Source organism: Sorex fumeus, unplaced genomic scaffold, assembly GCF_029834395.1.
Source record: "Sorex fumeus unplaced genomic scaffold, SorFum_2.1 ptg000034l, whole genome shotgun sequence".
Classification (NCBI taxonomy): Eukaryota; Metazoa; Chordata; class Mammalia; order Eulipotyphla; family Soricidae; genus Sorex; species Sorex fumeus.
The window spans coordinates 25,637,807-25,780,657 of NW_026606091.1; the positions used below are offsets into that span (position 1 = coordinate 25,637,807).

General features: G+C 47.9%; 4 protein-coding genes and 2 pseudogenes across 8 annotated transcripts; 5 read left to right on the forward strand and 1 right to left on the reverse strand.

Annotated features, from left to right (window-relative positions):
- Positions 1–2,999: 2,999 nt before the first annotated feature.
- Positions 3,000–3,733, forward strand: LOC130026481 (60S ribosomal protein L26-like 1; annotated as a pseudogene).
- A 3,116-nt stretch (positions 3,734–6,849) lies between these two features.
- Positions 6,850–28,141, forward strand: GLIPR2 (GLI pathogenesis related 2). Of its 2 annotated transcripts, XM_056117172.1 has the most exons (5): positions 6,850–6,961; positions 16,128–16,236; positions 16,485–16,588; positions 18,056–18,133; positions 26,637–28,141. In XM_056117172.1, exons 1-5 carry the CDS (start codon positions 6,949–6,951, stop codon positions 26,795–26,797), a joined length of 465 nt encoding a protein of 154 aa, XP_055973147.1. In that variant the 5' UTR covers positions 6,850–6,948; the 3' UTR covers positions 26,798–28,141. The 2 variants fall into 2 exon arrangements, with proteins under 2 accessions (XP_055973147.1, XP_055973148.1); XM_056117173.1 differs by lacking the exons at positions 16,485–16,588; positions 18,056–18,133 and having other exon boundaries at positions 26,637–26,703.
- A 3,819-nt stretch (positions 28,142–31,960) lies between these two features.
- Positions 31,961–33,727, forward strand: CCIN (calicin). The gene has a single exon (XM_056117373.1). It carries the CDS (start codon positions 31,961–31,963, stop codon positions 33,725–33,727), a length of 1,767 nt encoding a protein of 588 aa, XP_055973348.1.
- A 10,658-nt stretch (positions 33,728–44,385) lies between these two features.
- CLTA (clathrin light chain A) lies at positions 44,386–61,778 on the forward strand. 4 transcript variants are annotated; one of them, XM_056117175.1, is made up of 7 exons: positions 44,389–44,741; positions 49,604–49,641; positions 51,685–51,802; positions 55,263–55,374; positions 59,188–59,241; positions 60,340–60,375; positions 61,332–61,778. In XM_056117175.1, the coding sequence occupies exons 1-7, from the start codon at positions 44,525–44,527 to the stop codon at positions 61,501–61,503; spliced, it is 747 nt and encodes a 248-aa protein (XP_055973150.1). In that variant the 5' UTR covers positions 44,389–44,524; the 3' UTR covers positions 61,504–61,778. The 4 variants fall into 4 exon arrangements, with proteins under 4 accessions (XP_055973152.1, XP_055973151.1, XP_055973154.1 ...); XM_056117177.1 differs by lacking the exon at positions 59,188–59,241 and having other exon boundaries at positions 44,386–44,741; XM_056117176.1 differs by lacking the exon at positions 60,340–60,375 and having other exon boundaries at positions 44,387–44,741.
- A 4,057-nt stretch (positions 61,779–65,835) lies between these two features.
- On the reverse strand, positions 65,836–100,617 carry GNE (glucosamine (UDP-N-acetyl)-2-epimerase/N-acetylmannosamine kinase). Its single transcript, XM_056117129.1, has 12 exons — positions 100,483–100,617; positions 95,495–95,700; positions 93,556–94,007; positions 87,676–87,828; positions 85,505–85,717; positions 80,875–80,962; positions 79,050–79,260; positions 73,810–73,939; positions 73,097–73,318; positions 70,340–70,522; positions 66,904–67,020; positions 65,836–66,399 (listed from the first exon to the last, which is right to left on the reverse strand). Exons 2-12 carry the CDS (start codon positions 95,656–95,658, stop codon positions 66,164–66,166), a joined length of 2,169 nt encoding a protein of 722 aa, XP_055973104.1. The 5' UTR covers positions 95,659–95,700; positions 100,483–100,617; the 3' UTR covers positions 65,836–66,163.
- LOC130026751 (uncharacterized) lies at positions 91,489–91,612 on the forward strand (annotated as a pseudogene).
- Positions 100,618–142,851: the final 42,234 nt, after the last annotated feature.

Sequence of the window (142,851 nt, forward strand, 5' to 3'; positions counted from 1 at the left end):
CCAACTATAAGACCAAGATGACTGCCCTCCGACGTCCTGATGGATCCATCACATCCTCCAGAACGGCAATGGAGAAGAATATCCATGACTTCTACTCAAATCTCTTCGATAGCCATGTCCACTTGCCGACATACCAAATTCCACAGGATGGATATGTCGTTCCCAACGTTCTCCCTTCCAAAATCCGACACGCCATTTCATCGGTAAAGAAACAAACAGCACCCGGCCCAGACAAGGTCAGACCTGAACACCTGAAGAACCTGCCGTCAGTACTCATCAATACACTGGCTCGGCTCTTCACTTGCTACCTGTCTGAATGCAAGGTTCCGTCCCAATGGAAAACCAGCAGGACCATACTACTGTTCAAGAAGGGAGACATCCATGACATTGGCAACTATCGCTCGATCTGCCTATTGTCTGTCATCTACAAGTTGTTCACTCGAGTCATCCTAAATAGGATTGGCAGAACACTAGATGAAGGACAACCATGCGAGCAAGCCGGGTTCCGCAAAGGATTCAGCACCATCGACCATATCCACACGATAACCAAGCTCATTGAGGTTTCTCGGGAGTTCAAGATGCCGCGCTGTTTAACGTTCATTGATTTAAAGAAGGCCTTTGATTCTGTTGAGACGGAAGCGGTCATTGAAGCCCTAGCCAATCAGGGCATTCAAGCCCAATACATCAAGATCCTCCGTGAGCTGTATTGCGGATTCACTACCAGGATCTCACCATTCTACAAAGAAGTGATCATTGATGTCAAGAGAGGGGTTCGGCAGGGTGATACCATTTCTTCAGTGCCACCCTCGAGAACATCATGCGATGACTGGAATGGGAAGGAATGGGAGTGAAGATAGATGGTCGGCAACTACACCACCTCCGCTTTGCTGATGATATTGTTTTAATAACACCAAACATCAGCCAAGCGGCACAAATGCTGGCCGACTTTGACCATGAGTGTGGAAAGGTAGGACTACAGCTGAATCTTACGAAGACAATGTTTATGAGAAACAGCCTCGTTCCTGATGCCCCATTAGCTCTCAATGGAACGACCATCTCCGAATGCAACAGCTATGTATACCTAGGTCAAGAAGTCAACATGACAAATGACCTGGCACCCGAGCTGCGCAGGAGGAAGAGAGCGGCTTGGAACGCCTTTAAGAACATCGAAGAAATAGCTAAGAGGACGAAGAACCTCCAGCTCCGGGCACATCTCTTTGATTCCACTGTTCTTCCTGCATTAACATATGCCTCAGAGACCTGGGCCCTACGCAAACAAGATGAGAACGCTATTCAGGTCTCCCAAAGAAGAATAGAAAGAGCTATGCTTAGAATATCACGTTTCACTCAAATGAGAGAGAGAATCCGGAGTTCTGACATTCGTCGACGATCAAGAATCAGGGACACTGTCTCATATGCCAAGGTGTCGAAAATCAGATGGGCTGGTCACGTAATGAGATTTAAAGACGACCGCTGGACTAGAGCTGTTACCAACTGGATTCCACGGGATGTCAAAAGACCGCGTGGCCACCCACCTTCCAGATAGTCAGACTTCTTCGTCAAGATCATGAACGATCGATTTGAGGCCCTCCATGTTCCCGGAGCGAACAGATGCCATTGGGCTACACTAGCACGCGACAGGGACAAATGGAGACGTTACTGGCGCCCGCTCGAGCAAATCGACGACTAACGGGAAGATAAGTGATTAAGTGAAACTTATCCTTGATCACTTGATCACTTGACATCCCGTTACTCATTGATTTACTTGAGCGGGCACCAGTAAAGTCTTCATTCGTCCCTGTCGCATGCTAGTGTAGCCTAATGGTGTCTAATTGTTCTAGGAATATGAACAGCCTCAAACCGATCGTTCACGGTCTTGACGAAGAAGTCTGACCATCTCATAGGTGGGCGGCCACACGATCTTTTGACATTCCGTGGAATCCAGTCGGTAATGGCTATAGTCCAGCGGTTGTCTCCAAATCTCATTACATGTCCAGCCCATCTGATTTTCAACACCTTGGCAAAGGAGACAGCGTCCTTGATTCTTGACCGCCAACAAGGTTGGAACTCTGGACTCTTTCTCTCATTTGAGTGAAACATGATACTCCAAGCATAGCTCTTTCGATTCATCTTTGGGAGACTCGAATAGTGAATAGCGTTCCCATCCTGTTTTCATAGGGCCCAGGTCTCTGAGTCGTATGTTAATGCAGGAAGAATGGTGGAATCAAAGAGATGTGCCCGGAGCCGGAGGTTCTTTGGAGGTTCTTCGTCCTCTTAGCTATTTCTTCGACGTTCTTAAAGGTGTTCGAAGCCGCTCTCTTCCTCCTGCGCAACTCAGGTGCCAGGTCATTCGTTATGTTGACTTCTAGACCTAGGTACACATAACTGTTGCATTCTTACTTGCATACTTACCCTATGTGGACTTAAAAAAGGAACCTAGTAAGAGAACAACAAATGGTCAAAATCATTGAAACTGGAGACTGGGGTATTCAAAGGCAAGGCAGGCGCCTTACTCGTCTACTTATCTTTCCAGCCCTACTTTTAATTTTGTTATAATTACACACAATTTGATTTAAATTTGATTCTAAGATGTATATGGAAAGTGCTGGAGTGCATGCTTTGCATGTAGGAGGCCTGATTTAATCTTTGACACTGCCTGATCCCCCAAACACCATGCCCAGGGCAACCTTGAGCACTGTTCGGTGTGGTCGCAAAACACACATACACACACACACACACACACACACACAGAATACAAATTAAAACTTAATTCAAAGAACCTAAAACGAACAAAATAACTTTGGGAAAAAAGTGAGTAGGAGGACTTATACTACTGTTTTCCATACATATAAAGCTGCAGTAATCTATTGTTAAATGTTTGTCTCTGAATGGAGAATGAACCATTCCACACGTATATGGCTAACTGGGAAAGAATATTTTTTTTAAGAAATGATAGTTCAGCTTTTCCCTTCTGCGGCCATCGCTGAAGTGTAACTGCCAAAATGAAGTTCAATACTTTTGTGACTTCTGACCGGAGCAAGAATCGTAAGAGGCATTTCAATGCACCTTCCCACATTCATAGGAAGATTATGTCTTCCCCTCTTTCCAAAGAGCTGAAACAGAGGTACAATGTGTGATCCATGCCCATCTGGAAGGACTTTGAGGTTCAGGTTGTGAGAGGACACTACAAGGGTCAGCAAATTGGCAAAGTAGTCCAGGTTTTTTTTACTTTTTAAATTTTTATTATTGAGACACCATGAGGTACAGTTGTAGACTTACAAATTTTGTGCTTGGGTTTCAATTATACAATGATCAAATACCCATCCCTCATCAGTGCCCATTTCCCACCACCACAGATCCCAGTGTCCCTCCCACCCCCCATCCCCCCCATCTCACCCTGCCTCTGTGGCAGGGCATTCCCCTTTGTTCTCTCTCTCCTTTTGGGTGTTGTGGTTTGCAAAAGAGGCATTGAGTGGCAATCATGTTTGGTCTATAGTCCAAAGTAGTCCCGGTTTACAGAAAGAAATATGTTATCTACATTGAACGAGTCCAGCGGGAGAAGGCAAATGGCACAACTGTCCAAGTGGGCATTTACCCTAGTAAGGTGGTTATCTCTAGACTGAAACTGGACAAAGATCGCAAAAGGATCCTTGAACACAAAACCAAGTCTTACCAAGGAGGAAAGGAGAAGGGCAAATATAAGGAAGAAATACTTGAGAAGATGCAGGAATAAAGTTGTATATATACAACTTGATTAAAAAAAAAGAAATGATAGTTGAGCAATTGTCTGTTTGTCCATAAGCCAAATAAGAAGAGAAAGCAAGGGGCTGGAGAAACAGCACAGCGGGTAGGGCGGTTGCCTTGCATGCTGCCAACCCGGGTTCGATTCCCAGCATCCCATATGGTCCCCTGAGCACCGCCAGGAGTAACTCCTGAGTGCAGAGCCAGGAGTAACCCCTGTACATCGCCGGGTATGACCCAAAAAGCAAAAAAAAAAAAAAAAAAAGAAGAGAAAGCAAGATACCACAAGCCTGATTTCATAGCATCCACCCACTATAAAAATGAATCTAAAAGCTAAAACTGGCAACCTTCTAGAAGAAATTTTTAAGAAATTGTTATTGTTCTTGGGTCACACCCAGCCATGCTCAGGGCTTTCTCCCAGCTTGTGCTCAGGGATCATTCCTGGCTAGGCTTCAGGATCCATATTGGGGCCTAGGGATCAGATACATGCAAGACACACATATCCCTACCCATTGTGCCCCTCAGAAAAAGAAAATTTTCATTGTCCCCATCACGCCCCCACCCCCGGCTCAGACCTGCTCTCCACCAGGCTCCCATGCGGCCGCCATCTTTCTTTCCAGAGAGGAGAAGGCGGAAGGGAGCAACACCCTTTCCCCTCTGGGCAGACATGATGGCCTGGATTAACGCATAGTCCGTTCACTTTTCTGCTCCAAGCTGCTGGGTTCTGCATTAAGTCCTTGTGCTTCTGGGGCTGTGGCCGTGCTCCAAACTTAACTCTGATTTTCAGGGAGAAACGTTGGGTGATTTACTTCCCATTGATCACTTTGTATATACAGAGATTACGTGGCCACGTGGTTTGGAGGAAAAGTCCTAGTTCCCACATACTCAAGCTATGCTTGTGGAGGCTTCTGGTCACCGGGGTTCTATCTGGGGGAGGCGGGATGCAGCACCTACCCCATCTGGGACTTCCCGGTGATCTTGGCTCTTTTTGGAACCTGGTGTCTTCTCTGGGAGCTGTGGAGTCAGCCCTCCATGTGGTCCTTCTTCTCTCTGTATGGCTGTGTGCTGTAAAGATGGCGCTGGGGGGTGGGCCGTGGGCGTGACTTCCGGGATCAGAGGTTATTTGGGAGCTGGGATGGTCCCTGGCGGTTTGGAGGAAAAGGTCTTGTGGTTGAAAAGAATTCTTCAATAGGACAAAAAACAAAAAGAAATGATAATTGGGGTTGGAGCCATAGCACAGCGGGTAGGGTGTTTGCCTTGCACGCGGCCAACCCGGCTTCGATTCCCAGCATCCTATATGGTCCCCTGAGCACCGCCAGGGGTGATATCTGAGTGCAGAGCCAGGAGTAACACCTGTGCATCGCCGGGTGTGACCCAAAAAGAAAAAAAAGAAATGATAACTGAGGTCAAACCCTTTCTGTGTCTGAACTTTGTTGGTGTTTCTCATGTCTGTGTGGTACCTGGGGATTGCTGGGCAATGATGCCCCTTGACACTGTCCTAACTCCATTCAGTGCCTGTCCCTTCCAGAGGCCTGATTTAGAGACACTGCAAAATTCCCAGCATCTCACCCACAGCCCGCAAAGAAGCCACTTCCTCCTCACGCTTTTGGGCTCTCGCAACATCTACACCTGTGATTTGAAGTTTGGGTTACCGTGGAAAGAGCAGTCCAGAGATTCTAGAGAGGACAGGGAATTCTTTACACTGGACTCTGCTGCTTATCTCAAAGGGGGTTGTCAGTGCAATAAGCCAGGGGCTAAAGAAGGGCTTAAATCCCCACCCAACATCAGAAGTCCTTTTTTTGACTCAGAGATGATCCCAGTCTGGCCTGCTCTGACACTGAAAGGTCTGGAACATAAAGATGTATTTGCCTCATGTTCTGGGAATGAGTCAAGTGGTCAGTGTCCAGCCCCTTGGAGCCCAGCTGGACATAGGAAGGCCTGGATATTCCAAATATTAAAACAGCTCTTGGACAGGAGAGATAGTACAGCTGGTGGGGGTTTGCCTTGCTCGTGGCCCTCAGAGGTTCAATCCCAGACACCCACTATGGTCCTCAGGGCCCCACAAGGAGCGATCTCTGAGCATAGAGCCAGGAATAAACCCTAGGACCACAACCGCCTGGGTTCATTCAATACAATTAAATAAATTAGCTCTTTAATCCGAACTCCAGAGCCCCTTCCCGACACTAGCCGGCCTCTGCCTCAGGCCAGTGCTTTTCTCACAAAGGGTGGGACCACAGAGAGACCAAGCATCAGTGTCTCCTGGGCCAGTGGGGTGCAGTGACCACTACCCCGAGATCAGGAAGGACCAAAATCCCTCCAGATGGGCAGGCTCCACCAGCCTGGAGGGGCAGACAGAACTTGAAGGACCTGCAGCGGGACCAGGAGCGCGCAGGGCTGATGGACCAGTGCGAGCAGAGCTCACTCAGCGGTAAATCCAAATCTGTCCACCACCAGGGCTCAGAGGAGCGACTAGCCGCTGGCGCCTTCAGGGGGTGGGGGTTGGGGGTACAGAGACCCAAGCAGGGCTTAGGGGACGCCCGAATGCAACCAGGGCGTCAGAGGACTCCTGCGGATCTAAGCCGCTGTCCTTCAGAGAGGACCCCTGAAATGTGGGGACCCATGGGCCTTTACCGTGCGCTCCACAGTCCCGGCAGCGCCTGGCCGCTGAAAAGCTGAGGGAGCCCGCATAGGAGGTGCGGACTTCCTAGTGGACCCCTTATTCCATGTGGAGGGGCTGGGGACTGGTGAGGCTGGGAGCTGAGCTCACTTGGAGAATCCTGGGAAGCCTCTAGAGTCCCATTTATTTAAGGATGTAGGGTGTCCCCACTGAGCTACTTCGGGCTCAGTGCTGGGCGGGGGCGGGGGGCACTCCCTGGAGAGCTAGAAGAACTGTGGGGTGACGGTTGGGGTAGGGGGTATCGCTAAGCACGCGTTCCAGTTGGTCGAGCCACCTTTCCCGGGGTCCTTTCTTGGAACGCGTTTTCCCCAGCCATGCCGGGTGCGGCGCAAAGCGCAGAACTCGGGACGCCACCTCCAGGCAGCCGGCGGGGTGGCCTGGCGGCCGGCCTGCAGAGGCCGCTGCCTTATAAGGCGGGGCGGGCTGCGGGGAGGGGCTGCAGCCCGGGACTCCGCGGTTCTCCTGCGGCGCGGGCCCGGCGGGCGTGGAGCGCGGCGCGGCGGCGGGACCAGGAGCGCGCGGGGCCGGCCATGGGCAAGTCAGGTGAGCGCGCCGGGCCGCGGGGCCGCGACTGGGCGGGCGCGCGGGTCTCCCGGACCCTCGCGTCCACCCTCCCTAGCGGGGCGCCTGGGGAGCGGGGTGCTCGCCACCGGGCGCGGGACGCGGCGCGGCGGGGTGCGGGATAGAGGCGCGCGGGAGGCGCGGCGCAGGCGCTCCCCGTGGCGGCCGCGGGACAGTGGCCGCAAGGCGAACCCGACGGACGGTCCCCAGCCTGCGAGCTCCAGATCGCGTACGCCGGGGCTTGCAGGCGGCGAAGGGGGTCCGCGCTCGGCCGGGCTAGGCGTGGCCCTGGCTTTGTTTCCGGAGGGCTCCGTGCTCCCGAGTTTCTGCAGCCACCCCGCTGTCCCGGCCTCCATCCCCGCCGAGGGACCGCTCTGAGCATCTTTGGCTCGATCCCTGCCGCTCTGAGCTCCTTCCTCCGTGCCCGACCCTGGGTGCCAGGTTTGGGTCTACTAGGGAACAGACGCCCCACTTCTGGCCTCTTTATCTCTCTGAGCAGTAGCCGCCTGCTAGTCTTCACCCACGCGGCCGTTGGGGGCGGAGTAGAGGGGGCTTTCCAGAATGCTGTGTGTGTGTGTATTGGGGTGAGGGGATCCCCATTCCCGGGCTCTCCCTGCGGCCCGGCCCGCTTCTCTGAGGCTGGAGGTTCTTATCCTTTTCAGCTTGGCTCGGCCCTCTGCCGCACCCCCCCAAGGCTGGAACCCTGTGCCCAGAACCGATCCCCAGCCTCTGAGGGACCAGCCGAAGGTCCCAGAGTCCTTTGTCTTCTCTGTGGCAGACTCTCAGCGCCCTCCCTTAACACACCCCCCAAACACACACTCTCTCTCTCTCTCTCTCTCTCTCTCTCTCTCTCTCTCTCTTTCCATAGGACACTCCCGCTTCCCAGATTCCTGGTTCTTGGTGGCCAGGACTGCCCCCTCCTTTCTCAAAAAAGCTGGGGCCACAGCTGTTACAGAGTTTAGAGTTCACTCCCAGGAAGTGGAAGGTGGGGGTGGGGTCTCACAGGAATAAGGTTGGAGCCTCCCTTGAATCTGCTTCTTTCCCTGTCATCGCTGTTCCCCCATAAGTACACTGAGGGCTACCAACAGGACCCCCCACACACACACACACCTTCTTTCCCAGTGTAGAAAGGTGGGCTGTTATGACCCAGATGACCGAGAGCTAGCAGGGAAGAACTGGGGGCACATTTTGAGGTTTCCTACTTGGGAAAACAATTTGTCTCTTTCCATGAGGAGAAAAACCCCAGATGCTCCAAGACTTTGCTTCCATCAGCTGTTTCCGGGATCTTCCCTAAGAAAGAGTTTTCCAGAACAGGTGTTCACTCAGCCCTGAGCTGCCTTTGTCTTCTGTCCCTTACTCCAGCCCACCCTCTCTCTCTCTGCTCTACACCCAACTGTGGAGGGCCTGGTCCATCCTTGGAGTGAGACTGGAGTGTCAATCAGAAAGCTGACACACACCTCCCCCCGCCCCCGTCCCCATCCCCATCCCCGCCAGAGCAATAGTGCAGTGGGTAGTAGGGCTTTAGCCTTGCATGTGGCTGACCCAGGTTTGATTCCCAACACAGCACAACATCCCTTATGGGCTCTTGAGCACCACCAGGTGTAATTACTGAGTACAGAGCCAGGAGTAACCCATGAAAGTAAGCCATGGGTGTGGCCACAAAACAAAACAAATCTGACCTGGGGCACACATAGGCACAAGTAGTTCCACCAGCAATCACTCCTGGAGAAGTGGTCAGGCTAACCCACAGACTCTTGGGAATTTGGACATTACCCTCCAGGACTTGAGGTGCTACTGATGTGACAGCCAGGGTCCAGAGCTGTGCCAAGCCAGGGTCATGGACTTGATCTCTGGCCTCTCAGGCTCCCCTGAGCTCCCATCTAGGAGTAATTGCACTGCCAGGTATGACCCCCTCAAGACAAAAGCAAACAAAAATAGATATAGTAGCCTCGAGTCAACTCAGTGACTGAGACAGGCAGAAGGGCCAGGGTGTCGTTCCAGTCCTCCTCCACATACACACCTGAAACCCCCAGATTGCTGGCCCAGGACCAGCACCCTTGCAGTCATATTTACTTCATTTGTTCCTCCTCTCCCTCCCCACCCTCGAACTGGCTATGAACCCCCATGACAGCGCCTGCTTCCCTGAAGTCTCCCAAGAGAAAGTCATTTTCCCGGATGACCAAGCTCCGCTGGGCTGTCAATATAGGGTGCTGAGCATCCCAGGACACCAGCCTGGGGTTCTTTGCAGCCACCAGGCAGGAAACCAACCTCCACCCCCAGCTCACAGTGTTCTGAGGTCCCTCCCTGCCTCTGCAGGGCCTCAGTTTCCTCAACCATGCCTAGGAACCAATCTCTTACATCTTTAACCTCAATTAGACCCCAGAGCTGCTGTAGGGTGGGGTGGGGTAGGATGGAACGGAGTACTGGCATTGCTGGGAAAGTGTCGCCACAGTGACTCCAATTAAATTCCACACAAGTGTGGTTGAGTGATGGGGACCCCCTCCTAGCCCTGGGCTCCCTGCCCTCTGTCAGAGTGCTGCAGCTAGGAGCGGGGCAGAACAAAGCCTGGCGCCATGGAAGCTTCTGGCCCTGCAGAGCGGTTCTCAGTTATCCTTCTCCTCCCCCACACTCCACCTCCCTATGCCACCAACCTTGGCGGCACCCCTAAAAGGCAGTTATGGTACACTACATATGTTTACAGAGTACCTGGTAACCACACCTTGACCAGTCTGTAGACATCCTGGAGCTCCTGCTGTGCCTCCCTCCCTCCTACCTGCTCAGTGTGGGTACCCACGACACACCCTGTAATTCACACTTAAAGCCCAATGTGCCTTGACCTTCATCCACCCCCTGGCACCAGAGGTCAGAGGCGATCAGCACCTGGGCCCAGTGGGCCTAGGAGTGTTCTACTGATTGGGCTGTGTGGGCCGTACCCAGCTCAGCACTTCATTTTTTTCTGTTGGTCTTCTTGGGGAGGTGGGGTGTGGGGAGGGCCAGGCTGTGGCGCAGTGGTAGAGTGCCTGCCTTGATATGTGAGGTACTCAGTTCAAACCCTGGTAACGCAGCACAGCACAACAAAGAACAGAAGAAAGGGGCAATGCAAGGGTTTCCCTGCTTTGACGGCACTTTGAAAACCTGCCGACAGCACCTTCCTCCTCTGACTACAGGAAACTGGGGGCACTGCAGGCACGACAGGCAGACCTGAGGGGCCCCAGGCAGGGCTGGCCGTGGCTGAGGGAACGCACACTCCCCCCACCCGCCTCAGGCTCCTTCAACCTAAGAAACTGTCTGCAAGGGACAGGCTGGGTCCAAGGAAAAGGGACTTTCCTAATCCTGTGAGCCATTGAGCAACTGCTCCCTGACAACCATTCTTGCCCCTGGCAAGAGGAAAATGTAAGTGAAATGGAAAGTGCTGGAGCTGAGATCAGGAGGGACTTTCTTAGATCTGGATTTGATGTGACTCTAGGACAACTCACTTGTCCTCCTAAAGATGCTGGCTGCCCCTTTCTCCCGCCACACAACCCTCCTCTGGGTCTTGCTGTGCTGCAGGAGTCCCTCATTCTTTCCCCTCTGCATATAGAGGAGCTGAGGGCTCATCAAAGCCCAACTGAGCTGCCCTGGGGCCAGGTAGACGACTCAAGGCTAGTGCGCATGTGCCAGAGGCTCTGGTTCGTCTTTGGAGCCTCAAGCTCCCCCAGTATCTCTAGGAGCAACCCTCATAGAGCATGATCTTGCCCTTGAGCACCAGCAGGTGTGGTCCCAAGACCAAAAAAACAAAATTCTTCTTCCCCCTTTTTGCCAACACTACACTGGGAGTGACCCCATCACTGGGTGTGGCCCAGAAATCAAACCTACACCCCAGGAATAAACCTACTCTGCCTTGATTTCGGAAAAGCCCAGAGGGGCTTCGCAACCCTTTCTCCCTGGGCCAGGCACAGCCTCCATCCACGTGTAGACGTTTAATCATTGGTCTAAAGCAGGTAAATCTGGGGGAAACAAGGCACAGAGCGATAAAGCAACTCATCCAAGGCTCATGGCGTGCTCAAGGCCAAACTGGGATTTGCCCCTTGAAATTCCTAGAAACTGAGCCAAAGGAGCTGCAAGAAACCCATCTGGCTTCTTTTTTGTTTTGGTTTTGATTTTCATTTTGTTTTGGTGGGAGGGGAGGGGGACAACACCTGGCACTGCTCAGGTATTACTCCTGGCTCTGTACTCAGGAATTACTCTTGGTGGTGCTCAGGGGACAATATGGGATGCTAAGAATCTAAGAGTCAGCCTATGCAAGGCGAGCACCCTACCCATTGTACTATCTCTCTGGCCCCAGGAAGTGACCCATCTGAAATGTATTCTTTTGGTCCTATTTTTTAAATACTTCCTGCTAAACTAGTAAAACTAGCTTTGCCCCAAGATAGGTTGAGGCCACTTTGCAGCCTTTTAGGAGGGTCCACATCCTGTAGTGCTGAAGGTCTACTTCCTGCTCTGCCCTGGGGGACCCTGTGGTGCCGGGACCAGCCCCAGCGATCCTGCACGCAGAGCATGTGTTCAAGCGCATGGCGCTCCCTCTCACCTACTTTGCAGTCTCTTACCAAGGGAGCAAGATAGTGCCCATAGTTCCTGTCCACTTTGACTATTTTAGGAGTCTTTGGTGAGGAGTCTGGAGAGGGTGGAGATATGATACAGGTTTGGGGGACATGGGGGAGGCCTTTGGAGAGGGGGGAAACCCAGGGGAGTCAGTTTCAGCCCCAAGCCAGGAGGAAGCAGCAGCTCAGACCTTCTCTCAGTCTTCAGGGATTTTTCGGTGTTTTTATACCGTTATTGGGCAGGGGCAGGGCAAGCACACCACAGAGACTTCAGAGCCATGAGGTGCCAGAGATTAAACCCAGGCTTCTCGCATGCAAACCTGGATACTAGCCCTTTGGGCTAGCTCCGTGGGCCCATCTGAGCTGTGATTGTATTTCGCATCAGAGGATCTGCAGGAGACCCCCCAACTCCCGTATCAGTCTCCCTCGAGACACCTGTATCCCCCTCCCACTGACCAACTAGCCCGGCTGCATCCCTCGGCCCAGGGAGCCCTGTTAGGCAGCTCCTCCACCTTCCCCTGCTCTCCTACTGCGACTTCCCTGCCACAGCCCCGACCTTTCCTCTGGGCCCCTCAGAGGCACGTCTGCGCACTTGGTGCCTCAGCACAGTCACTTGAGAAATCTGCTTTCTTCTGCTTCCTTCCTCCTTTTCTCTAAAGACCTGATACCAGTCACTTCTCTTGGACCCGTCTTTATCCTGGGCCTGGCGGCCCCTCTCTCCTGAGTTCTTTGGTCTTGATGAGGGTTCAAGGACAGCAACTCACCCAGCACCCAGTTTCCCTGGTACAGTTGTAGGGGCTTGGGCAGGTTATTTCCCACCCCCATTCCCACTTGCGTCTCCATTTCCCCATTTTAAGAAAATGGTCAGGACCAGAGAGCTAGCGCAAAGGGCTGGACTGCACTCTTGGATGCTTGAGGCCCCGAGTTGGATCCCCAGCAGTGCATGGCCCCCAAGCCCTGGTGACCTCCAGTACCTCGGATGACCCCCTGCCAGACACTAAGACCATCAGACCTGAAGTGCCCAGCCAGAATTGCAGGGAATAATTAGCACTTGGACCCCAAGCATTGCTGGGGAAGGCACTCCCCCGCCCCCAGCCAAAATAAAAGGGTGAGTAGTGAAAGCCCTCACAAGAGGTGGCAAAATGCAACCAGGCACAAGCCTGGACAATGGAGATGCTGCTTCCCCTCCTCCAAAGGAGGACCCCTACACCCCACGCAGCAGATGCCAGGATGGGCAAGTTCCTGTTGACCTTCTCCTTCTGTTTATCTGAGCTCAGGCATCTTTCTGCAGAAGTGGGGTGTGCCTGTCCTGGGTGTGGTAGCCAGAGATATCTTCCCTCCCAGGGCTGAGCCCTGCTGTCGAGACACCTGTCTTGGCCCAGTGGCCATGGTGGAAGGGGACACTGGGGGCCAGCAGGGGCACAGGATGGGGCCCTCATGCCTTGGAGCCAGCAGTGGGGAGTGGTGGGTTCCCCTCCTGATGCTTTCCCCATTCTTCCTGACAGAACCTTGGGCTGACAATGGCACTTTTGCTTTTGCTTTTCTTTCACTTTTGCTTTTGCTTCTGTTTCATTCCATCTCTTCCAGGAGTAGCGTGACCTGGTTTCTAGCAGACTTTTATGTTCCTATCAAGGAGACTGTAGGGCCTCTAGCCCCCAGGGTCTGGGGCAACTTGACCTCGGCACTCAGGGATTTCTTTCAGCTGCCCCTTTAATTTCAAACCCACTCCCCTTGTCTCACATCCTCCTCATGGTTCCCTGCCACCCTGGCCCTTCCGGTGACCTTTGTCACCTCACTTCATGCCTCCGATCTAGGAACACCTCAGAGGGAAACGGGACATTGGTGGTGGAAACTGTACACTGGTGAAAGGACGAGTGGCGGAACATTGTATGACTGAAACCCAATCATGAACAACCTTGTAACTGTGTACTTCACTGTGATTCCATTTAAAACATCTTGTTTACTAAGTTCATGTTTTAGATAGCATTATGAAATTTATTGTCACTGTCACTGTCCTCCCATTGTTCATCGATTTTCTCGAGCAGGCCCAATAACGTCTCCTTTGTGAGACTTTGTTGTTACTGTGTTTGGCATATCAAATACGCTAGGAGGAGCTTTCCAGGCTTTGCTGTGTGGGTGAGATACTCTCGGTAGCTTGCCGGGCTCTCCGAGAGGGGCCAAGGAATCGAACTCGTGTCAGCCATGTTGGCTAAGTGCAAGGCAAATACCCTACCTGCTGTGCTATTTAAAACATAATAAATTAATAATTTTTAGAATGCTTATTTTAAAACCCCACTGGGGCTGGAGAGCTGGTACAGCAGGGAGGGCATTTGCCTTGCATGTGACCAACTCGGGTTCTATCCTGGCAACCCATATGGTTTCCTGAGCACTGCCAGGAATAATTCTTAGTACTGAGCCAGGAGTAACCCCTGAGCAATGCTGGGTGTTGGCCCCCAGAAAGAACAAACCCATTGTTTCCCATGTCTCAAATGTCACATTAACATGCTAAACCTCCATTTAAAAACATGATTCTGGGGCCCGGAGAGACAGCGGATAGGGCATTTGTACACGGCGACCCTGGTTCTATCCCTGGTATCCCATATGGTCCCCAAGCACTTCCAGGAGTAATTCCTGAGTGCAGAACCAGAAATAACCTCCGAGTATTGTTGGATGTGGCCCAAAGAGCAAAATAAATTAATTAGTTAATTAAAAATTAAAAAATTAAAAAAATTTTAAAAACCCATGATTCTTATAAGATACACACACACACACACACACACGCACACACGCACACACACACACACACACACACACACACCAGAAAAAAAGCATAGAGCATGTAAAGAGCATGTGTGGCATATGTGATGCCCTGGGTTCAGTCCCTGGCACTGCAAAGAAAAGAGCACACAAGATAAAATATATATATACACGAGCTTAATTCCCAAGAGATTGTCCAAGTAGCAGAGCACATGCCCGCCATAAGGCCCAGAGTAAAATCCCTGGCACCACATGCCCCTGCCCCACAACACCCCAGGTGCGGCCCCCTATGCCACCCGGTATAGTCCCAGTGGCCTCTGAGCAGCTCCCCTCACCTGTCCTGGTCTGTGCCTGGTCCAGAGCTCTAAGAGCAAGACTGCGGTTTCCTTTCCTGGCAGTCCGAGGGCGGGGGGTGGGGGGCTGGATTTTCAGTCCAGGGTGCACACAGGATCCGGCAGGGACACTGGGAGATTCCACGTTGATTCAATCCAAAGAGAGGTGGCTGGTGACCAGGAGCAGGGGTAGGAGGAGTGCCCCCTCCATCCTCAGGTGTACCCCCTCTTGCACACTGCTCACAGCCAGGCCTCGGGGGCAGGCTTCTTCTACCCAGACTGAGGGAGCTCTGCTCAGGGCCCTGCAGACGGTTGCCCAGAGCTCACCCACTTCTCTGCAGGGCATCTCCAGGTTGCTGAAGGGAGCACTCGGTGCCTTCACGGTCTTAGCCCGGCTCGCTCCTCGCTAGATGACTTTGGTGTCTCAAATCAGGAGCCACCCACCATGTCCCCGATGATGGTAGCCCAGGCCCACCTGCACCACACACTGGCCATGCTGTTTTCGCTAGAGCCTGTTCACACGCCTTCCTCCCTGTGCTGATTCTCCGCCAGGTCCCAGCAGAGTGAGGAGCAGAGGGACTGGATGGAGAATCTAGCATGGGTATTGAACAGATGGGAGAAGGAAGGACATCCGGGGACCTGGCCTCCACTTCAGAGCCAGCTGACCTGGCCTGCCCTTGATCTCACCCACTCATTCCCTCCCTAACCCTTGACCCTTGACTCTGTCTCAGGTCATGGCCCCTCTGGGCAGGGCTCTACCTCTTTCCTCACTGTACCCAGCAGATCGTGCCCTGCTCCCCCCAAACCAACACTCATTTCTTTTTTATTTTTGAAGAGGGGGTCACACTCGGCTGTACTCAAGGATCACTCCTGGCAGGGTTCAGGGAAACCACATGGGGTGCCAGGGATCAAACGCGGGATCAGCCGTGTGCAACGCAAGTGCATTATTTCCTGTCTCTCCGGCCTGACCATCACGTTCTTTTCCTCTTCACGCTCTTCTTCCCCCCAGGGGAGTTGTTCTCACTTTTCTTTCTGGACCTGACTCCAGCCCTTTCCAGACCCCACCATGCACTGCAGGACCTGTTGGAGCTCTCTGGGCGCCTACCAGAACTCTTATTCGGCAGTCCAGCAGCTCGTTGTCCAGCCCCTGGACCCGTCTTCTCTGTGCCTCTAGCCCTTCCTCCTGAGCATCTAACTGGGTCTTGACACAGCTCAGACCCCTCAGCTCGCACCCCGTCCCATTCAGAGGCTCCGGTGGCTTTGGATGAGAGCCCAGGTGGCCCTGCATGGCCTGTGGGGTGTGAGTGTACAGTGGACCCAGGGTGGAAAGAGCAGGGGTGTGGGGCAGGCACACACAGGGCCCACATGGCTGTGCTATGGAAGTGGGTCCCGGCCTGTCCCACGGCCTGAGATTTGGGCAGCCTGACACCCTGGTCCCTGGTGCTGCTCTGAGAACTTCCCCGTTTTGCAACCCTGCAGCTTCCAAGCAGTTTAACAACGACATCCTGAAGGCCCACAATGAGTACCGGCAGAAACACGGGGTCCCCCCACTGAAGCTCTGCAAGAAGCTCAACCGGGAGGCGCAGCAGTGAGTGCCCAAGCACCCGGGGGGATGCGGCCACTCTCCCCTTCCCTCGGCTGGTCCCTGGTTTCGGGGAACCCCCGTTTGCTTTTGATAAAAATGGGAACTGGGGGACTTGGAAGAGAAGCAGAGATGCCCCAATTTTCTCGACCTGCCATGGGCAGGGAAGGCAGAGTGCTGCACTGGTTAGGGATTCCTCCATGGGGGTTCCCTGGGCTGTGCCCACCCTGAGGACATCCCGTGCACCCCTGCAGGTACTCAGAGGCCCTGGCCAGCACAAGGATACTGAAGCACAGTCCCGAATCCAGCCGCGGCCAGTGCGGAGAGAACCTGGCGTGGGCGTCCTATGATCAGCCAGGTGGGTCTTCCTGCACCCCGCACCCTCCACAGGGGGCCCCACAGCCAGACTCCAGCTCCCCATTCATGTCACCATCAGCCAGGGGGGAAACCCAGATCTGCATCTGCCCACAGGGCTGACCACAGCTGCCCAGAGCTCTACGGGCACTCAGGGCAGGACGTCAGGGGCACCACTGTGTCCCTCGTCCCCTTCTCAAGAGTAAGGAGTGGGGTGGATGGGAAAGTGTGAACCTTGGCAGTGACTCAGCCCAGCCCCCACCCCCACACCTCCACCCCTTACACCCACTGTAAAAGATTTCCACATTTTTAGACAAGGTTTTTCCTTTTTCTTTTTTCTTTTCTTTCTTTGTTTTTTACAGAGTTGGGGAATCATGTAATCTTTAGATAGAAGTTAGCAGGTTGGGAAAATGAGTGGGAAACTCACAGTCTGGAATGGTCGGTTACCCCACCCCTGCATAGGCTGAACATTCTAGCGCTTCCCGGACAGCCAGCCCTGACGTGACTTTTTAGGAAAAATGTGGTCTGGAGCTCCCTCACCCGCCAGCCCCAGCAGAAGAGGCTTCTCCCTCCCTGGCCCCACATTCCTGGGAGTTCCCCGGGAGGCCCTGGAGCCTGTGAGGGTTTTGCAGCAACTGGTAGCCAAGGAAACCACCAGGACACGCCCAGCCCACAGCAGCGGTGGCCCTGGGAGAGGGGACAGGACTGGACCAGCTCTTCCCAGCCCCGCCCTGAGTGGACCCCCTAAGGAGCACTGAGCAAGCCGCCCCCTCCCCCACTCCAGCTGCCCCCATCTCTGCAGTGAGAGGGACTGAGGTCATCTCCAGGGCCATGGGTCTCGTCTCCTACTGAACACAAGAATCTTTTGCAGAGATTTTTTTTTCTTTTTGTGTCACACCCAGCAACGCACAGGGGTTACTCCTGGCTCTGCACTCAGGAATTACTCCTGGCGGTGTTTGGGGGTCCATATGGGATGCTGGGAATCAACCCGGGTCTGCCGCATGCAAGGCAAATGCCCTACCCGCTGTGCTATCACTCCAGCCCCACAGAGTTTTTTTTAAGGGAGGACCACACCTAGCCAGTTCAGGAATTACTCCTGGCAGTGCTGGGACTCAAGCCAGGATAGGCAGCATGCAAGGCAAGCACCTTACCCACTCCTTGAACTATCCCTTCGGCCCTTCTTGTGAATATTTTCAGGAGCCAGATTTGGGTTGGGGAGAGGGCAGGCGTCTGGACTCTCTCCGTCCCATGTGAAGGCCCGGGGTAACCTTGAAGTCATCCCTCTGCACCCATGAGTAGGCGGCAAGGTGGGGGCCCTAGGTCTGACTTCTCCTAACCCCCATCATGGGGTTTGCTCGTGGGAAGCAGTCTGATTCGGGCTCCTCGGGGCTCTCTCAGCTGGTTGGGGGCTCTGGGAAGAAAATGGAAGCCTTTGCTGCTGAGTCCTTACAAGCATGGCTCTTCCCTCCAGGGAAGGAGGTTGCTGAACGGTGGTACAATGAGATCAAGAACTACAACTTCCAGCAGCCTGGCTTTACCTCTGGGACGGGTGAGTATTGGGCCCCACAGGGAAGAAACCAGTCTGCTGAAAATCAATCCATTCCCTCCGATTTGCCTCTTCTATATTTTGCAGGATTTTTGTTTTTTTGGGGGGGGGGGGTGTCACACTCAGCAGCACTCCGAAGGCTACACCCGGCTCTGGGTACGGGGATTACTCCTTGGCAATGCTTAGTGGACTGTGGGGAACTAGGGATCAACCCATTCCTCCTGCACGCAAAGAAAGCCTGCGATTCAGCCCTTTGAGCTATCCACACCCCCACCCACCCCCAGATCCCCCAGACCCATTTACTGGTTTGACCTGGCCCAGAGCCCACAGAGAAAAATTTTCTCAACACCTGTACATGCTCATGCTTGCACACACACGTGTGCGCATGTACACACACACGCATACACACACACACACCCCCTTCAAGAACAAAATTCTTCTCAACACCGATCCTCACACACGTTCACACACCCTCCGTCCAAGAGTTCCGCCAGATGATTCCTACCCCAGCAGTTTACGTCTCCAAATGGCTAGAGTGCATCAGAGGTGGCTAAGGATTTTATTGGGGGAGGGGGAGGGCCACACCCAGTGATGTTCAGGGGTAACTCCTGACTCTGAACTCAAGAATTACTCCTGGTGGTGCTCAGGGCAATAAAACTGGGTTGGCTGCAGGCAAGGCAAGTCCCATACCTGCTATACTCTCTCTTCAGCCTTGTGAGCTAGGGAGATATGTATATATATATATATATATATATATATATATATATATGTATTTTTTTCTCTTCCCTTTCCTTGTTCTTTCAGTGACTGGGGCTGGCGGTCTTGCACCTTATTTGTTGGTTTCTCAGTCCTGCCCCAGAGATGGCACTCCACATGGGGTAGGGAGTCCATGCTGGGCCATGAACCCACAGCTCCGGGCATGCTACCCCTCACCCACCCAACTCCAGGCTTCGGAGACACTTCTTTCCCATGGTGGTATCTCTACACTTCTGACTTCTGCTCACCTCACTCTGGTCTTGCTCACCTCCAACCCAGCCTGCTCTCCAGCCGTCAGATTACCCTAGATCCCTCTCTGATCTGGTGGCTATCCTGCTTACACAGGGCTCGCCTGGCGGAGACTGCTGAGTGCCCTATTCTGAACCACCTCCTCGGGCACATACCCTCCTTTCTGCCACACGCCACGAGCCACGCCCCACCCTCCTGGGCATTTGCCCTTGACTTTTATTAGCTAGTTTGTGGTTGGGGAAGCCTGGAATGTGGAAAGGCTGGAACGAGTTTCCGCTCTGGCATGATGCATTGGGTGAACTTGGGTTCGCCGCCGCCGCTACTCTGTGTCCCCTGAGGTCGAGGGATGAGCTTGTGCCTTTTTGTGCTCTTCTGAGAGCTGGCTTTTGAGATGCAAGCGGGAATCTGCCAGGGGACCTCCGGTCTCAGAGTGGCTCGTTGGAGCTTTGGTCTTCTTCCTGTCCCTACCCAGGCCTCACCCATGTGTCTTCCTTGAAACCCGCTCAGGTCTGCTTGGGACTCTGGACAGGTTGGAAAGCGCCCAGAAAGTGTGTGTGTGGGGGGTGGGTGGGAGGGGTTGTTTCTGTGCCCGCCCTTGGCCCTCAGCAGGAAGTGACTTGTCCTCTTTGCCAGGTTCCACTTCCTGTGGTTTTGCCCCATGCCCTTGGGCAGGGGTTTTTGCAACTGTGTGGGCAGCAGGGAGGAGTGTCCAGCAGGCCTTTCTCCTCTCAGCACTCTGTCCTGGGGTAAGGTGAAGGGCCCTAAGCAAGAGTGGCTCTATCTGTGGAAATGAAATCTTTGGGGTGAGGAGGAAGGAAAGGGGTGACGTTGACCTCCTCCTCCGGGCTGAGGATGGGTTCACAGAACATCTTCTTCTCAGAAACATCAGTATCCGGAAGACATGTGATACCTTAAGGTCTGGCCTTACTTTTCCGTGGAGGGTTCACAAGCAATGAGCTGCGTGGCCGACTGAGTCAAGTTGTTCCTCTATACATTCCACGTGCCAGTTATAAAGTGCTTTCCCAGCCACAAGCCCCCAAGCCTCCAACTGCAATGCTCTGTGGGGCCTAATTCTACCCATCCTGCAAAGGAAAAAAATGAGGCCAGTATGAGACTGGGGGTGAAGGCCCAAGAGAAGGGTCGGCGAGGAGAGACTTCTCTTAGGCCTTTACCCCCGTTTTCATACTTTTCCTATGGCCCCTGGTCCAAGGCTGGAATCTACCAAATATGGGAACGAGGGCTGTGGTTCAAGTTTCTATAATCACTGATTTGCCTGTGTCACCCATTGACCTCCCCAAAAACACCCCCCCCCCAAGAAGAAAACACCAAAACCTCCAGCATTGCAGTGGGTAGTGGGTAGTGGGCAGTGTCTGGGGACTGGATCCAGTCCCATGTGGATCACTCCAGGGCAAGAGCCTGGAAACCCCTCGGGTCCATCCCCCAAATCTCAACTGTCTGCAGAGCTGCACCAGTGATCAGGATGCCCAGACTATGCCCGTGCTGTAGGGGAGACAGCCTATGACATAGCTATAATCATCCCCACCCCTACACCCTTCATAAGCATCTTATGACAACAGGTCTATGCCGAGTACAGAGATGCAGCTACCTACAATTCCATTAGATTCTCTTTTTATGAGTCATTTTGAAAGTCACACTTTGACATGGTATGAAAGGTGCTAAGGGCTAAAGAGAGTCAGGTGCTCTTGCATGCGGCAGCTTTGGCATGATCCTCGTATAACCCCAGCACCACATATGGTTTCCTTGAGCAGAGAGCCAGGAGTAAACAGTAAGCATTTCCAGGTGTTACCCAAAAATAATGGAAAGGAGGAAGGAAGGAAGGAAGGGAGGGAGGGAGGAAGGGAGGGATGGAGAGAGGAGGTCGAAAGAGAGAGAGGAAAGAAAGAAAGAAAGAAAGAAAGAAAGAAAGAAAGAAAGAAAGAAACATACATACATACATACATACATACATACATACATACATAGGTGCTGGCCTAGTAAGATGAACGAAGTTCCCTCCATCCCACCCTTCAGTACTTCCTCCAGGCCAACCAGATGCCCTTTCCTCCATCTCACTCTGTAGTTGTTCTGAGCTTGCATAAGTACTTGTGTGTATGAGGGGCTGGAGCGATAGTACAGTGGGTAGAGCACTTGCCTTGCCTGCGACCAACCTGGGTTCAATCCCTGGTGCCTCCTGTAGTTCCCTGACCCTACTAGGAATAAGCCCTGAGCACTGCCAGTTGTGGCCCTAAAGCCAAAAAAAAAAAGGAGAAGAAAAAACATGTGTGTTTGTGTGCATGCATTTCTTATCCTGTTTTGCTTACTTCACACAGTTGTCAGAGATTGTTCCATAAAAGCTTTCTCTCTCTTGCAGAACTTTGCAAAGACAAGGTATCATTTTTTGGGGGCGGGGGCAGTTGGGAGGTGGGCATACCTAGCAGTGATCAGAGGTTACTCCTGACTGTGCTCAGGGATCTCTGCTGGAGGTCTTGGGGGACCATGTGGGATCCTGGGAATCTAACCCAGGTCAGCCAAATGCAAGGCAAGTACTCTTCCCACTATACTATCTCTCCAGCCCCAAACTGTTAATGTGTGTTCCAGAGGTATATTCTAAGAGGTTTGAGTTCATCCCAGGAAAGAGGATGTAATCCATTCAGGGGCCAAATAAGTCAAAGAAAAAGGAAGCTGTTAGCTGATGCAGCTTGGAAACCAATGTGTATCTGAGGGTTGCTAAGGAAGTTGTGCCCTTTAATTCATCTCTGAACACCCATACTTCATTATCTCTGCATAGACAGAACGCTGTCCAGCGGAAGAATAAGATTACTTAGGTTCAGCTGTTTGGGAAAGCTTCCCACAAGCATTCTTGCTGCGGCTGTGGGTGTTGTGTCTGTGATCATTTTCTTGGCAACCTGTGGCTAAGTAGCAGCTTTTCCTTGTCTGCGAGACAGAGTGGGTAGGTCGATGGCTAAAGCCTGCGGTCTGCTGAGAGAAAAAGTCGTTTGAAAAGGGACGTGAGCCTTTAAGAAAGGAGAAGCTATAGGAGTAGTGACGTGTAATGGGAGCTGGAGCTGGGGCCTCAAAGGGTCAGGGTGTGGCTCAGTGTGGTGAGTATGGGCGTTGCATGTGAGAGGCCCTTGGAAAGATGGATTGTAGCATTGTAGCATTTAATGTTCCAGCCTGGCGAGCGCATACACATACATACACACACACACACACACACACACACACACACACACACACGGTGATCAATGAACAGTGAATTCGCAAGAAGTGTTGCTTCTATATTCTGTGATAAAAAAAAAAAGAGGTACCAGAATGATAGTACAGTGGGTAGAGCATTTGCCTTGCACATGGCTGACCCAGGTTTGATCCCCAGCATCCCCTATGGTCCCCTAAACCCGCCAGGAGTGATTCCTGAGTGGGGTTCCAGTAATAACCCCTGAGCTTTGCTAGATACCACACACACACACACACACACACAGACAGCAAAATAAATTTTTAAAAGTCACTTCTAAAAACAACAAAAAAAAGTGGGCTGCAGCAATAGTACGGCAGGTAGAAGCTTGCCTTGCACGTGGCGGCTGAGCCAGGTTTGATCCAAGGCACCTCATACAGTCCCTGAGCCTACCAACCAGGAATAAGGCCTGAGCATCACAGGGGTATGTTCCAAACACACACACACACACACACACACACACACACACACACACACACACATACACATGCACGCGCGCTTGTTGACCAACTGTTCAAGTTTAATAATTAAGCGATGTTTTCTAATTGTTTTCTTTTCATTGAGTCTCACATAAACTCCGTGTTCCTAATCAGTTATTTTCAAGAAGAATCAAGGAGCCTCACATCTTTTATGTTTCTCCCGCACACCCAGCGGTTCAGTAGTAAAAGTGCCTGCTCCACTGGCATGAGGCTGAGCGTTCAAACCTTCACCCCACATAGGCCGGAGTGATCCCGGAACCATCTCCAGCCCACACCGGTGTGTGTGAGCATGCAGCCAAGGAGTGCGAGCCCTGGCATGTTCAAGTCAACGTGTGTGTGTGTGCATATGTGTGTGTGTGTGCATGCACCCTTTCCACCCCCACCTTCACTGCAGCAACAGCAACAAAGTGGGGAGGCAAAGGGGGGTAGTGTTATTAAAAAAGGGAGGGACCACTTGCCTTGAATTCGACCAACCCAGGTTTGATCCCTGGCATCCTGTGTGGTCCCTCAAGCACCACCAGGAGTAACTCCTGAGGGCAGAGCCAAGAGTAACCCCAGAGTATCCTGGGTTATGGCTCCAAAACAAAACAAAAAAACTCTTCATGACTCTAGAGAAAGAAACTGTAGGGGCACGAAAGATAGGCCAAGGGGCTAAGGATATGCTTCCATGAGGGAAACCTGGATTCTAGCCCCCAACACTACATGGTTCTACAAGCACCGCCAGGAATAGCTTCTGCCAGGTGTGACTCTCCTTCCACCAAAAACAAAGGTAAAAAAATTTAAAAAATGACTAAAATTCAAAAATGATAATAGAATTTGGGCAGAAGCTGTGGCTCAGTTATTATTAGCCTAGTATGCAGGAGACCCCGGTTCCATATCTGGCTTTATGTGGCCCCATACAGCTGGGTATGTCCTCCAAATAATAATATCTAGAACTATGGAGAGTGCTCAGGGGTCACAGTGCTCTGTGTACGAAAGGTACCAAGTTTGAGCCCTAGCACCTCATGGCCCCCAGCACTGTAGGGGTGGCCTTGGTGGCCTCCAGCACTACTAGGCTCAAGAATTGAACTGTACTGTGGGCTGGAGCAATAGTACAGTAGATAGGGCATTTGCCTTACATGTAGCTAACCTAGGTTTGATCCCACCCTGAGCATTGACATGAGTAATTAATGAGTGAAGAGCCAGGAGTAACCCCTGAGCATCACCAGTTATGACCCCCCCCAAAGCCAAAAAAAACAATAAATATTGAATTGTACAGTCAGGATGACCAAATGTCACTATGAGTTACCCAGAATCCCAGCCATTGCTGGGGAGTCCCCTCCCACACACACAGCCAAAAGATCTCCATCCTAATGAGTATAAGACAGTTATCCTCTTTCTGTGTTTTTGTTTACTTTGGTGCTGGGAGCCACATCCACCAGTGCTCAGAGTTATGCTCATCTCTGTGCTCGGGGATCCTCCCCGCAGAACTCAGGGGACCACACGATGCTGGTGATCAAGCCCTACCCTTCGACCTGTCTTCAGAGGCCTCTTCTTTCTTCTCAACCACCCCCTGCCCCAATCACTGTGATCATGATTATCCCCCCCTTCCTCTTTCATTGTTTCTTCCTTTCTACACCAGATATTTCTTGAGCATCTCCCAAGCTCATTGCTCAATCCTGGGGATACAGTTGTCAACCAAATATATGTCACACTTGCGCTCTCAGGGAAATCTTTGAAGACCACCCAGTAGCACAGGAGCAAAGGCCACCATGCTGGCCTGTCAGAGGGTGTCTGAGTGTGCTCAGAGCACAGATTCAGCTCCTGTCTAGGCCAAGAGAATGTATGGTCATTGAACAAGAAGTGTGATCCCAAATCAACTTCCACTGAGTACCCTGTCAAGATTCTATTGGCTTTCTTCAACTGAATCAGACAGTATTATCCCATCTAAGAGAGAGAAAAGATGTCCGTGGGCCAGGGAGACAGTACAGTGGGGAACATGCTTGCTTTGCATGGGTCCAATCCCAGTTTGATCCCTGGTACTGCAGAAGGTCCCTGAGCATCATTGTAGGAGCACCATAAAGGATCACGTCTGAGAATAGTAGAGCCAGGAGATGCCCCTCACCACTTTTGGTTGCCGTCCAAAAACCCCAAATCAAAACTATGAACACTGAAGAAAAAACAGGACAATAAGACTGATATGACTATTAAGAAGAAGGTGCTTGGGAAATCTAAGAGTGATTAAGAGGGGCCAGAGAGATAGTACAGCAGATAGGGTGCTTTCCTTGCACAAGGCCAACCTGAGTTTGATCCCTGGCATGGTCACCCGAGCCCAATAGTGAAGAGTGAAGAGATGGGAGTAATCCTGGGGCACCGCCAGGTGCGACTAGTCCCCAAACCAAAAAATTAAAAAATATGTATTTTTTAAAATAGTGACCAGGGGCCTGGAGTGATAGCACAGCAGGTAGGGCATTTGCCTTGCACGCGGCCGACCTGGGTTCCCAGGATCCCATATGATCCCCTGAGCACCATTTCCTCTAACACGGGCTCCCAGATGGATTTCTCCAGCCCAAATGTCTCCCCTAGACAATGCTATTTCCACCGGGATGACTCACAGTCATCTCAGTTAAATCACACATCACAGCTAAATTCACTCTCGGTTTCACTGCCCCCATCTCTGAGTGAAACTCCCATGTCTATGAACACAATTCCAGGGATCTGGTCTGCATCTCTCTCTCATTTCTCTCTCTGGGTGAGTAGTGCCTCACACAGTCCTGAAGAATTGAGCTCCAAAATTGAACTCAAGTCCAGTCATCCCCAAAGCATCCCCATGGGTCCAGCCACAAACTTTTCTCAGGGAAACACTGGAACAGCCTGCTTCGATTCCCATGCTGAGATACAGCCACATCTCTTGAATATCTCTTCTCAGCTTCAAAAAAAAAAAAACCCTCCCATTGCTTTCAACTGTTCCAGAATGAAAGTGAATGCTGTGGCCTGGTGGCTTTCTTGCCACCAGGTCTCCAATGGTCTCCAAGGTGTTGCAGGAGAAGAAATAAGCACCCAGGATTGAGCTGTGAGAACTTTTATAAATGGTCTTTTTACCATTTATAAGTGAGGTAGATGAGAAGGAAGAGGCAGGGGGAGGAACATCAAGAGAGGGAGGCACCAAGGAAAGCAGCAGAGGCGAGCGCCCTGGAAAAGGGAGGCAGAGTCTGTCCACAGGTCTTAAAATGTCAGGTGAGGTGAAGACAAATAGTGCCCTTTGAGGAGGAACTGTGGGGCTAGTACAATGGTAATCCTGAAAAGTGCGGGGGGGGGGGGGTGAGGCTGGAGCAACAGCACAGTGGGTAGCGCATTTGCCTTGCACGCGGCCAACCTGGGTTCGATTCTCAGCATCCCATATGTTCCCCCGAGCACCACCAGAAGTAATTCCTGAGTGCAGACCAAGGAGTAACCCCTGTGCATCACCGGGTGTGACCCAAAAAGAAAAAGAAAGTGCAGTTAGCCTGGGGGTGGTTGGATTGATTGGGGAGGTATCAGGTGGGTGGCATCCTAATTTTTGGAGTCACTTGGCTTTTGCACGGTCTCAGGGGGACCCTGAGACCTGTGGGCAGGGAAAGAGTGAGATGATGGCAGGTTGAAAGTGCTCGGGCACTTGGTGTATCTCGTGGATCTTCCGCCCGCTGGTATTTCGAGGGTTAAACTCGTGGAGTTTGGCTAGAAGGGTTCACAGAGTTTGACTGCCCTGAAACTACCTTCTCCTGGCTCTGCTAACTGTCTGTCCCCTGTCCCTTTTACTGTCCCCTTCCAGGACACTTCACAGCCATGGTATGGAAAAATACCAAGAAGATGGGCGTGGGGAAGGCCTCTGCCAGTGATGGCTCATCCTTTGTCGTGGCCAGATATTTCCCAGCTGGGAACGTGGTCAACGAGGGTTACTTCGAGGAGAACGTCCTGCCACCCAAGAAGTAATTGGCTGCATGGGATGGGAAAGTGCTAGACTTGAGATGTGGATTTGAAGTGCCTAGAACCACCTAACTCAGCTGCCTCTGCCCCTGTATGTGTGTGAGAGTGTGGGTGTCTGCATCTCTTGCACACACACTTGAATATGCAATTCCACGGGACCTCATTCTTACCCCAGGAGGGAGTCTGGGAAGCATGTACCCCCGCTGCCCCCCTCAAACCCCCAGTGATTCCCAGAGTCAGGTTATTTGGACTCCGGGGGAAAAAAATCTTTTAACTTCTTTGGGGTTTTGTCTTTTTGTTTTAAAGTCAACTTCTTTCATACCTTTTTAGAAAATTCCTCTTCGTGAACATTTTTTTGTCTCCCAAATGTCTGTGACCTAAGACTTGAAATTCTTTTTGTGATCTTCCAGCAGTGCCATCATTGACCATTGGTCGATGTTTCAGAAGAATCAAAGCCGCATTTCTTTGATTCTTAATGTCCAGCCTTAAACACACAGAGACCAAACAGCATCCCTGGGATGGAGGGGGCCAGCGGGGAAGGAATCTGCTTCACAGAATGAAGCTTTACAGTGAACAGTGTCAGGAATCTTAGAGCCGTTTTTCCACTGTAAGACAAGACGCCATCTGCAAGCCTCCTGCAATTCTCTCCGGGGCTTGCCAAAGAACAAGGGAGGGGAAAAGCTTGACTTCCTTGCATTTTTCTCCCTTTAAATAGCCAATGACCACACTACCCCCTACAGGTCTTCCCACCCTTTCTCTGGCAATAGGCTCCGGCTGGTTTCTGGGGTGCTGGAGCCAGCCCCGTCCACCCCCTCTCTAGGTGGCCCACGGCCGGTTCCGGGAGAGCCCCCCCTTACACTGCCTGGGCTCTTGGCCAAGCCGCCTTGGAAAGATAAAGTCAGTGAGCTCGGGGGTGAGGGTGAGCTGACGCAGGCCCCAGGAAGCCCTCCATCCTCTGCCCTTCCCCCTGGCCAGCTGGGCGGCAGCTCCCCCGGATCCCAGATCCCGGCAGCTGTGGCTGAGCTATGCTTCTCCTCCCTCCAGGAATGTGTGACAGGCCCAAGTGTTCCAGAGAAATGTTCCCTGCTGGGGCTTCAAATCATTCACTGGGTTCAGTTACACCAGGATGTTGGGAATAACCATCTCACTGGGTCAATGGGAGGGACACATGTGCCCACATGCTGAGCTGAGCATCCCTGAGATCATGCTGTTTCCAGGCAGGGGACTGTGGGCTAGCCGGCCCTCCTCAATAGGGGCTTCCTGAAGTTCTCTGTGGCACTTCGGGACTTAGTCTCAGTCTGTGCCCTTTATTTCATTCGGGGATATGGACTCAAACAATAAAATTGTTGCCTTGGTTTTACATCTTCTTCCCATGTGATTAATAATTCTAACATCATTCATAACCCTCGGTTTCCTTCTGCCCCTAACTCTAGTTCTCCAAACGGTCCCCGTCTGACTGCTCTATGGCAGCCATATTTTGAACCCTGTGACTCCCCTTCACATCATAGAGTAGACCTGTGCTCTGAGGGCAGCCAACCCATAGACCTTCTGTGAACCAAAAATATGAGCTAAGGAATGAGGGCAGAAGATGACAGTGGGACTCAAAAGAGAAGGATGCCATGAATTTGACTTATGGTGATGGTAAACCAAAGCTATCCGCAATTTCAGTTAAGAGTAGAAAATCCCGGGGCTGGAGCTGTACGGCAGGTAGGTGTTTGCCTTACATGTGACTGACCAGAATTCAATTCCCTGGCTCCCTATATGGTCCCAAGCCCCACCAGGAATGACCCCTGAGCACAGAAGCCAGGAGTAACCCCTGAGTACAGCTGGATGTGCCGGGGGGGGGGGGGACCACCAAACAAAAAACAAAATCCCTGCGCACTGCCAGTTGTACCCCCAAAAACAAACAAAAACCCAACCAAACAAAAAAGAGAAGAAATCCAGGGCTTAGAGGAATAGTGTAGGGTTAAGGCACTTTCCTTGCATCAAATTGGTTCAAATTCCCAGCACTGCATATGGTCTCCTAAGCACAGAGTCAGAAATAGCCCCTGACCATCTCCAGGGGTGACCCAAAAGCCAAAAAGAAAAACTATGTAGAAGTGAGAAAGTCAAGAGGTAAGGTACGAAAGAGATGGGAAGACTGGAAGCCTTCCTATACTTTCTATGCCAGATTAAAGCTGTATATCTTTAAGACATTCATTATTTTGTTCAGAATTTCCCAACAAACTGAAAGCAGAAAATGCTAAGCTGAATAGGAAGTGAGGGACTGGGTAGAGTAAGACCACCTGGTTAAGGAACTCCAGCTGGGGCCTTTTACTGGCCAAATTGGGCAGCTACCAGGAATAGCAAAGACTCAATGACCAGTGAGTTTCCTGGTGGCTCTGAGAGAATTTCCTGGTAGCCACAACCCCCATTGTACGCGTGTGCGCACACACACACACACACACACACACACACACACACACACACACACACACAGAGCCGCATAGGTGCTCATAGCCAGCCTCCCCTGGCTGCAGATTTCCTCAGTCCACGAGAGCTTTCCAGGCTGCAAAATATCCAGAGCACAAAGAGGGCAGAAGAGATGGGTGTTGAGCCCACTTCTCTCTAGATTTTTCTGAAGAACAAGAACTTGCTCAAATTCAAAAAGAGCCACAGACAAGTTGAAGGAGGGGTGGTCCAGAATGCTATCCATGTGTTTACTCCATGCCACAGGGAGCCTGGTCTGTGGTTCCTCTCAGGCCTCCATGACACCATCAGGCCCAAGGTTCTCTGTGGGATGCAGGCAGCGCAGATGAGAGACCTTTGGGTCCGGAACAAGCAGAAGTAGCAGCCCCTGAAAGACTGGCAGATGTAGGAGCAGCAGGGCCCACCACCCCCTCCTCCACAGTCCCCTCAGAAGGGTAGGGCCCACCGCCCTCTCCTCCACAGTCCCCTCAGAAGAGACATGCTCCAGGAGGTGAGGTTTGTCTGACTCTCCCAGGAGGCCCTGGCTGATTGCCCCCCTCACTCCCCTCAGGGGAGCAGGGCTGGAAAAGCTCTTAGATGGTTCTCAGGAGAGGCAGGGGGACACTCACCTAAGCCACATGGCGCTTTCTGCAGAAAGCTAGGCACTCTGTGGCCAGGGGTCAGGGGATAAGTGCTCAAGCTTGCTTTCAGACTGTGCCAAGAAACCGTTGAGCACCACCATGAACATACTCTGCATTACCACGCAGGCAGTTGTTTCAGTCTGTTTTTGAGCCACACCCAGCCGTGTTCAGGGGCTATGCTTTCAGCAGTGCCAGGAACCTTGGGGTCCCCCATACAAAGAAAGTATGTGCTCAGCTACCTCTGCAGCACCAGGGCCTTGAAATGACTTTTGAATTACCAAAAATAAGAAATGAAAGGATGGTGGGAGAGGGAGGAAGAGAACCAGAACTCTAAGCCACAGAGAAAAGGAATGAGAGAGTAGAAAGGCAAAGGCTCAGCTGAGGGGGCAGAGGGAACCCTATTTCCAGGCAGGGGCCTGCTAAGAAGGCCTTGAAGTCAGGAATAGGGTGGGGTCCTGCACAGGGGTGAGCCGCTCCCTCCTCCCAGGTTCTCTTATCTTGCCCACCCCATGGTCTGAATGTGGAGGCCCTTCCCCTTCCTCCCCTTAAACCCAGGGGGTTGGGGGTGGAGTGGTGCAAGGGAATGGGGGGAGGGGTGGAGTCGGAGCTTCAGTTTGCAGCTGCAAACTGAGAATTGAAAGCCATGGCCCAGATGTTACACTGCCCACCAACCCACGTGGGGCTTCAACACCTCCTTCCCTAAATAACGGTGAGAGAGGGTGTGTGTGTGTGTGTGTGTGTGTGTGTGTGTGAGTGTTGGGGAGGAGGGTGAATGGCAGGAAGCTTTCCCATGTGAGTTCTGGGGGCGCACAGCATGGGTGGCGCTGCAGCCCTTGTCATCAGCTGGCGCGTGGAGCCAGGCGGAAGCGGGGAGCCCCAGGGGCCTCCTCCCCGTGGGCCAGGGCAGGCCTGAGTGGAGCCCAGGAAGCCGGCGCGCACGAACCGGGAGCCCAACGCGATGACTCTCCAGCGCCCCCGCGTGGCCCCCTGGCTCAGGGCGCCAGGACGCCGGCCCGACGGCGTTCTGACAGCCCAGTTCCAAGGGAGCCGCGGTCGTCCTAAGAAAGCAAAGGCTCTCCGCATTGATAGGACGGTTACTCAGGCGCTCTCGGGTCATTTCCACTCAAGGGTTGCAAGAGTCTGGACAACGCTGTCGAGCCCACCGTGGACGGAGTGAGCGGACCTGGCCCCAGCATCCCACATTCTATTACTAGAGACTTGGAAATAGGCATCAGAGGACCTCTCTGCCCCTTGGCGTGAGCTGTCTTCCTCCTCTCTCTAGCTTTTTTCTTTTTTCAGTGTTCTTTATTATTATAGTTTAGGTTGTTAGAATCGTGTAAAAGCGTCTAGTACTGATGTACAAAAGTGACATCACCCCACCACCCACCAATTGCTTCTAAAGAAGAATGGTGTGTATGGGACAGGATGAGGATCCGGTGGTCTTGGCAGATGCCGGTTCTGAGAATCAGGGATTGGGGAAAGCCGAGTGGTTAGTGGTGACCTGGAGAGGTGGGAGGAGCTCCAGATCACAGATGAGAACTTGGGTGTGTCCCTTCTCAGCCCTGGGCCTCGCTGTCCCTCCTATACAGTGGGATGAACTCTTCTTTTCTTTCCCTAGTCTCCCCTTATTTCATCCTATACTCCTTCCCACTCTAATTCCCCCCACCGCCCCCATCAAATGGGCTCTGACATTCTAGAAGTCACCTTGATCCCCTAAAGCTTGAAAGCCCCCTGTCTCCCCATCCCCCACCCCCCACCATGGGCAACTTACACCCTCTCTCAGGTTCCCTCTGAGCTGGGACTCTGGTGCCCAGATCCTGCGATAATAGGGAGATCTTGGCAACTTGAAGCCATCTGCTGAGAGAACAAGGCCGGGCGCCTCTGAGAAGGCCCCGGCGGGTGGGGAAGGCTGCATTGTGATGACCTCATCTACTCTGTGAAGTCACTCCCCCCCTGCCCTCACTCTCCCCCTCCCCCACCAACTGCTCTGTAAAACAACCATCGATCTGAATCCCACAGTCCTGAGATAGTCCATTCACTAGTACCTGCTGCTGATCTGCCTCAGACAGCAAGAAGCGCCATGAAATTGGAATTCACTGAGAAAAACTACAACAGCTTCGTGCTGCAGAACCTGAACAAGCAGAGAAAACGCAAAGAGTACTGGGACATGGCCCTGACTGTGGACCACCATGTCTTCTTTGCACACCGCAACGTGCTGGCTGCTGTCTCTCCACTGGTGAAGAGCCTCATCTCTAACAATGACATGAAGACCACCGACGAACTCTTCATCACCATCGACCCCAACTACCTGAGTCCGGCCACAGTGGACCATCTCCTGGAGTACTTCTACAGCGGTAAGGTGGTGATCTCAGAGCAGAATGTCGAGGAGCTCCTGCGAGGGGCCCAGTATTTCAACACGCCACGCCTGCGGATCCACTGCAACGACTTTCTGATCAAGTCGATCCGTCGTGCCAACTGCTTGCGCTACCTCTTCTTGGCCGAGTTGTTTGAGCTCAAAGAGGTATCGGATCTGGCCTACTCTGGCATTCGGGACAACTTCCACTACTGGGCCAGTCCAGAGGGCTCCGTGCACTTCATGCGCTGCCCCCCCATCATCTTTGGCCGCCTGCTCCGAGATGAAAATTTGCATGTGCTCAACGAGGACCAGGCGCTCAACGCGCTCATCAACTGGGTGTACTTTCGGAAGGACGAGCGGGAGAAGTACTTCAAGAAATTCTTCAACTACATCAACCTGAACGCCGTCTCCAACAAGACGCTGATGTTCGCCAGCAGTAAGCTGATGGGGATGGAGAACAGCTCAGCCCATGCCACCCTGATTGAGAGTGTCCTGATGGATCGCAAACAGGAACGGCCGTGCAGCCTGCTGAACTACCAACGGAAAGGGGCCCTGCTTGATTCCGTGGTCATCCTCGGAGGACAGAAGGCCCATGGCAAGTTCAATGATGGAGTGTTCGCCTATATCATCCAGGAGAACCTGTGGCTGAAGCTTTCGGAGATGCCCTACCGAGCGGCGGCCCTCAGCGCCACCTCCGCGGGCCGCTACATCTATATCTCTGGTGGCACCACGGAGCAGATTTCAGGACTAAAGACTGCTTGGCGATATGACATGGATGACAACTCCTGGACCAAACTGCCTGACTTGCCGATTGGGCTTGTCTTCCACACCATGGTGACCTGCGGAGGGACCGTGTACTCAGTGGGCGGCAGCATCGCGCCAAGGCGGTATGTCTCCAGCATCTATCGCTATGATGAGCGCAAAGAGTCCTGGTGCCTAGCAGGGAAGATGAGCATCCCGATGGATGGCACAGCCGTGATCACCAAAGGTGACCGGAACCTGTACATTGTCACTGGGCGGTGCTTGGTGAAAGGCTACATCTCCCGGGTCGGAGTGGTGGACTGTTTCGACACCAACACTGGGGATGTGGTCCAGTGTATCACCTTCCCCATTGAGTTCAACCACCGGCCCCTGCTCTCTTTCTGTCAGGAGAACATCCTCTGTGTCCACAGCCACCGCCAGAGTGTGGAGATCAACCTGCAGAAGATAAAGGCCAACAAGACCACCACCTCGGTGCCTCTGTTGCCCAACAACTGCCCACTGGATGTGTCCCATGCTATATGCTCCATTGGAGACAGCAAGGTCTTTGTATGTGGGGGTGTCACCACAGCCTGCGATGTCCAGACCAAGGACTACACCATCAATTCCAATGCTTACTTGCTTGACCAAAAGACAAACGAGTGGAAGACCCTGGCCCCCCCACCCGAGGCACTGGACTGTCCGGCCTGCTGTCTAGCCAAGCTGCCATGCAAGGTTCTTCAAAGGATTTAAACAACTTTTTAAGGGGGAGAATTAGTAAATGCATTATTATTCACAATTTAAGAGAGAGAAAGAGAGGAAGATGGCCTTTTGGTTCCTTCTTATTGTTCCAGTATGTTTGACCCTGAAGGTAGAGTTCTTGCGCTAGGACTGTTAATGGGGGTAGAAATTTAGAGTCCCTCTGTCCCCAGAAAACAGAGTGCAAATGCTGAAGTGGTGGGTGGGCTAGAGGCATCTTCACCAACCCTGGCCTCAGTGTCTGGAAAGCCCCTTCCAGACCCCTGGCACCTCCTTGCAGGCAGCTGTTAGACTGACAGCAGAGTTTTTACTTACAGCTGTAAAGACTTTGGTAGGAGCAGTATTACAGCGAGCAGGGAGCTTGCCTTGCACAAGGCCGCCCCAGGTTCAATCCCTGACACCCCTTAGGGTTCCCTGAGCACCCACCAGGAGTGATCCCTGAGCACAGAGCCAAAAGTAAGTCATAAGCACCATCGGGTATGGCCCCCAAACCAAAAGTATTTAGAAAAAGAATTGTGAAGGCTCATAGGCTCATGCTCCTTCCTTCCAATGTGCCCTAGAGTATCCCTGGAGTGCAGGGTAGCAGTGGGGGCATTCCCAGGAGAAAGGTCTTCTGACTGAGAGGGGGCAAAGGTGGTTTCAGCAAGACTCAGAGATTGGGGATGTGGGATGCTTTCTCCTTGGCCTCTGTTCTTGTTCCTGCAGGGTTGTGGTATGTTTGTGTCTATTTGTAGGGAAGTGGGGGAACTTTTGTGTTCACGGAGAACTTTTTCCAGGAATATGAGGTCTGAGGGATTGGAAATAAAAGAGGTTAGTAAAGGGAAAGAAAGAACCTTTTGTATCTTTTGGAGAGAAGCTGGGAGGCAAGGTGAAAGGATAGATGTGAGATAGGAGGAGTAATTGGGCATGCTTGCTAGGGCCAGATGGCTCAAATACTACTTCCATCACTGCTAAGTAATCCTGAGCAAGTGACTTCAATTTCTTACCTTGGTTTACCTGACTGGTAAAAGGGGAATAATCAGAGTGCCTACCATGTAGGGCAGCACTGTAGCACTGTCCTCCCGTTGTTCATCGATTTGCTCGAGCAGGCACCAGTAACGTCTCACAACAAATTGTGAGACTTGTTACTGTTTTTGGCAATTGAATATGTCACAGGAAGCTTGCCAGGCTTTTGCCATGCAGGCGAGATACTCTTGGTAGCTTGCCACGCTCTCCAAGAGGGGCAGAGGAATTGAACCCCGTCAACCATGTCGGCCGTGTGCAAGGCAAACGCTTTGCCTACTGTGCTATCACTCCAGCTCTACCATATAGGGTAGAAGTGAAATTTAAATGAGTTCATGTGTACAAAATGCCAAGGATAGTCCCTGGCATACACTAAGATACACTGGAACAAGTCTGCTTTTTAAATAATAGGATCCAATATTAAATTTGGTTCCATAAAACGTTCTTTGTGACTCCCTACATCAAGGCCTAGGTGAGATTTCCTCAGTTATAATTACCTGTTTCCTGTCATTCATTTGTGTGCTCATATATAATCCTCAACAATTTAGGACCTGTCAGTTACTTTAAAAGCATATACAATCATTATTTACACATGAATTTACTTTTCTCGCATCAGTACACACACACACACACACACACACACACACACACTACACACACACTATCTGTTCACTGAGACCTCTCTGTGCCAAGGTCCCTATTCCAGGTGCTGGAGTGGTAGGAAGTGCAACGAGAATATAGTGCAAATAACATGTGTAATTAGAATTTTCCTAGTAGCCATGTTAAAAATAAAAAAGCAAAAGTTGCATTGAAGCAATAGTATAGGTGGTACCGCACTTGTTTTGCATATGTTCCACCCAGCTTCCACCCTGAGCACCACCAGGTAAGGTTCAAAAAATGAAAATAAAATAAAATAAAATGTAGGTGTTTGGCATGTTGAGATTACAATTTGACATGTTAGCCAGCATGGTCCTTCCTTTCATTGCTCCCTCCTTCCCTTCTCCCTAAACCCTTCTTACATTAAAATTAGATCTTCCTGAGGAGGCCAGGACTCAATAGGCTGAGTGCATGCTTTACATGCAGGAGACCTGGTTAGATCTCCCAATATTGCATATGGTCCCGCTAGTATTGTTAGGAGTGATTCCTGAGCATCAAATCAAGAGTAGCCCTGAGTACCACTGGGTGTATCCTGCACGAATAAAATTAGAATGAGGCTGAAAGCATGTGTTTAGCACCTTGGGGAGGCTGGCACAGCTGAACAGAGAAATCAACTGCTTGGTTTCTGCCGCTCGGGAAAACTTAACCAACTCAGCAAAGATTATGGTATTGAAAGAAAAATTTAGTCAACTACATTCAGATGTGTCTTCAAACTGGATTCTATGGATTCTCTCTTAAAGAATTACCACATTGTGTGTGTATGTGTGGGGAGGTAGAGAGTTGTGCAGGGACTATTCCTGCCCTGCTAAGGAGTGACCCTGGTGGTTCTTGGGGAACCATGATATGGTTTTAGGGATTAAATCAGGGTTATGGCAGAAGCAGCTGCATACAAGGCGAGCACCTTACCTCTAGTGTTATCTATCTTTCCATTCCTATACATAAATAATTTTAAGGGAATCGGTTTTTACATCATCAGTTTAAGCAGCTGGAGTGATAGCATAGGGGTTAAGGTACTTGTTTTGCATATGGAGCACCTTGGTTCAATCCTCAATACTCCATATGGTCTTCTGAGCTCTGTCAGGAGTGGCCCATGCGTATTATAGGGTGTAGCCCTAAGTCCTGACTTATTCCTAAAATTGATCCACCTGGGTATACAAGTAGATCAGTGGTTTTCAACCTCGTGAACCTTGTAAATTTATGAACTTACGGTTGAAAATCACTTATTTAGAGATATATTCCAGTCTTCTTTTCCTACCTTTCCTTTCAAAATTCCAACCTAGGTTCAATCCCTGGCACTGGATATGGTCTCCCAAGCCCTACCAAGAATGATCCCTGAGATCACTAAGAAAATAATGGCTTGAGGGAATCGGTCGGGATGGGAAATGTGTGCTGAAAGTAGATAAGGGACCAGACATGATAACCTCTCAGTGTCTGTATTGCAAACCATAATGCCCAAAGTAGAGAGAGAGTATGGGGAATGTTGTCTGCCATGGAGGTAGGGGGAGGGTGGGAAAGGGGGGTATACTGGGGTATTGGTAGTGGGGAATGCACACTGGTGGAGGGATGGGTTTTTGATCATTGTGTGGTTATTGTAACCCAAACATGAAAGCTTGTAATTATCCCATGGTGATTCAATAAAATTTAAAAAAAGAAAAAGAAAAAAAAAGAAAACTGGAAAAAAAAGAGTGACCCCTGAGAACAGAGCCAGGAGTAAAAAAACTGTTTGGGCTGGGTGTGGCCCCCAAACCAACAACAACAACGAAGCATTATGTTTGATTTATCCATGCTATATGTGTGTTGATTTTTTTCCATTTCACTTCTATATATTCTATCAAGATACCATTTTATTTATGTAGTCTCTTGTTGGTGGCCATGTAGGCTGTTTTCAGCATGGGAACCTGCAAGCAATGCTTTCTTGGGATTGTATCTCATGCATTTTGCTTCAATGTATCTAGGATGTATACATTGGGTGGAATTGCCTTTTGCATGGATAATGCTAAACTACTTTGACAATCAGCTGTGCCATTTGACATTGCCACAAGCAGTCTACTAGAAAAGTTTACATGGTTTATCTTTTTCCATACTTTTACTTTCAAACTATTTCTATAATATATGTTAAATATATGTATGACATCACTCCTGGTGGGGTTCAGGAGACTATATGGGGTGCCAGACATTGAACCCAAGGCAAGGCAAGTGCCTACCTCTTCTCCTATCTTTCTGGCCCTTAGTCTAATTCTTGGTTTTTTTTTCTTTTAGTTTTTGGCCAGACTTATTCCTGTCTCAGGACTTATTCCTATCTCTGTGCTCAGGGATCACTCCTTGAGGGCCAGGAGACCTTAGGTAGTGCTAGGGACTAAACCAGGTCAACTGTGTGCAAGGCAAGTGGCTCTACTCACTGTAATATTGCTCCAGCCCCTAGTCTAATTTCTTAATTTCACCTGTGACCAGTGGACCCTCCCTGGTACCCACAGCTTCATGTTTTTCTACACCACTGAGCATGACCCACTCAGTTTTGTCTGAATGACTTGTCTTCCTCATCCATCAACTTGGCCTGCTTGATGGCTTTGTCTTGTCATCTTTAAGGCCTGATCTGGAACTTCCTACCCCTGCCCCCAGCCTTCACACTCACTGACTTTTATGTAACTCAGTCACTGCCCTTCTGCTCTGGTCCTTCCAGTGAATTATAAATTCCTGTCATCCCCCACCCCTGCCACTTTCCAATTCTCACACGTCTATTTTGTTATTCTTTATATTTTACACTTTTCATACTGAAACTTTATTTCTAATTACCAAAAAGGTGTTTTGTTGAAATCTTCTTATACTAACCATTTTAAAGTTTTCTCAACTTGGTTTTTTTTTTTTGGTTTGGGCTGTAGAAAGTACAGCCAGGTTTGGGTAGGGTGCTTGCATTCTATGCAGCAAGGTTTGATCCCCAGCACCCCATATGGTCCCTCAAGCAGTGCCAAGGGTAATTCCTGAGTGCAGAGCCAGTAACCCCTGAGTATCAATGAGTATGCCCCCCACCAAAAGAAAAGGAAAAAAGGAAAAGAAGTCTGGAAGTTTCTCAAATGATTAAACATGGAGTTAGCATATACTCAGTAATGTATATATTCTCACATGTGTACATGTATTTCCAGCAGTTTCATTCCTCAGCATATATACGCAAGAGAAATGAAAACACATGTGCATAGAAAACGTGTACACAATTGTTCAATGCAGAATTACACAGAATAGCCAAAAATAGAAACAATCCAAATGTACACCATCTGGTGAATGGTTAAATAAATGTGGGCCACCCATAAAAGGGAACATTAGCTATCCTAAAGAGAAATGAAGTACTGGCATATGCCACAGAATGAATCTTGAAAATAGTATGCTAATGGAAAGTAGCCAGTCACAAAAGACTGCATATTCATTTCATTCTCATAAAATTTCCATAATAGGGAAATCTATAGAGGTAAGGAAGAAAATTATTGGTTGCTGAAAACTGGGGTTGAAAGAACAGGTATAAAGTTTCTTTGGGGAGTAATATAAGTGGCCTAAAATTGACAGGGGTAATGGATAGCAACTCTGAATATACTGAAAGTCATTAATTGTATGGTGAGTCAATTGTGTGTCAAAGTTTTTTGGTTTGTTTTGGGTCACATCTGGTGGTCCTCGGGGGTTGATCCTGGCACAGAACTAGGGGACCTCTCCTGGTGGTGCTGGGAGGCAGGGCAGGGAATACCATGTGGTGCAAGGATTTAACTTGGGGGTCTTGCATATGCTCCAGCCTGTTGAGCTACCTCCCAAGTGCATTACATCAATACAGCTTCAGTGGAGCTGGGGAGATCATTCAAAGGACTAGAGCACAGGCCTTGCATGCCATAAGGTCCCAATCCCCGTCACCACCACACCTGTCCCAAATCAGGCCCACTAAGATCCCTGAGCACTGCTGGAGAGGCAAACCAAAGCAAACGAACAAATTGCCATGTCTCTCATTCCTTCCTTCGTTACGGATGATGTCGTGCTGATGAAGGTCACATGAATGCCATGCTGTGTTGCTCACACATTTTTCACTTGCTTTGAGGGGTAGTCATGTCAGGTTATGGCATTTGCTTGTGGAGCTGTGGTGCTCACTGAGGTGGTGGTGCTCTGGCTGTGGTGCTGGAACATCTGCACACCAGGGCTCACAGTCTTTTTTGGGGGGCAGGGGCGAGCCACACCCAGCTTTGTTTGGGTTACTCCTGGGTCTCGACCAAGGAATTACTCCTCCTGGCAGTGCTTGGGGAACCCTATGGGGTGCCAGAGATTGAACTTGAGTTAGTGGTGTTAAGGCAAATGCCTTATCTGCTGTACTATGGCTCCATCCCTATAGGGCTTTCAGTTTTAGTGAGAGTTCATGAATTATGGTCCAAGGATATGGCAGGGGTGCACCACACATACACATACATATGCATGCACACTAATGCACACATTTGAAAAGAAATAAAGTCTTAGGAACACAAAATTCTAAAAGGAGGGCCAGAAAGACAGTAGAGCAGGTACAATGCTAGCCCTGAGTACTGCTGGATGTGACACAAAAACGCCCCCTCAAAAAAAATTCTGAAAGAGAACTTCAGAGCAATTCTTAAAATGATACCTGTATTCATAGAGAAAAAAATCTGAAGTTTTTAATGTTAATTAAAAGCTTTGTCATGCATTTTTCATTTAGTTTGTTTGGGGGCACTCCTGGCTCAATGCTTGTGTGTAGCTCCTAGCTCTGTCAAGAAACTGAATGTGGTACCTAGTCAAATCCAGGGCTCTTGCATGCAAGCACTTGCTCCTGCCCTTCAAAATGTCTCAGGGGTTGAAAAGATAGTATAGTGGTTATGGAGCTTGCCTTGTATGCAGCTGACCCAGGTTTGATTCCCAGTTCCCCATATGGTTCCCTGAGCCGCACGAGTAGTGATCCCTGAGCAAAGAACCAGGTGTAAGTACAGAACCAGGTGAGGTCCCAAAACAGAAAAAGTTTCGTTGTTTCCATAAGTTTTTTTAAATTTGTGTGTGTGTGTGTGTGTGTGTGTGTGTGTGTGTGTGTGAATCCTTGGGGCATCAGGGCCATATAGGATGCCAGGGTGCAAGGCAAGCACCCTACCCACTGTACTATCGCTCCTGTCCTCCATTGGATATATTGGAGGAGAAACAACAATTTCCTTTGAAAGTATAAAGCCATAAAGCAATAAATAAAGCAGCCCCTGTAATTTAGTCTCATGGGAAAATCCTCATGGGAGGCATGTGGATTTTAGAAAATTCTTTTAATTGGGGCATGCCAGTACATTGGTATGAAGTACACTGCTTTACATGATTCCTTAAGAGAAAACATATTTTCAAGTACTAGAACACTAGCTGGCTATCAAAGACTGGCAAAGCTCCAGCATGCAGCACTGCTAAATTAATCCCGTGGAAAGAAACTGCAGAAAGCTGAGAACGCCTTGCTTCTCCTCACATGACGGTGGTCCCCAGGTTACAAAAAGGAGGAGCTGGAGTAAGAGTTTCAGGTTTGGGCAGGCTGGAGAGTCCAGGGATAAGGTGCTTGCCTTGCACACAACTGACATGAGTTCAATCCCCAGCAACCTATAAGATTCCCGAAGTCCCACCTGGATTGATCTCTGAGCATAGGGCCAGGAATAACAGCTCCACCAGATATGGATCAAACAGCATCCCTCTGCCAGAAAAAAAGCTGGGGGTAGAAAAGATGGTACAGGGATTAAGGTAGGTGCATGCCTTGCATGGTTCAGACCCTGGTTCAATCCCCCTCTACTGCATATGGTCTTCTGAGCACTGCCAGAGGGCACTTCTGAGTATAGAGCAGGAATATTCCCTAAATATTGATGAGTATGACCCAGTCCCCCACCTTCCCTTACCCAAAGAAGGGTTTGGTGAAGATCTCTGCATCCCGTTCTATCTCTATATGGGATCTTGAGACAACCTATAAGAGAGTTTTGTGGAATCCATAACCAGTGACATCTGCACCAGTTTCCCCTAAGGAATCCTGGGAAGCAATTGCTTGGATGGGGAAGGTATCTGTTTGCAGGGACCAGAAACAGAGTGCCCCTCGGCACGTCCCTTCACTTCCCAGGATCTTGGCATGGCTCTGGAAGAAGGTAGAGCTCTCTGTGCTCCCTAGCAGGAAGACCCAGAAATTAGCTGAAGGGCAAGTAAGAGGCTCTAAAAAGGAACACTGGGTGAGAAGTGATGACCGAAGCTCCACAAGGACTCCCTCTACTCAACAGAGGCCAGCATAGAAAGGGGGACCTGTCTGAAAGTTGAAGGTCAAAGGTCAGATGACCAGACTCTCTTGGTGGGTCCTGTGTGGGGTGACTGAGGATCACAGGGCAAGCATGTGCCTCCCCTGAGTCTTTGGCCCATGGCGTTTCAGTCTTTGGCTCTTACTTGCCAACAGGGAATGAAAGAATGAGGCAAGATGCTGGAGGCAGGGCCTGGGGCAGTAGGAGAGCAATGCAAGCAGATTTCTCTCTGGCAACACATGGTCCTAGCACCTCCAAACCCAGGGGGAAAAACTGATTTATTTTTTCCTTCTTTGGTATTTAGAAGTTTTAATAAGATTTCTAAATCTGTATCATTTTAATTTTTTGAGGTCCCACCTAATGGTATTTGGGGGTAACTCCCAGCTCTGTGCTTCAGAGTTGCTCTCAGAGGTGCTTGGGGGACCATATGGGTGCTGGGGACTGAACTCCTGGGTGGGGTTTTTTTTTCCAGCTCAGTTCTTATTTTATTTTTATTTTTTTTCAATTGGGTGGGGTTTTTGAGCTCACAAAACATGTCCAGATTCTGCCAGTTTTAAAAATAGATTAGTACTAGGTCCAGAGTGATAGTACAGTGGGGAGGGCACTTGCCTTACCTGTGGTTAACCCAGATTCAATCACTGGCACCACCATATGATCCCCCAAGCATCACCAGGCGTGATCTCTGAGCACAGAACTAGGAGTAAGCTCTGAGCACTGCCACAGTGGCCTAAAAACATTAACAACAGCAGCAACAACAATAATAATAGTGTAGATACTTACGTATATTTTAAAAAATAAAAGCTCCATTGCTGGCTACATCTTTGATATCCAGCTGGTTTCCAGTTTTGAATGTTCACTTTTATTTTTCACTGGAGATATCCATCAATTGCCCTTGCATCAATTTCCTCCAAATGACCAGGGACTTTTCTGGTTTCTTTTTATTTTTAGTTCCAGAGATCAACTCAGTATTTCACATGTGTCAGGCAAATGCTTTTATCTCTGAGCTATCTCTATAGTCCTGGACTCCATTATCATTTCTATTAAACAGCAGTGGCAGTGCAGAAAAGTACGAGAGAGGATGGAAACACCCAGAACTGACATTCTTGCAATTCTTCCAGTTACTAGATTCTGATAGTAAAGGAACTCAGAAGAACTAGTTTCCAGCCAGTTATACCTGCATGCTCAACAAAAAGACCCTTGACCCTGACTTCACCTTCTTCCTTCTTCAAGGCCAAAAGACTTATGGATAATGATACTTACGTGGTATGAGCAAGTTATTTAACCTCAGGATACCCAAGCAACCCCAGCCCTGTCCAGACTAGCCAAACATCTTTGTGAATATTTCCTGCCTTAATTAACACCCAATCAAAAGCCAGACCTCCAAACATCAGGTTCAACTCTTTAGGAATGCTATCACCCAGGTTTCTGATGTGCTAATAAATTCTTCTGCTCTCTCTCTATACTTTCTCACCCTTGAATTCTTTCTCGCAAAGAACCTTACCTCTCTTACCTGATTTGAAGGAGTAAACTCTAGTCCTGGCTACAGTTCCATGATTCGCAGAGTCCTGGATGCCAGAGGATCAGGGAAATCTGAGTTTTGACAGTTACCTGCAGGAGCAGTGGAGTTAGGTATCCCCTCTAAATCTTGTGACCTTTTCAAGTATGGCCCTCCCATAGCCTCTGGGAACGCTATGGGCTGGAGGAACTCAGCTGGAAATAACATGCTGATGGTTTGGGGGCGGGGGAGGGGAAGGAGGGAAAGACACTGAACTTTCAAGACAAAGTTCCTACACTCCTTAGCTGGGGAAGTTATGGTGAGCACCATCACGGTGCTGCCCAGATGCTTTTTTATTGGCCACTGACTCCCAGGGGAATTGACCCCTTCCCATATTAGAGTCAATCTGCCCATGAACTAAGAAGACGTCTACCAGAATTTTCCAGTTCCAGAAACATCTGTCCAGTTCTCAGCAGGAGTAGCAGCTAGAAGGGGCTTTGTAAAAAGAGATCCACGCACCCTTTCTTAACTTAGTTTTTGGGTTTGTGGCCACACCCGACTGTGCCCAGGATTTACTCCTGGTTCTGCGCTCAGTGATTACTTCTGGTGGTTCTTGGAGGACCATGTGTCGGTGCCAGGGATTGAGTCAGGTTAACCACAGATAAGGCAAGTGCCCTCCCGACTGTACTCCTGGCAATGAGCTCAGGGATTACTCTTGGCTGGCTCAACGGATCATAAGCAGTGGCTGGGATCAAACCCACATGGGCTTGTGCAATATGCAATATAATATACCATATACAATACACAAAATACAATATACAATACAATACACTATATACAATATACAATATATACAATGTAGCTATTGAAGATTGCAAAGGTTCCCGGTATCCCACAGTCCCGGGAGAGGGGTAATGCAAACTCCTCACTCCCATTTTATAAATTAAAAAACTGAGGGTCCAAAAGCCTAAGCGGCTGTCTCTCCGGGAATCAACCAATCAGCAGAAGCGACGATGTGGTCCGTCCGGCCCCCAAAGCCAGGCCACTTCCGCCTCCCCGGAGGCCGACTGGGCCCGCGGCGCTCTCAGCTGGCGAGGTGCGAGTCACGAGTTTTCCTCGGGGGCCCGCCCCTCGTCTAGCCGATTGGGTAGATCCTGAGCCGGTTCTCTCTTCTGATTGGTCGCTGCCTTTTCCGCTTTCCACCGCGGCCTAGACCAACCGGATACAAGGGCAGGGTTTCCGCTTCCGCCTTCTCCCTCCTCCCGCTTGTCCTCCGAGCGCCGTCGCTAGCAGAGCGGCCGCTGCCGGGCGCGGTGTCGGGGGTGGGGTCGGTCGGTTGGTGTCGGTGCCGTTGAACTGCTCGTCATGGCTGAGGTGGATCCGTTCGGCGCCCCGGCCGGTGCCCCCGGCGGCCCCGCGCTGGGGAACGGGGTGGCCGGCGCGGGGGAAGAGGACCCGGCCGCGGCCTTCCTGGCGCAGCAGGAGAGCGAGATCGCGGGCATCGAGAACGACGAGGCCTTCGCCATCCTGGACGGCGGCGCCCCGGGGGCGCAGCCGCACGGCGAGCCGCCGGGGGGACCTGGTGAGCGTGCGGCCAGGTCGGCGCCCCGAGTGGGTGTGCGGGCTCCGGGCGAGCGCGCGCCCCCCTCGGTGGAACGAACGGGCTGCGAGCCGCCGGAGGGAAGCCCCTCGAGGCCCGCTTGCAGTTCGGGAACTTTCCCCTCGTAGGCCTGGGAGGGGCGGGTTGGGATGGGGGGGGCATGCCCCAAGCCGGGCCCTGGCACGCTACCGCAGTAGTGCGGAGCGACCGCCCCTGCAGGGGGCCCCAGGCCCTGGGAACGGAGGCGGGTTGAGGGGGGTGGGGACACACGGGGAGAACCCGAAGCCACCCGTCGTGAGATGCCCCCGGACCCAGTCCCGCGGCGCCGCTGGCACGGTGGGCGCCGGGGAGGACGCAGGAGCGAGTAGGAGGGGGGTGGGCTCGGTGCACGCGCCGCGCTCCTCTTCCTCCGCTACCTAGTCCCGGGTAGGGAGGGTTCAAGACTTAGCCGGGACCGGCGGTCCAGGGGCGGGCGGAGAGGCGATCGGCGACGGCCGTGTACCGCTTTGACCTCTGCTCGTCGGGCCTGGTGTGGGATACGGGGGAAAGGCATCCCTCCCTTCCCCCCGCAGGGGTAGTCAGGAGGTGCTGCTGTAGAAAGGAGACGTTGGGTTTTCGTTTACTCTGGGGAGGGGTGCGAGCGAGCGAGCGGGCGGGGGATGCAGCAGAGGTGAGGGCAGTGCCGGTCCACACCAAGGCCGCGGATGCTGCGGGCAGCCGGGATGGGAGGCGAACTGAGCCCTCGGTTAGGTGCACTGCAGATGAGCACCGGAGTGGCCGTGTTCGGGGGATAGTCACACGTTCCCGTGCCAGCGCACCGGAGCCCCTTTGCAAGGTGTAGCGCGGTGGGGGTGGGGGAATGTTGAGAAGCCTGCTGGTTTGCAGCCTCTGGGTTTTTTAACCTTCCTGTATGGCTTTCTAGGCACACCTGCCCTCCCCTCCCTCTTCGCCCCCCATTAAAAATATAAGAACACGTATGTAGTGGCCTGAAAGGCATTATAGAAAGAAGGCTTAACTGGGCCGTGACCTCGACTTGGTTTTAAGTGATCAGAGGTTGATTGGTTTGTGGGGTTAGCTTTTGTTGATTGGATGTTTGCCTGGAAATCATAAAATTTACCTTTCATTATCTTTCTCTGTTGCAACAGAAAAACCGAGACCTATAGAGCAATGTCTTAAGAAAAAGGAGCAAGTTAGTAACTGAGTCCTAAGGGCTCAGGGGTATAGTGGGAGGAGGCTATCATTTCTCTCTGTATTTTTAATTTGTATTTTTGTAGAACACACCTGGCAGTTGCTCGGTGAACCATGCAGGGCTGGGGACTGTGCTCAGCCGTCTGAGTCGTCTCTCTTGCCTCCAAGAGAGGTTCATTTCTGAGCTGGCAGGATCAGGGGTTCATAATTAGGAGACTGCCCTGGTTAGGACAATGTCAGTTTTGCTCACTCTGTTTCCCCAGTGCTCAGCAGGGAATCTGGCACTTAGTAGAGGAAGAAGCAGAGGAAGGAGTGAGACAGAGAGACCCAGGGGGCCTGTGTGGCACCAGTAGTTCTGGTGATCAGTTGTTGGGCAGGGTGAGAGCATGAGACAAGAGTTGGGCAGTCCCTTTGCACATAGGTCTTTCAGCAAAGGGAAGGAAGGGGGGAGGGATTGCTGACTTAGTTCCTGGGAAGGACTTTCTTAGGGAACTAAGCATTTAATGACTGAGAGCCAGATCCGCTCCAGTGGGGCTGAGGTTGGTAATGTTACAGCAGTCAGAACAAGTACTGCTGTGGTAAGCACTTCACTTCCTTGGGGATTAGGGAGAACTCCAAGTTTCCCTCCCCCCTCCCCAAACTAAACAGCAGGGGACTTCTTTCTGCCAGCAGGGGAATCTGTAGTTGTAGTCAGACACATTCCCTCTCTCTCCCCCACCCCTACCCCTCCCCACACTCCTCCTTTCCTCCCTTTAATTAATTAAAAAAATCAAATATTTTAAAATTTGCATTTGTGATATAGGGATGGAAGCCAGAGCCTCACACCTGCTCTGCAGTTGAGCTGCATCCCTGGCCCTCTTTTTTTTTTTTTTTTTAATTCAGGAAACACTCTAGAGGGTAAAATTTGTTCTGCCCTAGACTTCTTGAATATAAGTTTAGCTTTGTTCTCATACAACTTACACTGCCACAACCACCATTGCCTGACCTTTTTTTCTCTGTAAAAGATGTGAATACAGGTGCCAGAAGATCTGGTGGGATTTACAGTATCATACCACCCTGAACATACCCCATTTCCTCTGATAAATTGTTTTTGTTCTGCATTGTTACAACATACAGTGCCTGGCTGCTGTTATTCCTTGAGGGTAGGGAGAGAAAGGCATTACAGGACCTAAATTTTGGGGGGGGGGCAGTGATGGAGTTGGTGGTCATACCTGGCTGTACTAAATTATTGGGAGGAGCGGGCAAGGTTCGAACCTGGGACACCCACATGCAAACATGTGCTTCACCCTTTTGGGCTCTCTTCATGATTCCAAGATCCTAAGGCTGATAAATCTGTAGTAGGTATAGTGAGAATTCAGGTGGGTTTGTGTGTATTTGGCTTTTTGGGTCACATCAGCGATGCTCAGGGGTTACTCCTGGCGGTGCTGGACCATATAGGATGCCAGGGTTTGAACCTGGGTTGGCCACATTCAAGACATTACCTGCTTACTCTTCACGCCAGCCCCCAGAGGAGTCAGATCTCATGAGGTTTTACAGAGATACAGTTGTGGGAGACTCTTTAACAGATTGAGGAAATGGGTATATATTTCCTTATTTTCCTAAACATGAGGGTCTCAAATTTTTGTTTTGCCAACCCCTTTTTTCAGAATCATTAGCATCTTTGCACAAACACCTCACTACCTTTTTTAAGTGAACAGATGAAAAACACTCCCTAATTACACTTAAAGTTACTGCCTCAACTCCTCCCCCCCATTCACTCCATTGTCTAATGATCCTCCCAGTCACTGAAAAATTGCCCTTTCTGAAGCTGATCAACACTCACCCACACTTAGGGCAGACTCCCTTGGAGGGTGGAGCAGGGGTTAGCCTGGAAAGAGACCTAAGCATAGAAGCAGAGGATAAACCATTGGGGTGAAGTGGACTAGAGATTGTTGAGGAAGAAAAGTGGTCCGTGGTGACGTGAGAAAAGCCCTCAGTCATGGGAGGTGAAGCGTCCAGGAGTCTAGAGCGCTCTTGGGGCTGTTTCCAGCGAGTCCTTTCCTTTAGGACAGCTGCAGGATAATCATTTCCTTGGTAGCAGCCTAGTAAAGAAAGGTTCAGTGGACCTGTGGAGGTACTGTTTCACTGAACATTTTCATGGGCCCTTCCTTGCCCTGTCCTCTTAGATCCAGTAACTCTGGAAGCTCATTGGTCCAGTTGCCTCAAATGAGAAATGACTGTCATAGAAGCCAAGTGGTGATTCTAAGGTAGCATGCTAATTAACGGTCCACCTAGCCTAATTTCAGGTGGTTGAGGAGTCAAAGTTGGGTTTTGAACTAAGACTTTTAATGTCTGAAACTTATTCTGGCTCTTTCTTTTGCAATGCCCTAGAAAGTTTGTTTCTGGAGCATCGATGGGCTTAGTTTATTTTTCTCATAAATCAGTAGATGTCTGGCATATTTCTGTAGTGAAAGATGGCCCTTTGACTTGGGCTGGTTGAATGTGCCAATACAGTAGTGTAGTATCCAGTGAGAGCTCAAAGTGCTTGGCCACTTCTGGATGAAGTGAGTTTTCAGATACTTTTGCTGTGTGGATGGAACAGCCTGTGATACTTTTGCTGTGTGGATGGAACAGTGATCAAAGTCTGTCTTGTGGGGAATGGCACTGGGCCGGAAGAGATTAACTGGGTAGCAGCATTTTCAGCTGTAATATATTAACCAGAGCATAGGCCTGCTTAGAGTAGCCATTGTAGGCCCAAGGATCTCACTCTTTCCTTCTTCGTTCCTCCACAAAAATATGTCCAGGTGGATTAAAGAGAGGCTCCCCCCCGCACCCCCGAGGGAAAGGTGGGGGGAGGGGGGTGGGTGGTCCTCTCCTGGTAATCATCAAACTCTCTAGGCCTGTGGTTTAATGTTGTACCAGAGTGGGAAGCTCCAGGGCTACACAAAGCCTTTCTAGGGAAGTGAGGAACATGTAGTATTTGGTGTGCATGGGGGGGTGGGGCGCAGGATGAACTTGGGAGGGGGGCATGTATTTGGGGAGGTGGGGTCATTGAACCAGGGTTGACTGTGTGTAAGCTTGTGCCTTAACCTTGTACTCTCTGGCGCTAGAGAGTTGTGTTTTAAGCCCAAGAAGAGAGTATTTTAGACTAGGGTAGGTTTTCATATAAAAGCAGATACAGAAATCATGAAGGAAAAATCGATAGTATCTGTGTACAAGGTAAGTTGTAAGTGTTCAATATCATAAACCAATGAAAAGACAATATATGTGACATGGGAGGATGAATAATTAATACGGGGAATATTTGGAGGTAAAAGATAGGATGAAAACTTAAAACTTAAAAACTTTATAATCAATAAAGTTCTGAGAAATGGGACCCTCACTCGCTCTACTGGTAATATATGAATATACACTATGATTAACAAATGGTCAGTGTTTAGGAATATTGACCCAGCGATTCTACATCAGGAAATTTATTTATTTAGGGGGCTGGAGGGCCATAGCCAGTGGTGCTCAGGGCTTACTCCTGGCTCTGCTCGGGAATTACTTGTGCTGCTGGGGAACCGTTTATGCAGGAATTGAACTGGGATTAGCTGTGCAAAGCAAGCACTTTACCTTCTGTGGTCAGCATTTGGCCAGCCCTAATTGACAGATTGAATCAATCTTATGTCTTGCAGATGCTGTTGATGGAGTGATGAATGGCGAATACTACCAGGTAAAGAGTACTCTGATTATGTTGAAGCTTAGTGATCCAGTTGAATATGAATTTCCTGTGTTTTTAATGAACTGACCTAGGGGTTCCTGGATATATTACTAGCTGGTGTGTTACCAGCAAAAGCGGAAGGACTTGGCAAGAAGTGACATTAACAGAATATTTCTTGGCACTTTTGTTATTGGCCTCACCCTAATGTTCTGTTTTTACTCTCAAGTAATGGTCTGTGCCTCATGGAGGTGGTTGCTACTTTAAAACCTTTGTGTCATGCACTGTATTGTATGCTGGACTTCTTTAATTCTCACCACTCAAAGGATGCTATTCCTGTTTTATGGATCAGTAAACTGAGGCACACAGGTTTAATTTGTCTTTTCAAAAAATCAGCAAACTTTTCATCAAAAAAAAAAATGAATTGGATGGGTGGCTGGGTATTCACCTAAGGGTAAACCACCCAATGTACAGGATGTTTAGCTTGCAGACTGCGGCATCTGGGTTTGATCCCTGGCTTGGTCCCCTGAGCCCCACCAGGAGTGACCCCTGAGCACTACTGGGTGTGGCCCAAAATCAGACAAGAAAACAAAAAAAAATTAAAAAAAGAATCTTTGGGGGGAAATGTAGCAGGCAGTATGTGGTGGGTCAGGGTGTGTGGGAGGGAACGAGCAAGCGGCTAGCGTCTCAGGCCCACGGCCTCTTCCCCTCTACATTATCGCTCTCTGCTGTAGCTCAGCCTGCATTGGCACAACCCGAGACCTTCGTAACTCCGGCATAGGCTGTGTCCTTCACTCTAAGACATTGACTCAATTTTTCTCTAGGAGCTAGTGCTCTGCCTGCTGCTGGTAGCAGTTTCAGGCTTAGCCTTTTTTTCACTGTGACAAAATGACCATAGCCCTTCAAGGCTTCCCATGTGCATGCCATATTATCTAGAACAAGGTAGAGGTTACTTCCCGTTTCTTAGTCACTCACAAGACCTGCAGTCCATCCCTTCCAACTGGAAGTTGTCCCGATCGCCTAGGGGAATTAAGTTGTGCTTGTTTTGTTTATGCCTGAATTTAAGACTAAGTCTTGGCTGGTTTAAACCAAAGGTGAGCAAACATTTTCTGTAAGGCCAGATACTAGACGTATTAATCACTGTGGGTCATAAGGTCTCTGTCATAGCTCTCTCTTGCTGTAACATGAATTATAAAAACAGATGACTGCCAGGAGTCTCGTTTCCTCTCCCAGATTTTGAGCTTGGCTTTTAGAATGAGACAACTGAGTTCAGATCTTGATGTTTTCCCTTACTAGCAGTGCATCTGAACATAAGCATTTGTTTGTGCCTCAGTTTAATTTCCAAACTCTGAAATGGGAATAAAAACTTGCAATGTATTTGGGAGGTGACTTTCCATGTGCCTGACACATGAAAAGTGCCAATACATAAATCTCTTTGCATTTTTGCTTATAGTCTAATTAGGTTAAGCTAGTATTGTTCCCTAGTTCAAAAGGTAAAATAATTCTCAAAGATTAAATTCTGTTTGCTGTCAGTTTTCTTAGTAGCTCCCAATTCTTAGCCATCATAAAGTTTCCCTCTCTCCCTGCCCCAGCTTATGACTTTGGTGTGTTTCTAATAACTGTACATTTTCTTTCGGGTGCTCTTCTTTCCTAGAATTGACTGTAATCTGATGAGGTAGTATTTAGTAACCCTTTTCCTGCATTTGGAAGTTAGTTTCTAGGCCTTGCTCTGCTATGTTACTTGATAGATGGCACATAATCTTTGTCAGGTGCGACAAGTAAAACATAGCAGTGTTCTAGAAAGGTTGTTACTAGCCCAGCTCAATTGTCCCTGTCCTGTACTCACAACACGTTTACTAGTACTCTGCCGCTTCTGTAGATTGGAAGGATTAAGCCAGTAATGTTAGAAGTTCCCTGTCCGCATGTAAGATTGTGTTGCTCTTAAGGTGACATGTTACAATAGCCATGCTGTACATAACCAGGGACTTCTACCTACGGTGAAGTGCATTTTAGGAGAGTTTTTTTTACTGATAGAGCACAATTGTGTTTTGTGTTAAGGAGAGTAATGGTCCAACAGACAGTTACGCAGCTATTTCACAAGTGGATCGATTGCAATCAGAGCCTGAAAGTATCCGTAAATGGAGAGAAGAGCAGACGGAACGCTTGGAGGCCCTTGGTAAGGAAATCCCTTTCTGCCCCTGGGTGTCTGTTTTCATTGGAAGCGGCGACCTTGACTGCACTTTTACTTCCTTTTCACTTGAATTAGCCATCATGTTCTTTCTTCTAGTGTTGGGGAAGATACTTTCTCAGTCTGAAGGTCAGCCCATGTAGAAATGCCTAATCACAGACCATTGTGTGAGAAATAGTGCAGCCCAGAGAGGTCAAGTGCTTTCTCCTTTCTCTGCCAGACTGAAATAGTGCTGTGGAGGGAGCCCTGGGCTTAACTGGGAATGTCTGGCTCAGGACCCAGCCTTACTAGGACCCACCTATGGCCACTAGTTTACCAAACCTTTACAGGGTGTTTCTTAATCTGTGGAGTCAGATCCATAGTTCCTGACCCTGAGGGTAGTCTGAGCTGAGAAGCGAATGTTCTGTAAACTATGTACAGCTGAGATGCCACAGTCCTTTCATCATTTAAAGGCAACATTTACTAACTTTAAATTAAAGTAATTTAAGGAAAATGTAAGATATGTGGGAAGCAGGTATAATTTTTCTTACCTTCATATCCCTGTAGGGTCTTAATGTTTTTTTGTTTGTTGGTTTTTTTTTTTTTTCTTTTTGGGTCACACCCGGCAATGCACAGGGGTTACTCCTGGCTCTGCACTCAGGAATTACTCCTGGTGGTGCTCGGGGGACCACATGGGATGCTGGGAATCGAACCTGGGTCAGTTGCGTGCAAGGCAAATGCCCTACCCGCTGTACTATCGCTACAGCCCCCAAGGTCTTAATGTTTTTATGGGTAAGGAAGGTGAGGGGCAGAGGTCACTCAGTTTTGAATTAAAATAGCTAAGAAATGATAGAATTTCGGGGCCAGTCAACCCTTTAACTACATTTCATTAAACCCGTCTCACAGTGGAGACGATGCCCGAGATTACTGCCCAGCGTCTCGACCTTTGATGAAGAGATGCCAACAGGGTGTCTCAGTGGTGGTCACGGCAGAGACTTGGTGTCTGTCTGTTGTGGGTTGGAGAGGTGTGACACAGTGGGGAACACCATCCGTGGGATATGCTTTCCTCTTTATTAACAGCCCAAAGGCACAACTGTTGAGTAAAGTCAATGTGTAAACCCCTAGATCCCGTAAATTAACATTGGGTGATCTTCATATAACTGAGCCAGGTATGTGTATAAGAGTATGTTTTGTGTACACACAAGGTTAACAATCCACTTTAAGGTGTAGGCATTCCTATCTTCATTCCCGTGCGTTATACGTCTAGAAATAAAGGCAGTCTCTGTCTTAAGAAACATTGAATTAATAAGAACATAGTTCTTACTTCCCTGATAGGGTCACTGACTGTAGGAGATAGGAAGAAATTAATCCAGCCAGTTGATGCCAAATCTCTGTCCAGCCTAACGTAGGGGACTTTTCAGAGCAAAGGATGTGGCTTTCTTTGAACCTTTACAGTGCTGTCCACTAATGATTTTTGTTGTTGTTAGAATTTTTCCTTAAAAATTTCTTTAAAGGTTTTTTTTTAATAGGGGATACATCTGGTGATTCTTGGGGCCACTAAGACTTCATCTGGCAGTTTGGGGGTAGAGGGCAGTTCTGTAGTGCTAAGGGACTCAACTCTGCTCAGCCACTTGAGTTATACTCCAGCCCTATTAAGAAATTTTATTAATTTCTCTTAGGAATTTGGTGTTGTCACTTTTTATTTCTCAGTCATTTCTTTGATGGAAATAATCCTATTCTCTGTGCTGTGTGGTAGTTACTAACTGTATAAGTACTAACTTGAAGACTTAATGATGACTAAGAACTGGGTTGTAAATTTTACTTAATTTTAATACAGCCCCTTGTGGTTAGTAGCTGTTGTACTGGATGGTACAGCTTTAGACAAATGAAAATAGGTCTTGGTGGTGCTTGGTTTCTCATTCTCTGTGTATCTCTTAGGGGAGGCTGAGCTGGTCCTTGTGCTCCTAGAGTGTCTGTGCTCTGTAGAGAGAAGACACTGGTATCTCGAACAATTGCAGTTTTCTCCCCATCCCCAGAGTTAGCACTTCGGAGATGTTGCATGAGGTGCTGTTCTCTGAATTCAGGGTGCCTTCCTGAAGGCAGGTTAGGGTTTGGCCTTGCCTCCCAGTTGAATTAAATTGATCTGTGAAGTAGGTGTTTCTTCAGCTTCACCTTTTTTTTTTCCCCTTGCAAGAACTGTGTGAAAACTCAAGATGGTGAAAATTGAGGCTCAGTGTCAGTAATTCTCAACTTAGCTGCTGGCCACATTCTCAAATAATCTTCTCTTCTGTGAGCAGGGAGGCGGGTAGCCAGAGGAGGAGGGACAGCTGCCGTGTGCCCGGCTTCCGAGGGAGCGCTCTCCCTTCCCTCCGCCCTCCCCCTGGAGCTTTCACTGTCCTTTCACATTGAGTGTTCAGGCGCCTTGGTCCTTCCCACCAGTGTCACTGCACAAGGCTGTGAAAACAAGGAGCTGATTCAGGGAACTGTTTATGCAGTAACTACAGTCCATGCAGATGGGCGCGATTTTTATTTAAATTAGGTCACGATTTTTTGTATTTCTGCAGTCAAGTTCTGTATTTTGTTCATTATTTACATATACATTAGAGTGTCCTTGTTCTGTCCCAGCTCTCTACAGGCTATCTTGGAGTTGTTAGTAGGATTAGATGTCCTGATCTCTGCAGCAGAACCTCTCAAGCCTATAGTCCCCTGATTCCTGAATCATCTAAGGCAGTTTTCACTTCTTCATAGAAGGGCCTCTACCATATTTAGTTAAGACTACTGTGTGGTGTATTTAAAAAGGTATTGTCAGATCTGGGGTGTGGAAGAGCAATTTGCAAGAGGAGTTAAAAAAATTACCTAGTTTGAATATTCAGTCCTAATCATGTTGGCAGTGTCATTAGAGAATTATCTAGGCCAGAGAGATCGTTACTGGGGGCGGGGAGGGGGGGCGGGAAGGGGGAAGGCATTGACCTTATATGTGACCGACCCTTATTTGATCCCAGCACTGTGCAGTATACCTTGAGTACAACTGAGGTTACTTCTGAGCACAGATCCAGAGTAGCCCCTGAGCACTGCCAGCAGGTACCTCCTTCCCTCAAAGAAAAACCATCTCTTTGATTTTCCTGTTGGTACCCACGAAGGCTCGCCTCCCCCTACCCCCATTAATATTTTCACATATCCCTCTCCCCAGACACAAACATAAGCCCCTCAAAGCTGGTGATCCGTTTAGGATTTAGTGCACTGGGATTCAGTGTGGTGAGCCATCAAGAACGAAATCGCCGAACTGCAGTTGTTGGTTATACAAACGGAAAATCAGTCTGTTTTTTTCTTCGCTGTTCTCCTTGCAGCACACACACAGCCATGGACTTGCAAGCAGCACGCTTTAATAAGACCAAAATAAATCAGCGAAAGGAACACCAGTTTCTGTTTTGTCTCATTTGTTTTGTTTGTCTCTTCCCTCCCTCCCAAGATGCCAACTCTCGGAAACAAGAAGCAGAGTGGAAAGAAAAAGCAGTAAAAGAGCTAGAAGAGTGGTATGCAAGGCAGGATGAGCAGCTACAGAAAACAAAAGCTAACAACAGGTCAGTCCTGGGCAGTGCTCTCTTGGTTCCATGCGGGCATCAATCTCCATTTCCACCGGCCACTGGGAGGGGTGTACCAGCCTAGTTTGGTAAAAGAATGCTTGAAGCCTGAGGGTCCAGAAGCCTGTCATTCAGCTGTCTCGGTTGTAGTTAGATCGTTTCCTGTGTCTCACACAACCCAAGGCAGTACTCAGGCCTGCATCAGATCTGTAGAATGTAGCTTTGCTGGGGAGACGGCTTCAGGACTCTCCTAAGACCCCTGTTCTTAGGAATGATTATAGACCTGGTGCAGCCCCTAAATACAGCCCTCCCCTCTGCAAGCTGCTTTCCAAAAGGGCCCATTAGCGGGGAAGTGTGCTTTGTAATTAGGCAGCCACGCTGTTTCTCAAAGTGGCAGTGGTGTTAGAACGGAGGGTTCTTTGAGCGCCTGTCTGTGCTGAGAAACCTTGAGTTGACTTTTAAATGATGGTGTTGGGGGAGAAATGGTCTTGCGAAATTAGACACACACAACATGCACCTTGAGTTGACTTGTAAAAAATGATCTCCCTCTCACACACACTTCAGAATATACTCCCTGAAAGGGACGCACGTTTTCCTGTCACCAGCAGTCTGCAGCATGGGTCCTCAGTGCTCAGACGGGACAGTGCCCCTCTGAGGCAGGCGACTCTGAGAGATCTGGCGCTGCTCTGTCCCGGCTGCCCTCAGCCCATGTGGCAGGCAGGTGCTCCGCTCCCTCTGAGGGGGGCTCAGTGGCTGGGCTCAGCCATCCTCCCGATGGCTCTGGTAGAACTGAGGCGCCTGTCCTACGGCTGAAGTGGGTGGCATGGTGGGCAACTGCCCTGCATGTGGTTCTCTGCAGAGCAGCTGCGGCTGCCATTTCGGCTGCTCTCCTTCCACCTTCCTGTTGAGGTTCCAGGCCTATGAAGGTGTGTCTGCTGGGGCGCGGCCCGGCCGCTCCCCGGGCGAGCTGAGCTATTGTGGGTACAGGGTTCCCAGGTCTGTCCGTCTGGGCAGAATGGAGCGCCGGCAGCTCCAGGCTCCGTTATTCCCTGCTCAAGCAGATCTCTCAGAAAGGACACTGGATGCTTGGTGCAAGCACCGCGTCAGTCCTGGTGGTTTCCCTAGTGGGTGCCAGCTTGGGGGTTTCCTCAGAAGTGCCGTGAGTAGTTGGAAGGTGTGTCCTGGTGCTCACATGGGTGGATGGCTCAGAGAGGATCGTGTTGGCAACAGGCTTTCCAGTGCAGGCAGTTGTCCCAGCCAGTTGCTGCGCTGTCCCTTTCCTGAGGAATTATAGATGCCTGTCTATGACTAGTCCTTGTCCTTAGAATACTTATGCCTAGTTTTAGGATGCCGGGCATTGATTTAGGGCTCGTGTACTGTGGAACTGCATAGATTTTTGGGTTAGGTAGTATCAGAGAAACCACACACACTTCAAAGAGGGGGTGACAGTTCTCCAGCACTTAAGAGTGTTGGGTTACTTAACGAGCATCTCACTTGCTTTCTAGAAAATGTAACACAGGGTTGACCCCAAGAGCAGAAAGTTCAGTGGCACACTTAGAGGACACCCCCCCCAGGTTCTCAGACAGGAATGATTTTTACACTTGATTTCAGTTGAGTCTTTGAGGGGGATGAGGAGGGAGGTGCTAGAGAACTACTTTGAGGAGCTGCTTCTGGTGGTGTAGCCCCCGTCCGGTCTCTCCCATCCCCCGCCCCGCAAAGGCCCCCATACTGCTGACTGCTCCCCACTTCGTGTTTGGCACTGGACTTCATTGGTGGGTGGGCAGAGGCCAGTCCTGACTCACGAGTACCCAGCGGTACTTGGGGGACCATACATGATTAGAACTGGGGTTGGCAGCATGCAGGACAGATGCCAAGCTCCTGGGCTTTCCCCGACCCCTTCGCCTGTTCAGATGTGTAGTGGCTCACCTTTCCCCTTGACGGAAGATGAATGAGGACGCTTCTTGGAAGGGTGTGGCTTTGCCCCTTGGTCTAGCTAGACCCATTTTGGGGACTGCAGAGAACAGGTGGAAAGCAAAGCAAAGAGGAGCCTGGGGGAGGACAGCAAGGGCCTGTCTTCGTGAGTGTCCTTTACGCCCTTGGGTTTCCAGGTGCCCTCAGCCCTGGAGCCCAGAAGCTGCTCGCATGCCTAGCACTGGCTGTGTGGCGGGCAGCCTGGTCAGCTGGGCCTTGCCGGTGGCCTCTGGAGTCGGTGTTGGTCCTCACCCCACACGTCCCTCCTATGTCCCTAGTGGGGCCTTCAGGGCACTCAGGCACCAGCTGGACCTCTCTCCAGGGGTTTTATTCACCACAACAGACCCTTCTCAGACCACCATAACAGGCAGCTTCTGTGGTGGCCCATGAACACTTGCAGAGTCCAGGACGGCATAGGGCCTTGGCCAGCCCCGGGCTGCTGCTGCTGCTCGTCCCCTCCCCTTTGGGCCTGACTGTCCCTATCTTTAGGTTTCTCTGTCTGCTGGTGGAGAGCTGGCGGCTGCAGGGGCTGTGGTCTAGGTTGGGTGTGTATGCATGTCGCTGTGTCCCGAGCCTAGTCCCAGACAGGGCTGTGCCAGCACTGATGAGCTCTGCAGCCTGCGGGCTCACTGCACAGGAGTAGAGAAGCCTGACACTTGAGCTTCTGCTGTGTTAGTGATGCCTTGACCGGAGTCATTAAACCTTTATTTTCTTCCAGTGGCAGCAGGCACACGTTGAAATGGATTAGGCTTAGCCCTTTGTGTCAACTCAAAGGATTCTGGGTTTACAAGCAGGCCGCCTGGCCTTTCCCTCCCACTCATTCAGCCCACAAACAGCTCTCTGTTTTCCTGCTGACTCACTTGGAGTTACAATCAGGAGTTCTTTTTGCTTTCTTTTAATTTCTACAATACCAAGAGGGAAAAGGAGGATGGGTATGTGTGAATTTAAAAATAAACAGAAAATTACTGGGTTTCCCTTCAGATAAATAGGCAGCTTAGGTTAATGACCAGACACGATATTTCTTTGTAAATATGTCCCCAGCCAACCTGGCAGAAGGACACAACATGGTGAGACTCCTGGAGGGGGTATTTTCGGCCCTCCCCAGTGGGCCAGGCAGGGACTCCACCTGCCCCCTGCCTTGTAAACTCCTCCGGGTCCTCTTGTCCAGATGCTGCTGTGAGCATGTCAGAGCTGGTTCAGTCTGGCGAAGACTGACCCAGTCCTGCTGTGGGACCCCTGTGCAGGGCTTCCCGCCAGACCCCCTGAAGGATGGGGCTTTCAGAATGCCTCGATGTATTCCCAGGTTTTGAAAGTGACCCCTACTCAGCCTGTGTGGGGAAGCAGTGTGAGGCATTCCCAGGGAATTCCCAGCATGGGGACCTGGCAGCTGTCCTGCCCAGGGAGACACAGAACTGCCAGTAGAAGACCCTGGCGGCGGCGCAGGTTCTGAGTTCTGCCTTATCACACCTCTTGATGCCGAGCAAATTGCTTCATCTCAGCCTCAGGACACAGGCATCGTCCTGGGTCTTTGGGGCTGAGAGTTGCATCAGCATCGAGTCAGCAGAAGGGTGCAGTGCATCAGTGGGAGCTTAGGAAACATGAAACGGTGGCGGTTGCTGGGGTGGGACATGGGGTGAGGATGGCAGTGATCACACTGGAGAGCCCCGAGCTGCTGGCCCATAGGAAGTCCATCCCCTGAGCCCCCAACACAGAAGCCTGGCTGCGTCAGGGGCAGCTGCCCAGCACGCCGTACCTCTATTGTGGGTTCAGATGTTTCTGCTTCTCAATGTTCTCTCTTTTTTCCTGCCTGCTTGCCTGCCTTTGGGACCTCTTGCTGTCTAGGGTGGCAGATGAAGCTTTCTACAAACAACCCTTCGCTGACGTGATTGGTTATGTGTATGTTGCAAAACTAATTCCTTTCCTTCTTTTGATCCTACTTTAGATTTTATCCCCCCTCCCCCCTTTATGTCACAAGTTGCTTTGCTCTTTAAATGACTTCTAATGGGTGCTCTGGCACTACGCCTGCGAGTAGCTAGCTGGGGGGTGTGAGCCATTGGCTGTGTCACAAAGTCCTGACGCCCTGCAGCTCTGACCACCATTGTTCCATCCTGGGTTCCGGAGGGAAAGCAGCACAGGCGGGCCATTTAAGATGGTGGCTGGGAAGCCTGCGGGGAAGGGGTGCGCTCTGGCTGTTGTGGCTGCCACCCCCGCTGGAGGGGGGGAGGCAGGAGAGCCACTCCCTCGCTGCCTGCCTCACCCCCGGCCAGAAGAGTTCAGGGCAGAGAGGGTGGCCTCCAGTAGGTGTGATTGTGTGTCTCTCGCCTTCCATGTTGGAGATTGTCTAGCGGCTAGCTTCTGATCCCTTGGCCCCCAGCCTGACCCCAGAGAGCCCCCAGCTTTGACATCAAGACAGTCCAACAGTCTTGCACTGGTTGCTGGGACCTGCCCCCAAAGAAAACTGCTGCTTTTCCAAGAAGATGTTTTTCAAGCTTCCCGTTAGCAAAAGCAGGATTGCTGCAGACTGAAGACAGTTCTTGCTGTCTTTTAAACAGACAGATTTAGTCTTTGATCAAGGGAGATGGCAGGGGGGAAAGGGAAAGGAAGAGAAGAACTTGTGGGGGTTGGGATCTAGGTTGAGGCCTGGTGCCTTGCAGTGCCTGTGACCTTGATATCTAATCCCATTAGCAGGAGAGGGGTTTCCTGGCCCGCCAGTCGGATTTGCCGTGAGACTGGTGAAATGCTGGATTTACAGGTGGTGTTGGATTGGACTTGAGCACATTCTCTCTGGAGTAGAAATGGAGACTGGAAAGGTCGAGTCTGGGTTTGCTGGGCAGGATGCGGATGGCCCAGCAAAGCCAGCTGCACGTCCCCGAGCGTAGAGTAAGCGGCTAGGGCATGTCTAGCTGACCGGCCATCTGCATTGAGCTCATCCTCATTTTCTATATCTGACCTAAACTTTCTCTCCTTGTTTCTTTTCTTCTCTTCACCTTTAAGCACAAACATAAACCATCCTTGCTACAGCCTAGAACAGTTAAGTAAACCTTTCTCACTGCCCCTAACTGTGTGTGCCATGAAGTCGCAGTGTTGTAGTGGCTCTGGGCTTCAGCGGTGTTTGCCACGGCCATCCCTGTGACAGTGCACCCCTGTCCCCACAGACCAGTCATCTCCATCGCTTCTGCTTTGCCCGTGATGCTTGTTGGAGTAGATGAATAGTGTGTCTTCCCGCCTCCTCCTGCTGTCCTTCTGGGCTCTGGCTCCCACCACTGAGTTCCCACCTGGGGGTGGGCTGACCTGGATGGAGGAATGTTGGCGCAGTGGCCTGCCAGAAGCCACACACACTGATGGGCTCTCCAGCCATGGGCACCCACCCCTGCCAGCGTGGCCCCCTGTGGCCCTAGGCACCTGGCTGGCGGGAAATGGCCACCTTGAGGCTGCTCTGGAGAATGTCCTCACACCCACCTTTCCAGAATGGCTTTTGTCTCTAGTGCCTGTTCGCATGGGAGCTTTGTCTTGAATTCCTTCTGATCTGCTTTCTTTCTCTCCAGCCTTAGGAGTAAACCCAGAGGCTCTCGTGCAGTGACCTGTGGGCATTTTAGCAATCTCTAAATTTACTCGATACTTAGCACTGCCTAACACAGAGAACCGTTGGAGTTCTTGACCAGCCAGCTACTCTGCTCTCCTTAGTGAAGGCAGCGCGTGGCTGGCTGTGGCTGAGGACTGGCTTTTTTTAAATGCTCTGTGTCCGCAGAGAGAGTGAGCCCTGAACCAAACACCTGTATTCCAACATTTTACATAGCTCCCCAGGCACCGTGCCCGGGAGAGCTGGCCGTGTGTCTGTGCCCTGGACCAGAGGCTGTTTGTTACCCCCTTGGAAAACCAGATGCCATTAAGTCGGGCATGAAGAGGCAGTTGCTCTGTCACAGTTAGTCTCCAGGGAGCTCCGAGGGGTTCTGCGTTAAACCAACATGCTTTGTTGTTGCTTCCAGGGCAGCAGAAGAAGCCTTTGTAAACGACATTGATGAGTCGTCCCCAGGCACTGAGTGGGAACGGGTGGCCCGGCTGTGTGACTTTAACCCCAAGTCCAGCAAGCAGGCCAAAGACGTCTCCCGCATGCGCTCTGTCCTCATCTCCCTCAAGCAGGCCCCCCTGGTGCACTGAAGAGCCCTGGAAACACTACACCCGCAGTATCTTAATCCTACTCAGTGAGGCTCTTCACGGTAATTGGATTGATTATGTTGAGTTCTTTTGGACCAAACCTTCTGTCTTTAGAGTTGATCATTGTTTGTGATTGCATGTTTCCTTCAACTGTGTTCTCCCCGGCATTCAGAGAGGAGGGGAGGCAGCAGAGGGAGGGAGGGAAGCCTCCCAGCGGTGGCCTCAACCTGTGCTTTTTGTGCATTATTCTGAGAATAAATTTCTGTTTCAAGCAATAACATGAAGTTTCTTTATTGAGCACAAAGACGTGCTGCACTCTGGTCTAAGGTCGCAAGGAATGAGGAATTGCCTTTGCGTTCCCTGCAGGACCGAGGCTACGCAGCCAGCCGCTGGACACCTACCCCTGCCGTGAACTGAAATAGCCACAAATTTCTCGTGTCTGTAGTGGGGTTCGGTGGGCAGTTGAGAAGGGAGTTCCCATCGCTGCAGGGTGACACGTTGCTGCCCAGCAGAGCCCACAGTCCCCTCACCAGCCTTGACGCCTTCTCCCAGAGGGCACTTGTATGCGTCCCTCTTCAGCCAGCAGGCAGGCTTCTGTCGGGGGCACGTAGATTAGGTCAGACCTGCTCCTGACAGGACTCAATCGGCATAACATGAACATGTGGCGAGTTTCAATCATCAGCATCTTGTAGCATTCTCTGGGGTTCTGTGCCCTCCCTGCCATGTTCCTCGGGTTTCTAGACCTTCCAGGCCACCCCCAGGACCGGCTACTTGACGACAGGGCTGTTATTTCATATCTCCACGCTACACTAGTTGGTAGTTTGCCCAGCAGAGGCAGAACATTCCTGCCACTGAAAGTTCTGAGTTGCACTTGTCTGTCGACTGCCTCTAGGAGATGCTGCCACAAGTTACCTGCTGCAGGGCCTGGCACATATTTAGATCACAGTTCAAGCAAATAAAGAAGCTGTATTTCAGTTGTCTGCTTTATAGTTACTGAAGAAGGTTGATGTTAACTCTTAAAACACCACATCCAGGAGGAAGGGAGGTCTTGCCTGTCACTGCCAAGAGGTCAAGTCCCACGTTTTCTGTGGTTCCCATCTAGAGGGAAAGCCCCTTCCCCCATCTCCTTTCTAAGCTTCTTTGGTAATTTCTAAATCTGACCACAGAGTTGGCATTTTCTGCTCTGTCCTCCACTCAGTGTTCACCATTTGTTACCTGGCTGATGTCATCCAAGATGTCAAAACCCAGTTTACAAACTTGCTGAAAGGCCAGCTCCCTCAGTGGTTTTCCTGTAGTCCTTCCTCTCCTCCCTCATCCCTACTCAGTACCTCCCGTGGCATCATCTGCTCTTAGTCTTGCCCCCTGCACTAGATGGGCTTCCTGAGAAGTTTTTATTTTTATTTTTTTTCCTGAGAAGTTTTTAAATGTTGGCAGAAAAAAGTAAGTATTAGTAAAACCTGACATTCCCAAGATCAAGAGGTGACTGGATGCTCAGACAGGTTGACTTCCGAGGTTACTCATAGAAGGCAATGGTTTTGGTTTGTTGTGATATTACCCTGGGCCACCATTAAAACCACCATCTTGGAAACATCCACATATGTGGACGCTCAAACAAGCACCTACAGACAGTGCATGGAGTGACTGAGAAACTACATGCAGAGTCACTTACCCAGTGCCCACGATCTTGGCCACCTGTAAAGCTGCACCCATTGTCATCTGCAAGTGTGAAGCACAGCCTGTCACTCTGCCAAGAGGCGCATTCCCCAAATTCCTGACTCACAGCAATCATAGAGAAAACAAGCCTGTGAGACATCAACCAGTTACTACTGGTCGTTCTCATGCCAACTTTACTTAGCTTGATGAAGAGCTGGCAGTTAGTCCAGGAACGCGTTTCAGTTTTGAACACGGAGTTTCAAACCAGTTCTTGGGGCCTCTTGGTTTTGGTTTGTAGCACTAAGGACTGAACCCAGGGGCTCACATAAGACAGGTGCTCTACCGGCGATCCACAAGAGCCACATCCCCGACTATCATGGCCACCCTGCCTTTGTTAAAGTCAAATTTTAGACATCATGTAACTATTCTAATGCTCAAGGTTTTTTTTTTTTTTAAACAAGGGATGGGGGTGGCAGTGAGAAGCCAATGTTAGGCATGTTAAAGAAATTATGTGACCTTCAAAAGGCAGACAGTGCAACCACCAGTTATAATTCTAAGAACAGGAATTCTTCTAGCTAATGATTTAACAAAAAGTTCCAGGGTTGTGGCTAAGTGGCAAAGTGCTTGCCCAGCAGGCATATGGCATGAGTTGAATCCTTGGCATGACCCCACATGCTCCTGATGGCACTGCCATTTGTCATCCCTGCTGCCACAGAAAGAGTGATGTCTGTGTTGCGTGCGTGAATTCCATCTCCAGCAACAGAGGAAAAGGGGCGGATGCTGGTGTGCCACAAGCACGTGTGTGAGAGCGCCACAATGTCACGTGCAACTCCAGCCAGTGCTGCATCACGGCCAAATGTGTTACCCCACTGCCAGGGAGGGAGGGGAGTGTGTGTGCGGGGGGACATATTTTGAAAAGAAAAACAACGGGCTGGAATGTGATAGTACATGATAGTAGGGCACTTGCCTTGCACACAGCCGACCTGGGTTCGATCCCCCACATCCTATATGGTTCCCTGCGTCCTGCCAGGTGTGATCCTGAGCCTTGTTGGGTAATGGCCCCAAAACAACAACAAAAAAAGAAGATACAATAAAATATAAAAGTGTTAGGACTTCAGCAAGGAAATGTATTTATTTTAAACATTTGTCTCAGAATAGTAACATAAAAACATTTACATGAAGATAAATTAACATGATTACTTAACTATATGTAATAATTACATTGGAATATATTAGCCTTTTCATAAATTCAATACAAACTAAGATTGGTTTTGGACTTAGTATCATCCTTTCAAATACCTGCTTGCAGTGCAGCTGTCTGGTGGAGAGGGCTGTCAGAGCCTTCCTTCACCGAGGGGCTGCAGTCAGTGCCCTTCACTGCACACCTTGTTCCAGACGGCTGCTCAGGCAGATGAGCTTCCTTCCTGGGATCACCATGGAATGTTACAGTAACCAGGACCTGGGAATAACCCAGGGCTGGCCAGATTCTAGGAATCAGCCAACTTCTTTTTCACATGAACCCATTACAAAGGAAGTAGTTAAGATAGAATATTGATTCCTTCACTTCATTATATATGCTAACACTCATTGTTGTAGAAGTCTTTAGGTTCTCCTAAAATAGCCATCTGAAAAACATGCCTATGCTTTTTTCAAATCATCTAAAAGTCCCTATAAAATTCTTTTCCCAAATACTGTGCTGACCAAATTTCCACAGCATAGCGGAGTATTTGATAGAATTCACCACAGAGAGGATTGTTCCTCACCATGGAGAGAATTGTGGAACAGTCAAGTTGCTTGCAAATGAGATGCTTATAAAGCTTTCAGTAGTTTGAAGTAAATGAGAAAGTATGTATTTTCCAGGTTTTTGAAATGAGGGGTATGCCTAAGCAGGAGAAAAAAACCCAGAAAAACCTGGAATCAAACCCTGTCACCAAGACTCACTAGCCACAAAGCTCTAGGCACATCGTTTGACACACTAAATCTCCTTAGTTTAGGGTTCTATAAAATGGGAATTAAAACACCTCATTCACAGCTTGTGAGAATTAAGAATGATGTATATGAAGCACCTAGTTTAGAGCCGGGCACACAGGAGGCACTTAAAAACCGGTAGTTCTTCATTACAATTTTTTTCAGATTGCAACTGAGAGTAGGAATACTGGTACCTTGAGACCAGTGAACACAGAATCGTATCCGGCCAGAATTCAGTCTCGGGTCTGAACCCTAGGTCAAATACAAACACTGCCTCCGTGCACAAGCCAAGGGCACAGCCCAGCCAGTGGGAAATGCTACAGTCTGCTGTCGATGGCACAGTCTTCCACGATGTTGAATCTCCTTTCAGAGACTAAGCCGAGGGGCTGGCTTCTCAGTTGTCCTTCAAACAGGACTAAGGCCACTGTAGTTCAGATCCTGGTCTAAACTTGCTCACAAGTTCTGCTAGAGGAGTAAATAACATCCTTCAACAAGTGACATCTGGGATGACAAATGTCCAAGTCTTGATTGTGGTCATGGTTTCATCCAAAGCTTATCAAAATGATACTTCTTAAAAATGCTGCAATAAAACTTCTAAAAAATTGACTCAAGCCTTTCATGGTGAGATTTCCTTCTCTTCCCTGATTGAACAGCTGCTGCCATCTCCATCGAGGATGGAGGAGGAAGGATTATTCATTCGACCTCCCTATCTGAGTTCACTCACACAGGAAGCAAGGCCACAGGTCTCCGGGCACACTGAGTTGGCAGAATCCTAAGGCTTCCCTGCCTACTGTGTAGCTCATTTTGGCACAGAAAAGCGTGACTGGTACTTACATGATTGGAGCTGAAAATGATCCCAGAAAGAGCAGCATCTACAACAATGGGTCTGAGAAAGGGAACTTCAGGAGACAGAAAGCAAAAGCTTCTCCGCCAAAGTCACTTGCCAAATACCAAATTTGCTTTCTAAGAAACGGTTGTCTACAGGTCACCCTGAATTCATGAAGGAGCTCTCGAGTCTTGGTCCGCGAGCCCTCAGGGAGGCCTACTGGATCCTGCGGGTCGTGTAGTCCAGAACCATGCTGGCGGCACCGAGCAGTGCAGGATCAACCAGATCTGAAACCACCACATCCACATCCTGGGCCGAGGACAGGGCTCGCTGGCGAATGACGTCTTTGATGACATGGATGTAGTGACTAGCGAGGACTCCAGAGAGGATGACAAGGGAAGGATTCATAGTGTGGAGGATGTTCACAACCCCAAGACCCAAAGCTGTTCCAGCTATAGGGAAACAGAAAAATCAGTGTCAGCGAGGGCACCAAATCAGCCTGCCAAGAGGGCAAGAGAGCCAGCAGCCAGGAACAGTTAAGTCTACTCACATTACAAAGTGAAGAACAGGAAAGAATGTCCACCATTTGTTAATATTAGAAAGGGTTGTGTGATACTTTGCAGTATAAAAAGGGTTGAAAATTCTGTGTGCTACACTCTGTGATCTCAGTTAAACTGCAAAGAAATGATGGTTGGTGTTGATCAAATTCAAAGTGATCCTCTTTCCTGTTATTTTTCTGAATTTGTTATAAAATGCACAGGCAACTTAGCTGTCAAATATAAAACAAAACACCTGCTTGAAAAACAGTATTTCCAAATACCTTGCCTGCAGTTCCCTCCTTTGTACCTCTGAGCAGATATTCCAGAGCACAGCTCTGAGGACAGATGGAAGCTGTGGGAGCCCGGGGCCCGTCATCCTATCCCCTGTGGCTGAGCCGTTCAGAACCACAGACTCACCCGTTCTCAAGATGCTCTGGGCCTTTGCGTTGCCAAGTTTTGCAGCCTGAATGAGATGGGATGCGCCCACAGCCTCATCTTTTGGCACTGACATCCCTTCTACCAAGAGCAGGTCTTCTGCAAGCGTGGAGGGGAGGAGAAATGAGCATTAATGATGGTAGCTGCCCAGAGGGGAGGCCGGGGGTACCATTCTGTCTGTGGGTAGCAAGACCCTCATTGGGAAAATAATCTCTTTCCACATTTGCAAAACTTCGGCATTCACAAATACACACCCATACACTGTCTCTAGAGGCCTAGACTGCCTACAGACGTGATGAACCACCAGACCAGTCATTCTCAGTTCCCTCTCTCTGGCCCTGCCAACTCCCCAGAGCATCACCACTCAGTGCCAGCTGCCTCTTACCCATTTCCTCTTAGACGTCCCATGGGCACCTAGCCATTATCTTACACCGAAACTTAGTCTTCCCCGTACTTTCCTAGTCTCAACATGTGGTGGTTACTCTAGAACTGTCCCACTTAGAAGCCCTCCCTCAGTGCGCAGCTTATTGAAAAATCTAAAATTCAGATCTGTCTTGCTGCTAAGATTCTCAATGATTCATCCATTTATCTGACACAGGGTCTAGCTTATCTTTTGTCACTCTCAAGCCTGCCTTGTTCTTTCTGTGCCCATAAAGGGTAGTTAGTATGCAAGTCAAGCGCTTCCCCACTCACCCAAGCATGACATGCTAATTCTCTGTCCTCAGACACCCTCTCTCTTTCCTCTGGAGAGGGCTGGAAGGGGATGCCGCCATCCTTTATACATCTCCAGACCTTCACCACTGTTCTCACTGCACTGGACATATTCCAATATGATGACTTTCTTGTGCATTAGACTAGAAATCATTTGACTTTCATAACATATCCAGAAAAATAGCTTAAATGCAAACAGATCTCACAAGTTAAAAAAATCATGTTTAGGGGCTGGAGCAACAGTACAGCGGGTAAGGTGTTTGCCTTGCACACAGTCAACTGAGGTTTGATCCTTGGCATCTCATATGGTCCTCCAAGCATTGCCAAGAGTAATTCCTGAGCACAGAACCAGGAGTAACCCCTGAACATCACTGGGTGTGGCCCAAAACCTCAAAATGGAAACTGAAAAATTCACGTTTATCCACCTATTTCCCATTAAAATTTGTATTGGTGGTATAAGAACTATAAAGACGTGCAAAAACAATAAAACTAGACGACTACCAAACCATATACTAAAATTAATTCAGAACAGATTACACACTGAATTTATGATCTGACACCATAAAGTGCATAGACTAAAACCAGAGATGGTAAGCATCATGACAACAGTGTCTTTGTGGATTCATCTCTGAAGACAAGAGGAGAGAAAAGGAAGTATATGAATGGGAAACAGACTGAAAAGCCTTGGCAAAGCAAAAGAAACCTCATGAAAATGAAATTCAGCTTACTGAATAAAAAACTTACAAACCTTACATGAAAAGGGTTAATGTCCACAATATGTAAACTACAGAAAAACAAAATTCAATTTAAAAATGGGCAGAGGGGCTGGAGTGATAGTACAGCAGGTAGGGTGTTTGCCTTGCATGCAGCTGACCCAGGTTCGATTCCCATCATCCCATATGGTCCCCTGAGCACCACCAGGTGTAATTCCGGAGTGCAAAGCCAGACTCACCCCTGTGCATCGTCGGGTGTGACCCAAAGAGCAAAAATAAATAAAAATGGGCAGAGGATCTAAATAGGCATCTCACCAAAGATGACATACAGATGGCCAACAGACACATCAAAAGATGTTCTATGTGACATCAGGAAAATGCAGATGAAAAACCACAATGAGCTATCACCTCGTGCTTGTGTGAATGGTCTGTATCTAGAAGATCAAAGGCAGTTAAGTGTTGGCAAAGGTGTGAGGAAAAAGAATTCTCTAAATAGTGGGAATATAAAATGGTCCAGTTTCTGTAGAAAACACTGGAAGTTCCTTAGAATATTACAAACAGGAAAAGAGAGATAGTTACAGGGGGTAAGGCACCTGCTTAGCATTCTGTTTACATTGGTTCAGTCCTTCATGCCTCAATTGCACCCACCCAAGCACCTCTAGGAATCATTCCTGAACAGCTCAGTGTGTGGTCAAAATCCCCCTATATATATGTGTGTGTGTGTGTGTGTGTGTGTGTGTGTGTTATATACATGTGCATATATAAATGTGTTTCTCATACATATTATCGACATATTTATACTATAAATATATATAAATGATGTGTCATTTTGTGATCCAGCAATTTCATCCCTAGGACCTATCCAAATATAAAAGCACTGAAAGCACTAATTTTAAAAGCTACATAGCAAAAAAAAAAAAAGCTACATAGCCTGAGTACACAGAACAGCCCTGCGCCACCAGTGGGTATGCCTCTCTCCCCAAAATATATATGCATTCTTTTGTTCATAATGAAGCATCATTTAACATAGCTAAGATCTGGACTATCTATCAAATGCTGTCTATCAGATGGTAAGTAAAGATAAATCTGCAATGGAATACTACACAACCACAAAAAAAGGATGAGCCTTTGCATGTGCACAAAATGGATGGACCTTGAAGGGATATTGCTCAGTGAAGTAGTCAGAAGGAGAAAGAAAAATAGTGGCTGGTTTCACTCATAAGTGGAATACAAAGAAACAAAGCAAGAGAACAAAACAGAAATAAAACCCCTTAGGTTCTTCTTTAGTGGGGACAAGAGGAGCAAGACAGATCTAAATTTTAGATTTTCGAAAAGCTGTGCGCTGGCAGAGGGCTTCTAAGTGGGACATTCTAGAATGTGGAGGCGTGTATAGAGATGTTTGAGGCCACACCCAGAGGTGCTCAGGGTTTACTCCTGGCTCTGTGTTTGCCCAGGAGTCATTCCTGGCAGTCTCAGGGTACTGTAAAAGGTGCCAGGGATCGAACCCAGGTCAGCTGCGTGCAAAGGTTTATCTGCTGTACCATCACTCTGGCTCCACCCCTTACTCTAAACAACTTATGGGGGCAGCTAGGAGGGAAGGAGGAGGTGAGCTGGACCATTAATGGTGTGATTTATAGTTTGCCAAGATGAGAAATGGTACACCTGAAATACACAATGTTGTAAACCACCGTGACCTCAATTTAAAAAACAGGAAATGTGTATGAGCACCTGGCCTGTGCTAGGGCTGAGAATCAGAAATGAAAGAACTCCTCTGTGCTGTCCTGGAGCTGAGGACCCCCGCCCACCTCCAGCCCCAGAGGGGAAGAGTGTGGATGAGGGTCAAAACCCAGGACTCTTCCCATCTTCAGGGAGAGGGACGCCTGCTTGCCCACAGGCAAACAGGAAGGTTCTGGCCTTGGGGTTCGTCTTTGTGGCTTTGCTCGCTGATGACCTGACTACAAAGTCCCCTACAGCTGCATAATGAAGAAACCAACCGTCATGTAGTTTTTTGGCTTCTCTCTGCAAGGCCAGTCCCGATGCATATGCTTCTATACACCCGTGGCTCCCGCAGGAACAGTCGGGCCCATCCAGAGACACAACGAGGTGACCAAGCTCTGCGGCACAGAAGGAGCTTCCGTGGATCAGTTCATGCTGGTGGATGATCCCACCTCCGATGCCTGTAGAGAGACAACCATGGAGGAGTGACTGTCGGGAACTGAACTCTGGTCAGTGGAGCTTTGGCATGTGAGGGTCTGTACGATGCCCGCTTTCCTAGACAACAGGAACTTCCCAAGGACCAAAACTATTTGGAATCATTCTGCACAGAAATGTCTTTAGCAGCTGTTTTTACTACCTTGTTACATCTTGTGTTACATCTGCTTGGATTATTGATTGTAATCTGGTCTTTTTGTTTTGTTTTGTTTTGTTTTTGGGTCACACCCAGCAATGCACAGTAGTTACTCCTGGCTCAGCACTCAGGAATTACTCCTGGCAGTGCTCGGGGGACCATACGGGATGCTGAGAATCGAACCCGGGTTGGCTGTGTGCAAAGCAAACACCCTACCTGCTGTGTTATCGCTCCAGCCCTGTAAACTGGACTTTTAAGGGCAGGAAGTTCCATGCAGGCTCACACTCACCCTGTGCTGACGGCAAATCCCCACCAAACACAGGGCTCAGCAACCCCCAGGCCTTCTGCAATATCGAGACAGGAGCCTCGGCAGCCACACTCACTCAGAGCCCACAGGTATCTCTCAAAGTGACACAAAGGCCAGCACATGCAGGTGAATGATTCTGGGTGGCATTCCACAAACTTCTGGAAGATTCTGGTAGATTTCAGTGCTACTGCTCTCAAGGCACCTTTGATTAATCCTTCTCTTGAGGCTTTCCTCCTACTCTGTTCATTCATCCTCTCTTTATTCCTACTTCTCAGGGTCACTTCTGAAATAAAAAACCTGCCCCTTAGGGCTGGAGCGACAGCACAGTGGATAGGGCGTTTGCCTTGCACACAGCCGACCGGGTTCAATTCCCAGCATCCCATATGGTCCCCCAAGCACCGCCAGGGATAATTCCTGAGTGCAGAGCCAGGAGTAACCCCTGTGCATTGCCAGGTGTGACCCAAAAAGAAAAAAAAAAAAACCTGCCCCTATATCCTGAGCTCAGGCTCTGCTAGACAGAAATCCAAGATAATCTGTCTAAAGTGTACAGTACAAATACTACCTGCTCCCTCAAACAGAAGATGATATATTGCTTCTTCCAATGCCTCCTTGTCTTAACAATCTGTAATTCAATGATTATGACTATTAATAAACTGTGTTTTGTTACAGAGTTTAGAGGTTACTAAGGAATAAAAGCTCTTCTTTTAGAGTTGCCCTGCCCTCTATTCTTTTTTTTTTTTTTTTTTTTTTTTTGCTTTTTGGGTCATACCTAGCGATGCACAGGGGTTATGCACTGGTTACTCCTGGTTCATGCACTCAGGAATTACTCCTGGCCATGCTTGGGGGACCATATGGGATGCTGGAAATCGAACCCGGGTCGGGCCGCATGTAAGGAAAATGCCGTACCCTCCGTGCTGTCACTCCAGCCCCCTTCTATTACTTCTTATGGTACCTACTCCTCATATAACGTCTAACTACCAACTGCTCTGAGCTAGTAAATAATACCCAAGCTTGTAAAAACTGTCTGTCCAAAAAAAAAAAAAAAACAGTATGTGAGCTGAGAGAAGTCAGAGCACTCCCATTTTGAAGTTAGACCCATCCAAGATCAAATGCTGGCCTGTAAGTGGAGTCTGTTTCTCACTTTTAAAAAAATTAGAAAGTAAGAAAAAGAGCAAAACCCAAGTTATTAGGACATTTGCCAAAATATGGTAGAGCACGGAAATCTGAAGTCCTTCCCCATAACTGAAGCGTGGGGCCAGAAACAGCTGAGTGACAGAGTGCCTGCCTCGTGGGCTGAGTCTGCTCACTCCACCCACCCGCAGCACCACATATGCTGAGCACAAGCCTGGCAGCACTGCAGTGTGGGATTCCAAATGCTACAGAAAAGTGTGCTCTCTGGCACAACCCAACCAAGTGGCCTCAGGTCACAGCAACAAGAGATGGGAAAAAAAAAAAGCTATCCTATTTACTACAGCAACAGATAAACTGACAATACTGTCAGATTCTACTTTTTTTGAACTTTGGGAACTGAAAGTTCCTGACAACCCAGGAAATGCTTAATTTAGAAAAAAAAAGAAGAAGAAATAAAGAAAGAAAAAAACCCAGCCCAATCTAAGTAAGAACTTTCTGGCATCTGCGGGTACCACCACCATGCCCCAGCTTGGCAGGCAGACTGAAGGACAGCCCACATTCCCAGGACAGGAGAAGCACTGGAGGAACAGGTCAAACCACTCTCTCCAAAAAACAGACAATGGGGGCATCTGCCCGTGGGCTCCTGAGGACCAGCTCACTTCAGGGTCAGCAACCTCGGATCCTGCCCAGGGCTGAAGTGGCTAGACAGGACGCATTCGCCAAAAATGCTGCCTTATGCAACAGGTAACAGTCGGGGCAAAAGACCTACTAACCCAAAAAGACTGAGGAAAAGCTAGAGAATGAGCTACTTTGGCAAATAAGGACTTTGAAGAGTTCTGACAATTTCCTGTGGTTTGGGGGGTGGGAGGGAGAGTTAAGCTCTGGCAGGGCAAACTCTGGCTGAGTCAGGAAGGTATCCCCCAGCACACAGACTAGCTTCTCATGTCACCTCCTCACACCTCTTACCTGTGCCTGTGATCAGAGTCACAAAGTTTTCCAGGCCCTTTCCTTGGCCAAATTTCCTTTCTGCCAGGGCGGCACAGTTCCCATCATTGTCCACCCACACGGGGAGGTGCAAAGTGTCGGACAGTGGGGTCCTGAGGTCCACAGAATTCCATTCTTGAATCAGTTTGGTTGAATGCAACACAATGCCTTCCCGAGGATTTACACGGCCGCCAGTGGAAATGCCTGAGCTCCACCACAAACACAAGGAAAATGACTGATCAGCAATCTCATGAAACAGGCCAACTTTCTGGGCTTGAAGCAGAAATTAATTCACTCAAGTCTCCTATGGGTCATTGCTATTTTCTGTATTGCACAAGTATCTTTCTGTGGATTTTCTTCCATTAGGCATTATCGTGATTATAATAAAGGTTGAGCTGCTGTGTTCCCTGTGCCCCCCCCCCCCAAAAAAAAAGTCTCCTAAGATAAGCATTATACCAAGGACTGAAAGGAAATGCAAGGCAGTTTTGCATTAAATCTACAACTGCCCGCAAATTTCAAGTGTCATTGATGCTTTTCTCATATGGCTTATTCAGTGTCCCAGGGTTTTCCCTGCTTGGAGCCCAGGACAGGATCTAGCTACATCTTGGCGTACACTGACTTGAGTTTTTAGCATCTGAATTCAGTGGTTGTGCGTGAAAATGAACATTTCTTGGATATGGAACTCACAGTCTTACCTACGCCCAAAATCCTGCAGTTCAGTTTTACAGCTTCTGCTGCAGCTTCGACACACATTTGCAGGATGAGTTTGATCCTCTCTTCATAGGTTTTTGGATTGAACTGAGTGTACTTCTTGACTATTTCGCCCTACAGGAAAAACAGAACAACTGCAGCGACAAAGGAGCATCTGGTGAACCCTTTCACGGGTCCCACTGCTAGATCAGGCACAGCGAGGATGGCCTGTGAAAGGAGCTACCGGCTTTCTTGGGCAGCCCTGGTGGATAAGCCAAGTCATATCCTGGGAACTCTGAGGGGTCAACACAAACTAGGTGGGCCCCCAAGCTAAAGTGTTAGACGAATGGTGGCTAATCTGAATCCAGATCATTGAAAGTTCATATTTTTTACTTTCAGATTAGCACGATGCTCTTATTTAAATAATGAGGCAACTAAAAATGCCAAGGGGTGAAGCTTTACTTTATTTCCCATAACTGAAGCCAATAAAGGGATGGTTTAGGAGGATAGTCACCACTAATTATTCTTGGTTTTTAATTTTTTTCCTCTTCTCACTTGTTTATTAAGAAAATTTCACAATGTTGGTAATTTTTTTAAGCTGAAAACTGAGTTAACGTTTGATTCTAATCTTTAAGAAAGACAGCATTTCCGTCTAAGTCATTTAAGTAGTTACTGGGGGAGGGGAGGGAGGGGAGCTGAGGGTTAGGTTTTGCTTGGGGTCACTCCTGTGGTGTGTAGGGGACCTTGCTGAGGATAACCCAGGTCTCCAGAATTGAAAACACGTGCTCAGTCGCAGAGCTGTGGGTTTTCCTGACCCACCAGACACTTGATATTGTACAGCAGCATTTATCATTTTCTTTGTGTGTACCAGTTTTCTGTCATATTCTTAGAACTATGTTACTCTGCTGTGTGGCGGGAGGGCTGTACACACTTGGTTGTGGCACTTTGCTGGGGTCCCACATGTGGCTGTGGTATGCCTAAGATCCCAAAGGGCAGTGGTGCTGGCCTACACCTGGCATGTGGGGCATTGCCAGGGATAGATTATCACGGCCTCATGCCTGTCAGGCAGGTGCTCTGCCATGGAGCCACCCCGGGGCCCCACGATTTCCCTTTTGGTTGTCTGTTCCTTGTTTATTTCCTTCATAATGCCAGGGTGATGTTAAATAGTGTTGAAAAAGAATCCTTTCCTCTTGCTTCTTATTTTCATTTATTATTTTTCTTGGGAGAGGGCACAACGGTGCTCCTGGCTTACTCCTGGCTCTGCACTCAGGGATCCTCCTAGGGCCTCTGGGAATTATTTGTGGTACTGGGGATTGAGCCCAGGTCAGCTGTGTGCGAGGCAAGCACCCTACCTGCTGAACGTTTCTCTGGTCCCTCCTCTTGATTGTAACAGGAATATCTTTAGAACAACATTTCCCAAGATGGGTGACACCACCCCCTGGAGGTTCCTGGAGGGTTCCAGGTGCTACTGGGGGATGCTTTCTCTGTTTCCTCTGCTCTATTCTCAGTGGCTCCACCTCAATATCTCCTGAGATATCTGCTTGCTACTTCTTTATCAATCAAGAAGATTTCCCTCCTGGCCAGCAGGGTCCAGCAGCCTCCACATCTCTTCACAGAGCCCTACTCCTCACACCTCACAGAGCTCACACACTTCCTGTCACTGGGGGAAGACCAGCAGCAAAGGAAAAGAGCAAGACCCAGCCTAATCCCTCAGGGATTCCCAGGGAGGCTGACTACAAAGACTCACCCACAGCACGGTGGGACACCAATAGAGGAGATGTGTAGGACCCCACCAAGCTCAATAAGCAAAAAGAATAAGAGGCTCAACCAGTACTACCTAGCTCTGTAAACTCAGTGACACCCTGTTGAGGATGTTTAATGAGCATAAATGATGGCACAGGTAGTCAGCAAAGCCCAAGAAATGATAAGAGCTGAAATGAGAAAAACTACAATCAGAAGTGACACATGAGGACTACACTGATGATGTTTAAAAATAAATGCAGCAGAGGATCTGTCTGAGCAGCAGAAGAACAGCAGCTGAGGAAAAAATCTAGGAGTCCCTACATGAGATGCAGGAAACCTCTGGAAACAACAGGAAATGGGAACTAAGTTTGAAAGAGAAGGAATGAAATACAAGAGACCTATAGAATGAGTTCAAGAGGAACAGTGTAAAAATCATCAGAGTTCCCTGAGGAACAGGAAGGCAAATCTGATGAAGAACCTAGTACAGTAAATCGTAGCTAAGAGTTTGAGGAATACAGGCACCAAGCTCCAGTACAATCAGAATGACAAAAGCCAAAGATGGAGACAGAAGCTGAAAACAAGAAGATCAAAGAAGGAACTTACAAAGGAAAGGCAAATCTATCAAATCTTAAAAAGACCTTTAAAAGATTCACATCAGATTTACCAAATGAGACCTATGAGTCAGAAGAAAATGGTGGGATGCAGTAAAATGAAACTCAATGAACAACTCACCAAGAATACTCTATCCTTCTAAGATTCTCATTTATAGCTGAGGCACAATATAGAGCTTCATAAACTTCATGAACTTAGGGAATGCATGTGGCCAAACCATTCAACCCAAATCAACTTTGCAGAAAGTGTAAATGAAGTTTCTTTAAAAGACAAGACAAACTTCTCAGTACTTTGCCACTGAGTATGACATTCCCTCATGGTGCTTATGGTCGTCCTCTACTAGATTAATAAAGGTCTATTTACTCCTCGCTTGCTAAGGAACTTTATACTTGTTCAAGAATGAGTCAATCAATATAAATCAACCTTCATTTATACTGTTTATGTCTATTCAGAATTTTACTATCTATGAAGATTTTTATTACAAACTTTTACTTACAAATGCAGATTCTTAAGCACTATCTATATTCCCTAACATAAAAGCCTATACTCCCTTTTTAAGATCAAAACACACTTTTTTACTCCATAAAAATCAATTCAGGTTCTCCCTTACAATTTTCAATTTTTTTCCTGTTTTTTTTTTTTTGGGGGGGTGTCATACCTGGCAGTTCTCAGGGCTCTTTCCTGAGACTCAGGGGACCATATGTAGTGCTGGGGATTGATCCTGGGTCCAAGGTTATGAGCAAAGCAAGCCTCTACTGTCTCTCCAGCCTCTCTCGTAATATTTTCTTAATTCTCCTCTCCTCACTCTTATTAAATAGTGTACTTGTACAATTTACCTATTCCATGTTAATTTTAAAATCTATTACCATAGGGCTGGAGAGACAAATGGCTAAAGGCATCAGAACTGGAGGTTTTATCCACAGAACTGAGCTTACCTGCAAGCTGGTGGTTGGAAGGGGCCCTTGGGACACTGTGAAGAGAAGGGGGGGGTCGCTGGTGATGGGTGTGATGTTGAAATGATGGATGTATAAAAAGTATAACAGCACAGTAAATCACGGTGCCTCAAAAAAATAAGTAAAAATTTTAAAAATAAAAAAATAAAAGAAGGTGAATTTCTAGGGTGGGTGGGTGGGTGGGATGGTGCTGACTTTGTGTTTTATTTTTCTGAAAAGGGGGATAACAGGCCAAGTAAGTTTGGAAACTTCTGTTCTATAGTTTCATTAAACAAATGGTATTGGCCATTGACCAGGAATAGATTATCCTTATACTAAGAAAATTCTCTTCTATGAATACTTTTAAGAGTATTTATTAGGAACCCAAGCAATAGTACAGCAGGTTGGGCATTTGCCCTGTATGCAGCTGGCACCAATTCAATCCCTGGCACCCCATGCGGTTTCCCCCAAGCTGTGCCAGGAGTGAACCTTGAGTGTAGAACCGGCAGTAAGCCCTGAGAACTGCTGGGCGTGGCTCAAGAACTAAATACAACAAAACAGAAGGATTTAGAAATTTTATATTATTTATTGGCCTGGGAGTTATCTCAAAGGACAGGAGCCCAAGACTTTGTGCAGAGACCCCAGATGGTGCCCTGCACACCACTGGGAGTGGCTCTGGTGACCACCCAGGCCCAAGCACTGAACTGTCCAACCTGCATAGCTGGCAGGCATGGCCCAGAAGTTACCCCCAGCCCCCCTGAGCACTGTTGGGGAGAACCCCTGCCTCCTCCACCCAATTTAAAAGGCATTCCTTTAAAGAAGGCCTTTTGGTTTCTCTTGGGGAAATTATGGTTTGGTTTGGTTTATCTTTGACCTAAGCAACTTTGTGTTTAAAAATCCCTGGTATATCTTGTGGACTCATTCCTAAAACTTGATACAGTTAAAGTATTTCAAATAGAGATTTTTTTCGGGGGGGGGGGGGCAGGAGCTCATATTCTGCATGTAGGAACTCTGGCAGCTTCCACTCTATACATCTGAGCCAGGAGTCATCCAGCCCTGAGCACTGCTGGGTGGGACCCCAAAATAAAATGTTTTACCCCCTGGTACTTCACTCTTCTTTGTTAAGTCACTAGAGATCATTTTAACAAGAATGACTTGTTATTTTGACTTTGAAGGCACTCTCAACATGGTGATGGTCTGTCTGACACAGAGACTGAAGGTTTGCAGTACTCACCAAAAATCATGCTTTAGGCCAGTATTCCAAGGGCTCCCTGCAGGGCCCCAGAATATGCCAAAGAGGCCACTGGTGAAAAAAATCACATAGATGGGAGGCCAGAGGGGAAACCAGCTTAGAGAGGGCAAGAGCAGGAAAGGCTAGAAGCACTGGCCTTGCAGCTGACAGCTGCCACAGGTCACACACACCCTCAACACCGTCAGCTTCAGTGAGGGAGCTGCAGAGTCTGAGGGGCAGCGTCCTCTCTAAGGTGGAAGGGGTCGCCCACATTAATTACCTTGGATTCCTGACCCTTTGACTTCTATAAAATGCTAATCACTAATAAAATGATGAGATAAACTCTGCAGTGGGTCCTAAACTCAATTCTCTAGAGTCAGGGCTGTGGCTCAGTGGTAGAGCACTTGCCTCACATGTGTGAGGCTCTGGGTTTGATCCCAGGCACCAGGAAAACAAAACCAAACAATACTCTGGACAAAGGATTAGAACCTCTCATATGTTTCTAGTCTGGACCTTTCTTTTTTTTTCTTTTTGCTTGTTTGGGTCTGGTGATGCACAGGTGCTCAGGGGACCATATGGGATGCTGGCAATCAAACCCGGGTTGGTTGAGTGCAATGCAAAAACACTCTACCCCGCTGTGCTATGACTCCAGCTCCAGCTCCAGCCCCACCATTTTTTTTTTTTAAAGATTAGGTACTCATCAGGGAGACAAGGCCAGTTGTTTTACCTTCATGCTGACTATGGCAACTCGGAGGTTTGTCCCGCCAAGATCCACAGCCAAGGCACTTAGAGTTTCAAGAATATGGTCAATATCTTGGGAGATATTCTCCTTCACGGGAGGAAAGCAGAACTTCTTTTGCAGTGGTTCTTGAAGATCAATGGATTTGAGAAACTTCAAAATCCTTGGAACGGCATTTCCATCCCCATATATCTTTGAACTGCAACATCCAAAAACTCTATTAAACACTTTTTTCTCTCCAGTATGTTTAATGATAATTGAGTCTATGATGTAAATCCTGGAAGCTGGCATTCAGGTAAACAACCTGAGCTTCTTTTTAAAATAATATCAGAATCTCTCCAGGAATGTCTTTGCTAAATACCTGAATATTACCATTCCACAGCTGATTCAGAGACAATCTATTCACAGTCTGACATATCATATAGGCATTAATAAAATGTCTGTATTATCAAGGAACAGAAATCTTTGTTAAACCAATTTCAAAATCTCAAGTTTAAGAAAGTGATTTGTTGTTGTTTTCATTTTATGTTTGTTGGGGAAAGGACATCTTGAGGGGAAAAAAATCATTCAAACAGGGGGTGAAGCGACAGTCCAGTGGGGAGGGCGTTTGCCTTGCACACAGCCAACCTGGGTTAAATTCCCAGTATCCCATATGGTCCCCCGAGCACCGCCAGGAGTAATTCCTGAGTGCATAGCGAGGAGTAACCCCTGAGCATCACCGGGTGTGAACCAAAAAGAAAAAAAAATCATTCAAACAACAAAAAGTTTATAAAATCAAAATCAAAAGTAGGGCAATTTAAAAATGTTGAACTAGGCTTTCTAGGCTTCCCCCCCCCCATTTTTTGCTTTTATTCTTTTCTTTTAATTTGATTAAATATTTTTTTTTTCTTTTTGGGTCACACCTGGCGATGCACAGGGGTTACTCCTGGCTCTGCACTCAGGAATTACTCCTGGCAGTGCTTAGTGGACCATATGGGATGCTGGGAATCGAACCCAGGTTGGCCGCGTGCAAGGCAAACGCCCTACCCGCTGTGCTATCTGTCCAGCCCCGATTAAATAAATTTTTTTTTCCTCCAAAATTTCTTCAGAGAATTGTGGAGGTCAAAAGCTTGGCTAATTTTTTCAGGAGATTTCTGGCCTCACCCAAACCACATCAGTCTTTAAGAGCTGGGAAGCTGCCCACTTCTCCTTCCCACAGACCTAGGGCAGCGGCACTCACAGTGTCCAGCTTTAGTCTCGCCACTGGCCTTGCTCTTCACACCAACTTTCTCCACCATATATCCAAGCATCCAGGCCTGCCCTGAGCTACCTCAGCCATTGGCCAACAGCTAAGACACCAGAACCAGCCCATTGGAGTCTTTAAGAAAATCAGTTACAATACTCTGACAGTTATAGACACTGAATACAGGCTACAGATGTATTTCCAGGCAGACACACTATGTTCACTTACTGACACAAGTAAGTCATTCTGTACAGAAAGCCTCAGAGAATAACAGAGGGTGAGATAACCACAAGCCCTGCTGTCAGCATCTAAGGCCTTCTCGGGATACAGGTATGAGGATGACTTGTCCTGAACCACACAGCTCCAATATGGTGCCTGAGACAGAGTCCCTTTGTTTTGGATTTTTAGTTTTTGCTTTTTTGGTCACACCCAGCGATGCTCGGAGGTTACTCCCGGACTCTGCACTCAGGAATTACTCCTGGTGCTACTTAGGGGGACCGTACAGGAAACCAGGATCAAACCAGGCAAACACCCTCCCTGTTATACTATCATTCCAGCCCCAAATTCCCTTTTAAAACAGTCTATACTCACCAGGGGTACTGTTTGCCAAACTGAAGCTTCAGAGCATGCAGTATTTTGTCTTGTGTATCAGCATCCCGGACATGAAGGACATTTTCCCCTAGGAAAAAAACATTGACATATAACAATGATTTGTTGTTTTTGTTGTTGCTGTTTTGTTTGAGGGGTCACAACCCAGCAGTTCTCAGGGCTTGCTCATGGTTCTGCACTCAGGGATCACTCCTAGAGGTATTGAGGGGACCCATGTGGGGTGCCAGGATTTGACCCCAGAACAGCCACATGTACAGCAAACACTGTGCCCACTACACTGTTTTTCCAGCCCCATATAATGATTTTAAGTGGAACTATACAAAACATAAAGCATTTAGCAGTGGATCATGCTAATAATTAATCATGAAACCCAGATTCATGAGTTTCATGAAGACTTCAAGTAAGTCTTTTACTGGAGAAACTTCAACTGTTCTACTTTTTATACATTTTAAAGTACACTTAGCTAAAATAACAGAATGGGAAACAAACACCCAAGAATAGTTGAGATAAGTACCAGGAGGTCTGCTCCATGGCTTTGAAGCTGGCAGCACATGCTGGGGAAAAAGGCAGCCCAGATAGAGAAGGGAACACCAAGTAAAAGATGTTTGGAAGATTCGCTTGGGATGCAAGATGCATGCTGAAAGTAGACTACAGACTGAACGTGATGGCCACTCAATACCTCTGTTGCAAACTACAACACCCTAAAGGAAAGAGAGAGCAAAAGGGAATGCCCTGCCACTAAGGCGTGGGGTGGGGGGGGGAATGGGAGGGCTACTGGGATCATTGGTGGTGGAGAATGGGCACTGGTGGAGGGATGGGTACTCAATCATTGTATAACTGAAACCCAAACACAGAAGTTTATAAGTCTACAACTGTACCTCATGGTGTTTCACTAAGAAAAAATTTTAAAAATAAAATTAACTGGGACCTGTGGTGGTGGAGGATGGGCGCTGGTGGAGGGATGGGTACTTGATCATTGTATAACTGAAACCCAAGCACAAAAATTTGTAAGTCTATAACTGTACTTCATGGTGTTTCACTAATAAAAAATAAATAAAATTTTTTAAAAAGTACACTTAGCAAGATTTCCACATCAGATACCTGAGGGCACTAGAATCCTTTATTTCCTAAGAGAATAAATCAAGTTTCTGCTTTCTATTGAAATGAGTAAGACAGAGACTAGGGAGATAGGACAGCGGGTAGGTTTCTTGCTTTAAACAACTGACTCCGGTTGGATCCCGGGCACCCTGAGTACCACCAGGAATGATCCCTAAACAGAATCAGGAGTTAAGTGCTGAAAAACAGACTTTAAAAGGGGATGGGAGTAAGGTGCTTGCCCTGCATGTCGCTAACCCTGGCTTGACCTTCTACACCTCATATGGTACCATAATCCCTTCTGAGCATAGAGCCAGGAGTTAAGCCCTAAGCACAGGTAGAATTGTAGCCAAAACAAAACAAATTTTAAAACTGGTAAACTAGGTAAACTCTGGGCCCACCACAACTAACCAAGTCATCATGCACGTGCCCTGCCTTCCTCTGTTCTAACAAATCCACTCACCAAGCCAAACTGGTCAGTTTGTCAACGAGCAGGCCTGCTAAGGCAGTGAACTTCCTAGACACGTACAGGGCTAGGTGGCTGCTCTACTTGTCACAGCACTGCATGGTCCCCCAAGCACTGCCAGGGATGGCCAGCCCCCATACACCACACCAGAAGCAGCCCCAGAGCACAGCCAGGAGCTGAGCCCCCCAGAACCCACAAAAAAGGAAAATACAAGCAAGAGAAAGAATGACAGGCCAGGAGTGTGGGGCTTGAGAACACAGGCAGAAGGCTGTAGACTACAGACAGGGCAGATACTACTCCAGTGCAAGAAAGGGCGGGTGAGGACCTGTTTATTATCATGTGGTGGCAGCAGGTCCAGTGACTGCCTTTGACCAAAGAATGCTTGCCAAACCCAGTATTTAACCTAGTATTCAAGTATCTGTTGGCACCTTATTTGATCCCTTAATTTAAAGACCATGGGCGCATTTAAGTGCATCAACGGCCTTGATCCAGAGACTCATCATTGAATCCTGGAAGACAGCAGCTCAAAGGAGACCTCTCCAGACTCCATGCTGAGCCGGTTTCACCGGGCACCTCAGGTGGAGCAGGTGTCTTATCTCCACCCACTCCAAAGGAACCCCCGGTGACCACAAAGCTTCAGAAGAAAGACCCAGATACATGGGACCAGGGACTGAAGACTCCAGTCCACTGGGCAGTGGTGGGGAGAGGCTGTCCCTTCCCGTCTCCCCGCCCCCTCGGGATCCAAGCTGTCATACCCAGGAACTGCCTCCAGGAGCATCTAAGCGCATTAACGGCCTTGATCCAGAGACTCACAAATGAATCTCAAAATGAATTAGCTCCCTACAGAGATGTCTCTGGACCCCAATCATTTACAATTTTAGAATTCCAGGAGCACACAACCTCTCATGATATTCATAATAAGCAACAGAAAATAAATTATCTAGCATCTGCCTGTGGCAGGCAGGCTTTAATGGTGGTGAGAAAATTTGAAATAATGGTGGTGGGAAGGTGTAATGGTGGTGGGATTGTGCTGAAATACTGAATGTAATCAATTAATGTGAACAATCTTACGAAAATAAAATTTAAAAAGACTGGGCGAAAGAGGGACTATTATGCGCAAACCTTTTCTCTATCCTGGTAACAGAATGTTTAGCAGGAACCCAGTTATCCAAATAAAGACCACATTCTTCAACTTCCCTTGCAACTAAATGAAATTCTGAGAGATTGTGAGAATACTTGCAAATTCCATACTGTGTTCTTAAAGAGACTGGATCTTCCTGTCTTCCTTCCCAATGGCTAAAATGTGTCTTGACAGCAAAAGCTGGGGCAACCTCAGGAAGATAAATAGAAGCCAAGTCTCTGTGTGGGGCCACCACACCAGTAAGAAAGCAAGAGAATCTAACCTATTTAAGGCATTATTATTTTAGGTCTTTCTGCTATAGCATCCAAATTGATGTCCAAACTAGAAACCATCTCTCTGTAGCACTCAATTAAGTCCCTGCTTTCCTGCCACTTCTAATTTGCCAGCAATTAAGCACCTCAACCTTACCATGACCACTAAAGAGCTCTCACTTCCTCCCCCTCCCAAACCTGCCAATATCCCAACCATGATGGCACAGAAGAGCCTGATCCAAGAATCGAGCCCTTACCACCAATTCTCTCTTCCTTTCACAACTAAGCATCAGCAAGTACAGTAACAAACCCCACTGAAACTTTTCCCTCTTACACTACCACTCAGTCTAGCCACTATCACCTCCCACAGGAACTCAGATCACCTCGTAACTGGTCTCTCTGCTTCCACAGAGCAGCCCAAGGCGCATGGAAGTCAGAGTGTGCCATTCCCTCCTTCACTGGCTTCCCCCCACTGTGATTTTGAAAGACTTCCAGCTTAGCTCCCCTGGTTCACAGAGGTTCAGTCACCTGTTCTAATGTCGGATCATGCTTCTGCTTGCCCACTGCTCCGTGGCTACACTGGCCCTTGTTTCTCAAGCTTGTTCTCATATCATTTCATGATACTGGCTCTTCCCTCGGTGTCTCACTGCTTCTCACAGAGCTAATGCCTCATCATTTGGATGGCAGACCGTGTCCTCTCCTGCAAGGCCTTCCCAGTCTAGTCTCATTTCCTTGGGCTGCAGCCCACATGACACACAGACACCCTGAGCTGCTATTCCTTTTTGCCCGTTACTACCTGCCTGCCTGTTGGAAAAGAGTTACATCAGAGCACAGTCCTTGTTGGTCTGGTCCACTGCTGAATTCCAGTGCCTAGCACACAGGTCTGACCCATTTTTTTAATTAATAAATGAAACTTAATGGCCTGCCATCTCGTGGCCCCTATTTTCTCTATGAAGAATCAAAATAATGTTGGAAATTAAAAGGAAAAAGGTCTAAAGGTAACAAAAAAGTCAGAGTGGCAATTGGAAGAACAGAGAAAGAACAAAGCTCTAAACGATATCCTTGAATAGAGTCCAGTTTTTTTTCCATTAACTGTATCCGTTCTTCCATTAGCTACCGAAATATATTTGCTTGTATCATCTTAGAACTTGGACTAATGTCAGTAGCAGAATATGGCCCAGCAAATACATTAATAATAATCCCAATTATGCTTCACGTATTTATGGTACATCAGGCTTGGAGCAATCATATCTGTACACTTGTAACACTCAACTACACTTTTACTTACACAGAGTCATCAAAAATCACAATTAACTAAGAAAGTCTTGAATCTGCTATTATAAAGACACTAAAAATGGAAACAGAGCTCGTAAAATTTTGCTAAGCACTATTTGTGATTTATAGATTTCAGACTATTAAGTGCTCATGAACCTCACCCACTTTGGTATAAATCAGACTGCGATTTATAGGTCTCAGATTATAACTGCTCATGAACCTCACCCACTTCGGTATAAATCAGTTTGTGGTTTATAGCTCTCACACTATAATTGCTCATGAACCTCACCCATTTTGGTATATAAACGTACATGCCAGCAATGATTCGTACACTATCCAAAAACGCATGTGTGTATTAACCTTAATTGAAGTGGAAAGATATACCTGTCTCTCTTCCAATCTGACGAGTTCCTAGATTGATCACAGGTGTTCCAAAAGCTCCAGCCTCCCGTACCCCACAGCTGCTATTCCCAATCATACAACCAGCATGAGCAACCAGCTGTATAAACTGGTCAAATGGGACGTGTTTAACAGCTCGAAAATTGTCGTGACGCTCAATGCCCTTCTTCCGGATCACTCGGACCATTTCTTTGCTCCCTGTTGGTATAAAAATATAAATAAAAAGAACCAACTGTTAAATGGCTTGAGAGCTAACCATTTTTACTGGCAAGTTTATAGCTTCCCTTAAGGATACCTTCCCACAGAAACACACCAGTCACTAGAAAACAGCAAATTCCTGATCATTTCATGATTAATGAGTATCTAAAATGCCTGCTTCAGCTTCTCTAGGAATTTATTTAGTTACATTTATTTTGGTGCTGGCAGAAATTAAACCAAAGGCCTCACAGATGCAAGGCAAGTGCTCTCCCACAGAGCCGCATTCCCTGCCGTAGCTTGAATTTTAAATAGCAGCAGTTGGGACTTTTCAAACAGTCCCAACTGTTTGCTGGGCAAAGCATATACCTTTTAGTGCCCCAGCAAACGTTTTCACTTTAAACAATTAAGGGGCTCAATGCAAGCCAACTATCTCTCTTTAGGGGGGAGAGTCTCTGAATGGGAGGCCTTGGACCCTATATACTAAGTGATGAGAAAGTCTCTGCAAAGTCATGCCCACATTTATACGAACACCATGATGCTCAGCAGGTGGCACTGGCACTCATCAGATTCTGATCCTATGGCTGATATTGTACTTAATAGGGGGGAAGCAGTAGTTCATGCCTCTGTGCTTGCTTCTCCACTCATCTTCTCCTAGCAAATGCCGAGCAAAGGAGGCAGAGTTTCTAATCTGACTGGTTAGTTAGGAGGCAATCTAGTGACCCCACCATGCTTACCAGCCTCGGAGCAGCAGATCTGAGAGAAGCCAGGTATGTGTGCTGTTCTCTTTCCAACTCTCATTATGTGGTAAGGCAGTTACTGGCTGCAGAGACTAACCTCATGGAACAAGCCTGTTTCTACTTACTCTCCTGCCATCACCAATAGCCACTGCAGTACACGTACAGAAGGTGCTACCATCTGAAAATTAGGTGTGGTCTCAGCTAAAGGTTTCTCTCTGGATTAAGCCTAAACCACAGGCAGTTTTCTAGAGAACCCTACATTGGAGAACTGGATAAGAAAAAACATATATTGTCAAAAACGCCATGAAGATGAACTTTAATGTGGAAACCTTTCATTCCATAGGGGAAAAACTTCTCTACCTCGTAAATGTATGCAATCAGGAAAGTAAATTACAAACACAGTACCACTGATAATACTAAACAACAAAAATAATAACATTATAAATATCTCTAAAAAATAAAGACTAGGAAAGAATAATGATACGTGTACTTGGTGAGGGTAATACATATATAGATCCAGTGGTGCTCAAGGAACCATATGCAGTACTGGAGATCAAACTGAACTGCATGACCAGGTGTGGTCCATAAACAAAAAACAAAACAAGGTGGGGTCGGAGCGGTAGTATAGTGGGTAGGGTGTTTGCCTTGCACTCAGTTCAATCCCTGACATCCCATATGGTCCCCCGAGCACTGCCAGGAGTCATTCCTGAGTGCAGAGTCAGGAGGAACCCCTGAGTATTGCTGGGTGTGACCCAAAAAGCAAAAACAAAAACAAAAACAAAACAAGGAGCAAGAGACAAAGTACTGCATCTAGGGTGCATACTGTGCATATGGCTGACCTGGGTTCAATCCCCAGTACCTCATATGGTCCCTTAAGCCCCATCTGGATTGATCCCTGAAGGCAGAGCCAGGCGTAAGCCCTGAGCACTACCACTGAAGTTCCCAAAACAAAAAGCAAACAAACAAAAAACGTCTAGTTGTAGTCTTTATTCTACTAGACTGCTGACCAAAAAAAAAAAAAATTTATCATAAACTCTTCAATTTACCACCAAACTGTAGTGTAGTCCTTTCAATTGTAGTCCTTTGAAAACTGGAATGCATTTCAGAATGGTCTGGTCTCCAATAAAGTGAGCAAGACAGGAAGGGAAGTCAAAAGAAGACGTGACAGAAATATAAAACTGGAAAGGTAAGTGGCCAAATTTCATTTTCTAGTTCGATTACCTGCATCGACATTTGGATATAGAACTAAGGTCCGCTTGTCAAATGACTTCAGTGCATCCAATGTTAACTCAAACATTTTTAAGGAATGCTTGATGTCAGTGGTCACAGGATGTTGTAGTGCAACAATGTAATCTTTAGATTTCACATCATCACCTGTTTAAAAAAAATCAAATCAAATCACATTGCTTCCTAAGTTAAGAACCATGGAACGGTGAAAGAGGAAGACTCAATACCCCAAAGCATGAGTCCTAACCATGCGTTTTTATGGTCACAATCTAAGTAGGAGGGTCCAAATTAGAACCAATGGATAAACTGCAGCTACAAATCCAAGAACTCTGGGAGCAAATGTAACTGTTTCTCAAAGCCATAAACAAAATCTGTAACATTCATTCTCCCTTCCCTTCCCTCTGTTGATGCAGCTACAGCAATGACAGGTTGTGGGTGCGGTGCTGGCTGGGGCTTGCACACGTGCTCGGGGCTGCACCCTGCAGTTTGGTTGCCCAAGCTAGTCGTGGCTGCTCCCGTGGGTCCCTGTGGTTTTATACATGCTCACTGTGAGATGTTTCTTATCCCCCAGCCTTACTGCCTCTTTCAGATACCTGTTAAGTTGTAGCGGCACTTGTCCACACCTGGCCACAGTGATTCCTGAATCACTGGCAGCACAAGAGAGCAGCACTGCCTCTCATGGGCACAAGCAGTAGGGCTGGGATGGAACTTTCAGTCTGTTTGCAAGTTTTTTTTGGGGGCGAGGGGGTGTTTGTTTTTGTTTGGGGCCACACCCAGAAGTGGTTATTCCTGGCACTATACTCAGCAGTCACTGCTGGTAGGCTCCAGGGACCATATGAGGTGCTAGGGATGGAACCTGAGTCAACCGCATGCAAGGCAAGTGCCCTCCCCACTGTCCTATCATTTCAGCCCCCAGGCAGGTACTTTTCATTGCCAAATCACTCCCTGGGCTCCAAGTGGGTCTAGTATTTTAAGTCATGTGGAGGGAGGGCCAAGGATGGTTCAGTGGTTAAAGCTGCACACATGAGGCTCCAAGTCTGATCCCTGATGCTACCTTTATATGCCAGGTCATGGTCTTTTTGCCGCCTGAGATCCTCAGTGCTATAACCGAGTTATGTGCTGTCCAGCACATGGCCAGGTGTCTGGGAGTGCTACAGATGACATGTGCTGGCAGCCAGGCCAGGCATGGGACCCCGAAGAGGATATGAGTGTGCCACAATGACCCACAGCCATCATGTGCAGGAGTACTGACTGTGACCCCAGCAAGAACCACAACTAAGCTGGCAACCCCCAGTCACTCTAACTGCAACAAGGGAAAGAAGAGCAGGGGGGAATTTTTAATTAAAAGAATAAAGGGAAAAAGAGGGAGGGAGGGGGAGGGGGAGGGGGAGGGGGAGGGGGAGGGGGAGGGGAGGGGGAGGGGGAGGGGAGGGGGAGGGGGAGGGGAGGGAGGGAGAGAGAGAGAGAGAGAGAGAGAGAGAGAGAGAAAGAGAGATCGGGGAGAGGTGGTGTCCACAAAGTAAAGGAAGAGACATTATATACCCCATCAGCTGGGATGTGTTCCCATTAGCTTGTTTTTGGTGAAAGACGTATTTATTTTGTGATACTAAATTTAATGGTCAACTTTATGATGATATTTATCTTTACCATTACACTAATGGCAGTAGAAAATTTTTACTAAAAATCTTCAGAATTTTATTTAAAAGGTTGTATGTGCTAAAATTTGTTTGCAGGGGTCACACCTGGTGGTGTTCTGGGGCTACTCCTGGATCAGTGCTCAGTGGTTGCTCCCAGTGGTGCTTTGGGGACCATGTGGTGCCCAGGATCAAACCCAGGGCTTCACACATACAAGTCTTCTACCCACTGAGTCCAGCCCAGGTCCAAAAGGCCAACATTTTATTTTGTAAGATATTGCCTCTTATTCTGTTCAACACTGATGTAAAGGAATATAAATATTACCTTTTTTGGTAGCCAGCGTATAAAAGTTCTATCTAAAATCCTAAAAGAACCAGAAAAAGAATTCCAGAAAGAAGAGATTAACATACTCTCAGGTGAAGTACTAAAGATCGGGGTCATAACAAAGAAACTCTCTCTCTCTTTTTTTAACTGAACTAACGAAAGATTAGATGATTAAGGAATTTGTTGAGTCTCATACACAGAAGCACTAGACTCTGTGTAGGTACGTACACTGACCATCAACTAACTGAATGATTTTGAATAATATTTCAGCTTATGTAAATCAAATATACTACCTTAAATATTTAAAACTTACAGTTGTGTATCATAAAGATATATTTAATACTTATTTTAATTTAAATATGTGTATTTTCTTTTACTTGGGGCACATACTTCATGTGCTCTGGGGCTACTCCAGGTACCATCTCAGGGACCATCTCTAGTGCTACCAAGGGACCATCCAATGCTGTGGATCAAACGTGGGACATCTGCATGCGAAGCATGTGCTTCAGCTCCTTGAACTAATTCCCCACCCCTACTTACTTCTCTAGCTATCTGTGATCAGGGATTCCTGAGTCTATTTCTAGGGATGCTCAAATAGTCATTAGAAAGTGCTGCGACTACTCTTACTGGTGATCAGTCAAAGAAACGTAGAATTAAAAACGGGGTGGGGAGTGGCAATAATGAAGGCGTTTCCGCCACTGTAAAAGACATACAGATGTGCGGACATGCTGCTGTGGGTGCTGCTCCAAAGTGAGTTAGCGTATCCGGCTACCATGTGAATCAACTCATCTGTGACGGGCTAATGGAAAAACATTTATCAAAATCGTGTCATTTGCTGTATCATATGTGAGTCCTCACAGATATGAAGAAACACAGGTGCTCAAGGATCAATAACTCCATGTGGGGCTCAGGGGAACATATGTGTTGCAGGCATCAAACCCTGGACAAGGGTGCATCAAACCATGCACAAGGCAAGCACCCTACCCACTGTGCTATCACTCTGACCCATCTTAGCACATGTTCTCTCTCTCCCCTCTCCTTCCTCTCTCTTCCTCTCTCTCTCTCTCTCCCTCTCTCCATCTCTCTCCTCTTCCCCCACCCCCTCTCGGGGGAGGGGTTTAGGCCACACTCTGGTGCTCAGGGCTTACTCCTTGCTCTGCACTCAGGGATCACTCCAGGCAGGGCTGGGGTGGGGGTGGGTGACTGGGGCTGAACCCAGGCCAGGTGTGTGCCAGGCAAGCGCCTTACCCACGGTACTATCCCTCTGGTCCTAGTTCTTTTTCTAGGGCAGGATTTTTTCTTTTAGAGTAAGGAAGGATCTGAGGGAGTGTCTGTGGTCCCAGGAAGAGAATTTCTATACAATTTACTGTTAAGAGGAAGAGGAAGAAAAATTCTCACAGTTTACCCCATGAAAGCTTTTCATTCTTCCTTCATCTCTAGTTTAAGTGTGATTTAAACATTTGGAGTATACAGAAAATAACCATATGGTACAGAGTGCAGCAGGACTGTACTTGGTAACAGGATTCTAGATGGGAGTCATTTAAGAGCATCTGGATCGATAGCACAGCGGGTAGGGCGTTCGCCTTACAAGCGGCCAACATGGCCGACCCGAGTTCGATTCCTCCGCCCCTCTCGGAGAGCCCGGCAAGCTACCGAGAGTATTCGATATGCCAGACACAGTAACAACAAAGTCTCCAATGGAGCCGTTACTGGGCCCGCTCGAGCAAATCGACGATCAACGGGAGGGCCTTTACCTTTACCTTTACCTATGAGAAGAATGGCAAAAGAGCAAAACTGGGTATCTTTTTAAACCAGTGCAGGGAGAGGGGAGCAGGGAGAAACACAGTGATCCTTTTGTGACTCATAAGCATGATGATTCCGTATTCACATGTGTGTGTGATACATGTGACTGGGGCCTCAAGCCTTGCCTTTGTCAGACCTTATTACAATGTTGGCTCATTACTCTCTGATGTGAAAAAAGGAAAAAGAGGTCAGGGGGAACTGAGCTGGAAAAAAAAAACACATTCTGTGCAGGGGCTGGGGAAAAAGCTCAGGAAGTACAGCATATGTCTACATGTGTGATCCCCAGCGGCGCAGGGTATGGCCCTACTGAGAGAAACCTAGAGAAAAACCCACAGCTGCTTGTGAACGTACAGCTTTTGATGCTATTGCACTCTGCCTTTGTCTCCAGGCTTACAGCTTCAGCCCCTCCACACAAGCCTTTCCTTCCCATCAAAGTACTGTCATTTTGTTTTATGTTGTAAAGTCCGACATGTGCTGCTACATTTCTTTTATTGGCAGTAATTTAACATTTGCTATCATTTTTATTAGAACTTGTATTTATTAATACTCTAGTTACAAAATTTCACGTTCTGAGTAACCTACACAATCCTTTTTTTCCTAAGCAGAATGATAGCATCAGGAGTTGTAAGTCCAGAGGTGGGAGTGGGGTTGCTGGCACAGGAGAGACCAAAATGGAAAAAAAGAAAAAGGAAGAAAAAAGGAGTAGCAGGTTCAGAAGCAAACACAGGAGCCAGAGAGGTTATATTGCAGGGAGGGACCTTGCCTTACATGTCACTGACCCAGGTTTAATTCTTGACTCAATACATGGTGGCTGTCCTGTGCCTACCAGGAGTAATCCCTGAATGAGAACCCGGAGTAAACCCTGAGTATGAGTGGGTGTGGGCCCTCTCCCCACAAGATAAGCAAATGTAGACTTTACACAATTGTTGTCCCTCCTGACACCTTTTGTGACTAGTTTCACCACTAGTTTCATTGTTTTTTGGGGGGAAGTTAGAGGATAGGGGTTTCAACCCAAGGCCTCACACATGACAAGCAACTGACTGCTCTGTTCCTGAGCTATGTCTGCAGTGTCACCCTCCCCAAAAGACTGATCTTTAAAAAAAGTCTAGTTTTTGCTTCTTACCCTAAAGAAACTGTATAAAATGTCCCAAGGAAAACCTTAAAGTCCAGCAGTACAATCTTGCTGCTTTCTACTTAATACTCTTTTTCATTCATTACAAATTTCCTAGAAATAATTTTTTTCCTGAATACATAAACATATGATCAAGACAGAATGCAGGAATGTTTGCTTAAAAGTATAAAAATGAAGAGACTAAAGAGACATCTGTCCCACAGCATTCCCTACACAGGTTCCTAAGAACTACAAATCTTCCCAAGATGAGAAATATACAGGATTCATTGACTTATAGAACAGCAAAGTTCAACTCCTTTTCGTTCTAATTTGATTTTGATTTACTTCTATACAGTCACTTTGATTACATAGTATCCATATCAATTTGCTTCATGAACTTCAATAAATCTACCACTGATAAAACTACAGTCCTAAATACCTGAATAGAAAATCCTGATTTGTTCTGTATGGAATACTCTTACTATAAATTAACTTACAAATATATTTTCTTTGCCTCTGACTAGCACGAAATAATTTCGAGAAAGCTAAATCTTAGATCACTGAAGAACTTAGATCTGAGGTCTTGCTTACAGGGATAATAAACTCTAGTGCTACAACTGTGACTTGCTTCTTAATAAGAAATTACCTTGGGTTAGTTAAGTACAGCTTGTGAACTGGTTTTTAATGGTCATGATCTCATCTGAATATTCCAACAATTCCTGAAATGTCAGGATCTGTTCTGTTGCTGTACACCATTATACAGACACCCAATATCACATCATATATTCTGTTGTATAGATATAGCACATATGAAACAATTCAGTCTGCTAAGTGCACATTACAGGCAAAGCGAGTTTCAGAGAGGCAAAGTCACATGGTGGGGCAGGGGGAGGGGGGATGAGCTACATGAATTAGGGCCTTAGCTACTGGAACATTCTATCCACACACCCAGCACATTCTGGCAAAAACCCCCGTTAGGATGATGAAAGTTTGCTGCCTACCTAGCCACGTCTGGATGATGCTCATGTAGTCTTTGTTCTTGGCAGAGAGCAGTTTGTCATAGGAAGGGCAGCCCGCCAACAGGATGCGGTCATGGTCCTCGCACATGGAAATGAGGTGCTGCTCCGCACTTCGGGTGCAGCACACGTGGTAGTGAGCCAGCTTGGTTATGGCGTGTCGGATGGAGTCGTCAATGGTCCCACTGACTTCACCACCTTCGATGTGAAGGATTCGGATGTTCATTAAGGCAGCGGACGTGGCGAGGGCCAGGGCGTCGAATCTGTCTCCGTGAACAATCATGATATCAGGCTTCAGGCGGTTGAGCACGTCGGGCAGCTTCACCAGGGCCAGGCCCACGGACTCCACCATGGCCGCCTCGTCCTCCCCACGGACAATCGTGTGCAGCCGAGTGTTAATGTCAAAGTCATCCTGCTCGATCATGCGGTATGTGTTTCTGATGCAGAAGAGGACAGAGAGGTAAGAGTGTTTCTTGAGTACATCTGGGAAAAACAATCTAACCTCAACCAAAAAGGAGAAGCAATTTTTAGCATTTACTTGTAAAATTGGCCATAGGCAGAGCTGGAGTGATAGCCCAGTGGGTAGGGCGTTTGCCTTACAAGCGGCCAACATGGCCGACCCGAGTTCGATTCCTCCGCCCCTTTCGGAGAGCCCGGCAAGCTACGAGAGTATTCGATATGCCAGACACAGTAACAACAAAGTCTCCAATGGAGACGTTACTGGGCCCGCTCGAGCAAATCGATGATCAACGGGAGGGCCTTTACTTTACTTTACTTTACTTGTAAAATTAAAGAAACGGGAGCAAGCCATGAGTTTCTTCTTCAAGCATTTTCTAGAGAATATTACTAACCACTTTTTTTTTTTCCTTTTTTTATTACACCATGAGGTACAGTTGTAGGCTTACAAATTTTGTGCTTGGGTTTCAGTTATACAATGATCAAGTGCCCATCCCTCCACCAGTGCCCGTCATCCACCACGGGTCCCAGCATCCCCCCCCACCCACTTTTGGAGGCAGGTCTTTTGTTTTGGCTGTGATTATCTTGTTTTTAAAGACCAGTCTGAAAAAAACAACTTTACCTGAATAATCTTCTTTCATATCTAATGCAATTCAATTTCTGCAGGCCGCATTAATGTTTTCATGCCACAAGGGTGCACTAAATACCATTTTATCACATAGAACAAAATGAATATATCATATTTAATCAAAATGAATCTTTGGTTCATATACTCTGTGCTTTCAAAGATTTTCCAGTTCTTATCTTTTAAATTCATACCAATAAATGTCACCCAAGTAAGTGATAACTATAACATAACTTTCTACTATACTTCATAGATCTGTTAGCTTCTAACCTCTTATTCCATTACTACTACTCTATATACTGTTTGCTATTACCAGTTTTAATGTGGAATTACCAGCGGTAGGGCATTTGCCTTGCACGCAGCCAACATGGCCGACCTGAGTTCGATTCCTCCGCCCCTCCCGGAGAGCCCGGCAAGCTACCGAGAGTATTCGATATGCCAAACACAGTAACAACAAAGTCTCCAATGGAGACGTTACTGGGCCCGCTCGAGCAAATCGATGATCAACGGGAGGGCCTTTACTTTACTTTTTACCAAAACGTACAGAACAGGTAACATATGATTCTATGCTATAACAGTCATACAATATGTAAGTGGCACTTTCTGAATATTACTTGAACATCACAAATGGCCATCATTTATTAAGCACCTATTAAGCAGCATCTGAGTGATCATTTATAACATTGTCTCCTGTCTTCATAATAATCTGTAATATAGATTTTTCACTTCATTTTTTTAACTGAAGAACCAGAAGTTCAAGAACGCAAAGCCACTTCTCCGAGGACACGTGAAAATGACAATGTACACCATGACACAAAGATTACAGGAACACTTTGATCTTACCCGTAGTCATCTATTAGATGAGAGCCAAGAACCACCACGTCAAGTTCAAAGAACTCGGGCTCTGTTTTAATGCCAAACATGATTGGGGCAAGTTTAGAATAATCAGCACGGTTGCAAGTAGCAACACAGACCCGAAGTTTCCGGTTAATCTCATTCTTCTCCATGACTTGCTTTTTCTGTTTTGAAAGATTCTTAAAGTAGAGTTCCTAAAGTTATAAAAATATAAATTATTTATGATTAGAATATTTTCTCTATATAAATGTAGAGTTTTGCAGCTTTAATCCTTATCTACCATTTATTTTGTTTTATTTTGCTCCGTGTTTTGTAGCACCAGGAAATGAACCCAGGGCCTCATATATGCAAGCCAGGTACTCTTATCACGAAGTCACAATCCTGGCCAGGCCAGGAGAGTGATCCTTTATCTTTTTTTCCACCACCACTTCTTTTGTTGTTGCTTTGGGGTTACATCTGATGATGCTCAGAGCTCACTCCTTGGCTCTGCGCTCAGGGATCACTTTTGGTGGGCTTAGAGAGTCATATGGGATACTGGGAATCGAACCCAGGTCAGCCACATACAAGGCAAACTCCCTACCCAATGCACTGTGTTCTGGCCCCATCACTTCTACGTAACTCACCTACTGGTATATCCAGACTTCTGAAATTCCGGCAGCCTGTAACTCTTACCACTCCCTCTTGAAATACACTGGGGCTTAGGGGTCAGAGAGACAGCACAGCATGCAGGGAGTCTGCCCGTCATGCAGCTAACCTGGATTCAATCCCCATACCTCATATGCTTCCTCAATTCCTGCCAGGAATGATCCCTGAGCACAGGGCCAGGCATAAGCCCTGAACACAGCTGGTATGGCCCAAACCTCCCCCACCCTCCAAAATGCTACCAGAAATATCTTGTCTCATACAGGTATCTTAAAGTCACTGTCCCAAACAAACCTCTTTTCCTCTTTTCCTTTTCCAAATTTATTCCTTTTTCCAAGTACACTTGAGCTTCCAGTCATCCAAATGCCTTGAGATCCTTGTTTGCAATGGAGCCTCTATCTCCTAAGTCCCATCAGTGTTTTGTTTTATTTGGGGGTCTCGCCCACTGGTGCTCGGGAGCTAATCCTGGCTCAGTGATTGGGGGGGACCAGGTGACACCAAGGACTGAACAAAGCATGTGCTCCAGCCCTTTGTGTCTTTCCCCAGACCCTCTTTCTTAATATTTTTTGAAAGACATTTATTATTCATACCAAGAGTTATCTTTCCCTTCGAAGACTGGTATAAAAGCTGGGGATCACACACTTGCTGGCAGTGCTTGCCATAGGTCACTCTGTTGTGCCCCCAGGATCATGCTCAGCACATGGGGCAGTGCTGGGGGTGAAATTTCCACCCTGATTTCGAGGAAGCAGGTGGTCTCCCACTGAACTCACCCAGCCCCCCTGAAAAGCATTCGAATCAAGCTCCTCTTTATCCCCACCAGAATATTCCTGGTTTGATCCCTCTTCTTACGTCTGAATGTTACAACAAAAATGGCTTACTTATCTCTAGTCTTGGCCTGCCTCTCACAAACTTTCTCAGTGAGATTTCCAAAGTTCATACACTGTAATACTAAAAAGAGCACACCAACTATGGCTAAAGTCCAAATTGTTGATCTGGACCCAGGCCATCCAACCACTTTCCCCCACCTACAATTACGCATGCTCAGTGTCAAGGTCATAAGGAAATATCTCCAGTTCAATTAGAATGTCTTCATCACTTCCGTGTCTTTCTAGATTCAAGTTTCTATACCTAACATTTCCTTTCTCTTTATCCAGAACTTCTCTTCCTTAAAACACAGACTGTCATCACTTCAGATTACCTTCGCATAAAACTCTCCAGCAAAAAGCTACTTCTGCCCAATGGATGGTATTTAGAACATAATGAAAAGATGGGCCAGAGCGCTAGCACAGCAGGTAGGGCACTTGCCTTGGATGAGGCTGACCTGGGTTCAATCCCCAAAACCCCACATGGTTCCCCAAGTCTGCCAGGAGTGACTGCTGAGCGCAGAGCCAGGAGCAAGCCCTGAGCGCTGCCAGGTGTGCCCCCCCCAATTAAAACCAAACAAAAAAGATAATGAAAAAAATTCTTTCTCAAAACAGTCATATTCAAAAATTTAAACACTAATTATCTTATTAAAAGACAAATATTTCCATTTCCCCAAAAGTGGTTATTGTATTTTTTAGTTGTTCATGATTTATTATATTCAATATTCCAACACCAATCTCACCACCATTGCACCTTCCAGTATTCTTATACATAATTCTTCTTCCATTCATCATTGAATATAAGCTGAATAAACTGTTGATGTTACTGACTTTGCTGGGTGAAATAAAGCAAATCATTACCATAGTGGGTCAAATTGTACTTATTCAAGAAGAACAGTATATTTTCCATCTGGAAGTACTGAAATACTTAGACAACTCAAAGGTGATTCTACCAAAACTGAGAAGAAGCTAGCTATATAACTAAATGATGAAAATACAACATTATTAATGTTACTTTAAGAGAATAAGTCTTAAAAAGAAAATAATGGTAAAATGCCTCTTTTTAAGGGAGAATTATTTTGTAAGAGAACTTAAACTTATTTTCTTATTAGGTAGTATATTCACGTACTAAAATAGAATAAAATATTAAAATAGAAGTCATTAATGTGGAGTTCATGACCACTTCAATGAGCTTAATCAGTGGCTGAATAAACAGCAGTACTCCTACATTAAAAAAAATAATAAAAATAAATTAAATAGAAGTCACAAGAGGCAGTAGAGCTAAAAGCTGACATATCTGTGTTTTCAACTATGCAGTTTTCCCTAGAAGCTAAAAATGACTAGTTTCTTATCTGTCCTCCTATCAATAAGCTAAACTAAATACTAAATGTCCTCCTGTTGTTCATCAACTTGCTTGAGCAGGCCCAGTAACATCTCCATTTTTGAGACTTGTTGTCACTGTGTTTGACATATTGAATACATCACGGGGAGCTTGCCAGGCTTTGCTGTGCGGGCGAGATACTCTCGGTAGCTTGCTGGGCTCTCAGAGGGGCGGAGGAACTGAACCCAGCTCAGCAGGGCTGGCTGCGCGCAAGGCAAACGCCCTACCGTTGTGCTATCGCTCCAGCCCCATCAGTAAGCTATCTATAATAATTAAATACACAAATATGTCTTTATATATTTTCATTTTGAGACCACACCTGGTGGCGCTCAGGACTTATTCCTGGTTCTGTGCTCTAGAATCACTCCTGGCAGGCTCAGGGCCATCAGAATGAGCTAGGGTGCCAGGGAGCCAACCCAGGTCAGCCACTTGCAAGGCAAGGGTATTACCCAACCTACTCTCTCCGGTCACCATATATCTTTAATAAATGCCAATAGTGGATATTGTGCAGTGGTAACATTCCATACAACTTGTTGCTGCATACATCTTTTTTGGGTTTTGTTTGGAGGAAGGGGCAACTGCCCCAGACTTTCCCAGATCAAACCAAGGGGACTTGTCTACAAAGCAACGACTGTCCACACTCAAGTCCACAGTAGTAACAAGAGCCACGCACCCCCAGCCCCTTAGAAAAGTATGTCTCCATCCTGAACTCACTGACAATGTCTGCAAACACCCAATTCTTCGAGGCCACTCCCTGAATTTCTCAAAAAAGACTACTCTATTTACAAAAGGTGAGCAACAATTTTTTAAAAAGTGACATCTCTCTCAAGGGTCGGGGGAAAAAAAGATAAAAACCTGGTTCAGCAATCTTGATGCAGTGAGAAAACAAAAATCACTAAAGCCCTCCTGCATGACGCACAGCATGTTAAGAACCTCAGAAGCCCGGCCAGAGAGAGATGTTTGCCTCGCACGGGACTGAGCTGGGTTCTGTCCCCAGACACCCCATCTAGTTCCCCGAGCACTGCCACGTAGCATTTATAACATAATGAAAAGACGGGCCAGAGCACAGCAGGTTAAGGGCGCTTGCCTTGCAGGAGGCTGAGCTGAGTTAGATCCCCAGAACCTCATTCGGTCCCCCAAGCCTGCCAGGTGTGACTGCTGAGTGCGGAGGTAGGAGAAAGCCGTGTGCAGCACCACCGAGTGTAGCCCCCCAAACAAGAAAAGAACAAAAAGAACCCGACCAGCATGGTTCACTTCGTGTTCATTTCACACTCATTTCCAGCACCTTCATGTTTATTACATCCTCAACCCTCCCTCCCGGATCTCCTTAGCGGGGGGGAGGGGGGGCTACCCTGGGTTCTGGGGTAGCTTGGGAGGGGGCACGACACACAGAAACCATAGGTCCAAAACACAAATCACACAACTTGCCCAAACCCCAAACCAAACCTGGCTCTCGGGGCCACTGTTCCCTTGCGTTCCATCACTCTGTAAGATGCCTGCATGCGGGAGAACGAAAACCTGCTCCCGTGCCACGTCTTGCCAGGCCCGGGGGAGCGGGGGGAGGGGAGAGGACAACGCCGCCAAACTGCACCCAACCCAACCCTACAAGATCACCGGGGTCGTCGGGTGCTTTCATAAATTTCACAAACCTACTCAGGCTGGGTGGCTGGGGGGAGAGAAAGGTACGCTCGGCAAACTCCCCTGCTGCTGAAGCCGAGACCGTCACCGGGCGCGACAGCTCCGGGCAACCCGCACACCTCCGCCGCCTGGACCCTCACTAGGCTAAGGGCGTTTTCTTGCTGGACAGCAACTGGCCCGGTCCCCCAACTTCCTGGGTAACCTCCTCCCCGCCCCCGCCCTGGTCCCAGCGAACCTGTGTCTCGCTGCATCGGCCGCAGGGCGGAGCCCGATGCGGGGCCCTAGACGGAACCTAAGGTGTAGGCCGAGCAGGACAGAAACAGGCCAGGCGCGCTACCCGGGCCTCGGGGCGAGGGCCGGAAGGATGCTGTCCCCGAGTCCGCCCCGCAACTCCCCGTTCCGCGCCCCGCGCCTCGGGCGCACGCAGTGGCCCGCCCACGCCAGGTCCTCACCCAACGCAGGTCCGAGTCTCGCCGCCGCGCCTCGCGGACACACGCCGAACGCTGTCCTAGCAAATGCAGCCCAACCCCCCCACCCCTCGGCTCCCACGGTCACGCCAGCCGCGCACGACCGTCGCCCGGCCCGGCCCGGCCCCCGCACGGCCCTGCACATCCACGGCGAGCGCCGAGTCGGCGAGCGCGCCCTGACGTCACCCGAAAGCCGCCCCGCGATTGGCTGCGCCCGTCAGCGTTCCCCCTCCACTTCCACTCCCCCCTCCGCCCAACGGTTTTCAGTGGAGCCCGGGGGCGGGGCGGGGCGGACCTAGCGGGTTCCGTTGTCGTGGCGTTCTGGGGTCCGGTCAGCAGCTGGGCTGCATGCAACCCTCGACACTCACATGGGCATCTCCGCCCGTTCCGCCGACGCTTTGAAACCTGCGTCCTCCTGCAGGAGAATCGTGTTGACCTTACACATCCCCAGCAGGCAATGTCTTGCATATCTGTGCCTCCTGCATGGGTCATGACCCCAGAGGCCTCGCTGGAGTTAACGGTGCCCAACTCATTGTACCTTATCTGTTAGGTGGAGTGCAGATGAGGCTCCAGGCCAGGCCAACTCCCAGGACCCAGACTAAGAGCTCAAGGCCTCTGATAGGGAACCCTCAGCCAGTCCTACTGCTTGCCCAGGAATACGCAGAAAGGAACACGAGAACTCCCTGTTCCGTTTCACGTTCTTTCCGAATTCCTGAGTCTCGATTGACAAGTTTGAATGAGATGGTGATTCAAAATACTAGGACTTTTTCCCCCCAACCTTTAAAGAACCTACCACCGATGAAACTATTTAAAGCACAATCTAAACAACTCAGATTCTCAATATAAAACATTTTCCAAATGTTTGCACGTACTTCAATTAATGAGGTTCTAATTTGTAGAAGTCTTATTAATAGTGAGTTTCTCCCGGATAATCTGGAGCCCCTAAAAGATCCTGTCAACCACAAAAAATAGAAGCACTAGGGCTTTGCTCAAGAAAGTGCTTTGGGATCTCTCTTTTTAAATAGCACATTTGCCTCAATGCGGAGAGTGAAATGGGTGAGTCAAGAATAATGGCAATGGGGGCTGGAGCGATAGCACAGCAGGTAGGGTGTTTGCCTTGCACGTGGCCAGGCGGGTTCGATTCCCAGCATCCCATATGGTCCCCTTTAGCACCGCCAGGGGTAATTCCTGAGTGCAGAGCCGGGAGTGACCCCTGTACATCGCCAGGTGTGACCCAGAAAAAAAAAGAAGAAGAATGGCAATGAAACAAATCTATGGAGGGAAATGTGAAAACTCAGATTGCCTCTGACAGGGCTGGGAGGAGACTGAATTTTCACTGAACACCTATCTCTTTTCTTACAGTGTGTGCATATTCTGAATTCAAGGGAATAAAAAAAAATAGGGGATCAGGGAGAGAACTTGGAGCACAGGTCTGAGTTCCATCAGCTGAATATAATCCTATGTATATTTATTTATAGAACTATTATTTTCCTGCCACAGTATTATAGTTTTAGGAGGCACATGTTGCTTTTACTTTATTTTTAGGTTGCACCTTTTGATGCTGAATCCCAAATCCCAAATCCCTAGCACTGTGCTCAGGAATTACTCCTGGCGAGCTCAGGAGACTATATGGGATGCTGAGGATGGATTCCAGGTTGATGGTTTCAAGGCAAGCACCCTATCCACTGTACTATCTCTCCAGTTCGGCACATGTTGCTTTTAAAGTGATATGCCCCAGGCTGACAATGGTACAGGGGGTAGGGCACTTGCCTTACACAAGGCTTACCCCAGCACCACATAGGGTCCCCAGACCCCCACCAGGAGTGATCCCTTAGTGCAGAACCAAGAGTGATCCCTGAGCACTGTTGGGTGTGACCCAAAAACAAACCTTAAAAAGCATTTTTGTTTCTTTTAAAATAATGCTGATGCTTATAGACAGGAAAAGAGTAGCTAGAAGTAGAATAGCTTTAACAATAGATACTACAATTTTGAGACTTTATGCATTTATTAAGTCACTTATAGGTTCTATCATTTGTTTTACCAACATTGAAAAATTTATATTATCATATAGTCTATGATCATGAAATCATCCAACATGAAATGACCCTTTAGAATTTTTTTAATATTCTCTTGAGATGAAGTAACAGCAAGACACTATAGGGAGAATTTTCTCTTGGCTTTGGGGGAATCACTTTTTTCTGGTTAATACTTGATACCTAAATTGTTTGTTGTTACTTTAATATTTTACAGTATGAATGAACATATTAAAACTTTCCTCAAGGAATTAAGTTTTGCTGGATTGGTTTGGTTTCCTCTGGTTGAAGGCCCTATAGGCTGCCCAAAAAAAGCATTTAATGGCTGTGTAAAACAATGCAATTCGAATATTCTTTAGCTTACTTCATAAGCAGAATGTAACAAGTCTAAGTGCTCAGCACATAATTGCACTTTCAGAGTCCTGGCCCTAGAGAAACTGTTTATTCCTACTAAAGGAGTAGACCCTTATCCTGCATCCCTGAAGATTCTCATCTGGCCACCCTGGGGAAGTTTCTTCTGTTGAGGATTTGCTTAGCTCTTTCATTCAGTGATTTAATGACAAAGTACTCTGCCCCACTGTACATTCTATCCACATATTAGTAACCTACTATTCTAAGCCATTTCTATTCCCTAAATATTCAGAAATTTAAGATGTAGGTTCTATAACCATCACTTGACAGAAAGAAAGACGCACAGAAGGGAAAGTTGTCTAAAATCAGACAATTTAAAGGTCTAGTCCTTAAACCCACATGCTCAAGCACTACCTTATGGACTATGACAGAAGTCTACCTTCAGGTTGATTTTGATCATTGACTTTTGGTTAAATTGCTCCACTATTCTCCTATTCAATCTAAATTACTCACATAAACATCTTTATATTTTTGTGTTTGGGAGCCTCACCTGACAGTGCTCGGTGATAATACCTGGTTCTATGATCAGGGGTTACTCCACTGGGGGACCATATACAGTGCCGGGGATTGAACCGGGCTCAGCTACGTGGAAGGCAAATAAGTGCCTTAACTGCTGTGCTATCTCTTGAGAAAATATTAGCAGCAAAAATATGTTCTCCATCCAATAGCTGCCTATCTGAGTCATAAAAAGACACAATCGCTAACAACTAAGTTTGTTAGACCAGTTCTCAGAGCGACTGTGTAATTCAGAGAGGATTGGTTAGTTGAAAATGCGTGGGAAATGGGGCACATTTGGGGATAGAGCGATAGCACAGTGGGTAGGACATTTGCCTTGCATGCAACCAACCTGGGTTTGATCCCCAGCATCGAATATGTTTCCTGAGCATTACCAGGAGTAATTCCTGAGCGCAGAGCCAGGAATAATTTCTGAGCACCTCTGGGTGTGGTCCAAAAACAAATTTAAAAAACAGGGCACATTAAAAACACAGATATAGATTTTGCTGTGAGAGGTAATATAGGTAAAACACAGGGATAGACTCCAATCCCCAACAACTCGCTGCTTTCAATTCATGTGCATCCTTGAAATCTCTTTCTCTGTAGGTGCTCCCTTCCTCACAATCAGGAGATACTAACAACAAAACCATAAGCTAGGAAGAGTCAACCCCGTCACTTCAGGTCTCAACTGCAGTTGGTAATAGCTGCCTGGAGAACTGTGTCCCTAAGGCTGAATTCAATGGTTGAGAGTATTGTGGTACCTGTCAGTTTGGGTTTTGTGGGGAAGTGGAAACAAGGAGATGTGATGCTCTGTTTGTGGATTCTTCTGAATACTGAATGAATAGAAATGGCTTAGGATAGTAGGTTACTAATATGACTGATCTGTGGATAGAATGTACAGTGGGGCAGACTACTTCGTCATTAAATCACTGAATAAAAGAGCTAAGCAAATTCCCAACAGAAGAAACATCCCCAGAGTGGCCAGATGCTCAGGTGTTCAGGGATCATTCCTGCAGGTACAGGGGTACTTATGCATCTTTCCTGCTATACTATCTATTTGTTTATTATTCTAGTTTCATATTGCTCCAATTATTGTCATTTTATAATTTTTCTTCCACAGGATTCTATAGCTACTTGAGATCCATTATTACTGCATATAAACCTTAAAATTCAATGTTCGATTTCTTTTTTTCTCTTTTTTTTGGGGGTCACACCCGGTGATGCTCAGGGCTTACTCCTGGCTCTGCACTCAGGAATTACTCCTGGCGGTGCTCGGGGGGACCATATGGGATGCTGGGTATCAAACTTGGGTCGGCTGTGTGCAAGACAAACACCCTACCTGTTGTGTTATTGCTCAGTCCCCTCCATTTCTTTTTATTTTTTGTTTTGGGGCTACTCCTGCCAGTGCTAGGACTTACTAGTTGCTCTCTGCACAGGGATCATATTTGGCATGGTCCTGGGGACCATATGGGGTGCTAGGGGATTGAATTCTGGTTGTACATGTGCAAGGTAAGAACCATACCTGCTACGCTATTATTCTGACTCCATTCACTATGTGGTGGTAAGGATTGAACCTGGTGTTAAGGATTGAACCTCATATCCAAGGCAAGTACCCTACCCACTGTATTTTCATTCCGGCCCCCTATTTTCTTTTTTTTTTTTCAAAAGGTGTTACTGGATTATTGGAGGGTCAGATAAACAGCTCAGGAGATAAAGTATTCTCCTTGCATATGACAGAGCCTGCTTTAACCTTTAGGACCACATAGCATCCTAAGCCCTGCTAGAGGTCACTCCTGGGCACAGAGCTAGGAATAACCCCTGAGTACCCAAAGTCCCCAGAAAATAAAATGTCATTGAAATTTTTTGGGGATTGCATATGTAATCAATATATTATGTTGGTAGAATGGACATTTTGACTGTATTCTCCTCATCCATATATATATATATATACATATATATATGGATTATCTGTCTCAATGCCTTGTTCTTTTTTTTATTAGTGAAACACCATGAGGTACAGTTATAGACTTACAAATTTTTGTGCTTGGGTTTCAGTTATACAATAATCAAGTACCTATCCCTCCACCAGTGCCCATCCTCCACCACTACGGGTCCCAGCATCCCTCCCACCCCCTGTCCCCCCATCAATGCCTTGTTCTTTATTTTATCTTTGAATAGTATCTTGCAGTTTTTGTGATATGTGCCTTTCACCATCTTTATTAAATGCATCCCTGGAATATTTGTTTTGGGGAATACAATTATAAATCAGACTTCCTTCTTAATTTTGTATTCATTGTTTACATATAGGGAGCCAACAGATTTTCATATATTGATTTTATAACTGGCCACTTTACTGTCCTCACTGTTTTAAATAGCACTTAATGGAATCTGTATTTGGAATTGAAGGGAAATAGGATTGCAGTAACTGGAATAGGTAAGAAGATAATGAGCTCCAACTGTGATATGCTGAATAGCAAAGCAGTTACAAGACATTTTCATAAAATTGAAGACCTGGACAAAGATAGGGCTGGACATACAAATTAATGATAGGCATAATCAGCCAAATATTTTTTCTATTTCTCTAAAATACATAGCTCACTCTTTGCCCAAGACACATAACCACATTTTTTTTGGTTGGTGGGGGAGATATCTTGTGGTGCTCAGGAGTTACTCCTGGCTCTGTGCTCAGGGATCACTCGTGGAGGTGCTCAGGGGACCGCATGGGATGCTAGGAATAAAATCCGGGTTAACCACATGCAAGGGAAACGCCCTACTCACTGTACTATAGCTCCAGCCTCTCTTTTTACAATTTTGGGTCAATCCCTTATTCTTTGTTTGCTTGTTTGGGAGCTACAACTGGCAACTCTTAGCTGTGCTTGGGGGTTGGTCTCAGAGGATTCAGAGCCTCCCACATACAAAGTACAAAATCCAGCCCTTTGAACCATCTCTCCCGCCCCAGTCACATATTCTTTTTTTTGTTTGCTTGTTTTAGTTTTTGGACCACACCCAACTGGGCCAGGTTTAGTCCTGCATCTGTGCTCAGGGATTGCTCCTGGCCAGGCTTTGGAGGGCCACATATTGGGTGTCAGGGATCAAACCAGGTCAACCATGTGCAAGGCAAGTTCCTGACCCACTGTACTATGTCTCCCTCCACCAGCCTCTCACTCTTGACACTTTCTTCTTCCTGAACTTCCAGGTTCCCTCCTGTTTTTCTATGCACTTCAAATCCCTACTTGAAAGTGGAATGATTCATAGAATGCCTGCACTCATTTGGATATATATAATATAGCACGGATCAGGGCTGAGCATCCTCCACCTAGATCCTCCATCGTCCAGTAGGCAGGGGTCACACCCACCAACTGCCCCCACCCCCCACGCCATGTAATCCCATCAACGGCCAAGACCCAGAGACTATAAAACCCAGCTCCTGGAAGCGCGTGGCCGCATTTGTGGCCGTGCGACATCTTATTATCTCATTCTTACTTTGGACAACCTGGCAGGTTACCGAATGTAACCTGCCCACACGGCAGAGTCTGGCAAACTCCCTGTGGTGTACCCAATATGCCAAATACCAGTAACAATGATGGGTCTCATTCTCCTAACCCTGAAAGAGCCTTGAATATGGCACTTTTTAAAATCTCAGGGCTAGGGCGAAGGAGATGTTACTGGTGCTTGCTTGAGGCATTTGATGAACAACAGGATAATCGTGATCATGATAATATAGCACTGTCACTGTCACTGTCCTCCCGTTGTTCATTGATTTGCTCGAGTGGGCCCAGTAACGTCTTCGCTGTGACAATTGTTACTGTGTTTGGCATATTGAATATATCACGGGTAGCTTGCCAGTCTTTGCCACGTGGGCGAGATACTCTTGGTCAGCTTACCGGGCTCTCCGAGAGGGGCAGAGGATCAAACTTGGGTCGGCCATGTTGGCTGCTTGCAAGGCAAACGCCCTACCTGCTATGTTATCATATAACATATATATATATGAAATACATAATATTGGTTAATACCCAAAAACAATTGAAATAGCTCAGGAAGACTAGTTCATGGTAAAAAGTTTGCCACAAGTTGTGGGTGCAGTTAGAACAGAAAAGGGACCACTATGACAATGATAACTGAAAATGATCACTCTGGACAAGAACTGAGTGTTGAAAGGAGGTAAAGTGATACACAGGATAACCTTTCAGTAATAATATTGCAAACCACAGGGATGGGTATTAGAACATTATGTAACTGAAATTCAATCATGAACAACTTTGTAACTATGTATCCATCTTATGGTGATTGCATAAAATATAATGGGAGTTCACTGAGTAAAAAAAAGAAAAGAGGAGCTGGAGCAATAGCACAAAGGGTAGGGCGTTTGCCTTGCACATGACCAACCCGGGTTCGATTCCCAGCATCCCATATGGTCCCCTGAGCACCGCCAGGAGTAATTCTTGAGTACAGAGCCAGGAGTAACTCTGTGCATCACTGGGTGTGACCCAAAAAGAAAGAATAAAAGAAAAGAAAATGGGATGGTTCCCTTTATTTCTATATTTGACCTTTCTTTTAAGTTATTTCAGTGTATACTTTATGTGCCCTCATCCACTTGCAGGGCTTAACAACCGTTTAAAATTATATCTAACTCTGAGTTAGATAGTACAGAGGTGAAGGTGTTTGCTTTGCACATGGCCAAGCCAGGTTCTATCTCTGGCACCACAGATATTCCCCACAAGTTCCACCAGAGTGATTCCTGAGAACAGAGCTAGGAGACGTGGTCCAAAAATCCAAAATAAAATAAGAATTTAATTCTGAATCTCCAGTCCAGTCCTCACCATTCAGGCCCAAAGAGACAAAGCCATTGAGCCCAAATAGCCAACTCCATTGACGACATCTATTTTGGGTATATTTCACCGGCACTTCCGTTCTACTTGCCAAAACAAAGTTTTCTTTTCCTCTTGTAAGCCTAAGGCTTTCTCTGTTTTAATTCTCCATGAGTGTTCTGACCGCCCACCCAGTATCCTGGGAGGTCTCTTTGGATCTCCTCCTTTCTCTCTCATATTCAGTCTGTCATAAGATCCTATCAATTTTACATTTCAAAGTGGCATGATCAGAGAAGAGAATATGGTATGATTGAAGACGATAAGAAGGTGATGAGAACAGCACACAGAGGAGATTGCTGGCAGGGGAGAAGTCTGTCAAGGAATATTAGAAAATGGGGCAAATGTTAAGTGGAAGAGCGTGGAATATAAACATAAAAGGCCCCACAGAGTATGTCAGAGTAGATGCAGTTAGAGACCGTTAAACATTAAGCAGTCAAATGAAATGGTAATTTTCAAAGCTCTTATAAAGTAATCATGAGAGAGCTGGGGAGATGGTATAGCAGGTAGGGTACTTGCCTTGCCTGTGGCAAACCCAGGCTCGAAACCTGGTATCCTATAAGGTCCTAAAAGCCTGCCAGTGGTGATCCCTGAGCAAAAAGCCAGGAGTAAGCCCTGAGCCCTGCCAGGTGTGGCCTCAAAAAGAAATAAAAAAGAACTAAAAAAGAAAAGGCAAAATATAGCCACATGAAAATAGGTGGAGATAAGTCAGAGAGATAGGAGAGTTGCTAAGGCACTTGCCTTGCATACAGTTAGCCAGGGTTTGATCCCTGGCACCCCATATGGTCCCCTGAGCACCGCTAGGAATGATTCTTGAGTGCAAAACCAGTTGTAAGTCCTGAGCACAGCTCAGGTCATCACCTTCTTTGGGACAAACCCATTTGTCCCAAAACCAAAAGAGAAAGAGAGACACAGAGAGAGAGAGAGAGAAGTAGGTGGAGAGATAGAATCAGAGCAACCATTATCTTTGTAACTAATATAGCTATATCTTATATCTCATGAAACTAGAATCTCAGGGTCTGATGTTGAATTAATTCGTTTTTGGTCTGGGGAGGGCCACACCTGGTGGTGGTCAGGAGGTATTTCTGGCTTCATGCTATGGACTTGCTCCCAGCTCTGCTGGGGAAACATGTACCAGTAACTGAATCCCATTCACTAAGCACACACTAAGCACACACTAGCCCTTGGATTGTCTCTCCAGCCTTAATCCTGTATTTAAATGTAATTGGATATGCTACCAACAAAAACCGAGACTAAATTATCATTCAAGATAGCAAATTGAAATCAAGCATTAATGGTATATCTAGAAATAAACTTGTGGAGAAAATAATTGCAAGAATGACATCATTCCATTGTCAAGGTCATATAAATCATTCACTAAGTATAGATCTCTTGGAGGAGATGAGGCACCTAGGAGTGTTCAGGGTGGATGATGTGGGGGCCACTTCCAGCAACATTAATCTACTCAGATTGATGCTCAGGTCCAGTAATGCAGTGCTGCTTGGTCTGGTGGTTCTGGGAGCCTCTAGGGTAACCCAGCAGGGCTTGGGGACCTCCAAGGCTATACCCAGAAGTTCTGGGTGGGACCATGAGTATATGTTCCTGTGGATGGAGTAATAGTACAATGGGTAGGGCATTTGCCTTGCATGCGGCCGACCAGAGTTCGATCCCCGGCATCCCATATGGTCCCCCAAGCATCACCAGGAGTAATTCCTGAGTGCAAAGCCCAGAGTAACCCCTAAGCATCGCTGAGTGTGATGCAAAAAAATAAATAAATAAAATTGTCTTGCATGATTATATGGTCCTCAATGCGTCCTTGACCACTAAGCTATTACCCCTGCCCAGATCTAGATCATATATATATATTTATATATAAAATATACATTATATGTGTGTATATATATTGTCACTGTCCTCCTGTTGTTCATCAATTTGCTTGAGTGGGCCCAGTAATGTCTCCATTGTGACAATTGTTACTGTGTTTGGCATATCGAATATGTCACGGGTAGCTTGCCAGGCTTTGCCGTGCGGGCGAGATACTCTCGGTAGCTTGCTGGGCTCTCTGAGGGGGCGGAGGAATCGAACTAGGGTCGGCCATGTTGGCTGCTTGCAAGGCAAATGCCCTACCCACTGTGCTATCGCTCCAGCCCTGTATATATACATACATATGTATATATGTGTGTGTGTGTGTATACATATATATATATGAGCTGAGCACAGTGGGTAGGGTGTGTTTGCCTTGTACATGGTCCACTCTGGTTCGATTCCTCTGTCCCTCTTGGAGAGCCTGGCACACTACTGAGAGTATCCCATCTGCACAGCAGAGCCTGGCTAGCTCCCCGTGGCGTATTCAGTATGCCAAAAACAGTAACAACAAGTCTCACAATGGAGACATTACTGGTGCCCTCTTGAGCAAATTGATGAACAACAGGGCAGTGCTACAGTGCTACATATATATATATATATACATATATACATACATATATACATATATGGGCTGGAGCGATAGCACAGCGGGTAGGGCATTTGCCTTGCATGCAGCCGACTCCTGTTCGATTTCTCTGTCCCTCTCAGAGAGCCCGGCAAGCTACTGAGAGTATTCTGCCCGCACGGCAGAGCCTGACAAGCTACCCATGACATATTCGATATGCCAAAAACAGTAACAACAAGTCTCACAATGGAGACATTACTGGTGCCCTCTCTAGCAAATCGATGAACAAATTGATGGGAGAACAGTGCTACAATATATTTGTTTGTTTTGACTGTCAAGCCACAACCAGTTGTGCTCAGGAATTACACCTGACTCTGCACTCAGGAATCACTCTTGTCAGTGTTCATGAGACCATATGTAGTGACAGGAACTGAACACAGGTTTGCCTCACGCTAGGCGAACTTCTTACTAACTGTCCTGTTGCTCTGTATTATCCCCAATGTATGTAATTTCTTAAACTACAAAGTGAAAATGATTTCCTAAAACATCTGAATTTCCATATGCCTCAATAAAATGTTTAGGTTAAATCAACTACATTGCATATTGTTTAACATTTTATTACATTCAAAACATGGCAATTTCTACTTAATTGACTTTGATGCTAATTAACTTAGAGTAAATACACTTCCTTCCCCAATATACAGTCAGTCATTAAATAAGAAGTACACATAGTACAGATCAGGGCCAGAGAGTCAGTACAGTATGAGGGCTTGCCTTATACCCCAGTTGAATCCCTGGCATTACATATGGTCCCCAAAGCACCACCAGAGGTCACTCCTGAACACAGAGAGTAAGTAGCCCCTGAGCAATGCCAGATATGCCCAGCACCCCACGAGAGAGAGAGAGAGAGAGAGAGAGAGAGAGAGAGAGAGAGAGAGAGAGAGAGAGATCCTCAGGTTGCTTTTTACCGTGTTTCAAAATAAAGCCAGCACTGCAGATTTTTTAAGTAAAATGAACTTATGCAGCAGAAGATTCAAACAATAAAAACAAACTAATGTTATTCCTGAAAGTATTAAGGATCTGAAGGAGATCATCTTTACCTTCCAGCCTAGAAACGGGAAGAAGAGACCCTAAGTCTCAGCAAAAGTCCCTGAGAAACAACAGCAGTCATAAGCCGACCAACCTAAGCTAGCAGTTTAAAAAAAGAGGACGATGAAAAGCCAACACTTTTCTCTTTCTCCTTAAAATTCCCTCCATTGTTTTTTTTGTTTGTTTTTTGGTTTGGTTTTTTTTTTTTGTTTTTTTTTTCATTGCAGCGCCTCTGACAAAGCTCTATTATTAATAGATAAGTTACTTACATGAGGTCCTTCAAAGCCGAACTTGGAGTAAGGGTACGCACCGAGTTCCATCCTGAAGCCGAGACAGCAGCTGGTCTTGGAATGAATGAGCCCAGCAGCGGTTCGCTCTCTTGTTTGAACCGCCACTGTGCATTTGGATCCCAGACCAAGTGTGTAACCCCGCCTCTCTGAGAAGGAAGGGAAAAAATAAATAGCTCTGGGTTCTTCCTGTACAGCAGCTTGAAAGCAGAAGGACAGACAATGTCTGAAAATAACTCCTATCCCTTGAGACACCACTCTCAACTTGATGATTTCATTTTCCCTTAGGAAACTTATTTTCTTCTGAGTCGCTCAAAGGTTGAAACAAAAATCTCCACTTAATATTTCGACAGTTCTTTTTTCACGGTTTCTTACCTATAAGTACCTTCAAAATATTAGTGTGCTGCTGCAAGCAAAGTACTGAAATTAAGGTATTCAACTAGAAGAATCAGGTTCCTTAATAGTTACAAACTTAACATATTTAGATTCTTTTTCTGGGAGGTTTTATTTGGAGGCAACGGGGCACACCTGACTATGGTCAGGGCTTACCCCTGGTTCTGTGCTCAGGGAACACTCTTAGTGAATCTGAGGGTGCTATGTGGGGTGCCAGAGATAGAATCCAGTCAGCTGTGTGCAAGGCAAGAGCCCTACTCACTGTACTATCACTCCCTAAAATGTTTAGATTTATGAGACAGAAGGAAATATCAAGCTGCTTTATTTTATCTAAGTTACTTTAGAAACTTAGATAAAATAAGATAAAATATTATATATATTTATATATATATTATAGATAAAATATCACTCCTGCTGGAGTGATAGCCCAGAAGGTAGGGCGTTTGCCTTGCACGTGGCCCACCCGGTTCGATTCCTCCGCCCCTCTCAGAGAGCCTGGCAAGCTACCGAGAGTATCTCGCCCGCACAGCAAAGCGTGGCAAGCTACCCATGACGTGTTCGATATGCCAGACACAGTAACAACAAGTCTCACAATGGAGATGTTACTGGGCCCGCTCCAGCAAATCGATGAACAACAGGAGGACAGTGCTACCGTGCAGTGCTACTTTAGAAAGAAAATCTCAGGGTGTCCGAGTGATAGACAGTAGAGAGGGTAGGACACTTCGTTATGATCATGGCCACTCCATACAGTCCCCCAAGACTGTCAGGGGTAATCCCAGAGTGTGAGTCAGAAAAACACCCTGAGCGGTGCCAAGTGTGGTCCAAAAAAAGAAGCAAATAAAAAGAATGAATAACTTGTGCTGGTGAGATAATACAGAGTCCACCTTGCATGCAGCCAACCCAGGTTCAATCCCCAGTACCATGCACAGTTCCCTGAGCCCCCTAGGAGTAATCCCTGAGCTCAGAGCCAGGAGTAAGTCCTGAGTCCAGGTGTGGTCCAAAAAGACAAAATTTTTTTAAAGAACAGAAAATTCATTATATTGCACTTTAGGTATTCGGGACACCCATTCTGATAAATATGTTGGGAAGGGATACAGGCTTATGATTGCCTTGTTTTCTTTTCATTGGCGTATGCTCTTTTACTCAGGTCACTAGTCTCTGTCTACAATATAACTTTGTATTCTGCTTAAGGAATGCTAAAAAATACATGATCATAGTAAAGTAATACACATTCAAGGAGGAAACACTTTGTAATGCTGTTTTTCAAAACGAGATGGATAGGACAAGAAGCATATAGACTCGCCTAGATAAGCATATTTACTGAATGTGTACAGGCTAGCATAAGCCAAAGAAATAAAAATTGATTCAGAGAATCATAAATAAAATATCAGTAAATAGAACGTATGAAAATAATAATACCAACTGACCAAGTAACATTTGTGTCTGGACTGGAGAGAAGGTTCAGTTTTTGTTGGTTTGATTCTTAGTGAAGTAAAACAGTTTCACCTAGGTAACCAAGAGAGGAGAGGTATATAAAAGAGAAATTACCATGCCTAAGCTGAGATGCAGGTGACCGTGCTGAGAAAACCCTTTGATATAGAGCTGTTATCATAAAGAGAACAACTACGTAAGTTTGACTCTGAAAGAGTATTAGTTATACTCACAGGCCTGTTGCTAATGAAAACAAAACAAGAGCTCTTCCACCATGGAGAATATCTGGAAACTTCCTTAACTCACAAAAGGAAAACACAGAGCAAGGGTCACATGTTATGATGAAAGGGAAATCTTCCCTATTGTGGCCATGAATCACACTGCTCTGAAGATGCTACACAAACCACAAGATCAGGAGAATACAAGAGTCTGGAGACCACACAGTGACTAAGGTACATGCCTAGTGTTAGTCTGACCTGGGTTGATTCCTGACCCAGTGCAGTGCTGGAGGTACTGAAGCACTGCTCAGGCATTGGCAGGGAACCATTGGCGAAAGGCCTCCAGATCTTTTGAGCACCATGAAAGAGTTCCCCCACTTTCTCCCACCGCCCCCCCAGAAGAAGAATAGCACATGAGGAATAATTCTTTGGCAAGTGAAACTTAACAGACACTAATATCTGCAGATTACATGATTGTCTGCCTAAATATCCTAAGAGAACCAACTGAAGTAAGTAAAGTAAAGTAAAGGCCCTCTCGTTGATCGTCGATTTGCTCGAGCGGGCCCAGTAACGTCTCCATTGGAGACTTTGTTGTTACTGTGTCTGGCATATCGAATACTCTCGGTAGCTTGCCGGGCTCTCCGAGAGGGGCGGAGGAATCGAACTCGGGTCGGCCATGTTGGCCGCTTGTAAGGCGGACGCCCTACCCGCTGTGCTATCGCTCCAGCCCAATGATGATTAATGAGAGTATGCTGAAATAACTGGATGCAAAATCCCCAGCAATGATAAAGATAATGTTACAGGAAGGGAAATCCTAATTCATAAGAACTACAAAGACAACAGATTGCCTGGGAGTTAAGCTAAAAGTTTGCAAGATTGCACGGTAGCACTGTCCTCCCCTTGTTCATCGATTTGCTCAAGCGGGCCCAGTAACGTTTCCATTGTGAGACTTGTTGTTACTGTGTTTGGCATATTGAATACGTCACAGGTACAGTAGGAAGAAAATGCTAAACTTTACTACCTTATACAGAATCTATGTTCCTGAATCGAAAGACTCAATATTGGATAGATGTTGATTCTTTCTACATAGTCGATAAATCACAGGGCAATTCCAATGAAAAACGACACAATAATGTTACTTGAACATGACAAGTTGCTTCTTAATTTCTTAAGAACAGAAGAATGAAAATAACAACAACAAAAAGAGTTGAGAAAAAGAATAGTATCTCCCTAGCCTGAAGGATTATTTTAAAAAATAGTACTAAAGCAATAAGAAAACCACCAAGAAAAACAAAGTGAGTCCCTGCTATATACCTCATTTAGAAATGCAAACTGATTGTAATCTATGCTATATAAAAATATGAGCAGAGGACTGGAGACAGAGTACAGTGGGGAAAGTACTTGCCTTGTAGACAGCTGACCCAGGTTTAATCCCCTGCACCACATATGGTCCCCTGAGCACCACCACCACCACTGAACACAGAGCCAGGAGTAAGCCCTGAGCACAACCAGCCATTTTCCAAAACACAAAACCAAAAATTATTAGAAGAAAAATTAGAATTATTAGTTTTTTTTTTTCGGAAGTTGGAGGCCTGACCCACTGGTGTTTTTAGGCTCTCGTGAGGCAGCCAGGGACTCCTGATGCCCAGTGCTCATCCCGGTCACCTTCCCAGTCCAAGGATGCATTTCTTACTATCATGGTGTGGAAAAGACTCACTACAAAACAAAAACCATCATCATAACGAAAACCGTAGTCATAACAAAAACTAGCAGGGATTTTATTAAATAGATAAATGGAGTGATAGCACAGCGAGTAGGGCATTTGCCTTGCAAGCAACCCGCCCACTTTCGATTTTTCCGCCCTCTCGGAGAGCCCGGCAAACTACTGAGAGTATCTCGCCGCAGGGCAAAGTCTGGCCAGCTCCCTGTGATGTATTCAATATACCAAAAACAGTAACAAGTCTCACAATTTGTTGTGAGATATTACTGGTGCCCACTTGAGCAAATCGATGAACAATAGGTACTACAATGCAGATATGTAAAACATCTCAGAGTAAAGGACAATGGAAGCCTCCACATGAAGGTTGTGGGTGGTGCCAGTGCCTTAGGTTCCTAGGAGTCCTCTTCCAGTTGCAGACTGTCAACTGCTCCAGTGTCTTCTTGTGCTGGGGAAGGACCTCCCGAGAGTTCAGTGTTGGAGCCTGAGGATGTGGTTCTGCTCAGGCCCTGCCGGGGGCTACCCAGGGGTCCCCTCCCAGAGCTCACAGCCTCCAGGTGTGGACATGCTGGGGGCTTCCAGCTATGTACCCAGAAATGCTTGGGAGTCCTGTGGTGCCAAAGATGCAACTGGAATGCCCTGAACTTCCCCCAGCCCCAACTCTCCCCTTCTGTATCCTGGCATCACTGGCTGCACCTGATTCCCATGGAAGCGCTAATCTGACCCAGCAGGACTCCACCTCACCTAATCCTCTGCACCTCTCAAGCTCAGTATCAAACCAGCACCCAGGGCAGGGTGGAGAGGGTTTCAGCATAAGAATTTGTGGAGGAACATAGGCGATCAGTCCTGAACAAGCCTTACAAGGTGGACCCCTTCACTCCTGCTCCATTAACATGGGGTGGCTCCAAGGAGTGGACTAAATGGTGTGTCAGACTTAGGCATGGCAGAGTGGGTGAGGGGGGGCTTGAATTGAATGTCTTTTTTGCCGGGATATTCCCATGTAATGTTCATGAAGTGGGGTGGGTAGCTGGGAACATTCCTGGAGATACACAGACTTGGGCCAGAAGGCTCAGTGGCAGGTTACTGCCGTGCTGGCGGGCCACACTGTGCCCTGATGCATGCCAGTCACGTGGCACTGACCACTGATATCTTCCATCCCCATTGAGCTGAAGTTCCAGACTCTTCCATCTAGTCCTGAGGAGTATTGGTTCTCAGAGCTGACAGTTTGATCCCCCAGGCAGGCATTTTACTAAGTATGTGAGGTCAGGGGAAAGGACTGTGGAGAGAGGGACTGGAAATTTTGGTTCTCATTGGTCAAAAACAACCTTTTGCAATATCAGAAACTGAGGCACAATAGAAAATTCTCCTGCCCCAAATGTCAGCACCAACACCTCTGAGACACAGCTGTAGGACGATGGTCCACTCCCTTCTGACACGCAGAAAACTCAGGGAATTTGTCTGCACTCCAAAAACAACACTGTCTCTGGGACTTGGTTGGGTGGTTCAAGGAGGTTCTGCACGGATGGGTCTCCTCCCAGGCACATATTCCAGTTAATCATTATATAGTGACAGATCAGGAAGCACCCAGGGGCTAAGCTTAAAGCTGTGTTGCAATCAGAAACCAGTCTAGCCACAGAAAATTAATTTTAAAATAATTCAAGTCTTTGCCTAAATTTCTCAAACATGACGAAGTTTAAGTTTTGACATAATTCTGAGTTTGATTTTGTTATTTTGTTTGTTTTTGGTTAAATCAACATTCTCCTAGCCTTTTTCTGGCCTTCACTTGGCTTCTTTTCCTCACCTGAGCACAAGGACCCTCGTAAGTTTTGGTGGGAATGTAAATTGACCCGGACCCTGTGGAAAATAATATGGAGACTTCTCAAAAAGATAGATTTCACATATGGTATAGAAATTTCATGCCTAGGTATTGATGGGAGGAAAATTCATTTGAAATGATGTGTACACACCCATATTCATTGCAGCTGTGTTTATAGTAGCAGGAACTGGAAACAACCCAAGTACCCAATAACTGGTGAATGGGTAACAGACATGTAACACACACACTCTCTCTCTCTCTCTCTTTCCTCTCTCTCCATCCCTCTTGCTCTTCCCTCCCTCTTCTTCACATTCAGCTCAGCTGTAAGATTAAATATTGGCATTTATAACAATGTGTGAATTAGGAGGGGGTTATGCTAAGCAAATCAGAAAGACAAATACCAAGTGATCTCACTGGTGTGTGACATATAACTAACAGAATAGGAAATGAGAACCAATTCTTGAATTCTGGTTGCAGGACTGAGGTGACTCAGGTTGGGGGACAGAATGGGAGGGAAGGCAAAGTTGGGGGGTATTGATGCTTTGGTAGTGAATATGATGTGGTAATGTGCATTTTGAAGAGGTGTAAAATTGTTCCCCTAAAATATACACACACTTACTTAAAAAACGTACACAAGGGGGTATGGTGCTGCCAGCAGGTCAATCTGTACCTGTGAGGCGAGTGCATCAGCAGCCTGATGGCACCTTCAGACTTCCAGATACCCCCAAATTGCTGCTGTGCCTTTGGCCAGACCACAAAAACTTGGGGCAAAGTATACCAAGAAAGTAAATGGCCAAAAGTTAGGTATGTGGGAGACACACCCACAAACCACCTCCAGCTCAGCTATATAATTGGAGGCATGGCTTCTCTGGTTCCTGATTGAACTGCTTAATGGCCATGATCCCAGAAACTCAGAAACAAATATTGAAACCCAACGGCTTTTGGCAGAAATGAGCCCAGTCCCTGCAGTAAGTTATAGGCACTGGGCCACTCCAGGTGGGAATAGGTTTTGTGCCTTGGCCTATTCCCCCTGGCGGCCCAGTGGCCGCCATCCTCCAGAGGCCACTGGACAGTCAGGTTTGGGCCCACAGTGATGAGACAGATGGGGCCTCACGGGATGGGGGTGGAGCCAGCCCTTTCCTCCCTGTCCCAACGAGACCCCAAGTCGCCGCCCATGTACGGCCTCTCTGGCTCCTGATGAAGCTGCTTAAGGGCCATGATCCCAGAGACTCAGAAATAAATCTCGAAACCCAGTGGCTTTTGGCAGAAATCTCTCCAGATTTAATTGTTAAAATTTCAGAATTTCAAAATCACATGGCCACTACTGCAGCCATGCGACATCATATGTTATTCATAGCCAGCAATAGAATACAAATTGTCTACTATTGCCTTTTCAGCAGATCTGAGTGTTTGGGTAAAATCCCAAAAAATAATAGTGGGTCTGGTGTCAAAATATTGAATGTAATAAAAGTAGAGAGAGAGTAATGTGGAAATCATCTGCCCCACAGGTATGGGGAGGGTGTGGGATGGGGGTATACAGGGTGAAGGTACGGGTGTTTCATTGTATGACCGAGACTTAAACCCGAAAGCTTTGTAACTGTTCTCACGGTGATTCGAGTAGGCCCAGTAACGTCTCCATTGGAGACTTTGTTGTTACTGTGTCTGGCATATCGAATACGTCACAGGGAGCTTGCCAGGCTCTGCAGTCACGGTGATTCAATAAATCAAATTATAAAAAATGAAAAAAAAAGTAAGGTGGAGTTCATGCCCAATTCAATCAGCTAATCAGTGACTGAATAAATAGCAGTACTCCTACATAAAAAAAAATACATACACAGTCTGAGACATGCATATAAAAACTGTGGAATTTAGTACAGCTGAGCCTAATTTGATCTCCAACTGAGTTCCACTCAGTGACCCCTGAGCACAGAGTCAGGAGTGTGGTGTCAACCTCCCAACCTCCCGCCCCCACCCCACACCCCCGCCATCCGCCAGCCATAAACCAAGCAAAACCCAATAAAAACTGAAAATGGGGACTCTTTCTTCTTTCCCTCTTTAGTGTATGGCTACACTCACCTCCAAGGGCAAAACCTTGGAGACATCCCAATCACATCGAATGCCCAGGGAAGAGCAAAGTCCCTGCCCCCAGCTGCCGCCCCACTCTGTTCTTTCATATTTGTCAAACGCACACAAGACTGTGGAGCAGGCCTGTCTGTCTGTTTGCAGAGCAAAGACAGAGCAAGCGGGTGGGGCGGTGGCATGTGGCACGAAGGGGTGAGGAATATTTCTGGCACGCCTGAGTTGTCATCCAGCAGCCACACCCATGGTGCGTGTTCCCAGACTCACAGAGATCATGTGGTTGTGACGAAAGTTTGAAAAGATCCCAGGTGTGTGCCACAGAGAGCACCCCCTCACCCCACCGCCCCCCCTCGTTGCCACACCCCATCTCATAGGGCAAGCCCCAGGCATGGAGACAAAGGTAGGAAAGGGGGCAGACAGACAGACCAGAGGCCACTCTTGGGGTACCACCAACTCCTCTGGTTCCTTGTACCACACACCAAAAAGGACCAGACAGAAGCCAAAGGGGCCGGTTGATGGTTAGTTGAGCTGTGAGCCACTAAGCTGCAGCTGAGTGGCTCTGCAGCTCTACTTTGAAGGCCACAAGAAATGGGCTCAGAATTGCGTCCCCTGCAGGCCTCTGACCTCAGGTGTCTTTTTCTGGGTGTGGGGACCGTCTGCACTCAGGCCTTATTCCTGACTCTGCACTTCAGGAATCACTCCTCTAAGCGCTCAGGGGGACCATATGGGATGCTGGGAATCAAACCCGGGCCAGCTACATGCAAGACAAGCGCTCTACCTACTGCACTCTCTCGCCAGCCCTCATGTCAGTTGTCTTTTAACAGAAGCATACGGGCTCCCCAAGGAACCGCCACGAGACCAGGAGGGGAGCTCCAGGGAACTGTTCACCCATGGAAGCCATGGGGCATGCTTCCCACTCTCTGCTCTGCGGCTGCATGGCCATCAGTGAGCTGGTCTGCCGGGAGAGACTCAACAGGCCTCTAACCAGAAGCAGCCACAAAGGACACACATCCAGCAAGGCTGCATCTTGCGTGTCTTTACAAAAATGCCGGGGCAGGAGCTAGTGGTGGAGACTGCTTCCCTAAAGATCCACAGTTCAGTATTTGCTAAATAGAATCAGAGTTCACTACACTGTTAACGAGACGAGGCCATCTGATTATCAGCCCCAGCTAAAGAGAGTCGGGGCTGCATGCACAGCCCTGAAAGGTTTCAGAGAAACCACTTTTATCCTCAGACCACACCTGGAGAACCGCAGTCTAGTGCCTGACCTGAGGGCACTTCAAATGGCCTAGAAACTCTTCAGGGCTGGCCACGCTTTCTGTTCTTTGTTATTTCTAGAAGTGTAACCAGTGCAGGGCACATAGTAAATGCATAAGGAATCCTGAGTTGAATTTGAACAGGTTAAGATATTTGAGGAGGAGGATAAGAAATTCAAAAGATTGGCCAGAGTGATAGTACGTACAGCAGGCAGTGGGTTTGCCTTGCCTTGTTGCTACTGAACCAGCACCCCATACGCTCCCCTGAGGCTCATCAGGAGTGATCCCTGAGTGCAGAGCCAGGAGTAACCCCTGAGCATTGCTGGGTATGACCCCCAAAACAAAACAATAACAAAATAAAGTTGAAAGACAGAATGTTGTGTTCTGTGCCACGGGTCCTTTTTTTTTTAATTTATTTTTGTAGGAGTACTGCTATTTATTCAGCCACTGATTAGCTGATTGACTTGTGCATGAACTCCACCTTACTTTTTTTTTCCATTTTTTATAATTTTATTTATTGAATCACCGTGAGAGCAGTTACAAAGCTTTTGGGTCTAAGTCTCAGTCATACAATGAAACACCCGTACCTTCACCAGTGCCCATTCTCCACCACCAAAAACCCCACTGGTCACCCTCCCCCTACCTGTGGGGCAGATGATTTCCACATTACTCTCTCTCTACTTTGATCACATTTAATATTTCGAGACCAGGGCCACCATTATTATTTGAGATTTTACCCCAACACTCAGATCTGCTGAAAAGGCAACAGTAGACAATTTGTGTTCTATTGCTGGTTATGAATAACATATGATGTCGTGTGGCTGCAGTAGGGCCATGTGGTTTTGAAATTCCGAAATTTTAACACTTAAATCTAGAGGGATTTCTACCAAAAGCCACTGGGTTTAGAGATCTGCTCCTGAGTCTCTGGGATCATGGCCGTTGAGCAGCTTGATGAGGAGCCAGAGAGGCTGTTAGTGGGCGATGACTTGGGGTCTCGTTGGGGTAGGGAGGACAGGCCCGGCTCCCCCCCTCCCGCCCCCGCCATCCCGTGAGGCCCAACAAGTTTCGTCACTGCGGGCCCAAGCCTGACTGTCCAATGGCCTCTGGAGGATGACAGCCACCAAGTCGCCAAGAGGGAACAGGCGGAGGGACAGCACCCATTCCCCCCTGGGGTGACCCGGCGACAGTGACGTACTGTGGAGTCCAGATGCATTTCTGCCAAAAGCCACTGGATTTTGAGATTTGTTTCTGAGACTCTGGGGTCATGGCCGTTAAGCAGCTTGATCAGGAGCCAGAGAGGCCATTCGTGGGCGATGACTTGGGGGTCTCGTTGGGGTGGGGAGGACAAGCCTGGCTCCACCCCTATCCCGTGAGGCCCTGTGTGTCTCGTCACTGGGGGCCCAAATGTGACTATCCAGTGGCCTCAGACAGATGGTGGCCACTGGGCCACCAGGAGGAACAGGACAAGGCACGAAACCTATTCCCACCTGGGTTGGCTCAGGACCGGTAGCCTACTGCAGAGACCAGACGCATTTCTACCTAAAGCCACTGGGTTCTGAGATTCGTTTCTGAGTCTTTGGGATCATGTCCATTAAGCAGTTCAGTCAGGAACCAAAGAGGCCTTGCCTCCAATTATATAGCTGAGCCGGAGGTGGTTTGTGGGTGTGTTTCCCACATACCTAACTTTTGGCCATTTACTTTCTTGGTAAACTTTGCCCCAAGTTTTTGGGGTCTGGTCAAAGGCATAGCAGCAATTTTGGGGTATCTGGAAGTCTGAAGGCACCATGAAGCTGCTGATACACTCGCCTCACAGGTACAGATTGACCTGCTGGCGGCACCATACCCCCCCCTTTTTTTTTTCTCTTTCCTTTTGATTTTTGAGCCACACTGGTCATGATATAGCAAACAGCAGATATGAGGGTATTGGCAGGGCTGGGCCTGAGCTGTAAATCTGATGTGCCAGGCGAAGGATTCTGACCTGGAGTCGAAGCAACCAGAGAGCTGGAGCCTGGAGCAGGGAGATGAGGCGTCACAGAGCAGAGGGGAACAGGCCTCTCCACAGCTTCCAGCTAGAACCATTTTCTAGGGCACCATAGTGCCACGGAAAACGTGTTCTGCTTTAGACAACACAAAGGCGTTCCCTCACACTTCCAGAGGCCAGATGACTCAGTGAGGTTTTGGCAGGTTCTCATTCCCTCCAGAAGGTTTCAGAAAGATACCCTTTTTTTTTTTTTTTGCGGGGGGGGAGTGGGGAGATGGTGGAGCCTTGGGTCATAAAAAGCAGTGCTCAGGGATTACTCCTACCTCTGCACTCAGGGATCACTCCTGGTGGGGCTTGGAGGACTATATGGAAGGCCAGAGATCCAATCCGTGTCAGGAGCATGCCAGGAAAGTGCCCTCCCCCTGCACTATTGCTCTTGACCCCTGAAAGATTGCAGCACTCCCAGCTTCTGGTGCCTGCCGGCGGCATTCCTTTGTTGAATTGGCTTGTGTCCACCTCATTCCAGTAGCTCGTCCCTAGTCACATGGTCTTCTCTGTGTTTCTACTAAGGAGCTTGTCATTAGATAAAGGCCCAGCCTGGATGACCCAGGATAATCTCTTCACCTCAAAATACTTAGTGATATCTGCTGGGACGCTTTTTTTTTTCCAGATAAGGTTACATTCACAGAATCTAAAGATATGCTATGTACATATCTTTAGAACAGTATCATTCATTTGTGCGTCAACTGGCTGGGCCACAGTCCCTTGATAGGCACTCAAACATTGTTCTCAATGTTTTTGTGAAACATCTATACAATTAGTTGCATCTATGCTTTGTTTTGGACTGGAGCGATAGCACAGTGGGTAGGGCTTTTGCCTTGCATTTGGCCGACCCAGGTTCGGTTCCTTTGTCCCTCTCGGAGAGTCTGGCAAGCTACCTAGAGTATCCCACTCACATGGCAGAGCTAGGCAAGCTCCCTGTGGCATATTCAATATGCCAAAAACAGTAACAACAAATCTCACAATGGAGACGTTACTGGTGCCTGCTCAAGCAAATGGATGAACAACTGGATGACAGTGCTGCAGTGCTATGTTTTGTTTTGTGATACCAGGAATGGAACTCAAGTCTCTTACAGGCAGAGCCTGCACTTTCCCACTGAACCATGTGGCTGGGCTCCGAGGGTATTTGGAAATGAGATTTGCACTTAAATAGATGGACTTTGGGTAAAGCAAATTGTTCATCAGTGATAGATCTTGCCATATCAATTAAAGGAAGCCTGAGGAAACCAAGTTTTTGCCTTTGTTGGGAGATATCCCTCTTTGTGCTCTGGCACTCTTTCCAACTCTATTGAAGAATTGAAGAGTCCCTACCTGTGATGCACAGGGCACCATGCAGTGCCAGGGAATGAACTTGGGACCTCAGACTCTACCCTTTGAACTATCTCCTCAATTCTCGAAAAAAAAATTGTTTTGTAAAATATTTATGGGGCGAGGGAGGAGGCTGGAGTGATAGTACAGGGGGGAGGGCGTTTGCCTTCCATGTGGCCAACCTGGGTTCGATTCCCAGCATCCCATATGGTCTTCTAAGCACAGCCAGGAGTAATTCCTGAGTGCAGGGTCAGGAGTAATTCCTGAGCATTGCCAGGTGTGACCCAAAAAAAAAACAACAACAACAACAACACACACACACACATATATATATAATTTTTTGTTTTGGAGCCCAGGTGCCCTCGCTCCCGAGACTAGAGAAAGATCTGGTACTTGCCGTCCCAGTTGGGAAGTTCTGTTCCGGGGTGAGCAAGCTGCCCAGACCCTGGCATGGAGAATTTGCTCATGTGCAATGGCAGGAAGGGAAGTGAAAAGGTGGGAGAGCTCCTTGAGTATCTGAGTGTATTGTACCCACTTTTTTTGGAGGGGGTGAGACATACCTGACTCTGTGAAGGGCTTAATCCCAGCAGGGTTCAGGGACCATCTGGGGTGCAAGGGATTGAACCCAGGTTTCCTGCTGTATTATCTCCCCAGACCACTGTACCCACTTCCTATTTCACTTTTTTCTTTTTCTTTTTTTTTTTTTGCATTTTCTTTCTCTCTTTTTTTTTTAATTACTTTTTGGATCACACTTGGGGTTACTGAATTACTCCTGGCGGTGCTCAGGGGGGACCATATGGGATGCTGCGGATCGAAACTGGTCATCTGTGTGCAAGGCAAATGCCCTACCTGCTGTGCTGTCACTCCAGCCCCTATTTCACTCTTGTCCATGTGGGACTGAAAGGAAAATAGACCCCAGGCTGCACTGCAGATCTGGGGCGCGGGCATGCTGGGGGAGGCCTTCTCTCTCCCTTCAAGGCCCTTCCCCAAGACAAGGAGCCTGTGGGCTCAAGTCCCACGGTGTACCAGCACTTTCCTCTCTATCCTTCCCCAAATATTGCTCTGACTCAAGGTGCCTGCACGGACAAGATGCCAAGAGCGGGTCTGGGGACAGCTTAGGAGTGGCCAATTTTGGGCCCCGTCCAGAGCAACCAGAGCTTATCTGACCTAGCAGCCGGTGCCCCTGGAGGATGACCCGGGTGAACCTCTGTGACTCCCAGCACTGGGTATTTCCTGTTTCCTCCTTCACCCGGACAGGCTGGGTCAATAGTCTCCTTTGTCTTCTGACTTTCCTGTCTCTTCCTCCCTTCCAGGGCCTCCCTCTCCCTGTGCCAGGTCCCTCTAGAACAGAAACAAACACAACCCCCAGAGCAGCTCAAGTTCACAAACAGATGCGAGAGCCTCTGCTTTCCTGCTCCCAGCACACCCGTCCCTCCCTGCCCTCTGTCCATGGCTCCAGGCCCTGCATCCTGAAAGAGCCTTCCTGACCCTCCCTTCCCCCCTCCTCCCGTCCCCTCCTCCACCCTCCTCTTGATCTTCCTCCTCTTCTCGACCCTCCTCCTTCTTCCTTCGCCCCTCCTCCCCTACCCAGACCTTCTTCCCTCCTCCTTCCCCTCCCCCTCCTCCCAACCCCTCTTCTCATTCTTCCCTCCCCCCACCCACCTTCCCTCCCCCTCCTCCTCCCTCTCCACTCCTTCTGGTTCCCTCCTTTTACTTCTCCTCCCCTCCTCCCTCCTTCTTAGTTCCCCACCCCTCTTCATCCCCGTTTGTCCCCCTTCCCCCCTTCCTTCTTCTCCTCTTCTCCCTTTTCCCCCCTCCCTCCCCTCCTATTCTCCTCCCCTCCTCCTCTCCCCTCCTATCCCTCTCCCTATCTCCTTCCCCCACCACCACTCCCCTTCCCCACCTCTCTCCTTCTCCTCATCCCTACTCCCCCACCCTCTACTCCTAGGTCATCTCTTGACTTTGACACCAGCCGGCCTGAGTGGCTCCTTTTCAAGGCTTATCTCCTCTGCCCACTGCCCACTGGAGATGTGACTGCATTATGGGCTTCTCCTTGGCCCCCTGCTGTGGACCTCCTCTGGCTGCAGGTCCATCTGTGCCACCACCTGCTCTGCCCCCAGTGGATCTCCCAGCGCCTTCGGGGAGGGACAAGCTCCCCTCCTCAGGGCCTCTAGGAGGCCAGCTCTGAAAACAGAAACGTCAAAAGTCTCATGACCAGGCCTCTGAGGTCTGTGGGAACAGCTCGGGGTTTCGGAAAGGGAATGTGAGCAGGGAGTGTGGGGAACAGAGATGTCAAGAAGGATGAGACAGTTGCTGGCTGCTCTGGGTTTAGACTTTCCCACCGATGAGAGAGCAAATTCCTCAGCTGCTCTGGGCCACTTGCAAATACAGTGCCTGTCCTCAAAGCTGTTGGTCCATTATGCATGCCTGGGGTGCTGGGCCCAGGTGAAATGAAGATAAATTCTCCCTAAAAGCTTACAGGTAGGGGCTGGAGCAATAGCACAGTGGGTAGGGCGTTTGCCTTGCATGTGTCCAACCCGGGTTTGATTCCCGGTATCCCATATGGTGCCAGAGGCAGAGCTTACACTGCCTCCCAATGGGACATGTCGTGGCATCATGGGAATGGGAGTAGATTGTACAGGACGAACACTGGCCACAGGCTTCTCATCACTCTTCAGTGTTGGTTGCCAGTTTCTCTGACTGACGGCAGAGATGCTGGTCAGGCTCTGGTCACTGGCAGGATAATACTGGGCATATGATGGGCGGGTGTAGGGACCTGATGTACGTTTGTCTTCTTCATAGCTTTTCTTTGCTGCCTTTTTCTCAGCCTTGGTCAGCTTGTGATCCTTTCGGTTAAGGAGCAATGACTCATGCTCAAAAGGTTCCTTGGTGATGAGGTGAGGGTACGTCAGACAGGCAAGTTGTAAAACTGGCTCCTTGATTCCCTTTATGTTCAAGGATGCTTGGGGAGCGGGCTCCTTCTCAACAAAATGCAGTAGGTTCTCCACCTCCTTCCGAGTAAAGTTCAGCATTGGATTGAGGTCATCTGCTACCCTATCTGACATGCCCTGCTTGGAAATCTGATGATCATAGATCTTCTTTTCCAGGGTGAAATCAGTCACCAGGCGATAGATGTGACAAGGTCTTTTCTGGCCATAAAGGTATACACAACATACTGCCTGGGCATCATGGCAAGGGTTCCCGGAAGCATCAAACACCACTACCCGGTTGGCACCAATAAGATTCACACCTAAGCATCCAGCCTCATGGAGAGAAGGAACAACCAGGTAGTGAGGTTTCTGGGATCACTGAACTGATTAATGAGCCGCTCCCTCTCAAAGGCAGGGGTGCTTCCATCTAGCCGGAAATAGGTGACATTTCGAACCCATTTCTGTACTCCTTGTCCCTCAGCACAAGATATACAGGGTACTTCACGCTTCCCTAGGAACTCCTCGATAAGAGCCAAGGTGGAAAGACTCTGGCTGAATACAAGGATCTTGTCTCCAAGCTTCACACTTTCCTCAATCAAGTGAAAAAGTAGTACCATCTTGGGAGAGTTCTCTAAGACTCCAGTCTGATAATTAGTCAAAATGTTCTTGGTCCATTCATATGTAACAATGTTGTTGCCTCCTGCCCCCGCACCTGGCTGTCCTCGCTGGGGTCCCTTGGAGGGGAGCGGTTGAGTTTCCCTCCCTGCCCCGACCAGGGCTCCGGCAGCCGAAGACCTCCAGAACCAGCCACCACCATGCTGAGACCTCTCTCCGCACACATAAAGGTACTGGCAGAGGAACAAAGGCATGCGGGTCCCGGGGCTGAGATCTCCAGGTCTACTCGAATTGGGGCTGAGCATCCTCCACCAAGATCCTCCAAATTCCAGTAGGCGGGGGTCACACCCACCAACTGGCCCCCTGGCACCGTGTAATCCCATCAACGGCCAAGACTCAGAGACTATAAAACCCAGCTCCCGGAAGCTGGGCCGCATTTGCGGCCGCGCGACATCTTATTGTGACATCTTATTATCTCATTCCTACTTTGGACAAACTGGCAGGCTGCCGAATATAACCTGCCCACATGGCAGAGTCTGGCAAACTCCCCGTGACGTACCCAATATGCCAATTACAGTAACAATGATGAGTCTCACTCTCCTAACTCTGAAAGAGCCTTGAATGTGGCACTTTTTTAAAAATCTCAGGGCTAGGATGAAGGAGACGTTACTGGGGCCTGCTCGAGGCAATCGACGAATAAGAGGATGGTCGTGATCGTCGTGATCCCATATGGTCCCCTGAGCACCACCAGGAGTAATTGCTGATCAGGTGCATGAGCCAGGAGTAACCCCTGTGCATTGCCGGGTGTGACCCAAAAAGAAAAAAAAACTTACAAGTAGAACTTAAAGAGAAGGAAGAGGTTTCTGAGGGACCCGCGGACTCTCAGGAAACATTGAGGAGAAAGTCAAGTCCTGAGAAGGATTCCAGAGATGGCCTCAGCAGACTCAGGTCCCTTCAGCCATTTCAAAGTCCCTCCAACACCACCACAGCTATCACGAGAGTTTTCTGAGGGGGCCAGAGATCCTGACAGAAACTCCTTTGTCTCACTCTGTTCAAACACTGATGGCTGATGTACTGGCAGAAGGTGCTCTGCCCTGCAGGAGGAAGGAGGTGTCCTTTCATCGAACCCAGCCTGGGTAGAGGGCACTGTGGCTGGCCAGAGGGCACCAAGGACCCTGGCGGCTCTCAGAGGCAGAGCAGACAGGTGACACCTCCTGGCTCTGCCCACAGACCTTGGTTCATATCTGGCAGAGCTTGTGACTCGCTGGCTTTGCATGAGGGAGGCCGACAGGGACACTGATGGAAAAGGAAACGACACACACGAACACAGAGACATGGGTGTGGGGAACCCTGAGGAGAGCCTCGGTCAGGCCCAGGGCAGACGAGGGAATGAGGCCCAATGGGACTTGCAGGGCCTCCAGCCAGCTGCACTTCCACATGTAGCATCTCCCCGAGCTGTTCTGTTTTTTCCTAAAGAAGGTGGGAGCTGCTGAAAAAGGAAGACTCAGTTTCCCCTTGCCAGTGAGAGAAGAAGACATAGGTCCTTTTCTCCAGTTATTCTATCTCTCCCCCATCAACCTGACACACATCTCATCCCCAGCGCTCTGTCTCAGCGTTCTTGGGTTTCCAAGAAACACAAAACTCTGTTTTGACGCCTAGGCTGAGAGGGACACAAAGATGATCGGCAACTATACCTGGAGATTTGTTTCACCTTGCTAGAGAGGAAGGAAGCCACAGTTTCCTTTTGACCCCTTTCCCACATAGACATGACACACATTTCAGCCCTAGAGTCCTGTCAAGTGTTCCTAGAGCTGTCCAGGACCATAAAACTCTGTCCTGGAGCCTAGGCCAACAGGGAGACTAAGAGAAGGGGCAAGAATGCCCAAAGAGAATTAGGCCAGTTAGGCATCCCTGATTTTCTGGCATCTTTCGTAAGCACTTGCCAACTGATTAAGAAATGCAAGGTCGGGGGTATGGTGCCGCCAGCAGATCAATCTGTACCTGTGAGGCGAGTGCATCAGCAGCCTGATGGCACTGTCAGACTTTCAGATACCCCAAAATTGCTGCTGTGCCTTTGTCCAGACCACAACAACTTGGGGCAAAGTTTACCGAGAAAGTAAACGGCCAAAAGTTAGGTATGTGGGAGACACACCCACAAACCAACTCCGGCTCATCTATATAATTGGAGGCATGGCCTCTCTGGTTCCTAATCGAACTGCTTAATGATCCCAGAGACTCAGAAACGAATCTTGGAACCCAAAGGCTTTTGGCAGAAATTCATCCTGTTCTTGCAGCAGGGGCTGGAGCGATAGCACAGCGGGTAGGGCGTTCACCTTACAAGCGGCCAACATGGCTGACCCGAGTTCGATTCCTCTGCCCCTCTCGGAGAGCCCGGCAAGCTACCGAGAGTATTCGATATGCCAAACACAGTAACAACAAAGTCTCCAATGGAGACGTTACTGGGCCCGCTCGAGCAAATCGACGATCAACGGGAGGGCCTTTACCTTTACCTTGCAGTAGGTTACTGGGGCTGGGCCACTCCAGGTAGGAATAGGTTTTGTGCCTTGGCCTGTTCCCCTTGGCGGCCCGGTGATCATTATCCTCCAGAGGCTACTGGACACTCAGGTTTGGGCCTGCAGTAACGAGACACGTGGGCCTCACCAGATGGGGGTGGAACCGGCCCTTTTCTCCCCATCCCAGTGAGATCTCGAGTCGCCGCCTACAAACGGCCTCTCTGGCTCCTGATCAAGCTGCTTAACAGCCATGATCCCAGAGACTCAGAAACAAATCTCGAAACCCAGCGGCTTTTGGCAGAAATGCATCTGGACCACATACACGGCATGGCTCCAGAGGCAAAAGGACTTAATCCAGAGCCCGGCAGCTTGTGGCAGAAAAGTGAATGGGCCATGCGTTAAACTATGGTGTCATGCCTCCCTGGGAGGGAAAGGGTGTTGCTCCCTTCCACCTCCTCCCCTCCCCCCCCCCCCCCCCCCCCCGCGGCAGCAAGGTGGCCGCTGCATCAGAGCTTATTGGAAAGGCAGGTATGAGCTGGTGGTGACGGGGCAACGGCAGTCTCATGGGAAGGGGGGCAGTACCAGCTTGTCCTTCACGCCTTACTGAGGTCATGAGTTGCCCCCCACGAGAGGCTCTCTGGCACAGCCATAACACCAGACACATAGAAACCAATCTCGTAATTATCTGGCTCTTTGCAGAAATCCAAAATTGTGCGGCCGCAATAGCGGCCATGCAACATTATATGATTCTCATAACCAGCTATAGAAAACAAAGTATTTCACAATGCCTTTTCAGGAATTCTGATTGTTGGGGAGGAAATTCTAAACAATAATGGTGCATCTTTTGTTGAAATAATGAATGTAATCAATGTAGAGAAGAGTGAAGTGGAAATTGTCCGCCTCACAGGCATTGGGAGGGGTGGGAGGGGGGTATATTTGGGGTTTTTGGTGGGGAAAATGAGTACTGGTGAAGGGAGAAATGTTTGATCATTGTATGACCAAGACTTAAACCTGAAAGCTTAGTGATTTCTCCCATTGTGATTCAATAAAGAAATATAAATACAAGACGAAAAATAAATAAATAAAACTATGAAAAAAAAAGAAAAGAAATGCAAGGATCCTTTAAAAAGGTCCACACAAAATTCCCTAACCTTAACTTAGTCCCGCACTAAGTTCCTTTTAGTCATACACTCAGTTCCTCCCCACTTGGGGAACTCCTTTTCTTTTCTACTTTCCAATAACTTGGAGTCTCTGCACTTTTTTTTCTTTTTGGGTCACACCTGGAGATGCACAGGGGTTACTACTGACTCTGCACTCAGGAATTACTACTGGCAGTGTTCGGGGACCACATGGGATGCTGGGAATCGAACCCAGGTCGGCCGCATGCAAGGCAAATGCCCTACCCGCTGTGCTATCGCTCAAGCCCCCACTGTCACTGTCACTGTCACTGTCCTCCCATTGTTCATCAATTTGCTTGAGCGGACCCAGTAACATCTCCATTGTGAGACTTGTTACTGTTTTTGGCATATCGAATACGTCACAGGGAGCTTCCCAGGCTTTGCCATGCAGGCGAGATACTCTCCGTAGCTTGCCGGGCTCTCCGGAGGGGCGGAGGAATTGAACCTCTGTCAGCCGCGTGCAAGGCAAATGCCCTAACTGCTGTGCTATTGCTCCAGCCCCCAAGCCTCCAAATTTTTATTACTCAATATTTTCACTCTTGAAAACATTGAAGAACCTGGGAATTGTGGATGAACCAAGAGAGCCGCCACTGCGCCTCCTGCATCACCTGCATCACTGTCAAGGAGACAAAGAGGACTGTCGACAGGGAGGCCCCAGGATCCACAAACAGCAAGGAGGTGCCCAGCGTCTGGGCTGATAAGAACACTTGGCCTGAATATAGTCAACGGGAATGACTGAAGTCTTTGGCTTTTAGATTCTCCTTTCCTTTTTAAAAAATTTTAAATGTTATCATTATTATTTTAAAAGATTTTATTACTGAATCACTGTGAAATAGATCTTTACAAAGATGTTCATGATTAGGATTCAGTCATACATTGTTCTAACACCCATCTCTCCACCAGTGTACATTTACCAGCACCAGTGTCCCCATGTTCCCTCCCACCACCCCCCCACTCCCCACCCCCCAGGACCGTTTCTGTAAAAGTTACTTTTCTTCCTCTCTCTCTCTCTCTCTCTCTCTCTCTCTCTCTCTCTCTCTCTCTCTCTTTCTCTCTAGCCTCCCCACTCCAACCCCCTACCTTTCCTTTGGCTGGAGTGCTGAGGGGTCACTCCCAGATGATGGTGTTCAGGGGACCATGCAGTGGCGGGGATGGAACCTCGGCTCCTGCATGCATAGTGTGTGCTCCAGTCCTTTAAACCATCTCCCTGGCCCAATACATTTTTATTTATGTGTGTGTGTGTGTGTGTATGTGTGTGTGTGTAACATTTAGGTAAGCCATACCCAGTGTGTCCAGGGGCTGCTTCTGGCTCTGTGCTCTGGACTGATCCCAGGGAGCACTTGCGGGGCCATATGTGGTGCTAGAAATTGGAATCAGGGTCGGCTGCGTGCAAGGCAAGTGCCTGACCCCCTGTACTCTCTCTGGCCCATTAACTTTGTATTTTTAATGAAATATAGGGGCAAAAATAGAGAAGATCCTAATGATCCAGCTTTGAAGTTTCAGCGTTAGGCCATTTTGCATCAGATCTTGTAGGGAAGAGAGTCCCATCAGAGAATGGAGGGGTCTATTCTGTCTCTCTCCAGGGGTTTCACTTTTATCAACTCCCAGTCAGAGGGGCTGCCTTCTTGACTGGAATGCAAATTACATTGAGAGTCATAGCATCTGGCCTTTGATGTAGGGATGCTGTGAAGAAGACCCCCCATTTCCCTGGGTCTTGTTTGGGAAGAGGCAGATGGCTGAGGGCGGAGGTGTGGGCAGGCTTGTAACTGAGATCTAAAGAAACTGGCTCTCAAAAAAAGCTTCTACTGTACCCAGTCAAGCACTGGCACTGGTTTTTCTTGTTTGTGACTGTAATCCTGCTGGTTGCCTTTCACTTCTATCTTTATTGAATTTCACACCCTACTTTATGGTGTGCCTTTTTAACCACTGTCCTTTGTAAACTATTGCTGTAATTTTCCACTTAAATAACTTGATCTGCAGGTGGGTGTTGTCATACTTGCTCAAATATTTCCTGCTTACTCACCAGTAATATTAGGACAATTCCTACTATAGATTTTCTGAGGATTAAGTGAAAAAATGTGTGTAAATTACTTAATAGAGTAACTGCAAATTCAGACCAAGTATCTTTTCCTTCTTTGTTTTTAAATTTGTCAAAAAATTTCTATTTAAGATAGCTCTTAGAAGGGTTGGAGTGATAATACAGCGGGTAGGGCATTTGCCTTGCACGAGACGAACCCGAGTTCAATTCCCAGCATCCCATATGCACTGCCAGGAGTAATTCCTGAGCATAGAGCCAGGAGTAACCCTTGTGCATGGCTGAGTGTGACCCAAAAAGGAAAAACAAATTGCTCTTAGAGGATCTAAGACAATAGTACAGTGGGAAGGGTGGCTGGCTTGCATACAGCCGAAACCTTGGCACCCCAAAAGGTTTCTTGAGCACTGCCAGGAATGATCCCTGAGTGTAGAGCCAGGAGTAAGCCCTGAGCATCACCAGGTGTGGCCCCCAAGCAAAAAATGTATACATATATGTGTGTGTGTATATGTGGGTGTGTACATTTATTTTTCCTCTTAGAATTTACATAATTCTCTATATATTTTTATATATTTTATGCTCTCTCTATAAATACAATTTAAATAATTATATATATATTCCTCTTAGAATTCACAAAGTCTGCTGGAATTTCTGGAAACACTTTTGGTTCATTAGTGAAACTGTGTTGTATCCTTTCTTCAGAAGAACTCAAGGCAGAAATTTCAGCATGATTTTTTTTTTCAAAATTATTATTTTTATTTCCCATTGAGGTAGTGGCTTGAAAAGTGGAAATAACAGGTTCCTTGGGACAAAACTAAGTACTGTTTCTAATGTGCATGCAACCCATACAACCCCCGACCACAAACTGTACATGCAACCCTCAAGTACAAGCAACCCCAGAGCATAAGCTGCCTTATGACAATGTCTGGTGCTTTATTTCAAGTGCAAAGTCATGTTTTGTCCATATACCAAATATATATACATTTTTGCAAGTAAGAGGAAAAGGAACATCAAGCTTTCCAGGAACATAAAATAAATGTCAATAGAAATTAATGTTGGCTAGAGCGATAGCACAGTGGTAGGGCGTTTGCCTTGCACGCAGCCAACATGGCCGGCCCGAGTTCGATTCCTCCGCCCCTCTCAGAGAGCCCGGCAAGCTACCGAGAGTATCTAGCCCGCACAGCAGAGCCTGACAAGCTACCCATGATGTATTCGATATGCCAAATACAGTAACAACAAAGTCTCCAATGGAGACGTTACTGGGCCCGCTCGAGCAAATCGATGAACAATGGGAGGACAGTGACAGTGACAGAAATTAATGCTAAGAACCCAAAGTTAAGAAACTATTACATTATTGATACTCATTGTCCTAAATGGAATTCCCTCTGCCGCAATGACAAGCAGCATCTGTAGGTCACTCCTCGGAAAGAGGTTAAGACCAGAAATTCACAGTACCTGGTGCTGGTAGTCTTAATGCTGAAGAATCTCACAGCAGTTTAGGAATGAGGGTACAGTTTCTGATTTAGAGAAACATGGAGAAGCTGATTTGGGTCTGTATGGACTTCTCCTTTGGTTGTAAGATATAGGGAGCAGTACCTCCTGGTAAATACTATTAGTAACAATATCATAGCACTGTAGCACCGTCCTCCCGTTGTTCATCAATTTGCTCCAGTGGGTCCAGTAACATCTCCATTGTGAGACTTATTGTTACTGTGTTTGGCATATTGAATATGTCATGGGTAGCTTGTCAGGCTTTGTTGTGTGGGCAAGATACTCTTGGTAGCTTGCTGGGCTCTCCTAGAGGGGCGGAGGAATTGAACCCAGCTCAGCCAGGCTGGCCACATCAGCATGATTTTTTAAAAATAAAAATATGACTTTCAGACAAACACAAAATGAATGTCAATCAAAAATTTTTACTCATTAATGAGTAAGATGTTGACTGTTTCAATGTGAGGAGAGGAAATCAGGAAAGATAGAAATGGCTTGGCTGGTGCATTAAAAATTGATCAATATCCTATGTCAATAAAATGTAATATTTAGGGTCACCTTTTCTTTTTTTCCAGTGCACATGGAACATTTTCTTTTTACTATTATTATTATTATTATTTTTTATTAGTGAAACACCATGAGGTACAGTTGTAGATTTACAATTTTTTGTGCTTGGGTTTCGATTATACAATGATCAAATACCCATCCCTCCACCAGTGCCCATTTTCTACCACCATGGATTATATCCCCCCCACCCCCATCCCCCCAATCCCACCCTGCCTCTGTGTAGGGTCACCTTTTCTACAGTGGTGAAAACTGTTCTATTTTTACATGATAAAATTCATTTGTATTGCTATGAACAGTTCATTTGCTTTACTGTCAGTTTGCAGGATGGGCTGGGGGTGATCATATCCAGTGGAGCTTGAAGGCTACTCTCAGCACATTGCTTGGGGATTGATCTCAGGGATGCGCAGGGACCAACAGAACACCAGGGATTATACCTGGGCTTTCCACTTACATGCAAGGAACATGCTCTAGCCTTTAGAGCTATCTTCATGACTCAATATAATTTTTTTCTGTTGTTTTGAGGTCACACCTGGCAGTGCTCAAGCTGATTCCTGACTTTGCACTCAAGGGTCACTCCGGGCAGTGCTCAGGGCACCATATGTGGTGCCAGGGATCAAACCTGGATAGACTGCTTGCTCTACATGCTGTACTATCTCTCTAATCCACATACATTTTTTAAATAGAGTTTACTTCAACTCCTGCAGAGATGGCAAAATAGCCCCTTCAATAGGAAATCAGATTTCACAGCTCCATAGAATCAGAAGATCCCAAGAAGTTCCAGTGGGAAGTGACAGGCATTCCACTGAAAGAAGAAATGAAGAAATCTACAAACCCGTTTTGCCTATTTCCACATCTTGGACGAATCTTCTTGGTGATATCTGTATCATCAAGATGTAGTTTGGCATAATGCCCAAAAGGAGACAGAAAGAGAAAGAGGAAAGGTACCTACCATAGAGGCAGACTGGGACGGTTGGGGGGGTGGTGGTCAGGGTGGACATTGGTGGTGAGAAAGGTACACTGGTGAAGGGATGGGTGTTGGAACATTGTATGACTGATACCCAGTCATCAACAGCTTTGTAACTGTATATCTCACGATAATTCCATTAAAAAATTAAATTAAAAAAGAAAAGATATGGGGCTGGAGCAATAGCACAGCGGGTAGGGCTTGCCCGCAGCTGACCCAGGTTTGATTCTCAGCATCCCATATGGTCCCCTGAGCACTGTCAGAAGTAATTTCTGAATGCAGAAACAGGATTAACCCCTGTGCATCACCAGGTGTGACCCAAAAAGCAATAAATAAATAAAAAGAAAAGATGTGGTTTGGTGGTGGTAAGGGTGGGGGCCCTGAAATTTTCTCATTCTGAACTGTGGGATCAAAAAATGAGCCTGGGACCACCTAGACTTAACATCCAAGGCCCTACTAAGCCAGTTCCTCACCCCAGTCTCCGATACAAGGACTTTCCTTTCCCTGGAGCTTGATAGGGATGAGGGAGTTGCTCTTGAGCATCAGTTCCAGCATCAACTATTTTGTCCCTGTATTTGATGGCCTGAGGATCAGCTGCAGATGCTGCACCATCGTGAAATGACTCCAGCTACAAACTGTCACAACAGACTCGAGAGACTTCTCACCCAAGCCAGAGAGGTAATTTGTAAAATGTTATGAGATGATAAACAATCATGTAGCCCCTTTGAATATCTCTTATATCATATTATTTAATAATTTTAATCTATGATCTTATCTACAATTTAAAAAAGTGTGCCATTTTTCTTTTTTTGAAGTGGGAGAGCCCATGGACCACACCTGACGATGCTGGAGGGACTGGTTACTCCTGGCTCTGTGTTTGGGGCTCACTTCCAGGGGTGCTTGGAGGACCATATGGAAGCAGGGATCAAACTAAGGTTGGTCCGCTAAAGTGTTCATTTGATGGGAGGGTGGGCCACGCCTGGCTGTGCTCATGGCTTACTCCTGGCTCTAAGCTCATTCTGGGTGGTTTGTGGAGGGTCATGTGGGGTTCCAGGGATAGAACTGGGGTTGGTAGCATGCAATGCAAGTGCCTTAACTCATACTATCTCTCCGACCCCCCAAAGTGTAATTTATACTTCCTTTCCCCCCTTTCCCTTCCCTCACCCTTACAATGATCAGGATTTGCACATTTGGCAGCAGTGCTGAAGTGAAGAAAGGAAGGTTGTTTGCTTGTGTAGCAAGGATCACATCCGGTGATGTGGCACGATGTGGTGCAGTGCCAGGACTGTTCTAGTGGCTCCATGCATGCAAGCCTGGCTCTCTCCCACTGAGACCGTTAAACTTCTTTGAAAGCAGAAACTATTCCCTTCAACCACCACCATTAGCTGTTATGGATATTTTACAGGTGCTCAACTGGGTGTTTAAACACTTGCTTTATTAGGTGTCAAGCAAATATTGATTGAAGAGGTCCATAGCAGGCATTAGAATTGGGTCCTGAATGCACTGAAAACTGGCGTCCCAACACCTGCAGAATCATGTACAAACTACTGGGCTAGAGAGATAGTACAGTGAGTGGGGTGCTTGATTTGCATGTAGCTAGCTCTATCCTGGCACCACATATAGTCCCTAGAGCCTCACCAGGCATGGTTCCTAAATACAGAGCCAAGAGTAAGCCCTGATCATCTCCTGGTGTGGTTCAAAAAGCAAACCAACAATAACAATGAAAAGCAAACAACAGATCCAAGAGCTCTCAGTCCCTCTTCTAGCCCCTGACCCCTGCCAGGCCGGATGCTGAACCGTCTCCTGTCTTTCTCTTCTTCCCTGATTCTTCTCTCCCACACTGAAATACCCCTTCCCTTCACCTTCAAGGCTGTTGGGCTATCTCTTCCCTGAAACTCCCTCTTGCCAGTGCTCTCTCTGAGGAGGGTCACTTTCTTGGTTCTTGGAACAGCCAAGGATGTGGGAACCAGGCTGTCTGAAACCACTTCTTGGTTTTGGGCAGGGTTGTCAGGTTAGGAACTGTTCTAGGGCTAAGCTTTCTAGTAAAAACCGTGGGGAGAAGAGCTGGAGCGATAGTACAGAGGGTAGAGTGTTTGCCTTGCACGTTACCAGTCCAGGTTCAATCCCCAGCATCCCATTGGTCCCCTGAGCACTGTCAGGAGTAATTCCTGAATGCAGAGCCAGGAGTAACCCCTGAACATCGCTGGATGTAACCCCAAAAGCGAAAACAAACAAAAAGAGAGGAGATAATATTCCTTCTCACTTTGGAGGGGTTTTATAAAGCATGAATTAGGTAGCATGTGTAAAAAGCATTTAGAGGGGCCAGAGCCTTGCATGCAGCTGACTCTGGTTCAATCCCTGGCACTCCATATGGTCCCCTGGGCATCACCAGGAAGTGATTCCTGAGTGTAGAGCCAGGGGTAAACCCTGAGCAGAGAGGTGTACCTCCTGCCCTCCCTCCACCAACAAAAGCAAACAAAAAAGCACTTAGAAGGTGTTTGGAACAAAGAGAGTGAGGATTAATTATTGTTATTCCCTTTGGGTTATTTCATCATTCTTAACTAGGGCTTCTTTTGGTAAGTATATTCTATCTTATAAAGATTTTATCTACCTTTGTTTTGGGGGTGCATATCTGGCACATATCTGGCAGAGGACCAAGAGCAGTGCCAATTCAAACCAGGGTCAGCCGCATGCCCTAACCCTTGGGCTGTCTCTCCAGTCCTCTCACTTACTTTGTTAGCATGAACCCCTACAAATACACACACACACACAAACACACACAGAAGAATATTTTCATTCTAAAAGGGAAGAAAGCTGGATAGATGGCTCAATGGGCTGAAGTACATGCTTCACACACAGGGGGCCCAGGTTTTTCCCCCGGAATCACCTGGTCCTCTGAGCACTGCCAGGAGTGATCCCCAAGCACCAAGCCAGGAATAAGCCCTAAGTACCACCAGGTGCGTGGCCCCCAAACAAAAACAAACAAAACACACACACACACAAAGGAAGAAGGAAAAAGTTTGACATTTGCAAAAAGGAAAACCTTATGCTACATGAAACAAGCCAGGCGTGTTGCCAGAGCACAGAGATGGGAGGGGCTATGGCACATTAACACTATTGTAAACCATGTTAGCGCAACACTAATTAACTCTCATTCCAAAAATTTAGGCTGGAACATTAAATGCCCAAAATAACTATTATGGACAATTTTGTAAACCACAGTGTTTAAATAAAGTTAAAAAAAAAACAATTCTTTTCTAGGCTGTTAGTCCACAAGGCGGTTAACTCTCTGATCCTACGCTTTTTCTTTTATTCCTGTCTTGTTTTCTTCATTCTCCACAACGCCACTGAACCCGCATTATCCTTGAATACATCCTCTCTCTCTGTCTCTTTCCTTATTTGCCCGCTTGCTTTTCCAAACCTGTGTTCTCTTGAACAGCTCTGCTGTTTCCACTCTGGAGAAGCCCCATATTCTCTCTTGGGCATCTGTATCTTTTCTCTTCCCTCATGTCCTTCTAAGTAAACTTTTTTCAGTAAAAACTATCTTGCTTTACTGAAAAAACAAAATCAAACCAAGGTCTGCCTGGGGAGAGTATAGTGGGTAGGTAGTGTGCTTGCCTTGCATGCAGTTGTCCCAGGTTTAATTCCCGGCACCCCAGATGGTCCAAGCTGTTCTGGGAGTGATCCCTGGATGCAGAGCCAGGAGTAAGCCTGGACTTGGGGCTTCGGAGGCCTTTAATGAGAACCCAGAAGGTCTGTAAACAAGTTAGGGTCTGAGGAGATAGCTCAGTGGGCTGTGGGCTTCATACTCTGCATGCTGGAAGCCTGCCATCTCTGCCACCACAAGGTCCCCCAGCCCCTCAGGATCACAGGATGCCACTCCCCTGCACTGCAGTGTGAGGCAAACAACAACAGATATGACCCCCTGGTTTTCATGACCCTCTAACAGCTTATCCTGCAGTAAAAGAATGTGGGTAACCAGCCCTGGCGAGTGGGCTCTCGGATTCATTTCATCAAACCAGTATCGCAGACATTTCTATATCCCATTAGGATGCTGGAATCCCAAAATACCACTCAGGGCCTGAAGACCAGCTGTTCCCTCCTGGTCTACACCCAGTGCTGTGTCTTGTTAGCCGGTGAACTCAAGAAGCAGCACCAACTTTCCCCATGGTGAGTAACGGGAGAGGAGCCGGCGGTGTTCTGCGCTGGTGTGCCTCAGGAGCATCACTGGAGCAGGGGCTCCTCCCGCGACCGCGACCCTCGCCTGTCCCTGCCCGAGTTGCTGGCACTCAGAGGCTATGGGCTGAGAAAAGCAAGTAGCCATGGGGAGCTCTGGAAGTGCCAGGTTGAAAAGCCCTTTCCCAAGCTCCAGTTCAGGACACAGTCTGTGGGTCTCTGCTCTACACCCCAACCCCCCACCCCGCGCTCCCAACGCTGCTCTGGGGCCACCAGGGTGCAGGGAGGGAGAAGGGGTAGAGGATCAGGAGGACACGGAGGGGGGATAGGGTGGGGGTAGGGGTTGGGAGGTGGGGGAGGGGTTGGAGAGAAGGGCTGTCCCCAACCCCTCTCCCCCTGCCTCCCCCCCCAAACCCCCGGGGTCGGAGAGTGTCAGGTCAGTGAGCCACAGCGCCCCGGAGCACCCGGAGCATCCGGCGCCCGCCCCCCGCCCCCGCGGTGTCCCCTGTTGACCTCCAGCAGCCCGCTCAGGAGATCCCCTAGGCTGCACCGGCCGCTGCAGGCTGGAGCCTCGCAGCTGTTCTAACACCAAGGTCACAAACGTCTGCCGCCCTTAAGCTGGTCACACACTTGGAAGGTCTTGCTCCCATGCTTCCGAGCAAGCTCCACGCCCACTGAGCCTTGGCCGCTTTCCTGCCTCATTACGCAGCTACTGGAAAGCGTCTGCTGATCCTGCGTGGACTCTAAGTCCCTCCATTCTGTCCCAGCTGGTCCTGGTCGGGGGTGGGGTGGGGCGGGGACGGATGTGGCCCGGAGCCACCAGGAAGGGGCGCGGAGCAGAGGGGAGGAGGGAGGTTCTGAGAAGGCCCTGCCCTAGCGGGTGGGGAGGGGGCGGGGGGGGGGGAGAGGGAAGGGGGATGGGAGGCGGGCGCAGAGAGGATTGACAGCTGGAGCGAGACTTTCCCCGGCGCCAGCGCGGATCCGTCCGGGCGCGGGTTGGTGCAGAGGGTCATTGGTTTGGTAGCAGACCCTGGTCGTATGTAGCCCAGGCTTCCAGGGAATGGGGTGCTGGGTGGGCTTGGGCGTATTCTTCATGTTTCTAGGGGTTCCAGTGCGGGCCGGAGCAATAGGACAGTGGGTAGGGATCGAGCCGGATTCCATCCCTGCTTCCCATACGGTTCCCCCAAATTCCCCCAGAGTGATTCCTGAGTCAGGAGTAATCCGAGCAGCGCTACTGTGGGCCACAAAATAAAATAAAGAGGGGTTGGAGCAATAGCACAGCGGGTAGGGCATTTGCCTTGCATGCGACCAACCCGGGTTCGATTCCAGCATCCCATATGGTCTCCTGAGCACCGCCAGGAGTAATTCCTGAGTGCAGAGCCAGGAGTAAGCCCTGTGCATCGCCGGGTGTGATACCCGCCCCCCCCCCCATGAAAGAAAACAAAATAAAGAAATGACAAAGGCATGACAAAAACAAAGGCAAAAGAAACCGAACCCCAAACCAGTTGGCCCACTAAACCATCTGAGCAAAAAAGTGTGTTGGAGAGAGGGCAAGGCGGGCATGCCTTGCACGCAGCTGATCCAGGTGGATCCTCTGCACACCAAGCACTGCCAGGAGTGACCCCTGAGCGTAAAGCTAGGTTGCTGAGTGGCTGGCAAAGTACTGGGAGACCAGGGAGCAGAGGACTCCCACCTTGAAAGGGAAGCTGGTTCCCAAGGTAGATCAGAACAGCAGGACCCTCTGGAGTACCAGCAGTCTGACGAGGAGGAGGATGAGAAGAGCAGGGCCAAGCGCCGCCTACAGGAGCAACAGGAGCGTCTCCTTGGAGCCCTGGCTCTCATCTAGCTGGTCAACCTGACTGGGGCACCGCTGCACCAGTAGCCTGAATACAGATTCCTCACTGTACAAAGTACTTACGTAGTAGGTTCTTGGGCATAAGCTAAGCACCTTATTTGCTTATCATTGGCTGCTATTCTGTAGAAACTTATTGAAGCATGTCATTGCCCCTGATGATGGAGTG

Coding starts and splice junctions, on each gene's coding strand:
- GLIPR2 (XM_056117172.1), top strand. Junction 16,237..16,484: donor CTCAACCGGGAGGCGCAGCA/GTGAGTGCCCAA, acceptor GCACCCCTGCAG/GTACTCAGAGGCCCTGGCCA. Junction 18,134..26,636: donor TGGCTTTACCTCTGGGACGG/GTGAGTATTGGG, acceptor GTCCCCTTCCAG/GACACTTCACAGCCATGGTA.
- GNE (XM_056117129.1), bottom strand. CDS start 95,658: ATGGAGAAGAATGAGATTAACCGGAAACTTCGGGTCTGTGTTGCTACT. Junction 85,718..87,675: donor ATATCCAAATGTCGATGCAG/GTAATCGAACTA, acceptor TTATACCAACAG/GGAGCAAAGAAATGGTCCGA. Junction 79,261..80,874: donor TTTGGCAAACAGTACCCCTG/GTGAGTATAGAC, acceptor TGGATGTTGCAG/TTCAAAGATATATGGGGATG.
- CLTA (XM_056117175.1), top strand. CDS start 44,525: ATGGCTGAGGTGGATCCGTTCGGCGCCCCGGCCGGTGCCCCCGGCGGC. Junction 51,803..55,262: donor GGAACGCTTGGAGGCCCTTG/GTAAGGAAATCC, acceptor CTCCCTCCCAAG/ATGCCAACTCTCGGAAACAA. Junction 60,376..61,331: donor CCTTGCTACAGCCTAGAACA/GTTAAGTAAACC, acceptor TGTTGCTTCCAG/GGCAGCAGAAGAAGCCTTTG.
- CCIN (XM_056117373.1), top strand. CDS start 31,961: ATGAAATTGGAATTCACTGAGAAAAACTACAACAGCTTCGTGCTGCAG.